General features: G+C 38.6%; 2 protein-coding genes across 2 annotated transcripts in view; one reads left to right on the forward strand and one right to left on the reverse strand.

Moving 5' to 3' along the window:
• The first annotated feature begins 2,143 nt into the window (after positions 1-2,143).
• Positions 2,144-95,824, forward strand: ubash3b (ubiquitin associated and SH3 domain containing B). Its single transcript, NM_001102961.1, is given in 14 exon segments — positions 2,144-2,534; positions 61,433-61,486; positions 62,236-62,422; positions 65,562-65,760; positions 68,876-69,045; positions 69,712-69,920; positions 73,477-73,609; positions 81,328-81,454; positions 82,365-82,487; positions 85,621-85,713; positions 88,038-88,182; positions 90,369-90,475; positions 93,557-93,666; positions 94,723-95,824. Coding segments are annotated over 14 exon segments (1,923 nt in total). The 5' UTR covers positions 2,144-2,406; the 3' UTR covers positions 94,861-95,824.
• An 8,724-nt stretch (positions 95,825-104,548) lies between these two features.
• LOC100127873 (glucuronokinase 1) overlaps positions 104,549-135,146 on the reverse strand; it is a 58,719-nt gene continuing 28,121 nt past the window's right edge. Inside the window, exons 7-23 of the mRNA XM_002940385.5 lie at positions 132,625-132,781; positions 131,884-131,961; positions 130,427-130,518; positions 128,312-128,417; positions 125,658-125,737; positions 124,741-124,809; positions 123,252-123,312; positions 121,776-121,792; positions 119,318-119,375; positions 115,246-115,338; positions 114,450-114,510; positions 113,112-113,225; positions 110,200-110,257; positions 108,789-108,857; positions 106,247-106,310; positions 105,688-105,759; positions 104,549-104,928 (exon numbers count right to left, since the gene is read on the reverse strand). Of these exons, the coding sequence (XP_002940431.2) occupies positions 104,842-104,928; positions 105,688-105,759; positions 106,247-106,310; positions 108,789-108,857; positions 110,200-110,257; positions 113,112-113,225; positions 114,450-114,510; positions 115,246-115,338; positions 119,318-119,375; positions 121,776-121,792; positions 123,252-123,312; positions 124,741-124,809; positions 125,658-125,737; positions 128,312-128,417; positions 130,427-130,518; positions 131,884-131,961; positions 132,625-132,781 (1,336 nt within the window). The 3' untranslated portion in view covers positions 104,549-104,841. The remainder of the gene's footprint in view (positions 104,929-105,687; positions 105,760-106,246; positions 106,311-108,788; positions 108,858-110,199; positions 110,258-113,111; positions 113,226-114,449; positions 114,511-115,245; positions 115,339-119,317; positions 119,376-121,775; positions 121,793-123,251; positions 123,313-124,740; positions 124,810-125,657; positions 125,738-128,311; positions 128,418-130,426; positions 130,519-131,883; positions 131,962-132,624; positions 132,782-135,146) is intronic.

The following is a 135,146-nucleotide window of genomic DNA, read 5'->3' on the forward strand; positions in this document are numbered from 1 at the left end:
ACTTGTGTAAATTCATAGGTTTAAAACAATTGTACTTTATAGTTAATGAAAAGGACATTTAGCAGAAATCTTTAGCATGTAAGCTTTCCCCACAACCTTTAGCAGATTATAACATACTGCAAGTTGTATTTTAACAACAGCTGGAAGGCTGCATTGTGACATCCCTGGTATCAAAAAGCATAAATTGCTGCAATAATATTAAAGGAGAACTACATTTTCTCAGATTATGTACCATGGTAAATGTGCAAACCTTCCCCATTCTTCATAGCAGCACTGCTGTGAATGATAAGATGCTAGAAGCTTCCTGTTCTTCTCATTATAAACTGCCATGGCAGTTATTCTTAGCCCACAGCTTACTGCCTGAGGCTGCTTGAGTTTGAAATATACTAAATACAAGTCAAATGTCTTATATTTTACATAATAGGTTTAAGAGACACAAATGACCACAGTCATAGACATTCAAAAATGGATGCAATTGTTGCATGTATTGACCATTCTGTTATAACACAATCCTTGCTTTTGTACTTTGTATATATTTATACCATTGTGCCTGCTCAGTTTGTTCTAATACTGTAAATTGTGTGCCTATTTACACAGGGGATTCATGGATCCTGAGTTCAGTATTAAAGAACACCCAGCACACTTGTAACTTGCCCCAGCATTGGCTTGTGTGTGCTTGTTCTCGTGTGCATTCATTTGCATAGCTGCAAGGGCCCAGACTTGGGATAGACGATAGAAGTACATGTCAACTGTCCCCCCATCATTACACCCTAGGTTCATGCCTGTCCTGCCTACCCCTAGTTCTGGCACACATGAGTAACATGGGCAGAGCATCTGCTAAAGGGGTGAACCCTGGTGTATTTGCATGTGCTTGGGTGTGCTAGTATCTTCACAAGGCTTCCCACTATGGACTGCATCATTAGGTGCAGCAGATGTGTCTAAATCATAAAAATGCACAAACACAATTGCACACAGTTTAATGTAGGTAAATATATATATTAACTTAGTTTAATATAGGCAAATTGCACACTACACTAGCTGTGGTCAATTAACCCTCTGTGCCACAGATGGTCACTTTTTCTACATGTTAGTAGTTAGTGGTTTTGACTAGATCTTATAGGGCAAAAAGAAAAGTCCTGGGATACACTAGAACATGGGACCCCAAAATAGACGGCACTCTTTTTATAACAAATGTTAATACTGTAAACTGGCAGATATTTATATATAAAGGCTTCTTCTGCTATAAAACGCAGTGTATAAAAAGCAGAAACCTGTGTACAAGTATGGGCCCTATTATCCACAATGCTCGGGACCTGGGGTTTTCCAGATAAGGGATCTTTCCGTAATTTGTATCTCTATATCTTAAGTCTGCTAAAAAAAATAATTTAAATATTGAATAAACCAAATAGGATTGTTTTGCCTCCAATAAGGATTAATTATATCTTAGTTGGGATCAAGTACAAGGTACTGTTTTATTATTACAGAGAAAAAGGAAATCATTTTTAAAAATTAGAATTATTTGCTTAATATAGAGTCTATGGCAGATGGCCTTTCCATAATTCAGAACTTTGTAGATAATGGGTTTCTGGATAAGTGATCCTATACCTGTACAAAGCATTAGGTAGTGGCCACATTTTAAGTGGCCATAGCTGCTTATGTGTTGTTGGGGCACATTCTGTAGGTTATTATCCCCTGGGCAGGACTACATGAGCTTCCCATGGGTGCCATTTGCCTCAGCTCCCTGGGAACATTAACAAAAAACAGTCTAGAGCATTTCAGTATGATAGCCCGACTTTCTATCTGAAAAAAACTGAGCTCTTTATGAATCAGCTAAACTATTGGCAAAGACCACCGTCAAGAATTAGCCTTACTGCTAGTGCTAACACGCTGCCCAAGGATATTCGTTAGGATGGCAAATGAGCGCTTTTACCACTAGGTGGCATTTAATTGGAATAATGCAATAAGTCACATAGTAAAATGTGCATAAAACAAGTTAGTGCCTCCAACACAAGAGCTCTGAATTCCTTATTACTGGCAAACAGGATTCACACACTTCCACTTTAAGAAGCGGGGTGGGGGGGAGCTGTTTCATGCAAGGGGAAGTCTGCTCGTAAGAAACATCGTTAAATTAAACCATTCAAAAATGATTTCAGAGACCCTACCTGTCTGCAGGAAATGAGAGGAGGTTTTGCCTGGAATGCACTATGCGCTAAAGTGAAAGGATCGCTAATACAATGTGTGAGAGGCAGCCGAGCAGGCACTTCCTACCCTGACTGTCTGTGTGATCTGCTGCACCAGGAAGCTGCCGGCAGCTGCTGATCTGACAACACAAGCTGCTGTCTTTATCAGCTCTTTGGGTGACATGGCTGAATTCTGAGGGATAACACTCTAACTGCTGCCCAGACCATGGCTGCTAAGGAAGAGCTCTACTCCCAGATCATCCCCAGAAAAAACAGGCAGCACCGAGCAGGGACCATTAAGCATGGATCGTCTCTGGAAATCCTGCTCTCCATGGGTTTCCCAAAAGCAAGGGCGTGAGTAATTGGTCACATTCCCTCATTGTTTATTTGGACTGAAATAAGAGTGTGTGGCTGCTGCTGCTGCTGCTGCTGCTGCTGGAGGGAGATGGCGTATTTGTCTGGTTCGGCAGTGGCTGCTCCTAGAGGGAAAGCAGTGCACCCAGCAGGGAAGTGATGCAGGTTAATACTGTATAGCTATGTGTTGCAGGAGCAACAGCACAATCTCCGTAGGGGGTCCCATTTCCACTTTTTGTAGGACTGTCACTAGGCAGCCTCAGGTTACACATGAAAAGAACTTTAGTATATTTAGATACATGCAACCCATGTATACCACATGCTTTTTAACACATGATAAGTATTAGGCATGTCCCAACTGCATGGTTCCATAGGCTGTTATTATTCAGCTCCTACAGACAGACAGCTGTTGACAGATAAGGCTGTCAATTACAGTTTGCAGGGCATTTTAACATTCCGGCTTTATAGCCACCTGTTTTATTTTGTGCTGCCCTGAAACAGCATAAAAAGAGCTGACTGCTTAAATGAAGCAGAAGACAGTATTGGTATTAATCTGCTCTTTAATTAGCCTACGGAGGTTTATGGTATTAGGTTGATGAAACCCATGATTTCCCCTTAACCTTTGTCTGATACAATTATTAGCAAAGTATAGCAAAGCACAAGAATTTACTGCAGAAAAATTAAGGATAGCTGAAAAACCTCTTGGGGCTCCTACTTGACAGTACAGTGGTGGTATTATAAAAGCAAAATATTTGGCAGGGTCAAGCCTTTCCATGCTCTGCAACAGTTGATATAATGTACTACAGAGAAGTAGTGTGCCTTCCAATGGCAGTTAGAGGACAATTCATGACTCAAAACAGTTATTGTCCATTTTGAGTTAGTGTGTTTTATGCATGATAAAGCATCCAAATTATATAGCACTTATTATTTACAGAACCCCCAAGGATGGAATTAGTATGGCAACATATTTAAGGTGTATGTAATGGCCCTAATAATATGGTATGGTTTAAGACTGCAGTAGCTTCTACTAAACCTCTGCAGTGCTGGTAGATACCAGCGTCAGCTTTCACTGCCTTGGGCAGTTGCTGTCCTGCTGTCGATTTTCAGAAAGGGGCCAATGATTACTCATTTGCAAGATATAATTCCTACTTAATACCATGGGAAGCCCTCATGCTATAACTGCAAAATGTACCTGTCGATATATGGTTAACCATATAACTGGTTATTTCTAACTACAATAGGAGCTATTTATCGCCCAGTGTGACATATACCCATTGGCGAGTGCTGATGAAACAAAGAATCTTTGCTTTGTGAATGTGGTCAGAATTTGTCAAACTTTTGTTTTCCAAGGTACACTGGGGCCCCATTGGGCTTTATATTTTTGGTATGTTTTTACTATATCTATGTGTCTGCCTTAAAGGGCTTGCTTGGGTCTTAAGCTGGCCATACACTTGCTGATATAATCATATGAAGAAAAGTTTTGTATGATTTTCAGACCGTGTGTGGGCTCCGAATAATCATTCTGACAAATATCCTATAATGCCAATCTGTTGTTTAGTCGATCGGACAGGATAGAAATTTCAGTCGGATAACATATTGATCTTTGCATGTATTGCTTATATGACGATACCAATGGGTGACCTATGACATTTAAACAAAATGCACACACCCACAGAGAAACTTGTACATTGTACATATGTACATTTGTGAAATTTGAATGCTTTAAAAGCCATTAGCAACCGGAATGCTTTCTTTTCTTCTTTTCCTGATGTGATGTTGCCAGTCGTATTGCACATTCTGCTCTGTTTTTGGCATTCATATATACTGGACTCATTCAACAGAAAGCAAAATCTGTCTTTCAATGGAAAAATTGCCGAAGCTGTGATCGGAACATGTTCTTTCAAATAAACACGTACTATATGTTTAAGGAAGAATATCATTCCCGGGATGAAAGTTTCCATACATCATACAATTGTTTGTCAATTAATGGCCAGAACATCATCTGATTCAATGTTCCCTCTAATTTCTTCTTGACTGTGTTTGCAAAAAAATTATTTTGTGCACACTTTTTAAAACCATGTGCACACTATAAAAAATGGTGTGTGCAGTACATAAGTATGTGTGTGTTTTCACACAAAATTCTTTGTAGGCACCACAAATTATTGTGTGTGCTGGTTTCAAAATTTGTGTACGTGAACGCACAGCTTAGAGGGAACATTGATCTAGTTTGTTATTTTTTCAACTTTAAAACTACAATTTGTATGTTGGTTTTAGATTGTTGCATTAAAATGTACGATCAATATTCGAACGTTCAGAGATACTCCTGTAATGAGGCACGGTCTGAGGTCCTTGTCTAAGACAACTCTTTGACAGGGGTGGCAAACATTGCCCCTAGTAAACTTAAGAAGTAAATTTCCATTTTCTTAATTGGAAATTTATGTCTCTTTATGAAGAGAGCAAAACAACGCTCCTTCCACTAGTAAATCCCCTCAACACAATACCACAGGCCGCAGGAGTGGCCCGTTTTATAGCTTATCACAAAATATTGCCTGTAATCAAGAACCAACATCTTTTAAATTTCCTTTAAGACCTAATACTGCAAGTGCGGTAACAGGATGTGCCTGACAATACAATAAGATCCCTTTAATAAATAAAGCATTCCATATCGATCTTAAGAATTTAGGTGCATCACCTTGACTTACAAAAGAGATACAAGCTGGAATGGTGTTGATTTAGGGGCCTGCTAGCCTGATGTTGTCATAATGCAGCATTCTGCAGCAATATGGAATTTATCCCCTACCCCAACCATATTGCAGTAGATAAAGTAATACTGTAAAGCCCAGTACATAGAACCCTTCAGCTCCTACTTGCCAGTTAGGTTTTAGTGAAATGAGAACTTTTGTATTTCTATTTCCTTAATAAAAGGCAGAAGGGCCATATTGGTAGAGTTGCCCCTTCTTTGGAAAAAAGACAACCATTTTTTTTTTCCAAGTAATTACTAGGATACCAAGTATCATATTTTTGGCAAAAGGTGTAAAGTATTGACCAGGTGGCACCACTAAAATGAGAGCAACTGACTTAGTAAGACCATTAAAAAGGTGCAAATGCAGAGGACTGGGCCTAGCAAACTTACTTTATTACTATAAAAGCAGCACAATTGGCCCAGATCCCCCCATTGCATGCTCAAATAGATCCACCCCATTGGGTCTCCATAGAGTCCCACTTTTCTCGCCCCTTCTCTCCAGAGTGCCTGATATGGAGCTCGAAAACATGTAGGCCTCCTTCATGTAGCCCCTGCTTACGATTAACACTGAAAATTTGGGACTCCACAGCTAAAATTTTATCCCTTTGCTCGGCTCATACCCCAGCTGCCCCATTTGTGGGCAACCTCAAGTTTCCCCCAGGTCTTAACCCCAATTTATTCACATGGTGGACCCTTAATAAAACATGGGCAATGGGGCACCTGTTAACCAGATCTGACCCCTTCCTGCCGCAAACTTCCCTAGATACCTACAAGGTTCCCTTTTCCGATTAGTTACGCATGAGACAGCTCTTGCACTTTGCCCATTCCCAATGGAGTTTACACAGCCAGCTGGATAAATCAGAGACCTTCTTTGAGAACTGGTGCCTGAAAAATCCCAAACATAGGAAATCGGTATCCCTATTGTATAGTGCTTTTTTTCCAGAAGAAATAGCCAAAAATCTTTCATACGTTACAGCATGGCAAACTGATATACAAACCAGCTTGACACAGGAAGAATGGGAATCTATATGGCTAACGGTTAAAGGCTTCTCACGCAATGTCTCCCTACTAGAGGCAAACTATAAAGTGCTCCTTAGGTGGTATCTTGTTCCAACTCGCATAGCCCTCAGCTGACCCAAGGTGTTTTCGGGGATGTGACAAACCTGGTTCGATGTTCCACATATGGTGGTCTTGCCCTAAAGCCCAGAGATTCTGGATAAGAGTATTTACTATGGTTCATTCTATTTTCGGGATCTCGGTCCCTAAACATCCAACTACTGCCCTGTTATGTAAAAAACCTGACGCTCTTACAGTGAAACAATTCCAACTTTTTATAGTTATCATGACAGTAGCTAAACGTATAATTGCTAAAGCTTGGAAAATAAAACAAATTCCGTTCGAAGCTCTCAAAAACAGAGTTGATGGGATCTTGGCAATGGAAAAAATGTCTAGTATCCTATCTGATTCGCACAAACAATTCACCAAAACTTGGGAGCCATGGCTTGTTTACAGACATGGGGAGGCTTACCCTACTTCCCTCCTTTCACTGTAATCTCAAAATATAAAACAATACCCATTGATGACATCGACCACAGAAAAGCAATAAAGCTTTTGATAGGCCAACACCCCCCCCTAACAAAACTAAAAGCAATATAACCTGCCCATTGTATGTAGTTAAAGTTAACCAGTTTTAAGAATACAAAAGAAAGGGACCTAGGGCAGCCCCCTAAGGGAACCCCTTTCCCCCCCCCATAGTATGTTTCCAGACTACTGACTAATCAACGTGCATAATCTTTACTTTATCTTATCATAAAGCTTCATTACATTACAATATTGCTTCTCTATACACACTATGATATCTGTATAATAGCCTGTATGTTCTATGCCTAATCTGAAATAAAAAATATATTGAAATAAAAAAAAAAAAGTGCAAGTGCAGAACTATCTAACGTTCCCTAAAATGTTTCATCGTTATTTACTATGGGAGCAAACCATACAGCTACTTTTTCAGGTCAATCAATTTATTCCGGGCCGCTCTGGAAATAAAGTATGAGAACAGAAATCAGTAGTGTTTTACTAAGGGGAACTAATACCGCAGAGATGAATATGCAGCAGTTCACTTAGGAAGAGAAACTGTTTGTATTCTTGATAGAAAAGCCAGCAAACATCAAGTCTTAGGGAGACTACAAACTACTTAATCATCTTGTTTCTTATAGGGAAAGTGCTACCTGGAACTTTCAGCCAACATTTCTAGCATAGCTAAACTGTGCCATAACTGGAAAATGTTCTCAGAAAGAAAGGCCAGACAAAATATGGAAATAAGTATGATAGCAATAAAAATAGTTTACAAATAGTTTGAAAAGTCATTTGACTGTTGCATTAAAAGCCCAGAGATCTGCCTTTTTACCTGTATTTTGTGATTTTCATTTTCCTGCTGTGTGGCTGCCACGCCTGTGCATGCTACTGTTGCTTTAGGCCACTGGTAGTACCACAAACAGGAGCAGACTGAGCATTAGATGTGCAAATGTAGATGTATAAGCAGCTGGGCATATTGATTACCTACAGCAGCAAAATGGCTCTATTCGAGGGATACATAATTCATTGTAACCACTGATGGAGGTCTACACAATGAATGCAGCATTTCTTGTATTGGAGCCCTTTGTCAATATAGAAAATGATGTAGCAAGAGTAGCATGAGAAATCAATAATAGATAAAAATAAGTGTAAGCGAGTACACATTCACATTAAGAGAACACAAGCTATTTTAGTACTTCTGCAAACTTCTACTCTCCTCTTATTTTTAACCATTGCTGGTTAAACTAGCAATGTACCGAGTACAGCCCTTCATCACATACACAAAACTTAGCTTTCTGTCAGTATTATAAGATGTTTAAAGTACTCATAATTGTTCTTTATACCCTGTAGCCCTTCATGAATGCATCTGATTCAAGCCTTATCTGCGCATGTGATTACTGAAATACACTTTCCATGACCCTCCCAAAGATCATGGACCTACTAATCCAATATTTATTTTATTTGCAAGCATATGCTGAGGTCATAATGGGTGAAAATGCAAACCATTTTTAAAAAGGGCTATCTCACAGACAAGCATGGGTGCCTTAAACCTACTTAATAGTAAGTGAGGGTAAGCGAGGGTAGGGGACCTTTCCCTCTTCCTTCTTCCAACAGTAGCGCAAGAAACTATTTAAAATGTTTGTCAGCAGAAATATTTTGGTGGTCTCATGTACAAAGTAGTTTGGGCCTACCTTTTGTCCACCAAAAAACCCAATTACATGGGTTATATGAGCACGCACATTTTGAGCACAAAAAAATTTGCATTCATTGTGACACGAGCAAACAGTTTTTAAAACTGCACACACAAGTTTAAAATGTGCGTTACAATTTTTTATTTCAGATGTAGACGAGAAGGAATAGGAGGAAATTTTACATAAATATACCAAAAATATTTATTACTGAATTATGTTAGCTAACCTTAATAGGTCTGACATTAGAAAACATCAATTATAACTGGCTCTGAATAGTATCACTTGTGGAAGTAAAAGAATATTGATCCCATGACAAATTAAGTGCACACTGGGTATTATTTATAGATTTATATAACACTGTTTCATTGTATTTGTTGAGAGTGAGACACAATATATTTTGTTCACATTATACACACAGGAACTACGGGGGTGGGTTGATGCTGCTTTCACTGCCTGTCTGATCACTGGTGTCAAGTTGCTTCTATAGAATAATGTGGGAATGTCACAGAAAACATTGCATATTATATCATTATTAACCTCACAACAGTTTACATAGTCATTTCTGGACCCCGTACCAGAGGCAACATTCCCAAAGCTACCCTATGCACTAGATGCAAATTTTTAGTAAAAAAAATTTGGATTTTTGCCATTGCTTGTAAACTGCTGCCTGAGGCCAGAAATTCACCTGGAGCAGCCATGTCGAATTCATAATGTTATTAATCCAATGAAAATGGCGTTAAAAATTCCAAGTATCTTGCACCGATTCTATATTGTCATAAGTTGATCTGAGAAATGTTTGCATGGATTTAAAGTTTAACACCAAAGCATTGAGCAACACTGCATTGCCAAAACTGGAGTTAGGCTTTTGTAAATGTGACAGTTTTATGCCATTAATCTTTTACGCCAGTTTCACTTTGGCTAAGCTTTTTGACATCTTCTACCTTCCATATGTGTGCTTAGGTATGCATTGTGGGTAGAGGAGCAAGAGAGGGGGTGGCAAAGTTTCTTGAGGGCATACATCATACTGCTGAGCCTACAGCTGCAGATCGAACTTGTAGGTATAACCTAGCATGATGTACAGTTCATGTCTGTTTATGTCTGTTTTTTTTTTTTCTTTGCATAGATTCAGTGTATCTTATTCTCAACAGTTCTGCACACAAAGCAATGTAAAATGTTAGCTTCATTGACAAGTTTAGAAATAAACAGTGCATGTAAAGGTATCAATAATAAACTAGGTAGATCATTAGTGAGGGGATCAATTATTCATGTCACAGTGCAGTGTTTACATAGTACATAAAGTAAAATACATTTTTATGTATTTATTAGTGAATTATATTTTTTCGCAAACTGCATTGCCATAAAGGAAATGGATAACAATATTTACAGAGGTGGGATGTTGCAGACTTAACAAATATGATCCTCACAACTTCAAATGTTTTGCTATTTTATCTTATCCTGCATTGTGGTTGTATTATAAGCAGAATCTGCAGGTGATATAAATCCATATGACTTAATTAATTCTCTCTGTTGGTTGATGACTTTTTACAGCAACTATTTAACGTTACTTTAAAAGTTTCTGAGTTCCTTTATTTGCATTGAGAATTAACGCTGATGGCTTAGCTGCAGTATGTTTCCATGTGAGTTTGACATAAGTGTTGAGCAAGTGCAATTTATATCACTTCCTTTGGTCAGCTCTTTCCTTTTATGGAAAATGTGCGGGTGGGGGGCACCTCTCCTTCGTATGTCTTACCGAATAAACATTTTGCAAGAAAGCAACGGCTAATTTGAAATTTAATAGGTGCATTTGTACGGTATAATTATCTGTTGATTTTCCGTAATTTCATATGAATGATGTATATCTCTTTGTGCGGTTGTTGTTTTTTTTGTTTAAATGCCATGCAACATATGGTGTAAAATGTGTTGTAATTTTTTTTAACTCTTTTATGCCCGTAGTTTAAAGTGACTTTGAGTACATTTGAGATGTACAGCATATAAATTATACACCACAGTAGTGCAAAATAGTTTTATTTGACTGTAAATGTTATGTGGTTGTTAAGAGGTTATGAAGAGTAAAGCTGAGTACATATTGTGCTTTGAGCCTTATTTGCAACATGTGTGATCTTAGAAAGCTATGAAATATTTGAACACTGATAGAAGTCAGTTTATTGTTGAAAGAAAATTCTACAGGGTTGTATTTACAATATAGGCATGTGAGAGCCTGTTCCTCAGGGGGCAGCTTTATTGGGGGCAGCCCTCAGTTGCCTATATTATAATTAAAAAGGTTCTTAAAAAAATCAGTCTGCTGCCAGATACTTGTGGCTAAATATGGCAGTGGAGCTAATGGGGAGAAAGGGATATCCTGTTATTCTGCAATTGGTTCAGGGCTGTTTGACCATGTGTTAAAGGAAGGGGGCAGGCCAGAGGTCTCCTGCCAAGGGCTAAATACAGGTTTGAAGAATTTTTTTTTTACTGCGGGGCATTTATATCAAGTCATTTACAAACAATGGGGCAGGGAACAAAGTGCAAAAAATCAAGAGGACGCACTAATTTTTGCTTCATTCTTTGCAACCTGCCCCCCCCATAAATGCCCACAGACACAGATCCTTGCTCTCCAGAAGAAAGCAAACGACCTGTGCTTTCCCAGTGAATACAGTGCAGCCTGGGTTCAGCAGTGCTGTATTCTTGAGGGGTGGGCTGGAGGAGATGACTCTGTCATGCTCAAGTTAGGGATCGCCAGCTGTTGCATGGTGTAAAGGAGCCCTGTCCTTTCCGCCTGCCCTTTAGCTAGCAAAAGGTACAGTGGCGTCTTGTGCCTGCCAGCTCTGTGCTCTGGAGGTGCAGAATGCAGAAGTGCCCTAGACATTACTGGGACATTTTTTTAATGTGTACAGTCTAATTTTATTAATTGCAATCATGGTGTTAAAATATAGCTCTTAGTGAAATATAGTTGTGTGTTTGTATGTTTCTTTCATATTTTTCTCATTTTCATTTTTAAAGTCCTTTTTATGTCAGCTGTCTTATTTGTCCTTTACTCCCGGCCTTTCACTGGAAGAATGCAATCTTTGTTTAAAGATTTGTATTTCATATACAATATTTGTTCTTTTGTGACCTCCTCCCCCGCTCTTACCAAGACCACATTGCAGTTTGAGGCTAGTCTCATGGTTAAGAATATTTTGCAGCCACGACTGAGTTAGAATAGATCTCAAACCTGTGTTGCTTGTATTAAACTAATCATTCGGAATACAGATGTTATTTTTGCTCACAATCAACCATTGTAGACATTTGTGATTCCTTTATAGGTCCAATAAAGAAAGAGCAAGGATTTCTGGACCTAACTATGCACATCATTCACATAAGCCCCTGACCCAGTAAAGCATACATGTTCCTATCACATTCACACACACTTTAGTTAGTTTTTCTAGGAGCTAGGTAACTGTTTTGTATGTTATATCTCACATGACTTGTTAAAGGAGAACTAAACACTAAAAATTAATATGAGTAATATACTTTATATACTGAACTTAATGTACCAGCCTAAAGGTTCAGCATCTTTATAGTAGTAATGACCCAGGCATTTAAAGTTGTCATAGCAGCTCATTATCTTGGATTTTGTTAGAAGTATCAGTGACACTGCACATGCTCAGTGCACTCTGGGCAGCTATTGAGAAGTAAAGCTTAAGGGTTGTTTCAAATTATCAAAAAACTGTCTGTTATCAAAGCTGATGCTACAGGGCTGATTATTAAATGTTAATACTAATTGCACAGGTTTTAAACCTGTCATGTACTTATAATGTAAATTATTTACTTATAAGCTTTGTATCCATTTAATTTATATTCTACATATACAGTATATTTTGAGTCGATCCCTAAGCTCAGATAACACAGTAGTACAAAACATGTACAGTGACTCAGCAGAAAAAAAATGGGGAGCTTCTGGGGCATACACAGAAGCACAGATCTTCACTGCCATAGGGCTGTGGTTGCCCCAGGCATGTAATAGCCAAAAGCATAATATACAACTTTTTAGATAAGCTTTATTTCTTCTTTAACGCTCTTTAGAACTTTCCAATGCTGAGAGCTAAAGTCCAGCAATCAATTACGTAAGCCATGGTTGAACAGCATATACATATATAATTATTTATAACCACTGCTCCCATATGCTTTACTGTAACTCCCACAACACACTCATTATCAATGGTTAAAGCATGCTGGGAGCTCTACGTTCAGGGGCTGATTTGCATAGCTTCACCCTTAAGTTAACTTTACGTATGTCATAGAATGGCCTATTTTTAGCAACTTTTTGTTGCTCTTTATTTTATATTTTTTTATAGTTTTTAAACGATTTCCCTTTTTTTTCTGCCTCTTACCCTGGTATCCAAAATATTGTTGTGTGAGGCTACAATTGTATTATTATTACTATGTTTTATTACTTTTCTTTCTATTCAGGTCCTTTCTGATTAGTATTCTAGTCTCTTATTCAAGCCACTGCCTGATAGCTTGGGTAATGGACCTTAACAACTAGATAGCTGCTGAAATTTCACACTGTAGAACTGCTGAACAAAAAAATAATTCATAAACCACAAAAAATTAATATAAAATGAACTCCATATCATTATACTAAAAGTTAAAAGTGAACTACCCCTTTAATGCAAGAGAATGTTTTCATGAGTATCCTGTCTAAACTGCTTAATCTGCTTTCCTACCTAACGCTGGAGACATCAAACTTTTGCATACCTTTTAATGATCTAAATTTCCATGGAGCAGTCCCCAAAATGGGCAGGGCTTTCCTGGTTTTGTGATTATCGGGGGGTATTTGGGCATATTTAGGTGTCATCAAGGTGGATTGGGCATAACATAATTTATCTCTTTTTCTAACTCAAATGTTGGGAGGTGGTTTTTGTTACATCTAAATAAACTTCTTACCATCACCATATTCACAGGGCTATTCTGAAACCTGTGTAGCCCAGAGGGCTTCTAATTTATGCTTTTAATTTCTAAAGCCTTGAAGGTTGCCATGTTCTGTGGAAGCTGTGTAATTAGCCATATCTTAGGCATGAGGTGCCAGCCTTCTAAGAATGCAAAACAGCTGAGACTTCAAGCATAGTCTGCAATTAGGGGTGCATCACAGCTGAGACTTCAAGCATAGTCTGCAATTAGGGGTGCATCAAATCCAGGATTCGATTTGGGATTCGGGTAAGATTCAGCCTTTTTGGGCAGGATTTGGATTCGCCCGAATCCAAGTGCTTGGCTAAATAAGGTGACTTTTGGTCATGTAAGTGCGCACTTCTATTTAACCCTTACGTAGTTTTAATTGCATAAGCAAATTAGGGTTTGGGTTCAAATTCAGTTTGGTATTCAGCCGAACCTTTTACGGAGGACTTAGGGTTCAGCCGAACCCAAGAACAGTGGATTCGGTGTATGCAACACACATCTAATTAAAGTTATTTTTATATTAATCTGTAGATGATATTACAACCTTAAATTATGCATAAATAGTAGCCTCATTTGATGCGTACAGCGTTAGATGCAAGTACCTTTAATAAATGGTGTTGATTTGTGCATTGACTGGATCAATTTTTTGCATATTTTACTACAGTTGCAGCCATAAATGAGCCATATAATCTCCCTCTCTCATTAAAGGAGAAGGAAAGGTAAAAACTAAGTAAGCTTTATTGGAAAGGTCTATGTAAATACAGCCATAAGCACTCATAGAAATGCTGCCCTGAGTCCTCTATCAAAAGAAACACAGGATTTCTTGTCTCTTTTTTTGTAAAAATGATGATCCAGCGTCTGACTTCCTCTCTCAGAAACAGCCTTAATTCCAGGGGCCAAAGTCTGCTCAGTTCTCTCCTCTCTCCCCTCTCCTGCTCCCCCCTCCCACCAGAATGCTAAGAACTCCCTCCCCCCTCCCTTAGGAATGTGTGATCTCAGCTATAAGGGCTAGAGACTGCAGGAAGCTACCTAAAATGGCAGCTGCTATCTTAAGCAAAAGGAGAAAACGTCTAAAGCTGTTTACTCAGGTATGTTAATGGTTTCTGCAGAATAAATATATTGTTCTAGGTGGCACTAATGTGGCAAATCTATTAGCTGTAAAATGCCAAAATGACTTCCTTCTCCTTTAAGGTGATGCATCTTCACTGGTATAAACAGTATGCTTTCTAATGCATTTTTTGTGACTTTGCCTACAGGTAAGGAGTGGTTCGAGCTTTTTACCCTTACCCTTTACCCACACACACACACACATTTCCTAATCCTTTTCCTAAAACCTACCTCTGTGGCACAACCTAGCTATAAAAAAAAGGAAGAATGTTTAAAAAATGTAAAATTACAGTAAAACAGCATTTAGTACTGGCGGATTGCAAAGATCTTTATAATGGTGCAGTTCACCTGTGTCACATTCACTCCAATCAAATTGGGGCTTGTTAAGGGCTTGTTAAGACGGTTTATGCAAATTTATCCCAGTTGCTAAAATAAAAATTTTGTAGACTCTATTCCAAAAAGATAGACTCTGGGACATTGCCACCACCTTTTACGGAGGACTTAGGGTTCAGCCGAACCCAAGAACAGTGGATTCGGTGTATGCAACACACATCTAATTAAAGTAATTTTTATATTAATCTGTAGATGATATTACAACCTTTTATTATGCATAAATAGTAGCCTTATTTGATGCGTACAGCGACTGGATCCATTTTTTGCATATTTTACTAAAAACTAAGTAAGCTTTATCGGAAAGGGCTATGTAACATATCATGTAAGTTTCTCATTAACTAGCAATTTATTTTATATTTAAGTTGTTGTATTGGTAGAAGTGGAGACTTCCACTACTTAGCGATAGTCAACTTGGCTGCTATGATGAGGATTCTCGTATGTTTATTTGTATTCTGGATTTTAGTACATATCAGGGCTTGTTAAGACAATTTATGCAAATTTATCCCAGTTGCTAAAATAAAAATTTTGTAGACTCTATTCCAAAAAGATAGACTCTGGGACATTGCCACCAAATATGCTGTATATAGTTTTTTAAAAAAATATATTGGATAATGATGATCTATGGTTTTGTGATGCATTCTATTATTCATGCATTTTATTACGGAAATTAGGATAGGGTGTCCTGTCCAGGAATTAAATATTTAAAAATATTGTTAGTTGCTATGTTATTAGCAATGTTTGTTCCTTAAGATTCCATATTATTACTGAAAATGCACTTAGACTTTTGATACATAAGGGAATTTGCTGTGTCTGTGTCTTTTCTCTATTTAAAGTGTGGCGCAAACCTCCCCACTGCTGTCATATTTTAATTTTTTTAGACAAAAATTTTAATTATAGTCCATATCTCCATGTGCTTTCAATTGACTTACATGGGAAGTAATGGTTGGCAATTTGTGGTGTTTTGAGTGTTGCATAAAATCAATGGGTAAAATAGCCAAATCACTACATGGAACATAAGCCTTATAGTTTATGTTGCTCACTCATTAATCTATTTTTTTTCTTTCTCCAACACCTGTGGCATTAGTTGAGAGAGATATGTGTGTCTCGCTTTTTACTGATTCAATTTTCTGATAAATATTTGTGTAATTAATATACTGTCAGATAGATCGTTATTAAAGAAACAAAACCATGAATCATGTCTTTCTGCACAATAATAGTAATTTTCCCAAACAGCAAATGAATCAGATAATTTTCTTCTCGTCTTGCCTTCTTGCTGATTGTGAAGCCACAGACTATGGAAAATGAAGTATATCAGGTGCAATTCACAATGCCAACATCACTGGTTCTTGTATTTCCTATTCATTTTGAAACTGGATTCAGCTGGTTGTTTCTTTAGGTTACACACAATTTAACGGCAACACAGAATCTAAAGAGAAATTAGAGGCTATTCATTTTAAGAACATTCCATTATATATTTGACACTTAAATCCTGTTAGTTATTTTCTCATTAAAACAGTATGAACCTTACAGCAGCTAAATTAACAATAGCCAGAGCGTGGAAATCTCCATTTTTGCCCATACCACAACTAAAAATTTAAGATTAGCTGGATGCTAGTTAGCGAAAAATTAACTAGTATTCTTAATGACCGGCAGGAATGGTTCCAAAAAGTGTGGGCCCCATGGGTACAATATTCTATTCCCCCAAGTTAAGCCATGCCTCACCTTCCATATAAGATAAAAGGAAACCTGAACAATGGGAAAATTTTACTGAAAAGCTCTAAGAGACATATGGAGGAGGCAGAACTGAAACAAACAAGGAAAACTTATAGGTAGAACCCGAATCCCAGAGAGAAGAAAACAGAGGCATTCCAACAAGATTTGTTTGACTTAATATCAATTAGTTACAACACCATTTTTTCCCTTTTGTTCCAATTTCTTGACATTTATGTCTTACTTGCCAGCAAGTTGGGGCTCTGAGAAAGCAAGACCCTGACTTGCTCACCCCCCCCACCCTTCCTTTTCCACCCTCTCCCCCCCTTTACCCCTCCCTTCCCTCCCGTTAAAGAATGAAACATAACATCCACATGTGGTTGATAAATGAACAGTTTATTGATGTAAATGCAACTCCATATACCATTGATAATACTGTTATGCAACTATCATTCTTAATAAAAAAGTTAAAACTTAAAAAAAAAACAATATGAACCATGGGAAACAATGCCCGGCAGTCACCCAGTGGGTGGATCTAATTAACAAAACTCTCCCCTCTGTCAGGATTACTTACCTGTCCCGAGGATGCCCAGACAAATTCGATAAAATATGGAGTCCATGGCTTGATGATAATCTAACTGAGTTTTCTGTCCCCTGAACATTTGCTTGTTAAATAAACTCTATACCAGGATCGTATAGCATTTGTACCATTGTATGAATGTAAGGTAATATGATTTTGCTGTGTATTTCTCTGATGCATATCTTTTCCCTTTCTTTTTGTACTGTGTGATGGAGACTCCACATATTCATGGCTGTTAATAATCATTAACCTTGTTCTTTTCAATATCTTTATTAAAATAAAAAAACACAGCATGGATCAGATTGTATTCGATGAGAAAAACTCCTCACCCAGTTCTCATTTAATTGAATGTGGTCATATGTTTTCTAATTAATAACTTGTGATGCTTATCCGTAGTCTGGGCCCTTGTCCCCCCACTGCCCACTTAGTGATTACCTGGGCCCCCTCAAATTGTCAGCATGGTCGCCAAGGGGAGGTGACTGGCCCACCACTGGCATCTACCAAGGCAAACCAACAAAGCCATTCTTTTTTGTAAGAGACATGCCTTTTTAGTGACATCACTTGTGGGATAATTTTATAAATAGAAATAGCTCCTTTGATACATGACCTTCACTCATTTTCCTTATCTAAACCACAACCGTTCTGGGGAAATGTTATGTGTTCCTGTTCTGAAAAGCTCTGTATTCTCCTGACCTTTACAATATTGATTTGCAAGATTGTAATATAATTATTGCATCAGGCTGTGTATTGCCGTATTTCAGTCTGTATTTTAATACAGAAAATTACATAAGGGAAAAAAATACACCTACCAAAGTATCTACCACACAAGCCTTAAAAAGATGTAGTATATTTATATATGTATAATGGAAAAATATCTTTCTGTCCTGTACAAATATTCTATACAAACAGGGTATCGTTTACACAAGCAACACTATAGCACAGTGATACACTGTAGGCTGCTATATCATTGAGACTGAAAAAAAATCACCTTGGGTTTCTTTTTACACAGCCAGTCTTGCACCCCTTAAATGAGAACTAAACCCTAAAAATGAATATGGCTAGAAATACTGTATTTTATATACAAAACTGACAGCACTCGCCAAAAGTTTCAGCATCTCTATAGTAATAATGATATAGGTCTTTACAGTCATTGCCAGAACTAAGGGTAGGCAGAAGTGGCACCTGCCTAGGGCGCAAAGGCAGGGGGGCACCAGGCAAGTGCCTCTCCTTTCACTTTTCCCTAGTTCCGTTCCCTTTTGCCCCCACCACATCACCCCTCTCCAGCGGTCCAGTAACCCTGTGTGCATTCATAAGTGCATGCCCATGGAGAGGGGGGGGGGGGGCTGTGCTTAGGGGCAGATTTATCAAATGTGAGTTTAGAGTTTAAAAGATAAAAACTCACCCATGTACTATTTATTGCTAGTTGTAGCTTTCACCCATTGATAAATACACTTCTAAAACTCCCATCGAAATGGATAGTGAGTTTTTATGTTTTAAGCTGTACACTCGCATTTTAATAAATCTGCCTCTTTGTATCACTAAACTACACAGCCAAATACGTTTTTACTTTTAAGGCTGGATAGGAACATAATATATATGGGATACAAAAGAAGTACAGTGTGTTCATTTCTCTGCAATAAAGTTCCTGTTGTGCATTTTGTGTGTGTATATACAGTCATGGCCAAAATTGTTGGCACCCCAGAAATTTTTCCAGAAAATCAAGTATTTCTCACAGAAAAGTATTGCAGTAACACGTTTTGCTATACACATGTTTATTCCCTTTGTGTGTATTGGAACAGAACAAAAAAGGGAGGAAAAAAAAGCAAATTGGACATAATTTCACACAAAACTCCAAAAATGGGCTGGACAAAATTATTGGCACCCTTAACTTTTGGTGGCACACCCTTTGGAAAAAATAACTGAAATCAGTTGCTTCCTATAACCATCAATAAGCTTCTTACACCTCTCACCGGGAATTTTGGACCACTCTTCCTTTGCAAACTGCTCCAGGTCTCTTATTAGAAGGGCGCCTTTTCCCAACAGCAATTTTAAGATCTCTCCACAGATGTTCAATGGGATTTAGATCTGGACTCATTGCTGGCCGCTTCAGAATTCTCCAGCGCTTTGTTGCCATCCATTTTTAGGTGCTTTTTTGACGTTTGTTTGGGGTCATTGTCCTGCTGGAAGACCCAAGATCTCGGACGCAAATCCAGGTTTCTGACACTGGGCTCTACAGTGCGACCCAAAATCCTTTGGTAATCCTCAGATTTCAAGATGCCTTGCACACATTCAAGGCACCCAGTGCCAGAGGCAGCAAAACAACCCCAAAACATCATTGAACCTCCACCATATTTCACTGTAGGTACTGTGTTCTTTTCTTTGTAGGCCTCATTCTGTTTTCGGTAAACAGTAGAATAATGTGCTTTACCAAAAAGCTCTATCTTGGTCTTATCTGTCCACAAGACGTTTTCCCAGAAGGACTGTGACTTACTCAAGTACATTTTGGAAAACTGTAGTCTTGCTTTTTTATGTCTCTGTGTCAGCAGTGGGGTCCTCCTGGGTCTCCTGCCATAGCGTTTCATTTCATTTAAATGTCGATGGATAGTTGGCGCTGACACTGATGCTCCCTGAGCCTGCAGGACAGCTTGAATTTCTTTAGAACTTGTTTGGGGCTGCTTATCCACCATCTGGACTATCCTGCAACCTTTCATCAATTTTTCTCTTCTGTCCACGCCCAGGAAGATTAGCTACAGTGCCATGGGTTGCAAACTTCTTGATAATGTTGCACACTGTGGGCAAAGGCAAATCTAGATCTCTGGAGATGGACTTGTAACCTTGAGATTGTTGTTATTTTTCCACAATTTTGGTTCTCAAGTCCTCAGACAGTTCTTCTCCTCTTTCTGTTGTCCATGCTTAGTGTGGCACACACAGACACACAAAGACTATGAACTTCTCTCCTTTTTGTCTGCTTTCAGGTGTAATCTTTATATTGCCCACACCTGTTACTTGCCCCAGGTGAGTTTAAGGGAGCATCACATGTTTGAAACAATCTTATTTATCCAATTTATCCACAATTTTGAAAGGGTGCCAATAATTTTGTCCGGCCCATTTTTGGAGATTTTTGTGACATTATGTCCAATCTGCTTTTTTTCCTCCCCTTTTTTTTTGTTCTGTTCCAATACACACAAAGGGCCACATGCTGTCTGATCACTGTCTGAAGTTCAGCCACTGGACTTTAGCCATGTTGTGTATACTAAAGAAAGTCATATGAACTGTCTGAAATTCCACTGTGTGGCAGCTATCAAGCTCACCACACTTCTTGTCCTTTGTACCCACTTCCTGCTTGGCGTGCTCATGCTTATATATAGTCATAGACCTTCATATTGACTATGAGTATGCATATGTTGTTTCATGTGTATACATATATAGAAATATATATTTACATAATTACGTACACATATATTTTTCTTGCATTTGTTATTTTTTGAAACTATTCTTTTTAAACTAGTCTTTACCTCGCCAATAGTGTTTCCCATTTCTTTATCTCTCTGCTACCTCTTTTTTGCCATTTCCCTCAACTGTTAAAGGAACACTAACACAAAAAAGTATATAAAAATGAATTACTTAATTAATTAATGCAATGTTACGCTACACTGGTACAACTGGTGTGTTTGCATCAGGAAGACTACTATAGTTTATATTAAAAAAAACAAGAGTTTTTCACTCCAGATGAATGTTTCTTTAAATCCTTGGAGTGCTGTCCTTGTTCCAGTATATATATATATATATATATATATATATATATATATATATATATATATATATATAGTACAGAAAGTGTCGGCACTCTTAGGCTTTTCTCATTCAGGCAAAAAAAGGTACAAGTTGCTTTTAGATGCGAATGGTGAAGTTTATTTCCGACGTTTCAGTCCTTACTTGGACATTCGTCATATATATATACATATATATATATATGTGTGACATTATATATTTCTAAGTACAAAGAAGTTAACACAACCACTACAGGGAACTTAATTGAATAGTTAGGCCTTAATTCAAGTCATGAGAATTGAACTCCAGAGGTTAATACATTCTCTGACCCTTGTTGCAGTGGGCTCTTTAATGCAGTTGATAAAGGAACTGAAAATAGAGATAATGGTCTCTTAGATAGCATGGAAAGCTATTAAAAGATATATATGCTATTGCTTTTTGCCATTGGTCAAAAAGCAATAGCTCAAAACCTCTATATTGTTGCAATGGTCCTGCCAGAAGGTTTAGTTAGTGTTACACCAAGCAGCTGTGCAACATTCCTTGCATGGAAGTCATCAGCAGGAATCTTATCACTAAAGTCAAGGTTTGAAGTATACTGCACACTACTTTTATAATATAATATATTAAATAGCAAGTGCTAGGGTATGATGAAACAAAAAAAAATAATAATTCTGGCTTCAAAGAATAAATGTATGGTTTGAGTAAAAAAAACTAGAAACGTTTGACAACTCACTAACTATAAAGCATGGGGTATTTTGCACAATCTGCTTTTCCTTCTATTATAAAAAGATGCAAAGCCTTGTTAAAGATAAGCAGTTCCACAACAAGATGCCACCACCCAATTTGTTATTTGAGATAACGTTTCTAGTACTGATATCAGATACTCTGTGCTAACAGTACATTTGGAACTCCATTGAAATTACCTATAAAAAACAGAAGGGTTCTGTATGTCACAAGATTAAACTGCCAAAATATAAACATCGTCAATATTTGGGTGAATTGTCCTTTTTGCCGCACAGAAATTTTGGAACCTTAAAGGCTATTTATAAAAAACCTATGAAATAAATAAGAATGCAATAATCTTCAGTTCTCAGCAGAACTGGTTCTCAAACCTTAAAGGAAACATAGACCTTCTGTGTCAGTATTGCTCTGCTTATATGTTGTTAGTCTGCAACCCACAGCATTAAATTATGGTGGAAGCTGTAGTCATAACCAGCAACCATAAAAATGATGATTCCTAAAGCAAAACAGTTACCAGGTTTTTATGGCCAGTTTCCAATTTTTGCTATAAAGCCTGCCAGGGGGAGCCTGAAGGAGAGGTTGGAGGGCATAGTATGAATTCCAGGGTAAGGTAAGCTTTCAGGGAACACCTATTGGGATTTCTTAGATAAACCAAAATGGAAATTGTAACTGTCAATAACGGGGAAATTTGGGGTGAAAACTTTCTGCCCTGGATATTGTTGGAAATACGTCCTGGAGGACTCAAAAACATATATATATATATGTATTATTATTAGATAAGGACCTTGACCAAAAATTGGCCCTCCAAGGGGAGTCAAACTGTTTGACTTGTAGAGGTGACCATACTTGGGCAAATCTCATATGGGGTTTGACCGATCAGTCCACATACTGAATTGACAGATAATGTGTAGGTGCCAGCTGTATGAGTGACCATACATAATATGGGTATTGTTTTATCGTTTGATATTGTTTACATATTGTTTAGAGTTAATATTTACTGAAGAAATTGTAAAATATAAAACAGGTCAAATTTGATAATGAAATGAAAATTTTGCAGATACTTAGGAATTAGGAAAATGAACCATTGCGTATTTCAAATAAAAGAATTTACCAGCAGCAGCTAATTTAACCCAGTTTATCTAACCCAGACTTAGTGGGGTCATGTGATTGCTTTTGAAAAGAGAAGCCTTGGGACCTTTTATTTTCCTAAATAGAAAAGGAAGCAAATGCCTGACAATCAGCAAAATAAGTGATGTCACCATAAAGGCTTACAGAGAGCTAGTCGATGTTAAGTAACATGGTTGAGATTGAGTGCATGAATCCATTTAACTGATGCTGAGTTAATGGGTTTTAATGTAAAGGAACCATTTCCAGAGAAAGAGGAAGGTAACAGAAGAGAAGGAAGTAAAAGCTTCTGAGGACTGCATTTTTGGGGGATTATTCATAAAACGGATGCCGTATTTTGATCCACAGTGCACAGAATACAATTCTTAGTTCTAGATAAAGCTTTCCAATGAATTTGGCATTACAGCACAAAAAACATGCCTTAGCTTTTCTAAAAATAGAAAAAAAAAGAAATTAGGCTAAAAATTATTTTTATTGTGACAGTCGTCAAAAAGTGACGTTGTTAATGTCTGTTTACTCATTCTCTGGGTTTTAAATTATTAAATCATCTATTCTCCTTTTCCCTCTCTTTTAACTTGACATTTACACAGCTAGTATTGAGAAATTTAAAAAGGGTTGGCGACAGCCATATATAGCCATGCCATTTCTGTCACTAGCTTTCCTGGCCCTGAGCTGAGCAAAAGCATGTGATTCCACTACACATGATTCTACTTGATGTTTATGTTTTTGTGCCTGAAAGTGGTATGTAATGTTCACCAGACACATTTTGGAGACATACTTAAATTTTGAACTTTGCACTTGTATAGGGAAGTTTAATGATATTTTTGTCTCATTAGATATTTTTGTCTCATTTGTCTCAATTGCTTGCAGAGCAGCAAGCTTTTCAGCCAGCACCTTGGTATCACCCTCTACCATCAACCAACCCATCTTAGGTTGTTTCCCATGCAGTCTGTCTGCCATTAGCCTTATTGCTATGGTTGTAGCTATCATAGTGCTAAGCAGCAGCAACACTTCCATGGCGTTTCTAAACTAAACTCTGTGTACTCTTCCCTACATAACCATTATTAATAATAAGCCTGACAGTATCTTATTGCACTAGCCACTGTGGACCAGTCAGCATGTATTCAGCAGTTACAGTATTTTTGGTTTACATTTAAGACCAGTTATTGAAACAGTTATTGAAAGTCAGGTCACAAAAGCAATACTGATACAGTATTTGAAACTGAGTATCTTTGTATACATGAATAATCATATTTAAAGGAGAAGGAAAGGCTAGTAAAGAGTTAATCTCAAGCTGCAGGCATACCTTCAGTTCTCTCAATAGTACCCTTAAGTCTCCCCATATTTCACCTGTTCAGATGATCAGAAGCCAAACAGGAAGAAAAAACGCTCAGCTGTGTAAAGAAAGTTCCCATAATGCCTCGCTCCTGCACAGACACCCAGACCAAATGTACATGCTCAGTTTGTAAGACTATGAGGAAGCTTTCTGCTGATTGGCTCAGACCCACATTCCTAAGGGAGGGGGTGTGTGAGTTTTTTGCATTCTTGAGGGAGGGGGGAGCAGGAGAGAGCAGAAAGCTGCGTGTCTGTGGCACAGGAATTACAGACACAAGAAATCTTTTTTCAGAGAAGTCAGTGCAATGTTTCTGTGAGTGCTTATGGCTGTATTTATATACACGTTCTGATAAAGCTTACTTAGTTTTTACCTTTCTTTCTCCTTTAATAAACCTTGAAAAACCACAGCACGATTATTCTCTTAATTACACTCTCACACTCAACTCATACTCATAGATTTTATGCATTTGCCCTTTAATAAATAAAACAAAGCAATGCATGAAATAGCTTAGTTTTCTTCCTAACACTTAATTACACCCCTGATTTAAGAAATATTGTCATGCCATTTAGCAGATCAAGTTATCCAGGTTTCTTAAATATAAACTACAGTTTGGTACTTTTTATTGCAATGGCAGTTCACCCTTAATAGGGAAGTTAACCTTTAAATAAACTTATATTTAGTAGATTAACCTCTTATAAGCAAATTTTTTAAACTCATCTTAATTTTGTGTATTTACGTTTTTAGTAGTCCTCTTTCTGAACCCACAACAGAAAATTTGGTTTGGGGGGGTCACCACCCCCAAAAATGCATAAAAGTTTTATTTTGGCTCTGATTTTTAATTTCTTATAATTAAGTTGTCAAGCCTGATGGCTGCGTAAATAAAAACGTAAATAATTTGAAAACCATAAAATAAACAAAATGAAGATAAGTTCCAAACTGTCTGAAAATACCACTGACCACATACTGTAGAAAATTAATTGTAAGATGAAGTACCAATGCATAAGCTGTAAGAAGATGCAGCTCTGAAATACAATTTCTTTTTACACCTTATTTTTATTTATTATTTCTAACAAGGTAAATAGAAAGAATAATAACATTGGTTTTAACCCTTTTAGTGCCATGGGACGTAGATTCTACGTCCTGGGTAGCAAAGGACCAAAGTGCCACAGGACGTAGAATCTACGTCCTACAGCACTATCAGGTTTACAAGCGCTGTGCTCGCTTTTAAAGCAGCGCAGCGCTTGTAAACCCTTCACAACCCCCTAGGCAACGAGCAGAGACAGTCATACTCACCGATCCGGTCCCACGATCGCGTCGCCAGCCAATGACAGCAGTGGACACGCGATGATGACGTGTCCACTGCTGTCCCTTTAAATAGCGCCGCCTACTGTCGGCTCCTCATTCCTGCTGCGCACTTCGGACCTGATGGAGCTCCCCTGCTGCCTTCCTGCTGCCTTCCTGCCAGATTGATCGCCCCTGATCGCCCCTGATCGCCTGCCTGCCTTGGGTAAGCTGAACTACAACTCTCTACCACTGTTTATTTTGCTTATTTCGATCTCAACTGTCTAAAAATTTTTTTTTTTTTTTTTTTCAATTTTTTCTTCTATCTTTGTCATTATTACACTTTTGTACACATACACACTTATTTACAACTTTCCCAAGCACACACAGACACTCACACACACACTTACACTTACACTTTTTTTTTTTTTTTTTTTTTTTTTTTCTATCTTTCTTTTCTTTTCTTTCTTTCTTTGCTTTCTTTGGCAGTCTTTTTTTTTACTAAAACTTTATTTCTGATCTTGCTCTATAATTATCTGATTTATTTGGTTGCATTTTAGTGTTTTTTTGGCATTTTCATAATTGATTTCTGTTTTTTATTATTCTATTGCACTGTAACTTTTTTTATTGCTATTGGGTGCTGAATTTGCAGTGACGTTGGTGGATCCAGGGCTCTGACCACCAATTTCATTGCAATTATTGTTCTTCTGTTGGTTTAGGTGGTTTTATTGGATTTTACTGATTTTATGGTGTTTTATCTTTGCATTGTTCTTTATTGTGTGTTTAGTGCCCCCAAAAAGGTTGCTTTTGCAGTGACATTGGTGGATCCAGGGCTCTGACCACCGATTTCATTGCAATTATTGTTCTTTGATTGCTTTTAGTGGTTTTATTCCATTTTAACTTCATTTGATTTCAGTTGTTCTAGAAAGGCTAAGATTGTTCTGGTAGTTTCTATTGCCAAGGGTTAGGCTGATGCCACACATGGCGTAGGGCTGATTTTTTTCAGCAAGTGGAAAAACGCTTGCCGAAAATTCAGCCCTACGCCTGCTACTTGTGCCTGCACCCGAATGAATGGAATACGCTCGGGTGCAGGCACATGTAGCCGATATACGCATGAAAACGCGAGACTTTGCATTCTCACGCGTTTTCATGCGTATATCGGCTACATGTGCCTGCACCCGAGCGTATTCCATTCATTCGGGTGCAGGCAAAAAAAAAAGGGGTGCATAGAGTGCAGCCCCAATATTATGCATTTTCAGGTTTGGCGGCCATGTACTTATGTGCAACCAGACATAGGTATCGTTTTATTCAGGGGAACTTGCAGATTGATGTTTAGTAAGTTTTTGGTAGTTGCCATGGAAATTTTGGAGAGAAATCTAGGTTTGTATCTGGTTTTTCCTTGATTTCTGACCAAAGCGCTGACTTCTGCAAGGGACTGCGGCCACAATTTTCCATGTAGAAAGAGAAGAGTGGTGTCTCTGAATAGCTGAAGGTGTGCACTTTTCGTAAATATATAGTTTGCGGGGGTTATTTCACAGGTATGGGGGTGTTTAGACTAAATAACTGCAGGTAGAGCACATAGAGCACATACCCCCCTTATGCATTGCCCCTGTTTGGGGGCATTTGGTGGCCACGTCTTTATGTGCACCCATACATATGGGGTATCGTTTTATTCAGGGGAACTTGCAAATTGAGGTTTAGTAAGTTTTTGGTAGTTGCCATGGAGATTTTGGGGAGAAATCTAGGTTTTTATCTGGTTCTTCCTTGATTTCTGACCAAAATCTAGGTTTGTATCTGGTTTTTCCTTGATTTCTGACCAAAGCGCTGACTTCTGCGATGGACTGCAGCCACAATTTTCCATGTAGAAAGAGAAGAGTGGCGTCTCTGAATAGCAGAAGGTGTGCACTTTTCGTAAATATATTGATTGTGGGGGTTATCTCACAGGTAGGGGGGGTTAACACTGAAAAGCTGCAGGTAGTGCACATAGAGCGCAGCCCCCAAAATTTCAACTGAAATTGCCCTTATACATTGCCCCTGTTTTGGGGCATTTGGTGGCCACGTCTTTATGTGCACCCCTACATATGGGGTATTGTTTTATTCAGGGGAACTTGCAGATTGATGGTTAGTAAGTTTTTGGTAGTTGCCATGGAGATTTTGGGGAGAAATCTAGGTTTGTATCTGGTTTTTCCTTGATTTCTGACCAAAGCGCTGACTTCTGCAAGGGACTGCGGCCACAATTTTCCATGTAGAAAGAGAAGAGTGGTGTCTCTGAATAGCTGAAGGTGTGCACTTTTCGTAAATATATAGATTGTGGGGGTTATCTCACAGGTAGGGGGGGTTAACACTGAAAAACTGCAGGTAGTGCACATAGAGCGCAGCCCCCAAAATTTCAACTGAAATTGCCCTTATGCATTGCCCCTGTTTTGGGGCATTTGGTGGCCACGTCTTTATGTGCTCCCATACATATGGGGTATCGTTTTATTCAGGGGAACTTGCAGATTGATGGTTAGTAAGTTTTTGGTAGTTGCCATGGAGATTTTGGGGAGAAATCTAGGTTTTTTATCTGGTTTTTCCTTGATTTCTGACCAAAATCTAGGTTTGTATCTGGTTTTTCCTTGATTTCTGACCAAAGCGCTGACTTCTGCAAGGGACTGCAGCCACAATTTTCCATGTAGAAAGAGAAGAGTGGTGTCTCTGAATAGCTGAAGGTGTGCACTTTTTGTAAATATATAGTTTGCGGGGGTTATTTCACAGGTATGGGGGTGTTTAGACTATATAACTGCAGGTAGAGCACATAGAGCACAGCCCCCCCTTATGTATTGCCCCTGTTTGGGGGCATTTGGTGGCCACGTCTTTATGTGCACCCATACATATGGGGTATCGTTTTATTCAGGGGAACTTGCAGATTGATGTTTAGTAAGTTTTTAGTAGTTGCCATGGAGATTTTGGGGAGAAATATAGGTTTGTATCTGGTTTTTCCTTGATTTCTGACCAAAGCGCTGACTACTGCAAGGGACTGCGGCCACAATTTGTCATGTAGAAAGAGAAGAGTGGTGTCTCTGAATAGCTGAAGGTGTGCACTTTTTGTAAATATATAGTTTGCGGGGGTTATTTCACAGGTATGGGGGTGTTTAGACTATATAACTGCAGGTAGAGCACATAGAGCACAGCCCCCCCTTATGTATTGCCCCTGTTTGGGGGCATTTGGTGGCCACGTCTTTATGTGCACCCATACATATGGGGTATCGTTTTATTCAGGGGAACTTGCAGATTGATGGTTAGTAAGTTTTTGGTAGTTGCCATGGAGATTTTGGGGAGAAATCTAGGTTTTTTATCTGGTTTTTCCTTGATTTCTGACCAAAATCTAGGTTTGTATCTGGTTTTTCCTTGATTTCTGACCAAAGCGCTGACTTCTGCAAGGGACTGCGGCCACAATTTGTCATGTAGAAAGAGAAGAGTGGTGTCTCTGAATAGCTGAAGGTGTGCACTTTTTGTAAATATATAGTTTGCGGGGGTTATTTCACAGGTATGGGGGTGTTTAGACTATATAACTGCAGGTAGAGCACATAGAGCACAGCCCCCCCTTATGCATTGCCCCTGTTTGGTGGCCACGTCTTTATGTGCACCCATACATATGGGGTATCGTTTTATTCAGGGGAACTTGCAGATTGATGTTTAGTAAGTTTTTGGTAGTTGCCATGGAGATTTTGGGGAGAAATCTAGGTTTGTATCTGGTTTTTCCTTGATTTCTGACCAAAGCGCTGACTTCTGCAAGGGACTGCGGCCACAATTTTCCATGTAGAAAGAGAAGAGTGGTGTCTCTGAATAGCTGAAGGTGTGCACTTTTTGGAAATATATAGTTTGCGGGGGTTATTTCACAGGTATGGGGGTGTTTAGACTATATAACTGCAGGTAGAGCACATAGAGCACAGCCCCCCCTTATGCATTGCCCCTGTTTGGGGGCATTTGGTGGCCACGTCTTTATGTGCACCCATACATATGGGGTATCGTTTTATTCAGGGGAACTTGCAGATTGATGTTTAGTAAGTTTTTGGTAGTTGCCATGGAGATTTTGGGGAGAAATCTAGGTTTGTATCTGGTTTTTCCTTGATTTCTGACCAAAGCGCTGACTTCTGCAAGGGACTGCGGCCACAATTTTCCATGTAGAAAGAGAAGAGTGGTGTCTCTGAATAGCTGAAGGTGTGCACTTTTTGGAAATATATAGTTTGCGGGGGTTATTTCACAGGTATGGGGGTGTTTAGACTATATAACTGCAGGTAGATCACATAGAGCACAGCCCCCCCTTATGCATTGCCCCTGTTTGGGGGCATTTGGTGGCCACGTCTTTATGTGCACCCATACATATGGGGTATCGTTTTATTCAGGGGAACTTGCAGATTGATGTTTAGTAAGTTTTTGGTAGTTGCCATGGAGATTTTGGGGAGAAATCTAGGTTTGTATCTGGTTTTTCCTTGATTTCTGACCAAAGCGCTGACTTCTGCAAGGGACTGCGGCCACAATTTTCCATGTAGAAAGAGAAGAGTGGTGTCTCTGAATAGCTGAAGGTGTGCACTTTTCGTAAATATATAGATTTTGGGGGTTATTTCACAGGTAGGGGGGGTTAACACTGAAAAACTGCAGGTAGTGCACATAGAGCGTAGCCCCCAAAATTTCAACTGAAATTGCCCTTATGCATTGCCCCTGTTTTGGGGCATTTGGTGGCCACGTCTTTATGTGCTCCCATACATATGGGGTATCGTTTTACTCAGGGGAACTTGCAGATTGATTGTTAGTAAGATTTTGGTAGTTGCCATGGAGATTTTGGGGAGAAATCTAGGTTTGTATCTGGTTTTTCCTTGATTTCTGACCAAAGCGCTGACTTCTGCAAGGGACTGCGGCCACAATTTTCCATGTAGAAAGAGAAGAGTGGCGTCTCTGAATAGCTGAAGGTGTGCACTTTTTGTAAATATATAGATTGTGGGGGTTATCTCACAGGTAGGGGGGGTTAACACTGAAAAACTGCAGGTAGAGCACATAGAGCGCAGCCCCCAAAATTTCAACTGAAATTGCCCTTATGCATTGCCCCTGTTTTGGGGCATTTGGTGGCCACGTCTTTATGTGCACCCATACATATGGGGTATCGTTTTATTCAGGGGAACTTGCAAATTGAGGTTTAGTAAGTTTTTGGTAGTTGCCATGGAGATTTTGGGGAGAAATCTAGGTTTTTTATCTGGTTTTTCCTTGATTTCTGACCAAAATCTAGGTTTGTATCTGGTTTTTCCTTGATTTCTGACCAAAGCGCTGACTTCTGCAAGGGACTGCAGCCACAATTTTCCATGTAGAAAGAGAAGAGTGGTGTCTCTGAATAGCTGAAGGTGTGCACTTTTCGTAAATATATAGATTTTGGGGGTTATTTCACAGGTAGGGGGGGTTAACACTGAAAAACTGCAGGTAGTGCACATAGAGCGCAGCCCCCAAAATTTCAACTGAAATTGCCCTTATGCATTGCCCCTGTTTTGGGGCATTTGGTGGCCACGTCTTTATGTGCACCCATACATATGGGGTATCGTTTTATTCAGGGGAACTTGCAGATTGATGGTTAGTAAGATTTCGGTAGTTGCCATGGGGATTTTGGGGAGAAATCTAGGTTTGTATCTGGTTTTTCCTTGATTTCTGACCAAAGCGCTGACTTCTGCAAGGGACTGCGGCCACAATTTTCCATGTAGAAAGAGAAGAGTGGTGTCTCTGAATAGCTGAAGGTGTGCACTTTTCGTAAATATATAGATTGTGGGGGTTATCTCACAGGTAGGGGGGGTTAACACTGAAAAACTGCAGGTAGTGCACATAGAGCGCAGCCCCCAAAATTTTAGCTGTAATTGCCCTTATGCATTGCCCCTGTTTTGGGGCATTTGGTGGCCACGTCTTTATGTGCACCCATACATATGGGGTATCGTTTTATTCAGGGGAACTTGCAAATTGAGGTTTAGTAAGTTTTTGGTAGTTGCCATGGAGATTTTGGGGAGAAATCTAGGTTTTTTATCTGGTTTTTCCTTGATTTCTGACCAAAATCTAGGTTTGTATCTGGTTTTTCCTTGATTTCTGACCAAAGCGCTGACTTCTGCAAGGGACTGCAGCCACAATTTTCCATGTAGAAAGAGAAGAGTGGTGTCTCTGAATAGCTGAAGGTGTGCACTTTTCGTAAATATATAGATTTTGGGGGTTATTTCACAGGTAGGGGGGGTTAACACTGAAAAACTGCAGGTAGTGCACATAGAGCGCAGCCCCCAAAATTTCAACTGAAATTGCCCTTATGCATTGCCCCTGTTTTGGGGCATTTGGTGGCCACGTCTTTATGTGCACCCATACATATGGGGTATCGTTTTATTCAGGGGAACTTGCAGATTGATGGTTAGTAAGATTTCGGTAGTTGCCATGGGGATTTTGGGGAGAAATCTAGGTTTGTATCTGGTTTTTCCTTGATTTCTGACCAAAGCGCTGACTTCTGCAAGGGACTGCGGCCACAATTTTCCATGTAGAAAGAGAAGAGTGGTGTCTCTGAATAGCTGAAGGTGTGCACTTTTCGTAAATATATAGATTGTGGGGGTTATCTCACAGGTAGGGGGGGTTAACACTGAAAAACTGCAGGTAGTGCACATAGAGCGCAGCCCCCAAAATTTCAACTGAAATTGCCCTTATGCATTGCCCCTGTTTGGGGGCATTTGGTGGCCACGTCTTTATGTGCACCCATACATATGGGGTATCGTTTTATTCAGGGGAACTTGCAGATTGATGTTTAGTAAGTTTTTGGTAGTTGCCATGGAGATTTTGGGGAGAAATCTAGGTTTGTATCTGTTTTTTTCCTTGATTTCTGACCAAAGCGCTGACTTCTGCAAGGGACTGCATCCACAATTTTCCATGTAGAAAGAGAAGAGTGGTGTCTCTGAATAGCTGAAGGTGTGCACTTTTCAGAAATATATAGTTTGTGGGGGTTATTTCACAGGTAGGGGGGGTTAACACTGAAAAACTGCAGGTAGTGCACATAGAGCGCAGCCCCCAAATTTTTAGCTGTAATTGCCTTTATGCATTGCCCCTGCTTTGGAGTGTTTGGTGCCCATGTCTTTATGTGCACCCATACATATGGGGCATCATTTTATTCAGGAGAAGTTTGTCTTTCAAATTTGCCTTTGTTAGAAAATTTTTATGAGATTTTTTTTTGTCAAATCCACATTTGATCATGCGTCCAAGTTTACGTTTTAGAAAAAAAAAAAAATGTCAAAAAAAGCTCCAAATTGCACAATGCACTGACAAAAAGTATTTGGCTTTTGAGAGAAAACTACATTGCACCTAGAAACCTGAAGGTCTGTAGTTTCTAAAGATACCGAACATGAGGGGATATTTTAGATTTACATATAAGTTATGCTGCATCAACTGTTACAAGCGCTTTTCCGCTTTGTTCTGGTGTGATATTGTACTAAGTATTGCTTTAGTTTGGGGGTTACTTCTGGACAGGAACTGTGGGGTACCACCACATATTTGGTATCGTTGGACTTGGGAGTATCAGGGCTTTTACAAACGACAAAAAAAAGTGTGTAAAATTAACTTTTCTATGGAAAAAAACCTCAAAATATACAGAAATTTTTCATAATTTTTTTTTTTTTTTACATATTTCACCCAAAATACACATCATATCTCCAGAAAAGTTATAAAATTTGATATGTATGTCGAAGCCCAATTAGTGACGAAAAAAACGATATATAATTTCCCTAGTTTCATGGAGGTTTTCCTACCAAAAAACATTGTTAAAGTGAATGAGTACAAAATGCTTAAAAAACGTCTGGCACTGGGGGGAACCGAAATGACGAATTCGGCTGGCACTTAAAGGGTTAAATACATTTTGTTTCAGTCATTATTTTCTTTAATTTTTTTTTTTAGCACAACTCATACAGTTTAATTTAAGCACAGATCTTTATGCATTAACTTTAGCACTAGGATTATATATTGAGTAAAATATTAATCTTTCAGTTTAAAGAGATCCTTACAGCACATTTTTTTTTTTTTTACATTAAAAAGAAAAGTTTTTTAAACTGTGTGTGTTTTATTACAGTGTTAAAATGAGCAATTGTGAATCAGGGTTGCCTTCATTTGCTTATTCATAGATAATTCCATTCTCATGAGGTGTTTCCTTCAGACAGTAGCAGTTAGTGAAAATGTTTGTGATGAGTAGGGTCAAATACTACATATTTGTAGTAGCACAGAGGAAAAAGTTAATGACAGAAATGTGTTAAAATGATTGATAGTGAGAAATCCGCTATGTGTGTGAATCATGTACACAGCCATTGTGCCATGTGAGGCAGCAGATGAAAATGGAATATTTATCTGTCCTATATATATATAGACCTTGGTCAGGAGATATTTAGGACTTTAAAGTAAGGGTGATTTAAAAATGCTAGAAAGTCTGTAATGTCACTACCATGGTCTTCTCTGTAGATTTATTTCTTAAACTTTTTTAAGGGGACCCAACATTAAAACAAAAATTCCTATCCTACTGGAATGTAATGCCTTCCTGTAGAATTAAGAGAGTTTGGTTAAGGAATAGGGAAAATATGCCTAGTTTTGTCAGGACAGAGCACATTTATTATTTATTTGTGTTATATTGAGAATTTATATAGTTACTGCGCCTAAATATCTCCATGGTAACACAGTTGTTTAAAGGAGTAACAAATCCCCCTGACCCAATTTCAAATCAGTCCAATATATTAGGCTAAGTATTTATAAAAAAAACAAAAAAAGTGAATGCAACCCGATAGATATATAACAATTTATAATTTTACAAATCATTTACCTCACATCTTATTTGAATCCTGGTGCAAGACAGGTGAGTGGCTGTTGAGCAGAGCAGAGGTCTGCCACTCTATAGGCAGAATGGTGTTCAACTTCTTAACACTGATGAACACATTCTGATGAACTGACATTAAGTATAACAGGAGACAACAGAAGACAGATAAAGGAAAATTAGTTTTCATCACAACAAATGTTTTTTTGGGTTGTGGATTCCAATAAAGGTGTGGCCATCTGTTACAAACAAACAATTGGTCCTTTTGCATTTGCCTATATAAAGCATAGAACCTCAAGATATTTTATGTTATATATTTAACCTTTCTATTCTAATGAAAAATATGCTACATTTTCATGGAACAGATTGTCTTACAATGATAATGTCATACAAAATTGTGCACCTTAGTGCTCATCCAGTGAGCATTTACATCCAGGGTCTTGCTGCACTTTGCATTTCTCTGGCACAAGGTGAAGAACACAGCGCTAGTGGGCTAAGCTGCCCTTTTTGTTACCATGGGCTCGTTTGCATCTTGTGGCCACTGATACTCCCTAACTTGAGAGCGAGAGGGGCACACATACATGCTTCTCCCGACCCTCATGAATACAGCACTGACAGCACTGGGGGAAGCTCAGGTTCCAGTGCTCACTTCTGAAGCGCAAGGAACAACACCAACATAGTACCGATTGTGGGACAGGAGGCAAAGAGCAAAAATCTTGGCAGCTTACACATTTTTTGCATCCTGGCGCTCCACTAATATATGACACTCAATAAGGCAGTATGCAAAGTGCAGAACATGGCAGATTGTGCACATTTTGCACTTTGCGCACTGCCATCCTATTTATAAATGACCCCTTGTGTTTTGTTTTGGAAGGACAAGTCTTTAGCCGTTACCTCGTTCTCTACTGCTATCTGTTGTGTAAAGGGAAATTATTATCAACAGTTTCCTCGCTCTGTACTGCTATCTGTAGTGTAGAGGAAAATTGTTATCAACTGTTCAGTGACTCATTGCTGAGCATTATAATTTTAGCTCCAAGACTGTAAGACTTTTAAATATGCTCTTTGTTAGATGTTTGCTTTCATAATTCTAGCAGCACTAATCCAGAAAAAGGCTAACTGCTAGTGGGAAGTTTTGGGTCACTGGAGTGGGTAAATGTTTCCCATATTACCCCATTACCTCATCAGATTTTTCTCTTGCAAAGCTGGCATGTCTGCTTCTAGAATTTAATTATTTTCTTTGTAAGCAGGAGTTCATTTACTGAGTTTGTGATTTTTACCTTAAAATAGATTTTAATAGTATTTTAAGACAATTAGGTTTTTTGTTCTTTGAAATATTGTATTTTTTCTTCAGTAGCTTTCACATGCTGTGTGGTTGCTAGGGCTTAAATATGCTACAACAAGCTGCAGAATGGAAGCCAGAATAAAATATGAATAGGAGAGGGTCAAAATAAAATAATAAGCTATGAACAAAAAAAAAGAACATTATAACTGAATCCTCACCGTTCACATGTTTTTTGGTTGCTGCAATCAGTGACCCCTGATGCACATCCTATATCCTGGCCCAGCCATGGCTAGTTACACTGCAGTAGTCTCTTGTTTATGTAACTGGATACAGCAGGTCTATGCAACTAATGTTTTTGGCCCCTTTGTTCAACTTTAAAGGCAAAAACAGAATTTCTGAAATAGTATGATACAAACATGCACTATTTTCTGCTTTTGTATAACTTGTAACAGTTTCTCTATTACACACTTTAGTGAAGCTCAAGGAGAATGCTCATTAGTATGCATTGTGAACTATTTGATAGGTAAACTGTCCCATTACTTAACCCGGCTGTCTTATATAACTACCAATAAAAGAGAGAGAACCTGGCAGGTGGACAAGTAGAACACTATTGCTATAGGGCCTATATATGATACTGTGTAAAGCAATTAACACCGATAAAACAGGGTAAAAAGCTGCGGGAAATAAACGTTGAATTTCTCAAGATTTGTATTTTATTTATTATTTTATGTTTTATTATACCTCCGAATGCTGCATTTGATGCAATTATTTTACAATGTCTATGGGAATAATTAAAGAATTAATTATGTTCCGGCGATAAAAAAAAAGTATAAAAACCCATGATGCTGTATTTTCCCAGTAGCATTTTCAAGCAGCTGCTTCCTTTTATGCCCGATTTTTATGGAGAGGTACGTGGCCACAGAAAATCCACACACAACTTGATAAATTTGTGTTTATTTACATATTGATGCCTGGGAATGTGTATTGTATTTGGTCGCTGTTCTTTTTTTAATACACAGTATAATAAATAGTACTCTGTCTGTATAAATCTACTGTACATGGTAATGCATACAGTAACCCATTTACAAACAAAAAGAAATGGGAATAAATTATTTCTGGATAAAGTTATCCATAGTAATACTACAACTATAAAGTAAAAACACGAAGGGAACAGGCAAGTTGCTTGGAATTGTCTTTTGGGACAAGGAGAGAGGGAGAAATTTCACAGAAAGGGAGTGGTGTTTGCTTCCTCTCATTGTAAACCATCAGCATGCTTTAAACAGTCTCTCATCAATCTGGCAACTATTTTTTCTATTTCTGTCCAAGATGTTTATAAAGAGTAAGTCCTGCTCTGCAAATTTAGATGTAGCAATTGAACACAGTATGTTTTTTATATTCTAACTAAGAATATGAGCATTGTGAGCTTAGTTTCATGTAATCATTAGTACATTATTAGTACACTGCAACCATGGTCCTGGCACTTAGAAAATATTACAAGTAATTTATTTAGTAGCAGTATAACAGCAGCTGGAAACACCAGCAACTTATCAGTGCCAGGCCTGGCCGGCTGGGCATCCTTTGAAGCCCAGCTGGCCACATCGCCTGCCGCATTGCCCCTCGCCTGCCGCACTGCCAATCTCCCGTTGCAACACCCTACTCCCAGTCAGTGCACATGCCCACTGGCAGCGAGGGGGGGGTGAGTGCGCTAGTATAAGCACCAGAAGGGAGTGAACTGTGGGGGCACACAGAACGGAATAGGGGAGTAGAAGTGACATGTGCCTAGTCCCCCCCCAGCATTGCGCCCTAGGCACATGCCTCTTCTGCCTACCCCTAGTTTCGGCCCTGAACTAATGTACTTAACTTTAACAGTTGTTGTTATTATTATTATTACAAATTAATAAAGTACCAACATATTCCACAGCGCTGTACAATAAATGGGTGTATTTAGTAAACATACAGTTGCACAGAAAAACACAATTGATAACCCATGCAAGAGGTAAAGTGAGCCCTACCCAAAAGAGCTTTGCTTTACCAAAAACAGTTGCTCACTTCTATTGAAGATTCAAGGTGGGAAGCAAACAGAGTAAGACTAAAATATCTGCTGTATCAATTTGTTAGCTTAGAGAGTTGTCGAACTGAGCTGCTACAGGAAAACATTTGGTGGTTCACACTAAATTAATTTTTAAAAGTCCATTTAAAAAAAACTGGTAGCGCTGGGGGACAATATTAGCAAGGGAAAGAGTGAATACTCTTGGCCAAGCAGTGACTCCAAGCTCATTTTGACTAAAAGGTTGGTCATATTGACCCCTACCCCTTATTTCTTAGTAACAGTAAGCCAGATCGAAAACCCTTGAAATTCTATTGAAACTCTATTAGGCGGTGAAACAATATGGATATTACCTTATTGGAGAAAGAGAGAACCAAACTCCACCCATAACAGTAGGTTCTGGTAGATGTTCTCATGGGTTTGGTAGTAAAGAGGCTTGTCAAGAAATGTTTTATATGTTATACTGTAGTGTTTTGCTCTCTGAGCAACTGTTGCAATTTGCTAACTAGAGCACAGCAATGTGTGACATTGAAGAATAGGGCTTAAAGCAGTAATATTGCTCTGCACAGTACTATGTTCCATACAAAAACACTAAGGGGGGCATTTACAAATGGTTGGAACTTGTTTCCCGATTTTCCTGCTCTAAAAGTTGCAGGAAAAAAAAGTTTTTTGAGATTTACTATGTATCAAAATGGCTAGAAATCCAAATACGACAATTTGCCAGATAAACGCTGCCGAGATCACGTAGAAGTTAATGGTAGATGTCCCTTCTTTCCATGGAGGATGCATTTTTTGCTTCGAAACTTCGAAGAGGCTTTCAGTTCAGTTCAATTCAATAAAAAAATGTGAGTTAGAGTTTTAGTAAATGTGCCCCAAAGTATAAGAAATCCTTGTGGGGACTGTTTAGAGTGATTTTATGGAATTTTAAAATGAAAGGCGTTCTTATCCTTTAAATAATCTTCCCATTACATATTTGGCCAGTTTGGTTCATTTGGGCTTCATGGCGGGCCATTGGTGCATTATTGAATACATCAAGAGGCAGTTTGGACAGGCTATCCCCTTATTTCACTGGATCACTATTGGTCTAAATTGCCCTTTGTTATTGTCTCTTCTGTTATTAGTTCAATTTCAGAAAGTGTAATTTGAAGCCCTTAAGAAGAATGTTAAATTAACTGTAACATCAGGTTGTTGAATTGCTGTTTCATAGACATTATCTGAAGATTATTCTCCATTTTTTAAAGCTTTGATTATTTGGAACTCCTGCTTTGCATTAACCCTTTAAGCCTTGGAGCATTTTGATTTGTTTAGCCACATTTACGGCACAGGGAATATACAAGTGCAAACCAGAAACCGAAAATGTATGGCTAGTCCTTTTATATTTTGATATTGTTGCAATAAGTCCATGGCACTTAGAGAGTTAAACCTATTTGTTAACTGTACACTTACCATTATGATAGAATACCTCTAATGCAAAATGTAACACTCAGAAAGAAGCATTCCAATATTGATAGCATGAAATGCTGGTGGTAAAACAGCTTTAGCAAACACATTTTACAAGCGTCTGGTGCTCAAATGAAACAGCTCTTTATATTCTATACCAAAGTTCATCTAATGAGACAAAACAAACATTCATTGCATAAAATGAATGCCAGGTTTCCGTTTTGCAGATTTATCAGAAATCTTTTCCAGCAAGTGAAAAAAAAACTTTTTCAGGCATTACAAAGATGTGGTTTGAAAGGCTTTTATTCACAAGATAATCAAAGCAGGAAGCCGTTGAGAAATTTATAAACAAAGGCATTCCTTCCATGGTAAAATGGCTGGCAGAATTTTGTGTGATAAGCAATTTAAAGTGAAAACAAAACAAGATAAAGAGTAACTATTGCCTTGCTCTGAAGGAAAATGACCATGTTTGTTTTATTTAAATAATTACTGTTTATTTTTGCAAAATAATGTTTTAGTTTGATATGTGTCAGATTATGTGCACAGCTAAATAAAGATACTTCAATGACATGTAAACCCCCCACCAAAAAAATCTTTAAACATCTGCCACTCCAGTTGTTCAAAAGGTTAATCACTTGGGATTCCTTCTTCTTTTCTGACCCACTCGCCTCCCTCCCTGGGAAATTTGCTTTGGCTACTGGACATGCTCACTCCCAAGCTGAATCTACTCAGCTCACATTGCTAAACACTCCCGCTCCAGTCTAGCCTCCAGTGAAGAGATGACATTGCTGGTTCACATAGAAACTCTGCTCTAGCTCTGATAATTTTCTTTTATTATGGAGATTTATTGTTAACTAAATTTGGCACATTTAGCTATGATTACACAGAATACCTATATGCACACATATATAATATAGTTAAAAGATACATGGAGTTTAATTTAATCATTTAATTTATCAGTGTACGTGCTAAGGCACACTGTACAATTCTGAGCATTTTGTTGTCTTTAACAGAATACATCAAAGGGCACCTGTGGTGCGGGCTAATATAGTCCAATATACAATGGTATTTTGTCAAGAAAACCCCCTGCTTGGGCACTACGCTGCCTGCACCACAGCAAAAGCTTACTGTGCCTCCATTGGGTTATACAATTTTTGCATTATAGGAGCTCCAAATGGCTCAGAGACAACAGAAAAGTTTTTTTGTACCTATGTATGATTCCACAACCAGGTAATCAGACATGACTGGACGTGCAAGTACAAATTTCCCTGTGGGCAAAGTATACCATGGCCAATCCTTAGAAGTGATATATGAGAATTAGTCATCACTGAATAAGTTTTATTTAAAAGGAAAATTAAGGTGAGTGTTGTTAGAATCCTACATTGTGGGCCACCTCAATAATTCTTTCACCCTTAAGTAATCAAAATTGGCCCAGGTGCAGTAACCCAAAGCAACCTATAAAATCATTGCTTTTAAAAAGGTGACTGCTAGTGAGTTCTACCTCCTGATATACATGATTAGACCTGTAGCACACTTTTCACCACCAGATCCAAAGACAGAAAGTTTTATAGTAGAACACAATGTACCAGACAGTAATATGGGTACATTTAGAGCAGTTGCATGTTTGCATGAACTACATTAAACCCAAATTAAGAAGGACTTCTAGTTCTATGACTACCCTCTTCCCAATACCAAGCATAAAAGTGTCAAAGCATAACCCCCTGCCAAATAATTTTCTTATGCCCAAACACTTAATGGAGAACACAGTAAGACACCACATAATATGCTCCAAACTAATTTGAATTATTGTGCTTACTACAAAGTTGCAGCTTTATACAGGCTATAAATAAATATCACTGCTAATGTCATGTCATATACATTGACTGCTAGATCACATTGTTTCTGGCTTTTTTTAATGGGGTAATTATAAACACAATAGCCCTCTAGGAAATAATAAGGGAGTCAGATAGCTAGTTAGTCAACCCCTCAAATATAAAAAAGCACTATGTTTGCCCAAAAAATTTATTACATAACCCTAAGGCAGCGCTGCCTCAGGGGTCCTGGGCGCCTGAGGTGGCTGTGTTGATACCGCCCCAAGTTGGGGGGCCGCATCGCTAGTGCAGAGAAGGCTATTACCCTTGCTGCACTAGCAATGCAGAATTTTTGCTCTTTAAGTTACCAGGAGCAGCTTTTTGCCTCATGTCAACAGCGCCCCTGCCCTAAGGGGCAGATTTATCAAAATGTGGGTTTAACTCACCCATGTATTTATCAAATGGTGAACTCTTAAGGTGGCCATACACAAGAAGATCTTCTCGCAATATGCTAACTGATATGCCCTAGGGTCAAATGATCAAATTACAATGGCAGGGATAGGCGCAGTCGGCCTCCGATCCGACGAAAAATCAAACCTGCCAATTTTAGGCCGGATAACGTATGCCCATCGGAGGTGCCTACACACAGGCAAATAACCTGCCAGTCTGAAGGACCAGAATCGGCAGCTGAAATCCATTGATAAATACACTTCTACAAATCCCAGAGGAATGAATAGAAAGTGGGTAAGTTTTTCTGTGGTAAACTCTAAACTCACATTTGTATACATCTGCCCCTAATAGTCATCTAAAGGCAATGGCAGGTGCTAAGGTCAGTAGCATACGAGGGGACCTATTTATTTTATTGTGTAAAATGAAATTCACCAAAAAAAGGTGTAAAACCTATGTAAAATAAATGCCAAATTTATCAAGGTATGTTTTATTTTACACCATCCAAATGCCAGATTTGACACTGTAATTTCCTGCAGGAGAAAAAAGACAGAAAAAAAGAAACCATTTTTACATAAAGAAGCCTGGCGATGTGTGGTGAATTCGGCGCTATTTTCTACATACCATTATAAATCTGCCCCCCGTTTTCTCCATCTACATTTCAAGGGCCAATTCCCATTTGGCTTGAAAATGCATATTTTTGCACTCCTGCTCCTAAATCAGCTTAGTGGGTGTACTCACAGGCCAACACTGTGCCTCTCAGTGTATTGATGACATGTAATAGATGGGACAGGATTGGTTTGCCTACAAATGTAAATAAATATCTGTCAAAGTGGTGGTTCACCTTTACGTTAACTTTTGGTATGTTATAGATTGTTATAGATTATGGGGATTGTGGGGTATAAGCTTTTTCAGCTCTAATTTGCTTTGTGAGTTCAACAGTTATTATGCTTATATAATTGCTTAGTTCCTTCATTTTCACCAGTAGACCTCAGTTCACTTCCGTGAGGGTAGTGAGACTTCTATATTAAGCTTTAAGAATATTGTGCAAATGTGGAACTGCTAAGCAACCCTGGGATTGTGAAATCCTTAAAATGAAGCAACATTGTAATTAGAAAATGCCAAAAATGCTCAAAAATATCAATGACACAGTTGTGAAATATAATGAGACACCAATTCAGCCATGGGGGGAACAAAACTGGGTCAGAACAGTTATTTTTAGCAGATGTGAAATTGCAAATTTTTTTTAACACTTTGCAGTGCTTGCTTCTATTGCCTACACATATTTTGCAATAATAAGAAAAATAAAAAAAATACTCTTTATGGCTATTTAAGGATTTTACAGTTACCTATTAAATAAATATTCATTTATTAAAAATTATTTTCTCACCTAAGTCTCACCTATGCTAGTAAACCATGTTTTGGCCACTGCTTTGGTATCGCATTTATACTGCTGCTACAAAGAAGTGAGTTGAAAAAATTGCCTTAGACAGCAGCACCTGGCAAAGTACCAGGGGCAGCAAAAATCCACTCCGAGTAACGTTAATTCTAAATTTTTATTGCTGTATACAAGGTAATATAAACAACAGCATTAATTTTAGATCTCTAAAGCTCTTATGTGCACAGCCTTCTTTACCCTTTTATTGATTGGTATTTGTTCAGGTATGGGACCCATTGTCCATGAATGCCTCTTTCTGTAATTTAGATCTTCTTACCTTTATCCTGCTAATAAAAAACATTTAAGCATTGAATAGACCCAAAAGGATGGTTTTGCCATCAATATAGATATATGCAGCTTAGCTACCATTAAGTACAAGCCACTGTTTTATTGCTACGGAAAAAAAAGGAAATTATTTTATGAAATTAGAATTATTTACTAAAAATGGGGTCTATAGAAAATGGCCTTTGTAATTTAGAGCTTTCTGGATAATGTTACTGGATAAGGGATCCACAGGATTGTCTCCACAGAGGGACAGGGGACAGTTCAGTCAGATGCTTCATGGCAGAGGGGCCCAAGAGCTGCAAAGGTCTGATTCACAGGTCATAAGGGAGCCGGGGCTTACAAGTAAAAGGTCAGGGTAAGGATGGGTCATGTAATAATGTTAAACAATGCTAAGTTATTTGTCTGCACAGAGTTGCAGGGTGCCTTATAGTAACAACCTATTACAAAGTGGTATGGAATCGCAAAGCTTCAGTTGCCACCTGAAGCCAAATTGCTCTGAACTTGCCCTGTATACATAAGGCACATTGATTTGTGCTCAACTAACCTTCATGCTTTTGGCTTCATCTTCCAGGATAACTTCTCATACCAAAAGGCTGTGAAATCAGACTGAGCAAGCCACTCTATTCACCCTTCATAAGTTTTGCCAGAAAGACATTTTTTTTGCACATCCCAATGGGCTCCACTGTCTCCCCCTTTATGACATAATCATATAAATTTAGTCGTGCAGATAATCTCTAATTGGTCAGTCAACATGTACAGTCATCAACAGAAACCAATAAGTTATTAGCTGTAAATTATATAATTGCAGAGAGAACCATAAAACAGAATATTTGATAGTTTGCTGTGCATTAGGAAATAAGCTTTAGTAACTGGACAGAACTGACATTTTTGTGTCTAAGATTCTAATGAGACAGAGACAGTGATCACCTGTACTTGTAGCAGTGCTTCATTTTACAGTTCTGGGCTGGAAGCCGACAGAGTTCTCTATTCGTAGCTATTTGGCCAGAGCATGTTTGTGGCCCTTTCTGGTAATTTCCATGCTGCAGCTTGCATGTTTTAAATCTGTTTTTCTCTAAAAGTCACTTTTACTACAGGAAGTTTCATTACAGGCTTGAATATGTATTACTATTTAAAGTGTAACACGGGCTTCACTCCCTTTATTTTGCAGCATCATTGCCTTTTAGCCATTTTCACAATGGTCTTTTCTCCAGTGGCTGGATACGAATTCCGTGCTCTGGCTTAATATCCCTTCCCTTTAATGGATAGTTATTTGTAGCCAAATATTTATTATTGATGAGTTTCAGTTTTAACAAAGCATTGCACATTAATTATTCAAGTTCATATTGATCATCAAATATCTGCTTCCTGTTTTCATTTTTAGGTGCACAGTTTAGTCTTGAAGCTTGTATTTCTTCTCTTTAGAACAGTTATTAAATGTGTGCGTAAAATAGTTGCTATGGTAATGCTAAGTCACAATAACTTACCTTTTAAATGTGATGTAAATGTGAATATTCTGTTTTGTTTCATCAGCAGCAAATTGTAGCCTTCCATTTTCAGGGTTTTTTTTTCATTCTGTTAAAAGGTACAGTAGTGCTTCAAGTAAGACTCCTATATTACTAATTAACAAGTTAATAGAGCACTTTAGTTCTTAAAGTATAGTTTCACATTTTGGCATGATAGCAAGCTATTTATCTCTGTTCTTTTCATCATTAGGGTGAACCCTTTTATCTCCACAGCTTGCTTAATAAGGAACACAGGGTGCTTTTCAGCAAGCAAAATTGCCCCCTGCCACATCCCTTTGACTTGAATGGGAAATGCCTGACAGGGCCTGGCTTGCTCTGTTCAGTATAAAACACACTAGTAAAAGACCGCTATACCTATACAATTATTTTTCTAATGATTTTTCACAGTAGTTTCAAAATTTGCAGTTGTAATGGGGAAGTAAAGGCTTATCACAAAGTTTAGGAGTTGTTTTAGAATCCTTTCACTTAAAGGAATACTGTCATTGTAAAACATGTTTTTTTTCAAAACCCATCAGTTAACAGAGCTTCTCCAGCAGAATCCTGCATTGAAATCTGTTTTTCAAAAACACAAACTGATTTTTTTATTGTGTTTGGTTGAAAAACCCCAAACGTTACACAATCAGTCACTGGCTGACTACATATTCAGGGTTAGAACAACTGGGCGGAGCCAACCCATTTCCACCCATTAAATTTCATTGGTTTATATTTAAACTGATGCCATTATTTAAGTATTAATTCCAGGGTTGTTAAACTTTCCAAAGTTAGTCACTGGGTATTTGCCTTTCAAAGTTAGAAAAAAGTGGGCAGACACCAACAGCCAATCACATTTCACCTATTTACTTTCAATGGTGATGTGTAAAATGCTGTCAGTCCCACAATTTTTATGCAAAGTTGGCCACTGGGGGACTGCACTTCAAAAATAGGAAAAGTGTGTTTGGCCACTAACAGCCAATCAGATTTCATCCATTGAATTTTATTGGTTTAAATTTAAAATGCTGTCATTCTCACAATATTTATGCCAGGGTGCCCACTGTTTGTCATTGGTTGACTTCGGCTCAAGGTTAGTGATATCACCCTCCTCCCTTTCTCTTCCAGCAGCCGATCAGTTGAACAATGGGAAAGGAGCAAGATAATAGCTCCTAGTAGATATCAGAATAGCACTCAGTAGTAAGTAATCCAAGTCCAGCTTGGGACTCCTCCAGTTACATGGGAGACTCAGGCATAATGCACTAGGCGACCTGGCTGGCCACCTCGCCCCCATCACACCCCTTCACTGTTGCGCCCTAGGCAGGTGCCTCTTCTGCCTACCCCTAGTTCCAGCCCTGATTACAACTAAAAAAATACATTTGTTGGTTCAAGAGTAACATTTTAAATGGTAGTGTGAAATATTTGCTATGTAAACAGTGTCATTTAGAAATAAAAAATATACCAAAAAAACCTTGATAGTATCCCTTTAAGCTATTATGATTATTTCTGCTGTGGGAACCAATTGAAAACCAGTACCTGTAGCTCTTAAGAGTGGCATTTCTGCTAGCTGCTATGTGTAGTAGCTTCTAATTGTCTCCTGCTGCAGAGAGAAGTGCAGTTGGGAACTTCTCTGGTTTCTATAGAATTGGAGAAGGACTGTTAGCTACTTGTCGTGGCTTCTAAAAAAACAATTCTGATAATTTACTGATAAATGTCTTTATGTGTGTTTTAACAGATGCAATTCTCAGTATTGTCTATGGCATGGTATTTTCTGGCATTTAGTAGCCTTGACAAAGTAGCTGCTACTAGTAGCTCTGTGTGTCTTCACCCTTAGTTGCACACTGGGAATCAAGCCAAATGTTTAATACATGGTACAGAAGACATAGCTAGTAGTTAAGCAGATTTCAATGGTGAACTTGATTGACATGTGTGGTTTTTGTTTAACATCATCCACAGTGTGTGTATGTTGTTATGGCTGTATATCAGAAAGTAGCATCCTTTACCGTACTTTAATATAGGGGCAATTCAGTGGCACCCCCAAAAAGGTAAGCATGAAAATCCTTCCAGGCAAGGGTCAAATCAATGGCTTAACATATCTTCACGGGCCACTATTATGATATGAACCTTAGTTTGTACCACTACATGATGGGTAAAAATATGCTCATTTGGTGACAAGTACAGTTTTAGGCTATTAATGGCTGCACTTTTTAAAGGTTGGCCAAAGAGCCTGGCATAATTATGGGTGCCAATAGGTACTTAACTAGACCACCTATAGTTTCTGTCTCCCCAATGTATTTGCAAAAAAACATAAAACTAGATACTGTACAATCTTACAGTCCAGTCTTACACTCTCTATGGAGGTTTGGGAGAATGTTAAAACTAGGCCAACCAATCACCTGGTTCATTGGCCAACCAGGAACTTCTGTAGTTGTATGATATAACTGATCGCACTGTGGGCTGATTTATTGGATCAGTGCAATTTGGTCATCCAGGTGTTTTTACATATTTATTTACATATTATTATTAGATTTATTTGATAATATGTCAGCAGAATGTAATGGAGCCAATAGATGTTATTAGGTAAGTTTGTAAGCATCACAGAAGTGGTAAGGCCATAAAGAATTAGTATGCAGTACTTTAGGTGGGAGATGTTTAGTGAAAGGACTACTATTTCTGTTTCTGTTTTTTAAGATGTAGTCATCAAGATATTGACAAGGATTAGATTTGAGGAATTACGGAGAGTACAGAATTAAGTATGACTCAGGACAGTGCACTTGAGTAGTGCAATTTTAGGTACACCAATAGACAGTGTTATGGTAGAGCATGTGTGTGTGGGAATGAATTCAGCTCTGTTTTGTCTAAGTTCAGTTTTAGAAAATAAATAGACATCCAAGAGAATATAGGAGAGCAGCAGTTGGATGCTTGAGATAGGATAAAAGAGGAAATAGGATCCAGAAGAGTGCTGTACCCAGGCTACCAAGCGAGAGTAAGATGTCACAGGAGCTGATGAGGTCAAAGAGTATTAGTATGGAGAATTGTCCTTTTTTAGATTTATCAGACAAAAGGTCACTGGAGGATTTGGTAAGTGCAGTTTTAGTTAAATGTTGGGGGTGAAAACCAAAGTCAGAATGCCCCAGTGGAGAGATGTGATGAAATGCTGTGCAGTGGATAGATGACCATCAGCAGAAACATGTGGTCGTTGCTTGGCCAGAATTACATGGTTGTAAATAGAAAGCGCCACTCAAGAAACATGCAGAACTTTGTTTAATTAACGCAAATCCGGCTGCTTCCAGTGTTTGCTCCTTGGGCAATGTTTGCATCACACCAGAGCCTGTGTATTGTTTTTGATAGTGGGCCACCACAGGCCAATGGATTCCTTGGCTGAATGCCATACTTTTGTCATACACAGTGGCATTCTAAACAACATTTCAATTTACATTAATTAAATGTGTCAGTAGTTTGAGGCCAATTTTCAATTTGTAGATGTAATGAGATTCCTCATAAAACATAATAAAATACTACTGCTGCAAATTAAGTCAAAAGTGTAGCTATTTACTCCACTGGGCTACTAAGTGGTCCTTATAGGTGGACGTGAGAATGGATACGTGGTGATCTCAAGGCTCAAAGCAATGGATGTGCATAGGTGATTTAGGTACATTTGATATGAGTCAGGGTTTAAAAAGTGAAATGATGTTCCTGTGTGCAAAATAACTTAATATTCTGTCAATAACAGCTTCATAAAATGCCAGTCATAGAATTTGCATGTGAAATTAGTAGACACTAAAACTGTTGTATTTATGCTTTCTCTTTGCTAGGTGTAACAGCTGTCATGTTGAACTGACACATTTAAATGGAATCCCCACAGTTCTCACAAGTGATTTTCACTCAGTATATTTTTGAAGGAAATCCCCTATTATCATTGCTTCATTGAAGCTCAGCACCTGCGCTTTGTGCTTTTAAAAAGTAAGGCTCAGATCTGAAGTTGTCTCTAAAAGAACCAGTGTGTGGGTGGCATACAACTGGCATAGGCCTGCAGTGTTGGTAAAATAATAACTTGTAACTAGGGCTGATGTGAACATCAAAAGTAGTGAGTCAAGCAAGCAGACGTAGTTTGTTCAAGGAAACAAACCATTTCACCTCCAAATTTTTCTATAATACCTATTATTCCTAAGGGTAAATAACATAATTATCTATTTGTAAAGGAACATTAATCTTTTTCAAAGTATTCAACAATTGGAAACAATACGATTTGTATGTGTATTTGATTTTCAGTGGGAGGGCTTCCCTCATGAATAAAAAAACAAGCAGGCTGTTTACAGGTCCTGCCTTCGCTTTTTTCTACCACTGTAGTTTCCTTTTCTATGTTTTGGTTTGCATAATTATTATAATTGTTTATTTATCTGCAGTGCTTTATAGAGTTTATACAGTTCCTGCAGTGAAATTAGGTGTCATGTTGCTCAGTGCATAGGCCTGTGCTACATCGACATGACAAGACTTGCACATAAGTAATTTGAACATTTAGGAATTATTTCGTCGTTCGTTTATTAGAATAATGTGCTGCGTGATAGGCTGCATTTGTATGTATGTCTGTATTTATGTATCGATTCTTGTAAATGCATCACTGTTCATTTTTACAACACTTTAACTGTACAGACATAAAGAACAAACTGTACAATAAATAAAGTAAAAATATTTCCATTTTAAGAAATGGGTAATAGAAATCAGATTGCATTGACAAAAGTATTATCAGTAAAAACTAACAAGATTTCTAACTTTCACCCCTTCCAAGGTACTGAAGATCCCTCCCTTTTATTCAGTGGGACCCCTTTTTTCAGTTATTTTTTTTGAAGGTTTACTTAACCTTTAATGCTTTTTTAGAAAACGGTATCTAAGCATAAATGTACATTCAATGGATATGTTTGTATGTAAAATGTGTGTTTTATATATATATATATATATATATATATATATATACTATTGCAAAGAGTTGAGGAATCTTTTGCTAATTTATAAATTTGTGTTATTAGTGGTGGTGATAATCAGTGCCGAGCTGGTGGGGGCTACTGTAGTGGGAGGGAATGGGCCCGGAACTAGTGGTAGGTGAAAGGAGAGGTACCTGCCTGGCTCTCCCCCACCGTTGCGCCCTAGGCAGGTCCCTCTTCTGCCTACCCCCTAGTTCTGGGCCTGGTGATAATAATAAAGCAGTTTTCATATCATTGGAATAAGGCTAGGAAATGCTGTACTGAATAAAAAACAGTTCCTGGAATCCTGGCATTCAGTTACATGTTCTGCATGTAATTACCAATATTAACCATTATTGAAGACTTTTTATGGTGCAGACTGCACATCTTGGTAAAAATATAATTATATCATGTTTAATCCTGTCAGTCTCTTACAAAGTGCTTCTTTATAGCAGGTACATTTATTCTTTAACTCTTGTCTTATGGGATGACATACTGCTTGCTATCTAGTCAGATAGCTAGATATCTTAGATCAACCTATATATTTATATACATGCCTTGTTTTTTTCTATAAAAACATAATACTATTAAAATTAAACAAATCTAACAAAGGAGGGCAAAATTATCATTTGCATTATATCATTTGCAGGCTCTATGCTTCAAAACTGTTGATAAAAAAGTGAAACCAATTTTCCTTACTGAATGAGTCAGCCTGCTCCTTACTATTTAATAATTAACCAGCCTGAGAAATATGAGAATACAAGATAAGTGTGTGCAGGAAAGGGAAAACCAAACCCACGCAATACAAAAAACGTACTGGTGTAGCCTGATGACTAAAATTGCCTTGCTTTTTCAGGAAGCATTAGCTTTAGCAGAGGAGAAGCATAAAAATGTGTATGTATGTAAAATATAGTGTAGGCTTTAGAGGTACTAATTTTTAATTTAAAAAATGCACAAGAGGTCTAAAGGCTGAGGAATAAAGTATTTTTATAACCTTTATGCTAAACTTTTGTGTTTGATATAAAGTCCTAAGGGCTCATTTACATCTACAAGTACAGTCAGTTTCATTAAAGATACTTGCATCAGAATGCACTCCTTGCACTTCCCTATATTTGCACTCAGCATCGCTCAGTCCTTCCTGCCTTCCCTTTCAAACTGATGACTGCTGCCCCTATTGACGCAGAGGAACCGTGAAGTTACCGCCGCCTCCTGGCCAGGCAGTAGCTCTAGGGTTCCCTTTGTGCCCAGTTTCAATAGGTACAACACAATTGAAGAATTGGGCTAGAAATGAGACCAGATGGAATTTTGTACAGGTGTGTCTGGTTTACGATAAATGTGCACATTTGCCATATATTTCCCACCTACAGTTGAGGTCCTGAGAATGCCCACTATGGCCAAGGCTCTTGGCAGTATTATCTGTTTAAAACCTGTAAAGACAGCTCTGCAACTGATGGTTAGCACATTCTGTTGCATAGTAACCGTCCATGGACTTTTGGTGGACAGTACTCTGTGTATCAATTATCACGTATCAGCTATGTGCAGGAAGTCTCTAGTTCATGTCTAGTTTTATTTTGTGGGCTTTTTTATGTTAACATTTATTTGCAGCACTGTTTACTAACGTGTGATGGGAGATACACTTTTGATGTAATTGGTGCCCACTGCCCTTTAATCTAAAAAAATAAAAAAACAGTAATACCACTGGAACTATATTGACTTGAGGAGGAGAGGCACCTATGCAACATGATGTAGTTTCACGCCCGCCTACCTAAATCTGTACACTTTGTTGGCCTAGAAAATATACACCTAGAACCACATATATTGATGAAATCATTCTTTACTGATTTTATAGTATTTTAATTTCTACACTAACGCACAATCAGATTTATTAGTAGCACAACCATTGTATAATGTGGAACATGTAAGCTATTGTGTATTAATATTAAAGCCATTGTGTGAGCCATTTATATGATGATTGGCACTAACTTGACACTGCAACTATAGGCATTTTGCAGCCATTAATGTAAATAAGGTGGAGATGCAGTTACATCCAATGTGCCATTAAGCTAATGCCACATGTAGCTTTTAAAAAAAAATCCCGTACATGCATTCACGTTGAATTGAAATGCATCAACCAAACAGCAAACACATGCATTTATGATGGACATAAAATTGTCAGAGCAGGGCACTACATTTTTTACATTGGTTGAAAAATAATGTTCTAAACTGTGTCATTGGTTCTTTACAGTGAGGGATCATTTTTGGAGCATGGTACCGCGTCACTAGTTGTGCCGGTCTTATTACATTTACATGATGATGCCAGTGCAATGGTTAAATGCTTCATGGGGAACAAAACATTAATGATAATTACAATGGAGTATGGAAAATGTAAAAAAAAAGCCTGGCCAAAACCTGTGTGGATCTGATTGTGTATATACACTGGCATAATTACATTGTTGTGGGAATTTTTAAAAATGCCATGTATGGCATTAGTCTCTCTATAAAGTATGGGTTAATGAGTCAACTATCACATGTAGGGCCCGATTCACTAAAGTCCGAAATAAGGAGTGCTATTTATAGCATGCGTTAAAAATCTTATCACTTCTTATTTTTCGCTCGATTCACTAAAAGGACACTTGTCATAATTAAGAAGCGATGTTCTTGGCATTATTTATCTTGTGACGACATATTTTCAAGCAATATATTACGCAGCGCACAACATATTACGCAGCACGTTGCTTGAAAATATGTCGTCGCAAGATAAATAACGCCAAGAACATCGCTTCTTAATTATGACAAGTGTCCTTTTAGTGAATTGAGCGAAAAATAAGAAGTGATAAGATTTTTAACGCATGCTATAAATAGCACTCCTTATTTCGGACTTTAGTGAATCGGGCCCATATTGTAGTATGGGTGATTTAGCAAAGTTTGGTGTGTAAAATCCTGGAGGATTTTATGATAATGAATAAAAATGGGTGATTTACTTTGCTTATCATATCAGGATTTCAATCATTATTGTTTGGTAGTAACATATAGGGAACATTTACTAAAACGCTAACATTTCTCATTTTTGTATTTTCAAATCTTTGAATAAACTAATTTCCTCAAATGTCTGACATTTACTTAAAATTTTGCAGAAAAAAGTCACAGAAAAGTCATAAAACTGCAAAGAAGGGTCCCCCATAATTTTTAATTTGATAATATTGAAACTTTTAGCACAAAAAATCGGAATCTGAAAAAAAAATGCCCCCCAAGTATTGTTTTTATTTAGTCATGTGAAAAACAGTCTTAATGTGATTTAATGAAACTTTTTGTTTTTATTTACCATCTGTGTTTATATTTTGCCCTGTTTATGCATTTTATTACATGTTACATAATAAAATTCTGCTTCTTTTTTCCTTACTGATGAATTCATCTTTAAGAAGACCATCATGAAATGTGTATATATTCTGAATTCTAAAGTCCATAAAATCACTCAACATTCTCGACGAGCCAGGAATTTATGAGAGCACAATGTAGAGTGCAGGGTATGTTCAGGGACATCACAAGCTATGGAATGTGATTAGGCAACAAAGTGGATACTGAGAACTGAAGAACAAAGCCATATATATATATATATATGTCAGAAGTTATGTAGCTCTGTTTTTGACCTTTCACATGAAACAAGGCAATGCATTACAATCACAGAATAAATATACAAAATATACAGAAGGTAATCAAGGTCGTTATGAAGGTGTTAGCCAGACTAACACATTGTGTAACTTAGACCTGGAATAACACACTGAATTTAATGTGGCACGGAAATTCTGATTAAAACAGTGTTGCAAATATTCTGCAAAAGAAGAACTTCTGTGGTATATGTTAGGTGTCTTTTATAGCTCTTTCTAAACACTGATTTTATTACTCACCTTTATAAATATGCCCCTTGCATATTGATAATGCATGGTAAAGGATATGTGTATAGTGGCACACCGATACCAGCCCATATCCAAGTATGGGCAGTTCTGGAATTGGGCAGGTTTAAAAATGTCTTTTAATGCACAATGTTGGCCAGTTGCATGGTCATAGCAGATAAGTAAGCAATGAGGTGGCAATAAGCAAAATATCCTCAAATAATAAACGTATTCATTTTATCTGTGTGATCAGGACGTTCATGATATTTGATTGTGATTATGCTCTTTGCTCTACAAACTGTTGCAGGAAATCACATGATTTCATGGTGGTCTTTCATATCATTTTGTACTGCATGGGCCTCTACCTTTAGTGTTTGCTTTTCTTTGTAACTTAGTCATGTTTCTGTGTGCTGTAGTATAGCAAAGAAAACAAAGAATAATACAATTAGCAGTAAAAGCTGATAGACAATACAGGAAAAATGACAATTGCAGAGTAAAGCTGGCCATACATGCACCGATAATATCGTACGAAACCTCATTTCGTACGATATTCGGTGCGTGTATGGCAAGTCGGCAAGGCGACCGATATCCCAGGAGGCTGCTGATATCGGTCGACACGCCGTTCGGGTGGGTTAAAAGATTTTGATTGAGCGCCATGGAAGGCGCCTGAGCAAAATCTGCCTTCAGAGCTGAATCGGCAGAAGGAAGTAGAAATCCTATTGTTTCTACCTCCATATCTGCCTTTTCAGCCCTGAACGTTAGTGGCCGATTGGAACGATCTTTTGTGCGACCATTGGAAAATCGCCACATGTGTGGCCACCTTAAACGTTGTCTAATCAACTTTGATGTGTTAGAAAAACATAATTTGCATTATTCTGAATCGACAATTCAGAAAATTAAATACGGTGCAGCACTCCGAAATAATGAAAATGGTGAATTTTATTTGTGTCAAAGACTAGGCAGTGTTTCAGGTAACCACCTTTTATCAAGCTTTTATCAACCTTTATCAAGGAATGAGATCAAGTAACTAAAAAACATGGTAATAGGGACACCATATAGTAAGGCTTCTAAAAATATGAATTATTAAAAAAATAAATGTTGCTTATAATAATCTGTAATGTTAAACTACTTTTATATACAAGTTACAAAATTTCAAAGGTATTTGTATATATAATTGTAATTGCAGCATCTTTATTCTGTCTGCGCGGGTGTTTCTGACTTTTGAAAAGCAAGAGCTAGCTAATTAACAGACCTGTGAAGAATTATACATGACTGCCTTGGGATACACTGTTTCAAAAGCAGAACCAGCAGTGCAAAAATATATAGAAAATGCTTTCAGTTGAAATTACATTTACAAATACATATAAAACCATTTCCAGTTTTTAATTAATGTGTAGTAGCAAGTTGCTTAGGCTCAATTTTTTTTTACCAGAAAAAAAAATTATGTTTAAATCCCATAAAAACATACATTTATGCTAAGACTTAATGCAACAGCATCATCCTAAGAAAAGCTCCTCTGCTGTAACAACTTATTACAGATATGCAGGGAAATTTAAAAAAAAAACTCCTTGACTTAGAGAAATGGATTTTTAACATTTTTATCTGGTTAGCCGAATGATATAGGAACCAAGTCAAAATATTAAGCTATTTAAAGACGTGTTTCATGTTTAAATTGTTGTCTTTTTTCTATACAGTTAAAAGCATAAAAAGTGTTAAACGCTTTCAATTTCCATTGCGTAGGAGGTGCAATGGTTGCAAAGTGGTTTTAAGGGTGCAGTCCCTGGACTCAGCTAAAGCTATGGCTCTGATAGCATCACGTTTACGTGCTTTAAAAAAAATATTTCTAAATAAGGTTATATTTGTTTTCTACAGAACCCTGACTCCCCCCAAACATCAGTTTAACTGTGTTTGAGACTTCTAGTGATTTTATTTCCTTGTGTCTCTCTCTTGTTTTATGCAGCCAGTTAGTTTTGTGAAGAAATGATTATAATAGTCATGTTGTCAGGATGTGTGGTTACTATATACAGGCCACAGGGGCACTCCTGCCAGATAAGGACCTTGCCTCAGGTAATAGCTTCTCACAAGTTACCAAAAAGTCACTCCTGGTTACTTTAAGAGGCAAATTTCTAGTTCTTAAACTGGAAATCTGGCTTTTCTAGTACAGAAAGCACAAATTTGCTGTCAGCACTAGCAATGCGCCCTCCCCTGGACCCCCTCTGTCGCTGGAAAGGTAAGCAAGGGGAATGAGCGGCGGCGACATAGCAATGAGGGCAAAGAACAGCCTCTGGTGGAACTTTCTGACATTTGTTATAAATTTCTGTACTGGGTATATTATCTGTAGTGAGTGATACAATTATTAGTAGTACCTGGCTTTCGGGTAATATTATTATCATTGACACGTACATTGTATTTATAAAGTACCAACATATTCTTTAGCAATAAATAGGTGTGGATATTCAACATACAAATTATAAAATATGACAAATGATAACTGGGTAAAGAAGCTCAAAAGAGCTTACAAAAAATGTGCAAAATTGTGCATTTATACTTACCTTTTCCCTTTCCTGATCTCCCCTCAGTCAACTCTCTAGATGCCTGACTTGCCTTAGCTTTGCCCCCTGTGATTTCACCCACCCTATCACCAGTCCCCCTTTCATGACTTCCCACCAGCCAGCTGGTAAAACAGATTTAAAAAGTTTTTAACCCTAGGTGATATAAGAGGATATTCTATCCACTGTTTAAACCTAATTTGCTGGGTCCCTTTCCCCAACTTCCTCTGTATCTTGGTAAGTTAAGCCAACATTTGAGTTGAGTTATGCCCCGGATATCAGGTCTTGATAGTGACATCAATAATACCTAAATCAAAGAGCTGGCTGGAAGCTTACACTATGGCACCATGGGCGGGCCGAGACGACCGGGCGCCCTAGGCCACCTTGCCCCTGCACCCCCTCCCCCGTGTGTTTTGCGGGGGAGGTGTGCGATGCGAAGCGATAGTTCATTGCCCCTACCATGTAATGAAAATGGAGCACAGACTAGGGGTAGGCAAGAGAGGCTCCTGGCTGGCACCCCCAAATCATTGCACCCTAGGCAGCTGCCTCTTCTGCCTACCCCTAGTTCCTGCCCTGTATGGCACTATGGTCTTTTAGACAGTTCTGCATATTATATGATATATAGAGCTTAAAAAGTTAAGGATAGCCCAGCTCAAATATTTTAATTTGCTCGGTTGTAACTTATTTACGGGAAGAAAATGAAAATTTTATGTATCTTACTTTCGTTCCATTACTGTCTGCAAAAGCCAGTTCCTTTAGGTCTGTTAATGACACTGGGTAAATACCATTAGGTCAATTCACCTGTTAGCCAGCACCTTAAGGTTTATTTGAAATATTAAATTCAAAATTACATACCCCCCTTAAAAAAGTAATAACGGACATGCAGTATTTGGTAATTTTTAGATGAAAACAGAAGCTATTGTCATATATCGGGCGCTAGGAGTCCACTCAGGTCTCTCCAAATTTGCAGTACGCCTTCTGGAGAAACAAGGAATTAGACCATGGCTTTAAAAGATTATATTGTTTTTATCAAACAAGACTAAGGTTGACAAGTTAGGGCTGATCTTCCAAAAGATATTTTTCCAAATCTTCAGACAGTATGGTTGAAAGTGTCCAAACTGTCTAATCAATTTAGGCATGTATAGCCACCTTAAGACAAAAAGTCTCTGGAAGCAATCAAGAATTTAATTGTTGTGAAGAAACTCTGCTATGCAGATTTCCCAGCCTAGTAAAAGTTTGCACAAGCAATTGTGGTCTTCAGACTGTTGCACCGAGCTGGCCTTGCCAACCTGTTCTTAGTTGTCCAATGTTGTTTAAAGACCAAGTAACTGAGATTAAAATTTGAATCTATCTTATTGTAATAAATGCAGTGGAAGTATGAAGAAACATGAAGCTACTGGTTGTGTTTTTAACCTATTAAAGGAGAAGGAAAGGCTAAGTCACTTGGGGGTGCTAAAATGTTAGGCACCCCCAAGTGACTTTAATCGCTTACCTTGTACCCCGGGCTGGTGCCCCTGTTAGGAGAAAACAGCACCAGCCCGGGGTACCTGTAGCGATGCGCTTTCTCCTTCTGGCTTTGTTTCTCTGCGACTACATGAAAGGCGCATGCGCAGTAGAGTGAAAAGCAGACTTCTCTGTTAAAGTTCGGCTTTTCACTCTACTGCGCATGCGTGCGCAGCGATACAGGAAGGAGGAAGCGATCGCTGCTACCCCGGGCTGGTGCTGTTCTCTCCCAACAGGGGCACCAGCCCGGGGTAAAAGGTAGGCAATTAAAGTCACTTGGGGGTGCCTAACATTTTGGCACCCCCAAGTGACTTTGCCTTTCCTTCTCCTTTAAGGGTCATCAATATGTTTTCAACTTTGATGCATCAATGTAGGAAACAGGTGTTCTTAGATTAGAGGTCCCCAATGGACCAATACCTAATCGCTAGTATTAAACATATTGTAAAAAATGTGGAAATTATTCTAATTCCTGGTCTGATTTTACAATTTTGGAAAGGCTCAAATCAAGCTTTGTTATACTAACCAGTAATGCGTGTCTTGGGCTTAATGAACTGTTTGTTGTAGTTAATGGGAAACTGACAGAGATAATAAGTAACTCCATTCTGCGCTTTCATTAATTACAGGCTTGCAGGAGAAAAAGTAAGCAAACATTTTCAACACACCAAAACAAATATGTCTTGCAGAACAGACCCTTAGGGCTCTGGCACACGGGGAGATTAGTCGCCCGCGACAAAACTCCCTGTTCACGGGCGACTAATCTCCCAGAGTTGCCTTCCCCTGCCATCCCACCGGCGAAAATGTAAGTCGCCGGTGGGATGGCACACGCGGCGGCGCGATTTCGCGCATATCGCCGAAGTTGCCTCGTGAGGCTTTTTCGGCGATTTGCACAGTAAAACTAAAACAGTTTTAACAACAACATTAATAAGATATTTCTAGCAAATAGCAAAACAGGGGTTGACATTTCTGAGTGCATTAATACCTGGACAAACATTATAGATATTTTAATGACTTTAATGAACCACAAACAATTAACAGGTTAAGATAATATTATTTATTTATAATTATTTGAGCATTTAAAAAAAAAAAAAAAAAATCTTTGTGGGAGGACGGCACAGCCATTAACAGTACAGGAGGTATGAAGAATATTTTAAGTCAAATATGTTTTACATTTACAACTTTTATAAAGAAAATGTGAAAAGGCATGTGATTTGCCGCTGGATATGAAATTTGTGTTGGAATGCAGGATTTTATACTGATACAGTCACTTTGTGGATTTAGTTTCATCAATTCGCAAGCCAGAACCAGGCGAAATAGACTTTAATGAAGGGGAATGAAGAGAAAATTTCACCCAGTGATAAATTAATGAAATTTGCCTGGTGAAAAGATGCGAATATTCTCAAACGCTTAGCTTTTTTCTCTTGAGAAAAGTCTCCCTTGCTTTTTGGTAAATCTGCGAATTCACTGTGAATTGTCTTTTTAGCAAATTTTCATCAAAAAAAGACAATTCGCCCTTTAGTAAATGTGCCCCACAGTGTTTGGCACTGCCTAAACTACTGCAGCACTGCATGCAATAAAGGCAGCAAATGGGACCCTTATTGGTGTCACCTGGCATGGCACCAGCTTGCACATCCTTGGTACTGGTCAAGTCAGGAGTGCTGGGGGACACAAAGTGCCTGGGCGGTATAGATTCCATAAATAGGAGGTAATGCAGGGCATCTTTCAGAGCTAGGCTCCTTAGTGTGCGCCAGATTTGTAATCTAGCAGAAGGCACAGATTGCACTTTGCAAGGGCTATGTTATAATTCATTATGTATAAAGGTGGCCATACACCTTTATACCTACGGGTGGGCGATATCGGGGACCATTTAGGTAAAAAAAATAATAATCCGATCGTTTGGCCCTGGGGCCAGACGATCGGATTATGTGGGCGGCAATGGGGCAGTCGGATCGGGGACCGCATCAACGAGCCGATGCGGTCCCCGATCCGACCAGATTTTCTAACCTGGCCGATCGAGATCTGGCCAATTTCAGGCCAGATATCGGTCAGCCAGGCCAATCTGCTCTCCCCATACACGGGCCGATTAGCTGCCGAATCGGTCCAAGGGACCGATATCGGCAGCTATAGTCGGCCCGTGTATGGCCACCTTAAGGCTCTACTATTTTGCAGCACCTTGTGCTCAATCCTTAATAAATTTGCAATACATATTATTTCTGTATCTTATTTTCCAAAGCGAAGCTGAATTCAACTGTTCAATGTGGTCTTTTTTGACATTTAAAATATTCTTGTGGTTTAAGCTCTAATGTTTATCTGACACATATCCGTATCACTTAAAAATACAATTTGCTAATTCTCTATGTTTGTTTCTGTATGTACAGCTGTGTTTTGCGTTCTTGTAATCTTAGATATATTATTATTATTATTAGGCTCTTGAATATTTAGCACACTGTAATTCCTGATGCTGCTTGAGTTTTTTTTCCCCCAGAACCCTTGTTTTATGATTTAAATATGGAGTTTTAACGTGATAAAACCCGTGTGATTGTTTAAGAAAAAAAAAATTCCTTTCCGTTCACTACTGAACACATTTAGCCCTGTCTCCAGACTGTCTCTGTGTTGATCAGCCATGATCTGGACCCAAAACATTGTGGGCTTGCCTCATACTGTCCCATCATAACCAAATCAGTAGCTGGTTTTATAGGGAAAGTTAAAGAAAAACTATACCACCAGAATGAATACTTAACCAACAGATAGTTTATGTTATGTTAAGTGGCCTTTCAGAGAATCTTGTCAAACTGAAATAAATATATCAATACATATTTGCTCTAACGGCCACTCCTAGGAGGTGTTAAGTTTCACAGTAAATATCGCCACATTTTATGCTTTTAATGCTTAAAATATGTCTTTGAGTAATGCGTTAGAACTATTCCTATTAGTAGTTATCGAGATGCAATGGACATAGCGTTTTGCGATAATTGAGATTTTTGCGCATGCGATATGACTAGTAACACGTGCGAAGTGAATCTTGATGAATCATTATTTAATTAAAGATCATTTTTTAACGCATAAAACTATGCGTTAAGTGATAACAACCTTTTGTGAATCAACCCCTAAGTGTGTTATGGGAAAAACACAGTCAAAAGCTTATACAAGAAAAACATTATACATTTACATACATGCTAGGCAGCCCTCCAATAGAAGTAGAAAAAATTATTCTATATAATTAAAAACAAAAAGTAGGTTTGAAAAAAGGGATTCGCTAGATGGGCACACATCGTTGCAGCTTATCAAACACATTATACAACTCTCAGTATGCTCTGCAATATGATGTCTATGAAACTACAGTGTGAAGCTTATTTAGTAACACATAACTACATTTCTGTAGTGTTCGCCGTAAGACTTGTCTGTGTTACTGCTCATTTTGTTGTCCATCCCAGCATTTATATTGTGGCCTTGTTTGCATAGGTAGAAAAAGTGAATGGTTTTTTAAGTCTATTTCCAGCCTATGGCTGGAAGTATGTAAAGATTCTGACCAAATGGGCCTCACATGTTTTAGCCAATAAATTTGCTTCATTCATCCTTAAAATGTCCCCAGATTTAAACATTAAGAAAATTATGCAATAATTAAATAAATGATATACTGAATATAATAGGTCTGTAGAGAGCAGAGGTCTTAAACTTTTGCCTCTTTATTTTTATTTGATGCCCTAGTCCATTTATTTAATCATTATGTTTGTAAAATGCCTTTGTGGATATGATTTTGTCTTAATTAAGCTCTGTATGCAGTCAGTTAAATTAATACAATCATGACTATAACTACTATTTTTATACTCTGTGAATCATGGTTCTGCAATGATAACTTGGACTGTCATGATCTTTTGATTACGAATTATTGTAGCATATGTGAAACATTTTCACCATTTTGAAATATTTTTTTTTGCAGACAAAAAGCTTTAGCGTCCACAGGTGGAAGAAGTGTACAAGCTGCATGTGACTGGTAGGTTAAATGCACATTTATTGTTATACAGTGTACCTCGGTTAAGGTCATATGGGGGCCTGTTCTTTAGTGATTACACTAAATAACCTGCATGGGGCAAGTTGGGGAAGTTGTTCTTATGATGTACTGATGCATTTATTAAACTTGGGCAAATGTTTGCTGCTCTGCACAAGACCACAGCCTCCTGCAGAGAGACGTCTGGGTTATCATTAGAAAAGAAAAGCCTTGTGGGAAGTTCCATCACTACTCTTTCTATTGTAATAATGTTTTAATGACTTACAGCTTATAGACTAGAAGTATTGAATTAAAAAGGGGATGAATACATGAAAGAGTACGGAGTAAGTGTCTCAAACTCTGTAATAACTGCAAAAGATATATAAAATACTTTAACTGCCCAAAAAGAATTGGACTTTGCCCATCTACCACCCTATCACGAACCAACTCAAGTTTTGCCTTGATAGTATTAGCCCTTCCATTAACCCCTCTTCCATAATTTAAATGAACCACATTATACCCCAATGTAATATTCCCAGCATTTTCCCATCATGAAAAGTTTTTAAACAACGCATCATGCAAGTTGCAAATAATTTCCGAAAAAAATATTTTTATGTTTATTTCACAGGCAGACATCATTCTGTAATATATTAAATATTTTTTACCTGTGTAATAATTGTCTTTGATACATATTTCACAACCACACTGTGTTACAGTCATCATGAGCGAACTAATGAAATCATATTGTTTTCCAGGTTGTTTTCTCATGTAGATGACCCATTTTTAGATGACCCTCTGCCTCGGGAATATGTATTATATTTGCGGCCTACTGGTCCTTTAGCACAAAAACTTTCCGACTTCTGGCAACAATCAAAGCAGATGTGTGGAAGAAACAAAGCACACAACATATTTCCACACATAACACTTTGCCAATTTTTTATGGTATGTTCTTATTGGTTTTGTTCTGTGTGTCACTTTTTTTGTTTATGTTGCTAATTAATAATTTTATTTTAATCCTTCCATAAGTATATGTTTTCACTGCAGGGGTATGTTTTTATATAGTAATTGTAAAAAACATGAACTAAGTCTTAATACTAGTATTTCTGACCCTAAAGTATTAATTGTTTTTGTATAAAGGCCATTTGATCACTAGAGGGGCCCTAGGCAATATAAATACAAAGCAGAATTTACATAAATTGCTACAGAAGTTAAGTTAACCATTATCAAGCAACAAAACTAAAACTTACTGGGCCTCAGAGACACATCCCCACAACCTTTGGAAGATTATCTGTTTAGCAGACATACAAAGTTCAAGTAATGAGCAATTATCACGTGGGATACCAAAGTGGGGGGTAACTGAATCACAACCAGGTATTATAGAGTGATAAAGTCTGTGGTGAAGCAGTTTTTTACGCATCTGATGCACACCTTTCGGTTCCGGAGTGGTGCGTTAACTGAAAGGTTGGAAGCTCACCAACTCTGTTAGCGATTGGTGCAGGGCCTTTTGGGGAAGCAATTGCGCCAGCTGGACCATGCGATGGCTGGGGTTCCTGCTGCTGTTGTGCCTGGTGCAGAAAACTATGGTGCGGCCATATTGGACGCTGTGCTTTAGTGCTTCCCCTAAGTGTAATTTTATTTATTTGACTATATCAGAAATAAATGAAATATTCATTCAAATAGTATAATGGGTCCTACCTTACCTTCATTTAGATTTGAAGACTGTGCACCTATGTACATTGTTTATGAACTTAAAACCTGCATGATATCCAAAGTGTGTCAGATGATCCTTGAACAAGTTGGTATGAGGGGAAAGTTTGAGGGGACGAGTAGAGGCTATGGCATGGCTTGTGGGTGTGTGTATGAGATCTAGCAACTTTGTTTTAATGTTCCTTTAATGATCAATCCTAAGTTATTTCATACCCAGAAAATAAACTGTAACATGAGAGACTGGCTGCTACTTCATACCAAATGTTTTGGTTTATAATCAAGGGATTCAATATAATTAAAAGACTCACAATTATGCAAAGTGTCAGAGACTGAAAAAAATAGGACAGTTATTCTTTGTTCTCAGTTGACTAATTATATTGTACTCTCCACAAATACCATTTTAATCCTGCACTTGCTGGCAAATTGTCTCTGTAGTGTAATGTATAATGCTAACTAGTAGAAATATAGAGCATCTTGAAATGTTTTCTGTTGGGAACTTTCAAGCACATGACATGAATATTCAGGGAAACTTACTCAGGCTGAATTAATTAATGACAATATGGAGACTCACAGGCTTTGTTCTTCTTCAAATGTTTTCTCTTCTGTAAGTGCAATGGCCTTTACAGATTACTATTAAATGATTGAGGCATGTCTATTATTATTGTTAGTAGTATTATTATTAATAATAATAATAATAATAATTAGCCCCCACATATTCTGCTGAGCTTTACTACAAATATGTATACATATAGATGACATACAAGATGAAGATACATCTTTTTCGTTTGATCTAAAATAAGACATGCCCAGTAAATGGATGATTCAAATGTATGGGCATACAGTTACATGATTCATTTTCATTTCCTTTGTTCTTAATTTCATAGCAAGCTTGCTGAATTTGCTCTTCTTTTCCTAAGGGGCCATTTATGTCTGTTTTAGTTCACAGTTTTAGTATAGCAGATAGCATAGCCATAGTAGACGTTAATGTAATTTTTCTGCAGAGCTCTACATTTATTGGTCATTTATGCTTGGAGACTTGAAACTTTATATTGATCTGGAAATAGCCCTCTGGAAAATGCAGTGCCTAAATATTCTGCTGTACCATGTTTGTTCTGAATTTCAAAATACCATATGAAAAATTCCACATTACTGGTACGAAACAATGGGTAAAGTATTTGTATTGACTAGAGTCAAGAGTTTTGAAGGACCAAGTCAAACTTGGTATATATGGTGGTTTGGTGTATGGTGGGTTATCACAGTGGTGAAACCCTTTTAGCCATCTTAACTTTAGTTAAGTGCTCTCTCCATTTTGTTCCCTTGGACACTGCTGTAGCCCCAGTATTATCACATTAATATTGACAAAATATGTAAACAAATGCAGAGCAAAGGGGGTTGTTAGCTTATATGTGTAACTGAGCTGTGTTAATGTCATGGCTGCCAAAAGGCCAGATGAGCTGGGAGTGCCACTGTGGCCGCTCAAACCTCGTAATAACGACACAACAACATTTGTGTGGATAAATTAGCGGCCACAGCTTTTATTAAACATATGTATGAAAAAACACCATTAACAAAATATGCCAACTGCCGGGGGGCCCGGCAGGCACGAATTGAACCCCCGCTCTACCAGGAGTCTCCTGCAGCTGGCCCCAGCCGTAAGCTGCTGACCAGCCGCTTAACTCACCAAATTTATCTCCAGACTACGCTGTCAGATGTTGCCATCCGCCAAATAAAAGCTGTGACAATAAAGAACCTAGGCATGAGATAAACATAAACAGAACATATCACAATAATAACAAATCAACACTTGAAGAAGGGTGGGTGGGCGGGAAACTTTTCTAAGTTGTAGAGCTTTCTTCCCTGACAGGAATCACTTTCTTCTGGTATGAGGTACTGGAGGAGGGAAGCTGATAGGTTCAGGCGTTGCCTAGTGACCAGAAATGCTCCCAGCTCACTGGCCGGCAGCCATGGCCCACCATCCCCACTTTGGGTGGTCGCTGGGCAGACTGTATGATGAAAAGAAAATAGGGTGAATATGTTGAGGTGGAAGAGGGTTTGCGTGGGGGAACTTGTGGGATGTTCTTAAGTGCATTGAAATTGAAAGATATACTATAAGCTCAATATCTAAGGAAGGGAGCCTGTGGGGACCTGTTTGAGGAATGTATGGCTAGGTGGTGGTCTTATTTAAGGGGAATTTTTAGTTGTTGGTAAAAATATTAAAATAGCTTTTTTTAATAAATTTCATTATGACATAAAAAAATAAGTTGCTACTGCTGTCACTAAAATAAAAGAATTGTTTGTAATAAAATATGCATGCAAGAATTGTACCCGAAAGTATGATTTTTTTTTAAAAAAAGGAAAACTATTTCTTTGATAGTGTGAAGACAGTAAAGTAGATGCACTTTGTGAAGCTTTGCAGACCACTGTTTCCCATTGGAAATCAAGATTCCCTAATCCCCTGCCTCTGGAACTATATGTCTCTACCAATTTCATTGGCCTGTTTGTTAAAGAAGAATGTGCTGAGGTCTTAAAGAAATTTGCAGCAGATTTTGCAGCAGATGCCTTAGTGAAGACTGGTAAGTTCTAATTCTGTTTCTTTATTCCTATTCCTTTTAGATTTCTGCAAATTGTTAAAGGCTTTATATTTTTGTAGGTTTTGACTTTAATATGGGCCAAATATTGGGCTTTAAAAGGACATAATAATATGACTGACAAATTATGCTAGAGTCTTGTTTCTTGCCATCTCCCTCTGGGCAGCAAGTGGCTGTGAATGTCTGCAGCTGTAGAAGCAAAAACAGCTGTGGTACATTATCTTGTGTTTCCCTTAAGATATGCCTTTAATATGCACAAATTCAGCACTTGTTATTTGCTAACATTAACATTTATAAGGTGTAAGTCTCAGGGGAGCTTAGTAACACCTTAAACTAATATATCATCTGTGCAGGGTAGAAATGTGTGAGGTATACTGTATTTAGAACAATGTTGCAGTTCTGTACCATTGAAGACTATGGGCATAGCACACCTGCCTGCTTAGTATATCAGAATGTATGTAGTATCCATCCTCCTCCTCCTCAAATATCACTGTTCCTCAAGTTCATCTCCCCATATACAGAGCAGTGCAGCACAGTTTTCACCTGCCATGTTTGAGCAGGCCATTTGTGTTCTCTGTTTGAAATGTGCTAACCGTGGAATTATGAGCACTGGAATTTAACCCGTCTTTCTGGCCCAGTACATATGTATGTATAACTTTATTTATAAAGCGCCACAAGGGTATGCAGTGCTGTACAATCTTACAATATACAAAATTACACACAGGGATGCCCCTAGTCAACAGTTAGCGCTGTTTAAGTTAGAATGTTAGGGACATGCTCTAAATCTGGAGAGATTAACGCATCAGTAAAAGGGATTGTGGGATTTGTAATTCAGTAACATCTCAGACTCATGTTGAATAGCCAGTTCCTATAGGCCCCCCTGGACATTCTAGAGAAGTGATTGGTCTATATTCCCTAGACATTAAATAACCAAAAGTTTACACCACTATTTCAATACATACTGTTCTGGAAATCATAGTCAACAACAACAGCTACAGAAGAGTTATGCATCAACTAGACATTTCAAATGATCAGCCCCTTATAATCTGTTATTTCCTGCTAAAATAAAAATTGGTATCAGGCCTTACTTGCCTTCATTGTGTGCCACAAAGTCTAGCTTGTATTTTTGGCACAGAAACAAAAAAACACAGGTTTTTAGAGAGTTTGTATACATATACTTGATTTCAGTGTTTTTCTGTCTGATTCTTACTTTTAATTATGCTGTTTTATCATGCTACTTGTGTCTGGGTGACATCTAGTGGAACATTACCAACATTAGAACATTTTCTACTGGGAAACTTTTTCTACTCACTTACTATGAAACATATGGTAAAGGGTTATTCACAGCACACAGCTGTAATAAAGAACCAATGTTTTCTGATCACTTAATCATAGAAATGAATAAACAATTTACTATAGTGTTACACATGCAGTATTATTTGAGTAAAATAATTATAACCAACAGAAGTATAAGGGGTCATTTACAAAACAGAACACGGTGTGCAAAGTGCAGAAAAAAGGTCACAATTGGCATTCTGCTGTTGCAGCATGGCCCGCAAGGCCATTTCGGAGCACAGAGCCTTGTGGCTAGCCCATTGAATATAGCTCTGTGTGGTAAGAAAGTGATTTTTAAAAAGGGGCAGGCATTTAGGCTTCTCCCTCCTGCCCCCTACCAGTCCCTTAACCAGGTTGGAAGGCCACAAGGGAAAGCCTAGGGTTGGAAAGTTTTAGGGGCAGCATTCTGCATTGTTCCTTACTGATATAGGTAGAAGGAAGAATGTTTGGTGACAGGAGACTGCAGTTTGAATCTGCTGCTCAGTTCACAGTGCAGATCCATTCTTCCTTTTTAGCAATGTGGGGGTGATGGCAGGCAGGGTAGGTGATGCAAGTATAGAAGGGAGTGAACGCCATTTGGTGGGAATGAATTGAGCATGGTCCGGTAGGGAAGAGAGCAAGGTCAATAGAAGGGGGAAGTGAGTGCGGTCACACAGGTGGCGAGGGGTCTTGCCCCTTATGCACCATTCAGACATGCAAAGGCACAGGACGCACAGGACACACTAGAGCCTTGTCCTTAACACTTGCTTTATGGCAGGCGGTAAGGACAATGCTCTCCTGCTCTTCCTGATGCTGCACTGGGTTGCAAGTGCTTGTTGATTGAACACTAAGAAATGCAGTGTTGTGCCCCTTATAGCTCTAGTACTTGTGCCCCAGGGGTCTGTAAATGAACCCTATGATCTAGATGTGATGTAAATATATTATAAATCTTTACTCTTCCTTTCCATCCTCTAATCTTTGTAGAAAGGGATTATAAATACAAAAATACATTTTTGAATAATAAAATAAAATAGAATCCTATGTAACTATCCAGTATACAATTTTACAAATTTTAATGTTTTAAATGTAATTGCTACATTGTGTCATTGTGCAATTCTTTGCTCTGCTGGTTCTTGGTATTAATGTTTTATTTTCAGCACTGCTTGTTCTGACTTTTGAAACTATGTAGTAATAGCCAGCTGACCTGTGAAGAAGAACGCAAGGCATCGTGGGTAAAAAATAAGTCTTGGCTAGAAAAGAGCTTATCTCTGCTGTATTGTTTGAAGTTATAATGAGTAGTGAGAAAGGCCAACAAATACAGCTTCCAGTAGCAATTGTGTTTACAAATAATTTGAAAACCACTGCATCATATAATTAAATCTATGTTAAAAAATTGCTAAGTATTTTCTTTCAGTAGGCAAGATGCCATTTTTGGTTTTATGTCTCCTTTAATAAGCTACAGGACAAAATGCATACAATAATGAAGTTGAAATATTTTTACTTGAACATTATATATATATATGTATAATAATTTCTAATTTGTTCTATTATTTTAACTTTCACCCCCTTAAGGAAGGTAACTTGCAGAACATTCTCCCGTGTGTTTATCTGTCTATCTGGGTGTTCTGCTGGCTGACTATTTTTGTTACTGTGTCTAAGTTTAGTATTTCTATGTTAGGGTACTTTTTAATGATTAAAGGAGTTTCCTATGCTATGTTCACTATTCCTCTTGCAGTAATCCTTTTGCACTAGGGCAGTTAACAAAGCAAATGTTCTTGTGTTTCAGAGGTGAGGGTGGAACCTCACAAGAAGCAGCTGCATGTGACTCTGGCGTACCACTTCCTAGACAGTCACCTGCCCACACTGGAGAAACTTGCACACAGTATAGATATAAACCTTGGTTGTGACTGGGTGGCTGCAATATTCTCCCGAGACATTCGTTTTGTCAATCATGAGGTAAATTCTGCAGTCAGATAAACATGATATATTGCATTTTTCCCCTATATTCATTAATATTATCATACTTTTATTCATATAGAGCCAACACATTCTGCAGCTGAGCTCATACATCATTAACATGTGTCCCAGTAGAATTTATTACATAGTCTCTATCATATACACAGATATAAGGGTTAATGTCAACCAGCTTAAAGTAAGGGGCAAGTGAAAGCATACTAGGATATTACAGTCCTTTATTAAATATTCGATCTGTGGTAAGGCTTTCACCTGATTATTACTTGCATTATGATAGAGGTTACATTTTACTTCATAATTTTTGCCACGCTTCCAAAAAGCAAAGATCCACACTGATCTGGTTCTGCCAGCAATGAGACCACAAAGTAGAAACATCCATAAAAGGCAATATGTCCAGGCCTGGATTTGTAGTGAGACCCCGCCCCCTTATTTACATATTTGGATTCGGTTCAGTATTTGTCCGAATCTTTCACAAAGCATTCAGGGTTCTGCTCAATCCCAAAATAGTGGATTCAATACATCCCTAATTATTTCTTTTGTACTTCCAGCAGATCCAGTCAGTCTTGCAGGTATGGCAGTCACAGCTTTGGTTGTCTGCAAGTCACACAATGAATTCAAACCGTTGTCACTGTTTTCTTTCTGCTGTAGACCCTCCAAGTGTTATACCCATATTCGCCACAGAATGATGATGAACTAGAGCTGGTTCCTGGAGATTATATATTTATGTCCCCAGTAGAACAGTCAAGCACTAGTGAAGGCTGGATATACGGAAGTTCACTTGCAACGGGATGTTCTGGGCTATTGCCTGAAAACTATATCACAAAAGCTGATGAATGTGGTACATGGATATTTCACGGGTAAGTAAAAGTTATTGCAGGTATGAGATTTATTATCAGGGAATGTTGGGACCTGGGCTTTACTGAATAAGGGGGATCTTAGTAACTATGGCTACCTGTCTGATGGGAATAATTTCATATATCTGTAAACTTGCTATGAGCAAGGAGGGGGCCCAAACTAAATGTTGGACCTCAAGGGACTTTAACCAGAAATCCAAAATTGTTGCCCCTATTGACAGTAATGAAAAGCTCTCTGAACCCAAATCTTTTTCCAGAAATGCATTGATGAGCAGGTTTGTATAATTGCCCCATAGTGGAATTGATGCTGACACTTTCTATCAGTGACAAACTGTTGAGGGGCTTGTAGAAGTAATGGGGAGCTTAAGCCTGAAGTGAGATTCAGGGAGACTGCATATTTTCTCTCATTGATAGTCTTGAAAGACCAGCTTAAAGGTCAGTTAGGGTGATACTGGAGGTAAAAAGAAGTTTTCTCTCATAGATACAATAGCTGAATGACTGATACACCAATATTATGAAGCCTTGTTATGAGTTAAGTGGGAGCTGACCAAAGGCTTTACCTCCATAGTGGAGTGTAACTGCTTCACTCCATCAACCACTCTTATATAACAGAAAATAATGGTTAGGAGGAAACTCAGCACAAATAGAAAGGTTGTTTTTTTCTAGGAAAGATGACAATCATAACGAGCACCACAAATTCATTTATCTATCAGCAACAGCTTACAGTTCCATTTTCTGTTATATGATGCGTTATTCATTGTTTTCACACTAACATTTCTGCGGGAGCTTTTCATTGACAAATAGGAATAATTATCTCCTGTTTTCTCCTTCAAGAATTTAAAATGAGCTTGAAAAAAAACAATATGGGTGAAGGTAGCATATTCAGTATTTAGTAAAATAAGCAATAACTAAATGAGACTTAAATATTTAATTTTCTCAATTTAGAAAGATGGAGGGCACTCCTGGCTAGAATATCCTTGCCCAAAAAAATATATATACAAAAAAACAATAAAGTATAAAGTATCCAGGTGCTAGGGTTTTAATAGTCCCCCCATAAGAGGACTATATACATCCACAAAAACCCCACAAAAACCCTGCACACCAGAAAAAACTTCCCTAAGGAGGTATGTATAATTAAAAAAACATTTTATTCATTTAAACAGGATACAAAAAAAATATCAAACTTTAAACATTGTACATCCATCAAAAAACAAATAAATACATACCCCCAGTGAAATAACTGAAAAACAAGATATGAAGGCAGATACTCTGGATGAGAGAATACCCCAACGTTTTGGCTCAAACGCCTTTGTCAAGGGATATTTTATTTTCTCTGTCATGAATTCATGGTGCTAAGTATGGATACTGCAGAGGCAGAAACAATAGATTTATAGTGCCTATATATATTGAGGCTAGAACCAATTCCTAAACTACACAATCAATAAGTATAGCAAATCTATATTTGAGTTCCTTTGATTAATAAGCCCGTGTATCCTTTCAAGGGGATGTAAAGGCAAAAATGAATAATTGCTAAAAGCATTTTCTATGTCATATGAAACTTCTTCAAGCGGTTGAATTTCATTTGTCAACCTTATCCCCTCTTTGAACTCTGTGTGCGTTCCCACTAAAGTTCCCTGGCCAACCGGCTGTGACTTTGTTACCAGCCACCAATTAGATTCATGCAGGCATGTCTGACAGTCTGTGCAGAGCACTCGCCTAGAGGCACACACAGTAAGAGGCATACCTGCACTATTCTAATTGGCAGTTGGGAAAAGCAGGGAACAGGAACCACCTGCTGATATGCACAGGCTGAAATTTTTTCCCAGACGAACAAAATTCGAGCGATTCAGTCTTGCAAACTGTACATATGCTTTAATCAGTATATGTTGCAAAATTGTTCCACGTGGCATAAATAATGCATTTTACAATTATTGATTTTTGCCCTTACATCCCCTTTCAGGAAAGCTACAATTTAAAATAGATGGTGAATCTCAATAATTCTTATATATGCATCATATTTTTAACATTTATAAGTATAAATAAAAAGATTTGGCATCAGTACCATCAAAACATAATTGATGCCTAGACCCTGTCTAAACATATTAAGACGGGTTAAAGCATTCTAAGATTTGTTGCCCATGGTAAATCTGTGCTACCATCTTCCAAAAATGCCATTTCCTTATAGGTGACTAGCCCCTTGTTAAGTAAGTTATTTTCAGGAGTAGTGCGGATTTCTTGTGGCAAAAAATGCCCCTTAAAGGGGTACTGATGCACCACTTCTGGCACTCTTTGACACATCGTTTTTGACCAAATGAATTCTGGGATTCTTAGTTTAAAAAACAAATGAAAATTAAAGTTCCTATTGGTATTTAAAGGCTTTTTATAATCTGTGTAACACTAAAATTGATTAATAAATATGCTATTAGATAGTTTTCAAAACTATAAAGGCAGTAATACCTAGAGATGTAAAAAATAGACGCGCAATGCTTTTATTTTTATACTTTTAACAAAGCCAAAAAATTAGGTTAAAACCACAAGGGAAGCGTTTCATTTTTAGAATTGAAACTCAGTGTGCAACTTGAGATGACCCTCTTTTCATAGGCTTTTTCAATTCCTACTGATATAATGAAATGGCACATATCAAGATCTTTGCACAAAAGAAACATCTTTCCCCTCTGCTGCTGCGTACTTCCCCTGATAGGAACTGTCTCTTTCTAGAACCGCAGCTAGGGAATAAGTACCAATCTTTAGAATCTCATATCACTTTTTCTCAAGCATTTGGCATTTCTAATCCTTTCCTCCAAGAGACATTAAACCTGAGGTGATTACAAATGATGACCTTAGGGCTCAGTTATGGTTGCATACATTGATGCCGCCATTGCACCATTCTTTTAAGGTACTGGCGCCCAAAACACACTTCCACATCATTATGCTTACAATCAGTGCATCCATACTACCATAAATAAATATATGTGGGGTGCTTCTGATATTTATGTCACATGATCACTCTGAAGTCTCCTGACAATAAAAGTATACGGCTCCTTTAGTCTTACATAAAGTCAAAGTCTGATTTTTTTTATATCTTCACGGATTACCAATACTGACTCCTTGTGGGACTAAAATTTATGTATTTTTTGTACTGTACTTAATTATTACTTTTATTGTTACTTTCTGGGGCACATTTACTTATTCACGAACGCTCTGAGCGTTCGTTCGATCGGTACAATAGTATTTTCTGCGACTTTTTTCTACCTTGCGCGACTTTTTCGACACTTGTGCGACTTTTTCTGTGCTTTTGCAACTTTTTTGTATTTTTAGCACAAAAAACTGGATCGTTTTGCCGCTGTTTGTACGAAAATTTTGTGACTTTCAGATCGCCAATATGATATTATCGTGACTAATATGATTTTTTCGTAAGCATTTTCGTGATATTTGAGATCTTTAGAAATTTTCGTTTCCAATCCGAATTTTTCCCATTCGGGATTCGAACTCATGTTTTGATAAATCTGCCCCTTAGTCTAACATATAATTTAAAGCAAATACAATCTTTAATTTACAGATCATATTCACTTCTTAATACTTCCCTATCCGCCACATGTTCTCTTGAGGATCGAGTGATGGAGAAAAGACAACAGGAGGATCCTGGCCTGGGAGATACATCAGCACTTACAATAATATGTCAACCTATGCAGGTGAGTATCTATTAGCAAGTGCATTATATACAAATTTATGGTTTATATAGTGAAATATAGTCTTGCTTTACATGAAAAGGAGCTGCAATCAAATCTGAAACCTTCCTATATGACTAATAAGGCTATTATTGAAGTCTCCATGGAATGTTTTACTCAGATTAGTTATTATACAGTAGTTCAGTTTATTTTCAATACACCCTATTCTAGTGCCCATACAGTGAAGGGAGAGGTGACATAAAACTAATAATTTTCCCACTTAGGAGGTGTCCAGGAAACTGTCTACACAGAATATGTTAACACATCTGATTCAGTACAAGAGGGATTATTCAGGCACTTCATTCGACCACAACTCATTGCAGTCTAATGACTCTTTTTTTAACGCATGGAAATTAAAATAATCAGCCCTTATGGTATATTATTGTTTTTGGACAGTGCTGTCCAACTGGCACCCCCCCCCCATGTGGCCACCCATCTGTGTGGCTGCTGTGACTGCTTACCTATGTGTAAGCTTTACATGGTATCAGTACTCTCCCTGCATTGCTCACGCCTCAAAATCAGGTTGTAACCCCCTGCATTTGTATTTGTTACTTGCGTAGTTATAATAGGTTTGCCTGTCCCTAGTCTGCCTGTCCTGCTCTATCCTGCCTGTGTGTGCCATACTCTGCCTGCCCTAAGCTGCCTGTGTGTCATACTCTGCCTGCCCTGTGCTGCCTGTGTGTTTCATACTCTGCCTGCCCTACATTGCATGTTTGTGTCATACTGTGCCTGCCCTACGCTGCCTGTGTTTGTCATACTCTGCCTTCCCTACCCTGCCTGTGTGTGCCATACTTTGCCTGCCTTATGCTACCTGTGTGTATACTGCCCTGTACTGCCTGTGGGAGGTTTGTTTTGGGAGTTTATCATTTGGAAATAGTTGTTTGGGGTCTATAAGGTGTTTAATTATGTGTTGGCGCTTGCTGCGCTATCTACAGGGGAGGAGGAGGCATATGGATTTAGGGGGGGGGGTTAATATGACTTTGTAACCTTTTTTCACACTTGAGTGATATATCTGCAGCAAGCACCAACCAATTTTCTTTTTGGTGAACTACCATTAATTTGCATATGATCCGAAAAATGTTTGGGTCTGGTTTAAAGTGGGCGTGGTTTAAAAAAAGGAGTGGTCAAAACTGACATCTATTATCGTCCCTCCACCAAGTAGGCCAGAAAAATTCCTTTCCTTAGTACTACAGAAGTTGGACAGCTTGGTTTATTGTTAGCAGTGCTGCAAGCCTCAGTGAATGGTTTGTCTATTGACAAAAAAGGAAAAGATAGCTATTTATTTACACACTCCTCTGAGAAATGAGGTTATTATCCCAACAATGACACCTCAGCTTTAAAGGACAAGGAGAGGGTAAAACGTATGGGGTTTTTTTTATAGCTCACCCCTAAGACAACACAGTACCTGAATCTTTAACTGCCTGTATTCTGAAAAATACTCCTGGCCAGCAGTGTTCTCTTTCCTGATTGGGCTGCAATGTCAGCAGTTCATAGATGCAAAAATGCATGTGCATTAGAGAGTGAGAAGGGCAGTGGGTGAAAATGGGACACAGAATCCTTGCAGGACATGAGTTGCTGGCATGGTGAAGCAAACAGGAACTAGAACTCTGTAGGCTGGGAGCTTTGGGTGTCAGGCAACATAGCAGGGGTAAACTACAGGAGTACAACCTCCCCAATAGATTTGTATATCCATTGTCATACAGTATATTCATCAAAGATCCACTGGAGAGCCAAACAGTGTAATGTAGTTTTTGCTTTTATTTGAGATGCATAGCACATCTTTGTTGAATATATGATAACCTTGTGTATAATTGGTGAACCTACTTCACTGTTTAAGGAGCAGCACTTTACTATACTTATAGCATATCAAAAAGCTTCACAGAAAGATATTGTACATTCATTGTCCTTGTTTATGGGTATACAGTATATTGTTTTGTCTCTTACTTAATATGCAGTTATCTTCCTTTTAAACTGAACAAGAACCTCATTAGCTCTTAATGCCAGATTTCAAAGACTTAGGCAATGCTCAAAATAGACTGTTTGAAGGCTGTAATGTTAAACAGATTTCCTCCCTTGGGCAAGTACTGTAAGCATGCAGCAGAAAGCAAATAAATGTTAAATATATAATAATTTAAGATTAACAAGGCGCCAGCAGTAAGAATGTGGGCACACTAGCTTGCCTTGATGCCAAGAACTCTTTCTGATGACAAAGCATACACTGGCTTAAAGTATTCATGCATTGCATATGTATACAGCACATTAAATATGGCACACCGAAATCATTACTGGTGCAGTCAATTCTTTTCCATAGTTACACAATCAGTTAAATAGAGGTTTATTTTATGAGGGGTTTCAAGTAATTAAAGTGTAAAAAAACATGTATCTGGACTATTCAACTACTGTGTCAGTATAGTGGCATAACCTAAACCATAAAGACAAAAAAATACTTCAAGCAACTCTATAAAGGATAGTTGGAAATCAGAAATTGGAGTGGATAAGAAAATTCCCAAATCACTGAATATCCCTCTCCTTACAGTTAAATAAATCATTAAGAAATGGAAATAGTATGGCACAGCTGTAAATCATAGGCGGTTATATCTAAATAGGCAATTTTAATGTTTTGATGTGAAATAAAGGTTTTTACATTTTCTTCGGTGTGCGAGCCTTCTACAAAATGAAACTTGTGAGGGAGGCCACCAAGAAACCACTACCATTTAAGTGGATTGATTACTAGTAGCAGGATTATGGGACAGTGGCAAAAACAAAGCTCCTACAGTTTGCTAGAAGGCCATATGTAATATTCAGATGTCAGTCCAAAAAAGCTGTTATCCCACAATCTCAATGCAGCCTGACAGAGCTTGGGCAGTTTTGCACAGAGAAATAAGAAACATTACAGTGTTCAGCAAAGTTGATAGAGACCTCTCAATACAGACTCAAGGCTGACATTACTGCCAATAGTGCATATGCCCATACTAAATATTGACTTAAAGGGGGTGTATAATTATGCAATTTTGTGTTTTTCAGTGTAATTAATTCAAATAGCTTTGCAGAGATCTGTTTCTGTTGTCTAATTTGACTATAATTTTACCATATTTTGACCATACCATGTATGTCAGATCAGGCAGGGATTACTCCCAACAACTCTGCAATCCTATCAGATCTGTAAAATGAAATGGATTCTTAAAGCAACACTGTACAATAAAATGTGTGCAGTGCAAGTGCAAGAGGGTAGACCTGTATGATTTTCAAGCTGTCAACAGTTATCCCTACTCCCCCCCCCCCCCCATTTTTTTCAAGTTTGATTGCAAGCTATTCACAATTTACTCTTCATGGTTTAATATAATCATAGCTGAAGATTTTAAACAAATTTTAAACAACACTATATTTGCTCTTCTAAAGTTTGGTTACAGTATAATATTGACATATATATTGCCATACTGTAATCTCAGGAAGGATTCCCTCTGGAGACTGTTCATGCATTTGGACATTTAGAGGCACAATGAGTCTTTTTTTAGAAAACGTTTACTGCCCTTTTAAAACAGCTGCTGTTTATTTAGTGTGGTTTTACCAATGTCCTGGGGTAGTGTTAACTGTTTATTAGTGTGGCACTGAGGTTTTCCAATGTCCTGGGGTAGTGATAACTGTTTATTAGTGTGGCACTGAGGTTTTCCAATGTCCTGGGGTAGTGATAACTGTTTATTAGTGTGGCACTGAGGTTTTCCAATGTCCTGGGGTAGTGATAACTGTTGACACATGTGAGTGACATGTGGGGGAATTTATAGAGCCGCATTATTGTAAAAAGACAAGCATGTTATTATCCCCTTATAAGGAGAAAGTAGTTGAAAATAGACAAAATATTCTGATATTTCCCCCCTTATGTGTTTTTCGTAGCATTTTTTATTGTTAGATTTGACAATAGGAAACTATTTTAGTAACTGCCCTGTAAAAGTAAGACACATTATATTTCTAAACATCGAAGTATAATTTGGCTTCCTTTTACAGGCAATGACTTGAACACCCCCTATTTGGTAATCTAATATGTATTCAGTTTTCTATATGCAGTGTTTGTAGAAGTGTACCTAAATGTACAGTATATGGATATCTACCATTAGTTCTTGAGCTGGTGGTCAGTAGATTACAGCAGCAACCTAGCATTACAAGATAACCCTTCTAGCTAGTTCCAATTATTGTCAAATAAATCTGTTTGAAATATTGTATACTCAAGAGGGCCAGGACCTTTTCTCTCTTGTATCTTTGACATTTAGCTCTTAATCCAGGGGTGTTTCGGCTCCTAGTGCTGCCCTGAGGTGGCCTAGGGGATGCCACCCCCCCTCTTGCTATCGTGCTTAAATTTCTTTGTGTCGGAAGGGGAGAAGGGGGCGCAATAGCGCTCTCTGCACTACAGGAGACAAGATTTCGATTTAACAATTGGAAATTTGGCTCTAAGTTAGCAGGAGTGGATTTTTGCTGCCCCTGGTAACTTCATAGGGGCACTGTTGTTTTTCAGCTCGCCTCATTGCAGCAGCGCCCCTGTCTTAATCTTAAATGTAATTATAATTTGTATATATTATTATAATGGCCCCTGTTTGTTAAATTAATTTATTGTTCTGCTGTACAGTGCTACCTACATAAGTAGCGCTATATAAATAAAAATATACATACAAGACTGGTCCCAAATCCTTCCCAAAAATCTGTCAATCATATATTGCCTGCCCTGCCTCTATGTCTCAGGCAGCCGGTTACTTTTACTTTCCATTCTGCACTTCCTAGATGTTACTGCACTCTTCACGTCCCCTCCACTCTCCCCGTGGTCTTTAATTGTGTAAAGTGTGCATAGGCATCAGGTCACCTATTCTGGTGCATACAAAGCTTGCCTTAATAAACTTGCTCACAAAATCTGTGTCATGATTGGTTACCCAAAACCCAAGGTCCCGGTCACAGCTCACACTTCTGCCTTTAACAGCCACCTTTGGCTTTGTGCGGAGCCCTCCGCTACTTGGGTGCTGCCAGGACTTAAAGTGAGAGGATCAAAGCAAATGTTCTGAGCACACAAGGGAACCAGATCTGAGGACTCAGGCAGCTTACAAGGCAGGCCGGGACAAAACCAGACCAGCAGCGCATTACAAAATCAGGAACACGAAGAGTCAAGCAGGCAAAGCGCGTCAGACCAGGCAGAGTTCAGTCAAAGTCAGGTTTAGGCAGGGGTCAGAATCAGAACAGAAGTGCACACAGAAACTATGCTAGATAGACCTATAACAGACATTGAGGGAACAGATATGGAGGGTTTTATGGGCTGGATAATTGGAGATTTAGAACAGGTGTGGGTAAATAGAGAGCACCTGTAGCCATCATTTCTGCCTGGAAAACTAGGGATATTATTGTAACCCTCTCTTGGCACACTCACATATTTTGGGCTGTATACTTGCTTAGGCCGGAGATTTGGTTCCCTTTGCAGATAAAAGGTAGTGGGAACTGGGATTTTAGCACAGTGCCTCCACCTAGTGGACACTAAGGAGCACACCTCAAGGGGATTTCCACTAGGATCCCACACAGGTTGCAGCAAATATCAACTTTATATAACGGTGTGAAAATGAAATAGCATTAACATGCAAACAGTAATAACCCTGCTTTGGAAACCTGTGCGGTTTTAACCACTACTGGCTCAGTCTCTCCCAGGACACAGTCCCACACTCCATTCCTGGAGGAAATACCCTTTCCCAGTTCAGTCCTAGCAAAATCCCTTCCCCAGAGCTCTTTTTGTTTCCCCAGGTAGCACTACCTGCCCCAAAGTACCTCTCCCTTTGGAATAGGCAGTAGCTCCCACGTTACAGGCCAAGAGAAACACCTGTTCTCACACAGTGGACGCACACAGGAGACTTTCAGTACCTTTCCTCATGTAGCCCACTTTTGATACTGCTTTACTTCTAACACGCAGGGGTATGTGTGTGGCGCTACAGGAGCCCTGTGTCCCCACTTACTATGGGGGAGTAGGTATTTTTTATACTTGGCATGCCTCCACCAGGGTAGGGACAGGTTGAACTGTAACACCCCTCCCTGGGAAACACTGTACTGTCCTCCTTGTTTATAGACTCCCTGCAACTCCCGGGACCTTGCCCCCCTTGGGGTGGTTGCTTACCAGGTAGTTGAGGATCCAATCCTTGAGGAATTAGCCAAGACACTGGAAGTGCTGATTAACCAAATTAACTTGTTTATTGTATTCACACAGAATATCCAGTAGTATATCATGCAGGTTCATGTACTTTCTCCTTACTTCTCTCTGGAGACCCTCTCACTTAGGCCTATTCCCCGGTACTCCCGCCAAGAGATCCTTTCCTAGGAGTTCTCCCCCTGGTACTCATGCCAGAAGACCCTCTCTTATGGCTCTCCCCGGTACTCCCACCAAGAGACACTCCCTTTGGACTCTCCCGGATACTCACACCAAGAATACCCTTTGCTTAGGCAATATTGTTTCTGTGGTCCCTAGCTACCACCTGAGCTGGCCGCTTTGTGTACCTGAACTCCGGCCAGTAATGCCGGGAGGTCTTAACCTCATTTATCTCCTGTTGGGGCTTCAGACTGCCCTTTCGAGATACTCTGTCTATTCTCTCATTCCTAGAGTAACTATAACAGATCTCTCTGAACTCTATAACTGAAGCCTGTAGCTAGCTTCTTACAGAGGGGGGTCCCAGGACTAAAGACCTTGCACATGGTATGTGTCATACCTTTTTATATTGCAGCACACTGCCACCTAGTGGTTGCTGCTGAAACTCCCTTATCACACATTAACAGCTAGGACCACCCTTAGGTGTCCATATCCCATAAGGCCACCCTCTGGTGCCTGTCTAAAGGGGAACCCAGACTGAGGGGCCCAAATCTTTGGGATCCCTACACTCAGATGAATCACTCACTGGGATCCTCAGTGTAGCAGATCTCTCTTTACAGGCTGGCACTCAGCAGAGCTTCCCATCAGCGTCACAGTCACTGCTTACTGGATGGTCTCTGTCTCAACTGCTGGCAAAAAAACAGGGGCTCCCTTTATAAGCTGCTGGGCCCGCCCCTGATTTTTGGCTCCGAACGTAGGCACACCTTTCTCCCAACAGTGCACTGGGGCATCCAGCCAATCGGGTTCCTCCCCAGTCTGTAGCCGGGCGGGATGATGTCACAGACTGAAAAACAGGGGAAATAGTTCTCTGATCCCCTACATTATTGAAGTGAACCAGGAAGCCAGCAGTCTGCTCAAATATGGAGAGGAAACTGCACAGAAAGCAATGGGTTCCTGGTTCCAATCCAGGCAGGATGTTATAATCTGTCTGCCTGCTTGCTGTGAAAAACTGAAACAAACGTTAAATCATTTGTTTAGTGTAAGTATAGTTTATATTACTTCATAAACACAATAGATAAGAATTTGGAATTATTTCTTAGAGTGACAGGTCCCTTTTAATGAACTACAAAGTAAAATCCTCATTGCATGTGCTATTCTGTACAATGGGAGAATTGCTCAAGAGTCTGAATACTTTTGCATATCACTGTATTTCATAAGCAATAATAAACAAATAACTCCTTCCTTTCTTTTTCACTACCCTCAGCTTTTCCACATTAGTTGACCTATGTTTTTTTGTTCTGCAATGTTAAGCTATAGATTTTTATGCTCAAGTCAAACAAATCTGATTTTTTTCTATCAGCCTCTGAGAGTAAACAGTCAAACCGAGCCCGGTGCCAAGAAGCGCTGTCTCTTTGTCTGTCGCCATGGTGAAAGGATGGACGTTGTTTTTGGGAAGTACTGGTTGTCACAGTGCTTTGATACAAAAGGTTGGTCTTTTTAACATAATATATCTTTTTGAATATCCATTTGCTAGATGTTCTGGCAGTTGATACAGGGAAATAAAATACATACATAAAAAACACTGGTTTATTAATATGGAAGAAAGAATACAGAAATAAGAAGGGTTGTATTTTTTCTAGGAAAGGTGACAACCCTAGGCTTAGAATACAGTGTATCTTATTTTGAATATTTGCCACCAGCACTGGCTTTCAGATATACTTAACAGCCTTCTGTTCTTGAAGGAGAGCTAAACACCCCACTGTTCATTTTTTAATTTATTTCCCCTATGGACACACCCTCTACCCCCTCCCCAACTGCATTGTTGCCTGCTGCTAAACGTCCCCATGCCCCCTGTACCAGCTATGTAACTGCAGAGTAGTGCCGTGGGCTTTCCAACCATGTTATACCCTTTTTCTATCTCTGTGGTCTAGATTACTGACTGGGAGCATGTGCAGTGGAAGCAGACCTGGTCAATTGGTTCTAGTTAAGGAGGCAGAAAAAGGTTGTTAAGCAGGTGCCAAACATACTGTATGCTGGTATATGGGGCTTAGGGTACTTTTATCTGGGGTGTTAGTTAAAAATGTACTGTGCAGGGGGGTTAATTCTCCTTTAATTTGACTGAGGATATCTATAAAAAAAACAAACTACAGCAACACTAGAAGTGTTTAGCATTTGCAGTTTGACATATCTAGGCATAAATAACTATAACCAGCATAAATGATTATAGTCACTAATTTTCAAATAGGGTAAACAACTTCCTATGAAGCAGTGAAGGCTGCAGTTCAAATGAAATATTAAGAAGAGAGTGGATCAAATGCAGCAAAGCTTCCCCTATACACATGTAAAATGAGTTTGCTGCACTCCCTACACCAGTGTGATATGTGGTCTGCTTTTTAGGAAAGTATGTGCGAACAAACTTGAACATGCTCCCAAGCTTACCCCAGAGAAGCGGAGGCTACAGAGAATATGAGAAAGATTCCCCAATAACTGTGTTTGGATGCACACAAGCAAAACTTGTTGGTAAGACATATCACATCATTACTTTCTGCTTTGTTTTTTTAAGTTTCATTGTTGTTTTATAGAAAAAAAAGTGCAGAATGACAGTTTGTGTGAATAATTGAGTAACTAATTCAAATGTTTGTAATTTTAAATTTTTATTTAACTTTGTGGCATAACAAACCATGACAGCACATACAGGTTAAAGTCATTTTTGACAGTAAAAGAGGGTCAGGTTATTCAGTATCTGTGTGGATGTCAGTCTTAACCAGGTAGCAGTGCATGAAAAACATAAACTCTTATTTCAATATTTAAGAGTCCCCTTTATTGAGGGCCGTTCCTCGGCCCTGTGATACTGGTGCTGCTTCCTGGGTCCCTTTCGCCTGTTGTCACATTAAGTACTGATAGTGGTGTGCTGTCCGGTATCATTTAAACAATCAAAGTTAAAGATAGGTATATATAGAAAAAGGGTTTGAGGTAGAGAGACAGTAGGACATAGTAACTGGGACAGTAACTGGGTAAGAGAGAAATGGGGGGGGTAGGAGGGATGGGAAGGTCATTCTGCTCGGGAATTCTATGTTATAGTCCATTATTATTCTTTGGTCTCGTTGCTTTGGTACGGATAGAAGCCATCCAGCTACGATTAGTGAAGCTCGTTCTTTCTGTTTGTTGACGCCGGTCCAGGTGTTGACTGTGAAGTTATTGCTGGTGGAGAATCTCGCATCCCCGGTGCGGCCGTCAGAGGCCTGGGGGGGGGGTCCGAGTCAGTGTAGTACAGGCTGTGATTGATTTTCATAATAATTTAAGAATCATAGGGGTCTGTGCCTGAAGGAGTGGTTCAGGTGCAGAGTCCTAGGCTGCAGCTAATTCTAAATATTGCTCTGAGTGTTTGAACTGGTTCCAATAGATAGAGGGTACACAGCTTATTTACATTTGCATATTTGAACAAATGAGACCTGCCATATTGCTTACACAGTTGAGCCACTCTTAAGTCCAACGTTGTTGGAAGAAGACTAAAATCTAAAAGTTTATGGCCAGCTTTACAGATATGCTGGAATGTGTTGCGGGTTGTCACCCAGGAATATTTTTTTTTTTAATACATTTTTATTTTGCGTTTTCTTTATAACATACAATGTGTTGGCACCTGGATATCTCGCTTTCCATGGTGCTGCTTAAAGCTCTGTGTGCTTGAGATGGACCTGCAGGGAAGGTCTCTTCTTTGTTGCTGTATAAACCTTCTATCCCGTGCTTTAGCCAAGTGCTGCTGCTGCTGCTTCTTGGCTTCAATATTTACAGGCATTAGGTTTTTATTCTTACACATATTAGCGAAGTGTGCATTTAGTGACAGTTTGATCAGTATTTGAGTCATTGGGGGGCCTGCTATCTTTATGGTCAGATAGCCAGGTAGCAGACCTGTCTGAAGTACAAAGTAGATCAACACAATCAGGCATATATATATACAGTGGCTTGCAAAAGTATTCGGCCCCCCTTGAACTTTTCCACATTTTGTCATATTACAGCCACAAACATGAATCAATTCCACGTGAAAGACCAATACAAAGTGGTGTACACGTGAGAAGTGGATGAAAATCATACATGATTCCAAACATTTTTTACAAATAAATAACTGCAAAGTGGGGTGTGCATAATTATTCAGTCCCCTGAGTCAATACTTTGTAGAACCCCCTTTTGCTGCAATTACAGCTGCCAGGCTTTTAGGGTATGTCTCTACCAGCTTTGCCCATCTACAGACTGAAATCCTTGCCCATTCTTCTTTGCAAAACAGCTCCAGCTCAGTCAGATTAGATGGACAGCGTTTGTGAACAGCAGTTTTCAGATCTTGCCACAGATTCTCGATTGGATTTAGATCTGGACTTTGACTGGGCCATTCTAACACATGGATATGTTTTGTTTTAAACCATTCCATTGTTTCCCTGGCTTTATGTTTAGGGTCGTTGTCCTGCTGGAAGGTGAACCTCCGCCCCAGTCTCAAGTCTTTTGCAGACTCCAAGAGGTTTTCTTCCAAGATTGCCCTGTATTTGGCTCCATCCATCTTCCCATCAACTCTGACCAGCTTCCCTGTCCCTGCTGAAGAGAAGCCCCCCCAGAGCATGATGCTGCCACCACCATATTTGACAGTGGGGATGGTGTGTTCAGAGTGATGTGCAGTGTTAGTTTTCCGCCACACATAGCGTTTTGCATTTTGGCCAAAAAGTTCCATTTTGGTCTCATCTGACCAGAGCGCCTTCTTCCACATGTTTGCTGTGTCCCCCACATGGCTTGTGGCAAACTGCAAACGGGACTTCTTATGGTTTTCTGTTAACAATGGCTTTCTTCTTGCCACTCTTTCATAAAGGCAAACTTTGTGCAGTGCACGACTAATAGTTGTCCTATGGACAGATTCCCCCACCTGAGCTGTAGATCTCTGCAGCTCGTCCAGAGTCACCATGGGCCTCTTGGCTGCATTTCTGATCAGCGCTCTCCTTGTTCGGCCTGTGAGTTTAGGTGGACGGCCTTGTCTTGGTAGGTTTACAGTTGTGCCATACTCCTTCCATTTCTGAATGATCGCTTGAACAGTGCTCCGTGGGATGTTCAAGGCTTTGGAAATCTTTTTGTAGCCTAAGCCTGCTTTAAATTTCTCAATAACTTTATCCCTGACCTGTCTGGTGTGTTCTTTGGACTTCATGGTGTTGTTGCTCCCAATATTCTCTGAGACAACCCCTGAGGCCGTCACAGAGCAGCTGTATTTGTACTGACATTAGATTACACACAGGTGCACTCTATTTAGTCATTAGCACTCATCAGGCAATGTCTATGGGCAACTGACTGCACTCAGACCAAAGGGGGCTGAATAATTACGCACACCCCACTTTACAGTTATTTATTTGTAAAAAATGTTTGGAATCATGTATGATTTTCGTTCCACTTCTCACGTGTACACCACTTTGTATTGGCCTTTCACGTGGAATTCCAATAAAATTGATTCATGTTTGTGGCTGTAATGTGACAAAATGTGGAAAAGTTCAAGGGGGCCGAATACTTTTGCAAGCCACTGTATATATATTTATCCATAATAACATGATATCTTAAATGGATCAGTGCCACAACACACTGGTACTGGCTCTTCATTTTCTTTTTTTGTCTTTTTGCCTTTTAGGTGAAGCTTTGCTGGAAAGTAACACTGCTGTAGACTTTGTCTACTGCTCCCCATCTCTGCGCTGTGTCCAGACAGCACAAAACATTCTTAAAGGTAAGATTGTAACTGTAATCCCATTTGTAGAGCAAACAAGCATTCAACAAGAGCATTTTCCTTACTCAGTATGGTTAGCTGAATACCAATAAAATACAAAAAATAAGTGCAAAAGCCCAGGATAGCAAAAAGATGTTAGTATCATAAACAAGATTATATTACATTTACTTTATAAGTAAAGATATACATACATACATATATTACATTCATAGGTGAATTTACCTATTGATCAGTGCATTGCAAACTTAAACAATGAAGCCTTGCACTTGGACTCAGCAGAGCTCTCAAAGCATAATCAAATTCAGACCAATTAGTATTTGTGCCCCAGTTGGTTTCATACAAAATCCCTCCCCAACTCTCATTCCCCACCAAATGCTGACTAGCTAGGAACCCAACTGTGTGCTTGTTCACTCTCACTCCCCACCACCGCTTACACAAGCAGGAAGCTAATTCTGCCCTTGCAGTGGTTGTTCAATATGTTGGGTTGAAAAACCCAACCTACTGTTCTTCAACTTCAGCTTATTCTTCCGCTTTTTCTTCTTCTTCTTAGCGCCCCCCCATTTTCTAAATGCTACTCCTCCTCTAGTTTTAGGGTTACAACACCCAAATTCTCCACACTTCTTCGCCCTATAGTGGAGCAGTCCCATTTACTTTGACAGAGAAGGTTTTAAAACTGCTGCCACACTTACAGCTTTGAAGCTATATCCCCCAAACTTCAATAACATATTCATGGGGTTACGCTGAAAGAAACAGTGACATTTGTTAGATGACTCCAAAGTGGGAGGGGCTAACAACAGCCAATCAAATTTCACCCATTGACTTTTATGGGGAAATTGAAACTGCTGCCAATCTTACAGCTTTGAGGCCACACTCCCCAAACTTGAATCACATAGTCATGGGGTCAGCCTGAATGAAAAATATGATGATTGTTAGATGCCCAAAAGTGGGCGGAGCTGTGAACAGCCAATCAGATTTTACCTATTGACTTGGCGGAAATTCAACCTGCTGCCATTCTCACAGTAATAATATCAGGGTCCCCAAACTTTGCAGAGTTAGGCACTGCGGTTCAAGGTTAGAAAAAGTGGGGTTGAGGCACCAATAGCCAATCAGATTTTACCAATTGACTTTCACTGGGGAAAGTCAACCTGCTGCCATTCTCACAGTATTAACACCAGAGTCCCCAAACTTTTCACAGTTGGTCAATAGGGAACTGCAGGTTTAGTTTTGAAAAGTGGGCGGGCCAACAACAGCCAATCAGATTTCACCTATAGACTTCATATGTTTAAATTTAAACTGCTGCCATTCTTTAAATATTAATACTAAGGTCCCCAAACTTTGCAAAGCAGAGCCACCAACAGCCAATCCATTTCTACCCATTAAATTTCATTGGTTTATATTTAAACTGATGCCATTATTTAAGTTTTAATTCCAGGGTTGTTAAACTTTTCAGAGTTAGTCACTGGGTATATGCCGCTCAAAGTTAGAAAAAAAGTGGGCCAATCACATTTCACCTATTTACTTTCAATGGTGGAGTGTAAAATGCTGGCACAATTTGGTTGGTTGGTCACTGGGGGGACTCCAGTTCAAAAATAGGAAAATTGGGTAGGGCCACTAACAGCCAATCAGATTTCATCGATTGAATTTTATTGGTTTAAATTTAAAATGCTGTAATTTTCATACTATATATGCCAGGGTGCCCACTGTTTGTCACTAGGTGACTTCGACTCGAGGTTAGAAAAAGTGGGCACACCCACCAACCACCAATCACAATTTACCTATTGACTTTTATTGGTTTAAATTTAAACTGCTGCCGTTCTTTAACTATTAATCCTAGGGTTGCTAAACTTCTAACTGCAGAGTTAGTCGCTGGGTAACTGCAGTCCAGGTTAGAAAAAGTGGGTGGAGCCACCAACCACCAATTAGATGTCACTTGTTGACTTTCAGTGGGGAAATTTTAATTGCTGCCATTCACATACTATTAAACCCAGGGTCCCTAAACTTTGCACATTGATTGTTACTATATAACTGTGTTCCAAGGTTGGAAAAAATGGGCAGAGCCAACAACAGATCAGATTTCATTCAGTGACTTCACGTTTTTCAACCCAACTTGAAGTTTGTTCTCAAACTTCCCTTTCTAGTTTGTGCATAACCTCCTCCCTTGTTGCACTCTAGGGGGATGCCTCTCCTTCCTACCTTTTGTACCACCCATGAACATGGTAAATCTTTAGAATCTGTCAGTAATCATAGTCCTTATCTTGTTCTGTTATCAAAATAATTTTGCAAGAAAATGAAAAAGCAGTTCTTAGTATGGTCTCTTTTTTTAGGTCTTAAACAAGAGAATAAAGGAAAAATCCGTATAGAACCAGGCTTGTTTGAGTGGACCAAGTGGGTATCAGGAAACACTCTTCCTTCATGGATTTCCCCAACAGAATTAGCAGCAGCCAACTTAAGTGTTGATACAACGTACAGGTAGAACTTCTCAGTCTATAATATAATTAACATGATTATAGTTTTGTGTAGCCTTTCCTTCTCCATCTGTTTTATTTGGTCTCTCACTTGTTATTAAATGTCTTTTTAAATGACTAGTTGCCCATCTACAGTGTTCAATGCATGAAATAATATATTGTGATATGTGCAGTACTAATTATATAATTTACAGAAAGGCATTAAATAACTAAATATGAAGCCTTTGATATCCACAAGGCTTAAATGAAGGCTGTATGTTTAGTTCCTTTCTGCAAATTGTCAAATCTGTGGCATTATACATAGTTGAATTATGGGAGTGATTTTTATGTAAAAACATTTCAGTCTTCGTGAATTTCTGGTCATGCGCACTTTGCTTTGATACTCATGAAATATCAAACTGAAGCCTATTTAAATTGCAGGAATATTGGTGCAGGCAGTTCATGAATGTGGAAGTGGGGCTATAAAGGGCATTTTGGCTGTTGGTACTGTACTAGTGATTCTGTTTGTCAGAGGTTGGTCCATTGCATGGTGTTTTTTGGGCTCTACCATTTGCTATTAAACTGGGGGTGGGTTGATTCCAATAATTTTCAAGATATTTCTAACTTTAATTAATTAAGGTTATGTTTTAGTTAAACTTTGTCCGATTTGCTTAGACTTATACAATCCTTCTACTAGTCCACTAACTAGGGATGATCTGGAGGTGAGCAAATATGTGTGCCTCTCAGAGAATCTCCTATGAGTTTTCTTTTGTAGTTAGTGTAGGGCAGTGGTCCCCAACCTTTTTTGCACCACAGACCGGTTTCAAGCAAGACGATTTTTCCAAGGACCGGGGGTGAGGGGGGCAAAACTAGTGTATAGCATATACTGTAATTTAATTATTACATATATAATATAAATGTAATTACTACATTTTATATTATGCACGTAATTTTTATTATTATTGTTACACTATAATCATAATACAAAATCTGTGAGAGACCTTAGCTTGTTTCCCTGCAACTAGATGCACCCAGCGCCCTTACTCTTCTTACTCCCACCTAAGTTGTGACATCCCCTGTTGCTTAGCATGGAGCTTTAAGTGCTTTGGTCCTTGTGATCAGTAGAAAGCTTCCTGGCTTTGCATAGCTGTTGTCATTGCTGTGTAACACATCGGGGATCTGGGATCACAGGTAATTGGGACCAGAGGTGGCCCAGTTAAGCACAGCCTATGGCCCGGCACTGGTCCCCGGCCCGGTGGTTGGGGACCCCTGGTGTAGGGGATCATAGAACTCTGTCCCCTTTCTCAGTCTGTGACATAATCCCGCCTAGCTACAGAACCCGACTGGCTGGATGCCCCAGTGCACACCTGGGAAGATGTGTGCTTAAGTTTGGAGCCAAAAATCAAGGGGCGGGCCCAGAGTTGATAAAGGGAGCCCCTGTTGTTTTTGTCAGTTGTTGGAAGAGAGATACAGAGTGAGCAGCCAGTACCAAGTGTTGTGAGTTCAGACTGAAAGGATAAGAGTCTGCTTAGTTGCCAGTGCTTACAAAGTCCTCTGTGGAATCTCTGTGAGTGTCCCCTGGTGTGAACAGGTATTGCTCGTTTGCCTCCTACGTGGCAGCAGCCACCTTTTCCAAGGGGAAGGTACTCTGGGGCAGGTAGCGCTACCTGGGGGGACTAAAGAGCTCTTGGGGAAGGGACTGAACTGATTTAAGGGTTGGGGTCTATCCGGATCCAAGTTGGGACTGTGAGACTGTGCCAGGAGTGGATAGACTGCACAAGTTCCTCAGGACAGGAAATTCAGTTATCCCTAAACTGTTTTACATTCTATTTCAACAGTTATATAAAGTTTGATATTTCTGCAATTGTGTGTGATTATTCCTAGTGGAAATCCCCTTGAGGTATGCTCCTCAGTGTCCACTAGGTGGAGGCACTGCGCAACAATCCCAGTTCCCAGTATCTTATAATTCAAAGAGAACGAAAATCTCCTATACTAAAGCCTATATACAGCCCAAATTAAGTGAGTGTGCCAAGAAAGGGTTACATTAGTTATAATTCTAATTACGAACATGCATTTATATAGTGGCAACAGTACCACTCCTGTGTGTTTGGCTTTATACCCAATAAGTATATACAGCTCTGCCTCCATTATTAAATGATGCCTTCTGTCTTTTACTTTATTTTTAAGTATATCTTTTTTTTTATTTTATAGACCTCATATACCAGTCAGCAAACTAGTGGTTTCTGAAACATATGATACATATATGAGTAGGAGCTTCCAGGTTACCAAGGATATTCTGAGTGAATGTAAAGGCAAAGGTAAGTTATACTGGAAATCTGCAGGAATATAAAATGACAACAACAAGTAAATGAAAATCTCTAACCCCATGACTGCCTGGGCTTATTAACTTTGCTCTGCGTCCCATGTCATCTTGCAGCATAGATCAAAGAGTGAAAGGAAGATTCTATGGAGCCTGTAGTTAGGTCCTAGAAAACCAAGGCCATAGAATTTATTATCCATGGCCATTTGTGATCACCATTGGCTTCTTTGTCAAATGTTATCACACTTTATGGTTATTTTTTTTTTATAACAGAAGGGTTATTTGTGTGTAAATGGTCAGCCTTTAAACATAGTCATCTGTTGGTGCAAAATAGTTTCTCCCAAGACTAAAGTCGCGTTTGACATTTTTAGCAACCAGAATGGAATATAAATAGTAAAGGGCCTGAAGAGAAATGTAAAAAAACAAAACAATACTATTGTAGCCTCACAGAGTAAACATTTTTTCATCTACTGGAGTCAGTAAAGGAGGCAGATATTTAAAAAACTATAACAAAATGAAGACTAAATGGAACAGTACTAATAAGAGGCCATTCTGTAACATACAAAAAGCAAACAACCCCTTTAATGTTGCTGGACTATTGTTCAGGCATATGCCAGCATGTTAGGAAGGGTTAAACCATGCATAAACCGTTTGCCCAGCAATATTAGCACAAATGTCTTGCAGTGGAAAGCTGGTAGTGCCCCTTTGGATTAGAGGAACAAAACTTCCATTTGAAGCAGCGCAGGTGGTTTTTCACGGTAACGGCAGTGAGGCTGGGGAATGCTCTTCCCAGTGATGTTGTAATGGCAGATTCTGTTAATGTCTTTAAGAGGGGCTTGGATGAGTTCTTGAACAAGCATAGCATCCAAGGCAATTGTGATACTAAAAACTACAGTTAGTATTAAATGCAGGGCGCAACCTTATAAAAGCGAAGATGTAGCAGAGAGCCGCGGCACATAGCGGAGGACACGACTAAAGACACAGAAGTAGCTGGCAGGCCCGGATTTGTGGCGAGGCATGCCGCCCCGCCGCACGCAAATTTTAAAATTTTGCTCCCATACGGAGCAATGGGGACCTCTCCCCACTGCTCCGTATGGGAGTTTTAACATTGGCGCATGCGCGTTAGCGCGGCAGCAGGGGAGGAGGAGGTGGTTTGCGCATGCGCGCTCGCACGGCAGGTGGGGGCGGTAGGGGGCGCCGAATGGGGGCGGCCTCGGGGCGCGTCATTTAGAAATCCGGCGCTGGTAGCTGGGAGCCGCGGCACATAGAAGAGGACATCACGGGAGCTGGAGGCCGCTGGGTGGAGGGAAGGGGGAAATGGAAGGTGCGTGGGGGCGCTCGGGGAAGCTGAAGGATACGTGGGGGGGCCCTGGGGGAAGCTGAAGGATTCTTGGGGGGGTCCCTGGGGGAAGCTGAAGGTTGCTTGGGGGGGGCCCTGGGGGAAGCTGAAGGGTGCTTGGGGGGGCCCTGGGGGAAGCTGAAGGATGCTTGGGGGGGCCCTGGGGGAAGCTGAAGGATGCTTGGGGGGGCCCTGGGGGGAAGCAGGAGGATGCTGTGGGGGAGCTGGAGGATGCTTGGAGGCCCTGGTGGAAGCTGAAGGATACTTGGGGGGGCCCTGGGGGAAGCTGAAGGATGCTTGGGGGGGCCCTGGGGGGAAGCTGAAGGATGCTTGGGGGGGCCCTGGGGGAAGCTGAAGGATGCTGGGGGTGCCCTGGGGGAAGCAGGAGGATGCTGTGGGGGAGCTGGAGGATGCTTGGAGGCCCTGGCGGAAGCTGAAGGATACTTGGGGGGGCCCTGGGGGAAGCTGAAGGATGCTTGGGGGGCCCTGGGGGGAAGCTGAAGGATGCTTGGGGGGGCCCTGGGGGAAGCTGAAGGATGCTGGGGGTGCCCTGGGGGAAGCAGGAGGATGCTGTGGGGGAGCTGGAGGATGCTTGGAGGCCCTGGCGGAAGCTGAAGGATACTTGGGGGGGCCCTGGGGGAAGCTGAAGGATGCTTGGGGGGGCCCTGGGGGAAGCTGAAGGATGCTTGGGGGGGAGCAGGAGAATGCTTGGAGGGGCCTGGGGCGAAGCAGGAGGATGCTTGGGTGGCCTGGGAAGAAACAGGAGGATGCTGGGGGGGGAGCCGGAGGACGCTGGGGGGGAGCCGAAGGATGCGGAAGGTAGCAGCGGAGAGCAGGCCATAGCATGAGTAATTTGGGGGAGGACCACCAATGTTTTAGGGGGCCCTGGGCTGGCTAGCAATGATTTACGGGGTACCTGCCCTGGCACCAATGCAAAACATAACCCCTGGCCTCCAATGTTTTAGGGGGGCCCTGGCTACTAATGTCTGTATGTCTTTTGTATTGATGGGAGGGGTCACCGGGGGGAGGGGCCATTGGGGGTGTGGGAGGAGGGGGGCCCAGAATTTTTTTTTGTGATTTTCGTGATTTCTGATGGCGGCCCTGATTAAATGTATGTATGGTTTATGTATGTGAGTGTATAGATAGGTCAGTATAGGTTTGTGTGTGTGTGCTGGGTTTACTTGGAAGGTTTTTTTCAAACCTATGTAACTATGTAACAGGTACGAGATCTGTTATCTAGGACCTGGGTTTTTCCGGATAAGAGATCTTTCTGAAATTTGGATCTCTATACTATAAGTTTACTATAACATAATTTTAAAATGAAATAAACCCAATGGTATTGTTTTGTCCACAATAAGGATTAATTATATCCTAGCTGGGATTAAGTACAAGGTCTATGAGAGATAGAGAAGGCCTTCACATTCTGAATAATGGGTTTCCATATAATGGATCCTATACCTGATATGTAAAACGTGCTAGGGCTGAACTGAATGTTGATGGCAGCATGCTCACATATTTCAGGTATATACATCCTGCTGTGCCCGGTAGAACTGGATTAGGGACATACAAGGGTAATGGTGCTGTTTTGTTGTAAACCAGCTGCATGATATTTATCAACCTTGATTTAAAGGCTTTTTCAGCTTAATTTTCAAAAGTGAATTAAATCTGGACACTCATAATCAGGCTATAGTCGGGCTACTTACAGTAAATAACATATGATCTATAAATCTGCCCTTTCAGGAAAAAATGTTCTGATTGTAGCACACGCCTCTTCTCTGGATGCATGCACGCGGCAACTCCAAGGCCTGACATCCCAGAACTCCAAGGACTTTGTGCAGGTGGTTAGAAAGGTACCGAACATTACTACTCTTTTTTGGATAAAACCTATCTTAGCAGTGGAAAAGGTTTATGCACTTTACTAAAATGCTGATGATATTACCATTGCCATTGCTAAAAGTATAAGAATAGGATCTGTTCATAAATCACTGAATTGCAGGAGATTACTTTAAGAGGCTTATGTACTCACCACATACTTTGTATCAAACACACAATACTATAATTGTATTTGATTACAAGCTACTTTTTCCTCTGGGTAATGACATTTCAAACTGACATACAATAAAGCATTTCAGTGAGCCTGAATAGAAGTCTGCCTTACTATTGGCTGCATTATGCTATTTACATCTCAACTCCTGCTGAAATTATTGCAAAGTCGTTGTGTTCTCATTTCCCACTAATGGCCTATGCACAAATGGGAAGATGAAAGAAAGAAAATGCATTTTTAACGTTCAGCTCAGACATTGTTATTTGGATGCCAACCTCCTTAAAATGTGTACAATTGTATTATATTGTGCAATTCTGCTTTATCATTTGGATGTTTTTCCTGAAATTGTGTACCTATGGTTATGTGGATACAGAAGAGATTTAGTTACACTATGGCAATATATCTTATATAGTAATAAAGCAGACTTCAGGGTTCAGGCCATCCTGGGGTTGGTACACTATATAGTAATTATATAAAAAAAAACACTTACAGCTTTTGGTGTCCCACAGACAGCTGCAATTTCATTTCCAAAGCCACAGCTATGTATAACAGGTTCTGTAACAGAACAGAACCCAGTTACTGTCAGACGCCCATGAATGTGCATATCAGTTTTACTGTAAGTGTTGTATACTCACCCAGTGGTCAATAGATGGCAGCATGTGTACCAGTTACAGCTGCCTAGGAGACATTACAGGCCTGCAGATGCAAACCTCTGCTAGAATTGTTTCATTATGAGACAGACTAGTGACATCCCAGTGGCAGTAGCCTTCAGTTTATGAGAAGCAAATCATTTACCGGTATTATTCATTATTTGTCTTTATATGCTGCCCTATAGCTGTTTACTGTTTTCCATGTATTGCAGATTCCATATTTGGGATTTTGTTGCTGTGAGGAGCTTGGAGATACTGGCCTGTGGCAGTTAACTGATCCCCCTATCCTTCCTCTGACTCATGGACCAACAGGTGGCTTTAACTGGAGAGAGACATTACTACAAGAATAAACAAAACAAATGAATGTCATCTAAAACAGAAAACATATCTAATCTTAAGAAAATGTTTAAATATGTCTAGATAGACATATCTATTACTTAGGCCTTCTACAACAGCATGTGTGCGTGACAGGGGGATACACAGAAGATATTTTTGTTGAAGATTGGTATTTATGAATTTAAAAGTATATATATTAAACATAAACAAATGTATTCCTGCCAACGTTGTGTTGGAAATGTTATGTTATGCATGCACTGGCAGCCATTCCATAGAAACGTATCCTCATCCAATGCTCAGAGTGCAAATTGGCATGCTGGACTCCACAACAGCTTATTATTCAAGATAGTCATGGTTACAGCAACCTCATATTATTATTTGGTATGTTACCAACTGTATGTACAAGTGTTATTAGCAGAAACCGATTGCATCTCATTGTTACCATTTTTACAGGGATGCAGTTAAAGCTAAAAGACCCCAAATTCCTAATCTGCCCCAACCTATATTTGCAGAAAACTCAGATGTAGGTACAATTATCCTAATTATAAAAAAAAAATTGCTGCTGCGTTTTATACATGATTATTTTGTCTCGAAAGTGGCATTTATATATGCATTTTGTTGCCTGCTTTCAACCCCTTCTTAATAAAGTCAAAGGCAAAGTCCCTGAAAACATGGACTTTGGTGAGCCTCAGGGCACATTCTGTAAATTAGTAGCTATATCACCAGATTATTAAATAGAGACATTTAGCAGCACATTCTGATACATTACATTTATCCTAATTAGTGATGTAGTTTTAGCTATATATCCTATCAGAATATGGTAGATGGTTCTGGACATCATATTTCACTAGGTGGTGGACAGTGGCAGACATTGGGCATACAGCATAGGGCTCCTGTGCTACGACATGATAAGGACACACCATCTTGGATACGGATGACTCCCATTGTATGAGCCATACAAAGTCTGTATGTAGCAAACAGAAAAAAAGTACAATAGCAGACTGTAGATGGGATCAGAGCAACACAAACCCTTGCTGTGCTTCTAAACCACAGTGGGTTAGCAAAGCTTATACAAAAGATTGACCTAACTTATCCCTGATTAAGGTAAAGTTACATTACTCCCCTAACATAAATATAATGTATCTGTATGAGCACTAATAAGGTCAAAGCTGACTATCTTCTGATAAACCTCTCCCTGCATTAGTCAACCGTAAGTTGTTAGGAACGGTAATAAGTAGCAGCTATATATATATATATGTAAATATTGAAATAATGCTAAATCCTCGCTATAGACTTTGGATGCTTCCTTCCTTGGCTGCAGTCTGGAATAGATGTTTCAAGAGCTGTACATATTTTCCTCATATGATGACAGCTGCGCAGAGATTTAGAGCTTGTAGCATCACCCAACCCTGGGTGTGATTATGTGGGCTAAATACAGGGGAGGTGAGAAACTTACAGACCACCCCCATCATGGGAGGCACAGTCCCTATGCCTCAAACTTGTACAGGTCCTGGATGGTGCAGTAAAATATAAAGGTAAAGTGTGGTATTCTGTTTGGTTTCCCTTTTATTTAAGAAACTTGTAGCATAAACCAAATATTCCAGATGTCACTTATTTTGCAAGAAATAATGATTTTTTTTTAAATGTTTTAAGTAAATGTTTAGGGGTAACCCCCTGCTTCAAATGCCCCTATGGCACCAGCACAGAGGAGGGGCAAACAATTACAATGCAGGAGGAGATACTTTAGTAGGCAAATGTAAGCATTATTCAGTTTTGTTTAAAAAAACAATGGCAGAAATTAAAGCTAATGTTAGTAAGGGATTGTTGCAAACATTAATGGAACTGCATATATGGGGTCCTTGCAATTTCCGTAAATCAAGACGTAAAATATAATATGAATGTGCTTATTATAATATTATCATAATAAACTTTCAGTAAAGGTATAGGACCCCTTATCCGGAAACACATTATCCAGAACGTTCCGAATTACGGAAAGGCCATCTCCCAAAGACTCTGTTTTAATCAAATAATTCACATTTTTAAAAATGATTTCCTTTTTCTCTGTAATAATAAAACAGAAACAGTACCTTGTACTTGATCCCAACAAAGATATAATTAATCCTTATTGGAGCCAAAACTATCCTATTGGATTTAATTACTGTACTGTTTAAAGATTTTTTTTTAGTAGACTTAAGGTAGGAGATCCAAACTATGGAAAGACTCCTTGTCCGGAAAACCCCAGGTCCTAAGCATTCTAGATAATGGGTCCCATACCTGTACTGGCTTCTGTTTCACCATGCAATTCATGCAATAACTAGAGGCAGCATGAGCTTTGTTATATAAAGGGGCTGGAACCCGTTCAGAAGAAGCAGGCTTGTTGTTGCCCAGCTGCCAAATGTTTCTTTGTTCTGTATTACCAACTTTGTCTTGAGGATTTTGCACTTTATATCGAGCAGCCATCTCATTATGTACCGATTTCATTCTAGGGAGATCTGTTCTACGGAAGCCTCCTCCATCTATGGGGGGCGGTCTCAGAATTTTGTTGAATAATTATATGCAATTTAATTTAATTCAATTTATTATGCAATATATTTTTCAAGTAAGTGTAGTAAATAAAATCAGTATTTAAAAACCAGACAATCAAACCAAAATATTCTATATTTAGTTATATTGTACGGGAAAGCATACTGAGAGGCATGTTTAATGTGTCTTGTGGGTGTTTTAATTATTTATTCCTATTAGAGTATATATATATGTGAACTGTGATAATATGATTTGTAATGGTTGTAATGTTACATTCGCTTCTTACATACGTATTGCAGCTTAGCTGTAAAAAGAGGTTCCTTTTCATGTATCTACATACTTAGGGTCAGTGACACACCAGGCAGCCAAAGAAATCTGCAGAGTGCATGGAATAGCATTTGCCTCCGCATGTGTTTCTCTGCAGGTGGGGAACTCTCATGGCGCGCCACTGGCATTATGTTAGAAACAGTGATCATTCATTTTCAGGATTTCATTTTTTAACTATTATTTAAGGTTCTGCTTTTTTACTATTTTGTTGTTAAAAAGCTAATTTGGCAAAGAGAAAAGGTTTAATCTAACCAAAGCCTTTATGCTTGGAATTACCTTTTACCCAATGTATTTGTTGTGATGACTGTAATTGGCTAACATCAGCTTGGCTGTAAAAAGAGGTTCATATAGCAAAGGTCCTGATATCATATTTCACAGTTGAAGGCAATGAGCCTGCTGAATTTCCCTACTGGACAATAACATTAATTCTAAGGGGTCAGAAAGATGATTCAGGTTGCTGATATAAAGAGGCTCATTTACTAACATTTGTACTAAACTTCACCAGTACAAATAGTACTATGAATAGTGGATAATGAAAACAAACTGACTGATTGCTACTGATTGCTACTGTACTGGTGCAGTTCAGCATTTGCACCTATGTTAGCCCCAGAGTGCTTTTTGCCTAGTTTGGTTAAAAAAGACTAACTGAGTGATTAAATAAGCATGAACAGAAAAGTCTCCCATTCTATTACCTAGAGAATTGTTGCCATTTAATAGAGCTAATTTACATAGTGCTCCTCCAAGTCCTAGTAGTGCAAACCAGAAACAAAACTAAGCTGGTACCCCCCCCCCCCGATACTGTTAGGTCCATGGTTCAAGACTTACCTCTGGAAAACATGATTATGCCTTGACAAGCAGTAGCGCCACATATGCAAATTATTTACAATATCATATTTCTGTATAAATACAGAGGTTCATATGTTTTTGGAAAGGAATACATTTTTGTTCCATGTCAAAATTTATCTCTGTGATATTATTCTAAGACACACACTGTGTAATCCAATTGGCTGGCCCTTGGACTTGGATTGAGGAAATTGTGCCCATATCACTTCCAGGTTGGTTAATGGCCTACTGTATGAGGCACTGTTGATATTCAATATAAGTGGGCAGTTCTTTAGTCCTGCATATCACTGCTATTTAATAGCTATTCTGAAATGCACTTTTTAATGCTTTACTGGCTGCTAAGTTATGTGTAGCATTAAATATTTTTTTACACTGAATTAGTCTTTGAAACATCAATGTTTAATGTGTTTAAGAATCCATTCACTGAAGTCCAGATCTTACAGGGTAAAACGATAAATATATAAAATTTCCTGTCTTTTATTTGTTATGTTTTATGTTTTGTAATAAATGGAATTTGCTCCTGATTCAGAGGTTTTGTACCAATCATAAACAGCAGGACTTTCCTAACCTTGCTAGTCATAATCCATTTCTCTATAATACACAAATGCCACATCCTCCATCACTCCTATTCACTACCTTTGCTCCTTTGTAACTTCTCCCAATTTTCTATTTTATTTTGCATCCACTCTCCTGTTACTTGTATGTATATCTTTATTTATAAAGTGCTACTTATGTACGCAGCGCTGTAAAGTAGAATACATTAATACAAACGGGGTTATTAAAGGAGATGTCAGGGCTTTTTAAATAAAGTCTAACACCAAGGGCACCTTACCCCCACCCTAACCGCATACATACCGCTCCCCCCACTTCCTCCTGCAACTCGCACCGTCGCATTATTTCTTTTCTCCGTTCAGTGTTTCACCCGGCGGCCATTTTGATGGGTGACGTCATCGAGAGTGCGCGTGTATGTTACAAATGCCCATGCGCGCATTGCCCCCTCCCCGCCTGACCTCTTCAAGGATTTTTTTTTTTTTAAACAAGCTTTGTTAACACGCCAAATAGACATCGATTGTCCTGCACTATTTCCTTATAGTAAGTCACTATATCGGTTCGGGACTGCGCATGTGCACCACGCCAGGCAGACAAGGAGATTCTGAAGGGAGGGGGTAGAGGGAGTTACACAGCTCTGCAGTGAGAGAAACTCCAAGGGATCGCCTGCAGCTTCAGTGTTTGCTTCTGAGGGACAGGAGTGGCAGGTATTTAAACAGTGCTTTGAGGCTTGTCTCTGCTAAAATTTTTGGTTGGGGGGTTGACATGTCCTTTAAGATAATAATAGATAAATACAAAGTATAACACAAAGACACAAGAGGATGGAGGTCTCTGTACCATAGAGCAATCTATATCTTTACTTTGGGTGGTTAATCAGTGGATTTGCAGGGGTTGAAGGTCTGTTTTGTTTTACACCCACTTCTGAAACACAGCAGATTTGCAGCCACTATCCTATGCCAAGTCACTTAATCCAACTGAGTTATTTAGTTAGTTCGTTTTTCTATTCATTTGTCATTGAAGACGTTTCACTACTCATCCAAGCAGCTTCTTCAGTTCAACTGACTGGTATGGGAAGTCCTCAGCATATATATTCTTCCACTAATCACAATGGCACTTTGTAACTCTTTATAGAGGTGACACCTGAAACTCACTGAGGGGTGAATGCTGTGGGGGTACTGTGATAGGATTACTGAAGTATCATGCAACTCATGGAGACAGGTGCTACTTGCAAGAGTTGCATGAATGGATGTGTGTAGAGTTCTGAAACCACTGAGGTACAGATGTAAGAACAGCATTGTATATATGTTACAGTAAAAGGAAATGTTGCTGTTTAATGGCGCTTATTCATGTGCTTGTCCAAGCCCAATAGCTCAATTCAAAAACAAAACTAAGATGCCACCACAACATCACACGGAAGGGCATTCCACACACTCACTACCCTCACCCTAAAAAGAGAGAATCTAAAGGGGTGGCATCTGGTGCTTTGATTGTTTTAATGGGAAAAAAAATCCCCACTGTGTCTTTAATCCCCTCTAATGTACTTGTGAATAGTAATCATGTCCCCTCCCAAAAGGAACCAACCATAACATTGACAGTCTACCCTTTATTGATTTAATTCCCCATCCCTCTTCTAGTTAAGTTGCGCGTCACTGCACTCTCTCCAGGTCATTTATAGTTACCATTTTACTAGGCATTGTGGAAAGGCCATATAAGTCCTAAGCTCCTTAGTCTTTCATGTCACTGCTATTAAATAGCTATTCTGAAATGCACTTAACTGGCTGCTAAGTTGCGTGTAACATTAAATACACACATTCAACAGTTGAATAAATATTAGGTTATGCCATATTGTACAACTGTGTTGTATTTAGTAATAGGGATGAGCAAATTTTTAGTAAGTGGTGGTCAGGGCTGCATGCCACCGTAGGCTCCAGACCTAAATGCTCCCCAGTGTACGTAAACAATGTCATTTCCGGCAGTATGATATCACTTTTTGCAGTATGTGACATCACTTCCACTTCTGGCACTCACAATGCCCCTTACCTTTCTAGCTCTGCTGGTGGATTTACAAGTCAAGTGTCCAATGGGGGCTGGGTTTTTTGTTTTTTTTTTTTAAATTAATACAATATTTAGGAACCCGAGGGCTACCCACACAAAGCTGGGTTTATGGGAATACTGTCATGTGCTTGCTAACCACTAGTATAAATATAAGGGTACAGCATCATGGGAAATGTATGGTTATTTCTTTACCACTACCCAAGCTGAGAGCAGGAGCACTCAGCAAGTGCGGCTACTGTTGTAAAAGGTTACTAGGAACTCAAACAAACATTTTCTATCACCTGCCTCCTGCAATTAGAACAAAGAGAAAGTCTAGAAACCCTATTTAGAGAAATAAGATACAGGGAATTCTAACCTATTTGGTGGCTGAATATGATAACGGACAGCTTTACAATGCCTACAGAAGACTAACAATGTAACATACACACAACTGTGATGAACTAAGGTTTTTTTTTTACTGCCAAAATGATTGATTAGTAACCAATGCAGATAAGTTGGTAGAGCAACTTCATGGATTATCTTTCACTTATTCAAGTTCAGCATTTACTATAGCTTTAAGGTGAAACGGATTTGTGACTGTAACATCAGACTCTGAAATGAAGTGCTGGGAGTCTCACAAAGATCCTTTTTGACTGTACACATTTTTATTCAGTCCATGCGTTGAACCATGTTTCCTCCACTCTTAATTATTCCACATTCATTTCTAAAATCCCTACTTTCAAGGGCATTATTAAACTAGTGTGTTTTCTAGCTGTCTGAAGCCATCATTTGCTTGGAGCTCAAATGATCTGATAATTTCACCACTCAACAAAACAGCTCTTGATGCTTCTTGCCTTTATGATAGTGTATAATTTGCAAGCCTCTTGAACAGCTTATTTACCATTTCTGTAGATAATCATCTTGCTCAAATCACTCTTTTACTCACTGCCAACAGAATTTAAATGAAACACTTCACTTAAATCAATACCATCTATTGGAGAAAATGAAATGATCTCTCTTGCCTACATAGTATAGTCCTACTAGCCACTTTTAATGTTCTTTCATCGTATTTTGAATTTTCTATTTAGATAACAGAGTAAATTGCAAATCCCATATTAATTATTCTATTAATGGAAATCAAGACTCTCATTCGCTCCCTAATCATGTCATATCTTGTATTTTCAAGTCTCCTAGACCCTGGCCTACCTCTCCAGAAACACTGAGTCCACTGCAATGCTGCAGGTCATCGTACTTCTCAGCTGCTCCTCTACCACTGCTCCACTCTTTAAGTCATTGGCACTCCACTGCTTACAAATAACATATTAAATACAGGTATGGGATCTTTTGTCTGAAAACCCATTATCCAGAAAGCTCCAAATTACAGGGAGGTCATCTCCCATAGACTCAAAAAAAAAAAACATGTTTTCTTTTTCTCTCTAATTAAACAGCAGTAGCATATACTTGATCCCAACTAAGATATAATTAACCCTTACTGGAGGCAAAACAATCCTATTGGTAGAGAAAGACCCCTTATCCGGAAAACCCCAGGTCCTGAGTGTTCTGGATAAAAAGTCCCTTATCTGTATGACCAGTCCCTTGTCTGTATGCCGTCCATGTTAATTTGTGTAAAAGCACAGCCCATTAAATATAAAGAAATATCACTGAACTCTGGCAATCAGGCATATTCATTTAGAAATGAAAGAGAAGGGTTTCAAGAGTAAGGGCTCTGGCACACGGGAGATTAGTCGCCTGCAACAAATCTCCCCTGTCACGGGTGACTAATTTCCCCGAACTACCATCCCACCGGCGAAAATGTAAGTCGCCGGTGGGATGGCACACGCTGCGCAGGCGATTTCGGCAACAAGGAAAGGCAAAGTCACCTGGGGGTGCCAAAATGTTAGGCACCCCCAAATGACTTTAATCACTTACGCACCAGCGTCTACATAATGTATAACCCAACACAATAACAATATGTATTTATACAAGATTAGTAAGGATGACAAATACACAGCTAATCCATGTACAAATATTTTATTCTAATAAATCATTATTAGTAGCAGGCTGACAACTCCACAGTGCCCCATGTAAGCACAACAGTCACACAGCATTCAAGAAAATCAAGAAATCAGGTTAGAGCCAAAACAGCAGAATATGGCTGCAGTTAAATGTATATGTCACATAAATATATTTAATTGCAGCCAAGTTTTGTTGTTCTGGCCCTATCTCCAGAACAGCTCTGTTTCATTATTACAGAGAAAGGAAAATACATTAGTTTGAGATAATTAGAATTTGCTTAAAATGTACTCTATGGGAGATAGGCTTCATGTAAGTATGTGCTTTCTGGATATTGAGTTTTCAAATAAGAGATTCCATGCCCTTACTATAATACATACTACAAACTAAGGCTATTGATATGATCATTTCTTTCTGGGTTGATTTTCTTTGGTGGTTTTTGTGCCAGAATTGATGGTGGAGGGATGACAAGGACTGGCTCTTTTGAATCCATCCCACAGCTTTTCAGTTGATTTAAATTCATGGATCAGAACAGGCCAGCTGAATTATTCCACTACTATAGGAAAACAGTTTTGCACAGTAGCCACGGGGTAGAAAACATGCAATGGTATTGTATGCTGCAGCATTAAGGTTTTTCTTCACTGGAATTATGCTCATTACCCAAACAATGACAAACAGCCTCAGACCTCTTCCACCAAACTTAGTCAGCATTCTAAATGTACTTTAAGCATTTAGCAAACCCTCCAAACTTAGACCTGACTGTCAAACTGCTATACAGTTTAATTTATCATTTTGGAGAAGGTATTTCCACTCCTCCAGAATTCTATGGTAGAGACCTTTAGAGAAACCCAGCTTGGATTGGTGAATGATGTGAGTGTTATGTGTGGCTGTGCGCTTATATAAAAACTCCACACTCCCACTGAGTAATTGTTGACAAGATCCAACAAATGCATTTTAGAAGGGGTGTCCAGATATGTTTGGCCATATAATATGTGTCGATATATATATTCATAAAACTTAGTTTCCATACATATTATGCCTCTCCAAAAAGACTATGAAGTTCTTCTTAAAGGCATTAAGATAATGTGCCATCACAACTGCCTTTGTTCATTTTTGTATAAAAAGAATCCCTGGTATTTTTATATAATGCCTTCTAACATATTTAGAATGTATAATATATTCTCACAGAGAAAATAAACAATCACTGAAACTCCATTGTTCCATTCATGTTACCAGTTCAGCTGCACATCTCTGCACTGCTTCCAGCTCCTTCGTATTCCTTCGTATTGTCTGGGGCCCAAAACTGCACAGTAGTTTCAAGATCATACCAGTAAATCTGTGTAAGATGTTTAAGAAGGCTTTGCTCTAAAACATTTTCATGGACACATGAACAAAAAATGAAATTCAGATAAATTGTATGCAAAAATGTATATTTTATTTACACAGTGTTGTTTTTCTTATTTGTATTTTCTTTCTGAAAAGACTGAAACATTTAAAAACACGGTATTTTTATAAGGACAAAGCCTTGCAACGGACGTACCATATCTGTCAGTGCCATGTCTCTTAACTGGTACCAACTTAAAACTCTTCCACTGCAGCAGCAGGAAATGCTAAGAAATTGCTGTTTGCAAGGAACACTAGTGGAAACTGCTGTAAAATATGCAATAAAGATGCTGATTATGAGCCAGAAGATAATTTTTTCTTCACTACTGTCCACCTGTGTTTCCTGGGCAGTAGGGAACAATCTGACAGAATACAAAACCTGCTTCTTGATATGCTTTCTTCAGTTCACTCTAAAATTTAAAAGAGAAGTGTTTTAAAAAACAGACCGAAAAAAAAGGTGTTTTAAAAAACAGACAGACAATTTCTTAAAGGACATGTAAACCCCACACATAAAAATGTAATCAGTGAACAGCCTCTTAGAAATCTTTCAGTACCTGCCACACTGGTTGTCCAGAGGTTGACAGTAAGGCAGCAGCATCCCCTTAATCACTTAGATTTTCTTCTCCTATAACCTACTCGGCCCCCTCCCTCAGGACTTTGCTTTGGCTGTTGGTTTGTGGGCATGCTCAGTTGTTTTAAGCTCAGATTACTAAACACACCCCCAAGGTGTGTTTAGCAGCCAATAAAGAGATGGCATTGCTGGTTCCCATAGAAACTCAGCTTCAATTGTCTGCTTCAATTTTTTCTCCTAAACTCCTCTCCTGAGCTCAGCTAAAACAAAGCAGAACTTTTATCAAAGACAGTTCTGCCTGTGTAAGCCTGCATTCTTGATGAAATGTATGCTGAATAAGGGTCTGTGTGTGTGTATGCTGTTTGCAGATTTAAATGTAACTGATTATGTATCAGAGGAAAAATACCCACCGGGTGAAAGCTGCAATTTGGTTTAGGAAAATGTGATGGTGCTGGCAAGCGGAGGGGACATATGCAGTACAAATGATGCCATTTGGGTGGGGGAGGCGTGCCCAACTGATATACATTGTAGGCAAATGTAGGTTTTACATGTCCTTTAACATTCACTGGATGTAAAAAAAGAAAAAAAAATTCTTTACCAGTTTTTTCAGATCAAAACATAATCCAATAATGGCCCCACCACTGCCAGGAAGCTTTACAGCGGAACCATGCTAGAAACGGAGACAAAACAATTAAATCAATCTATCTACTTCTATTTACTATCCAACCATCCATTTTTATCTATTTATATAAATAAAACGTTAGCTTGTAATGGGTACAGATTTTAAAATACAACCTACAGATTGTCTGATTTAAACAAGATTTCCACAAGGTGGCATCAAAACATTAGCTAAATCATAATATACTGTACATGTAGAGACTACTACTACAGCCACAATAGGAACCTATGTAGTAATAATAGGCTTTCTGTGTCTGTGTGAGAACAGAGTGGAGGACTGTGTTCAGCAAACTCTTCACTATATTTCTGTAGTGTACAGGGGCACAATTTTCTATTTCCTTAATGGGACTAATTTCATTTAGTCAGTTTAATAATTACTTTAAAACCTGCATTGAAAGAATGTCTCTAATTTGGCATAAGGATGTTCAGGTTAAAACCAAACATTCAAATCACTTAAATTACAAATTAAAGGTTGTTACCTGTTTTGCAATTTCAATCATTTTCAGATTTCCTGGGCCTAAGCATGCATCTGTAAAAATAGATCTGAACATAGAAATATACTAAGTGAAAGAAATCTTGAAAGTAACCTTGAAATCACCAACTAATACTTCATTTGTGTCACGGGAAAACAGACTCTTGCACACAGAATATTTTTCCTATCCCTGGTGTGACAAGGTACCTGTATAATGAGATCTGGCTAAAGGGGTTGTTCACCTTTGAGTTAACTTTGATTATGATGTAGGGTGTAATATTTTGAGAAAATGTGCAATTGGTCTTAATTTTTCATTATTTGTAGTTTTTGTTATTTTACTTGTTCAGCAGCTCTGCAGTTTGGAACTTTAGCAGTTTTCTGGTTGCTAGGATCCAAACTGCCTAAGTAACCAGAGAGTGGTTTGAATGAGGGATTAGTATATGAATAGGAGAGGACCTGAACAGAAAAATATAGCCTCTTTTCCACATTACCATGCTACCTATGTCCACTCTGGCCTGGGCTGGTAATCTGTGGATTCTGGCAAATTCCAGAGGGGCTGTTGTAATATGCCATAGACAGTGACTATATAGTAGCCTGGTGGGGTCTGTTTGGGCATCTGTGTATTTGACATGCAAGACGTATAAAAGTAACAGCTCTGCAGACGGGGCAGAGGCTCTGAGAAAGAAACTTCTACGAAAGGACCTGCTAAACCTGTGAATCCAATCTGGGCCACCCAAAAAATGATAATAGTAAAAGTTACCCAAGAAAACCCTATTTCCTGGGATGGTACTGGTAGCCTCTAGTGAGACTCTATGAGTCCATTACAAAGTTGCACTGTAGTAATACACATACACAGCAACTAGTGTGCCACCTATGCTGGCGTTATCTGATGGTATTTATCTGTATGGGGGTGGGGGTTCTGTTGCTATATATGATTTAATCCTTAGCTGATTTTGACTTGCTACTTCTCCAGTGGCATCATAAGACACTCTCCAGGCCACTAGGCTTTAACTCACCACTGGCATCTCGAAAAATAATGTAAGAGCTACAGGACTTGATATTTAGGTCGGTAACTAGATAGTCACACACAATGGTAGCGGTAGTAGAGTCTAAAACTCCAGGACAAGTGTCAAACACATTCACAAAAGACTGAGAAAAAAACAGAAGAAAATGATGCATTTATCTCCTGAAACTTTCATAACTCAAACGGAAAATAAAAATGACTGTATTTCTTTATAGTCACCCCAGTTGACAAGTGTGACAGCTTTAGGGGACATATTTTGCAGCATGACTGACAATCCACAATATGCACAATTTCACAATATGCACATGTGTAGAAGGCACAGCTAGCAAAGTAGGCTGAGGGGCACTAACAGTCTGGTACCTAAGGCAGCACTGGAAGGGACACCAAAAGAAAAATAATAAGTGAGGCTAGGGAAGTGGTAGTAGTACGGAATGATGGAAGACTTGACCTCTGGTTCTGCACTTTTGTGCAGCTCCCTTAAGTTAAATTCAAGCTCAAGATACAGTTATTTACTATGAAATATATTTTGCCTTATAATTATAAAGGTGCAGAGCTGTGAAATGTAATAATAATGGACGTAGTAATTGTCATTATATACTGTACTCTGTATAAGAAAAACAGATTCACATTCAACATAAAAAAAATGAGTACAAAAACCTACATCCAGCGCATGTTCTGTAGCAGAGGGAAAACCTATTTTTGGTTGTGCAGTTCAAAAGCAGCATAGGGGTCACAAGCTGGACACAAATGATATAAATGCCATTTCCTTCTCTATGCAGTACAAAGGGAGATGTGCGACCTAGTAAAAATTATTTCAGCCGGCACAACAAGTAAAGTGCAAGCGGGGCAAAGCCCCTGTGTGTTTATTCAGAAAGCAACGTTTCGGGGGTGTACCCCTTCATCAGGCATGTGCGACCTAGACATTTTCTCTAACAAGCATTGTTTCTCTTCTGATTTGAAATCTGCACAGCAGCTGCTGGGAAAACTATTAGAGGAGTCAATAGCAACTCTAGGGTGGAACACGATTAGGAACACAATCCTTTTACAGGCATTAAAACTGAGAATTATAAAAGGGCTGCATGAGATAAGAAGTTAAGTATTAACTCAAGGCAGATTTAAATTCACGTCAAAGAAAGGACAGTTTAAATTGTTTTGGTTGCAGACATCTAGAAACAAAACAAAAGACAAAACAAGAAAAACATCCAACCCCTGTTTAGAATTTTTACCTAACTGCCTAATAATATCAGTGTAGCAAAATGCCTACAACAGACTGTTCTTCGTGACAGTATTTTCCCCTCCATTATCACACAGGGGTGTTTTTGCCTTTGTAGTTGGTTGTTCTAATTTTAAATATTCAAATGTACTGGTTGGCATATTGGTATCCATACGTGCAGAAAATATTTAAAGGTGCGCTTGACTCGTAACTATTAAGCATTATATTGCATTCTGTACCTTATAGCCAAAAACAACAACATTTTGTTCTTATCTTGTTTCAGAATACAATTTTATACATTATACACTTTACCTCCTTAATTCCAAGTTTTTATTCATTAATTCTGCTAAATCATGCCAATTCTTCTGCTCCATGGAGTCTCTGATAAAAAAACAGAAAAGTGATCTTACATTGCAGAGCCATACCAAAAAAAGGAAACAAGTGAACTGACAAAGCAAAATGAAAAAGAGTGGCCCAAATAAGCAAACTGTCTGTACAATTGTATTATCCATATTTTTAAGGAGCATTAACACGAAAAAATTTTTTTTAAAGTGAAAACATGTTTTAAAGTAAATAAAATATAATGTACTACTGCACCAGTAAAAATTATGTTTGCTTCTGAAAGACTACTATAGTTTAAATAAATAAGCTACTGTGTAGCCATGGAGGCCATTCAAGATGGAAAAAGGAGAAAGGGCACAGGTAATACCGTACATACTCGAGTATAATGTGCTGAAAAAGTCACCCTCGGCTTACACTTGAGTCAGGTGAAATACATACAGTTTTTGAGACACACAAAAAACTGACCTGCACAAGCCCCTTGCCAGAGATTCCCATTCCTGCTCTCACCATGCTACCTAATAGTGCGCTCGTCTGCACGCCTGGGTGGAAATGACGTCACACGCCCCCTGCTTGCCTGCTTCTCTCATGGAACCCCCTGCCAGCGATTCCCATTCCTGCCAGCCCCAGTTTTCTTTCCAGGCCACACCATTTATATATGGGATGATAACTATTTCCTAGTTACATATATTGCAGTCCTGTTTTAGTATGACAGTTTTTACTTGGCTTAAAGTGATTCTATGAGCATGTTTTCATTTTTTTTTTTAAATAAATGTAATTTATATGTACAGCATGTGCCCCGCCCTCTGTAATTATGTATGTTACAGATTTTTTTGTGAAATATTAAAGGGGGATTAAAGTTTAACTAAAGAAGTAGTCCAGAAATGCTGAACCACAACCACAGCCCTTTAGCAGTGGAGATATGTGAATCCAAATATGTCCTCCAGTAGCTCCCCATATTCTTTTCTAGTGATTCAAAGCACTGACACACATAATACTGTATATGGAATATAAATGCCATAATATAAGGTTTCATGCAGAGGGGTGTTTCACACATCGCACATATATTGTGATAATTTGTGTCAAAATATGATACAAATTATTACATTTGAGTACTTAATCTTGGTTAGACAGGAACAGCTAACAAGTATTTATAGTAGGTACACAGCCTCACAATACTGCATATTTCATCGTTTAAGTCAGTGTGAAATTAATGTTAGAAAACTTCTAACTGGAAAAGTCCTTAGTTTTACAACACAAAACTATTCCACCATTTTTTATACAAACCTATGCCACCTTCTACTACATTTAGTACACTCGCTCCATATATATATATGAAGTGTCAGGAGTATGGCAGAACTGATAAGCCCTAAAATATGCTTACCTAGCTTTATCTGTCAGTTCTGCAAATAACTTCATTGCCTCAATAACATCTGGATCCCCTGAAAGCAAACCATTTTATTAACAAAACAAATACATTGTTATATTGTTTTTCTATTTTTTATTGTTAGTTAGTTTTACAGTGCAAAAGATACTTCTATTCATGGGCAACATTACAGGTGATATTGGCTTATACACTGTAATAAATATGCCCCAAATTGTTTATATGTATATATTTGTGTATACACAGATACATAATATACCGTATTTTTCGCCTTATAAGACGCTCCGGAATATAAGGCGCACCCAATTTTAAAGGAGGAAAATCTAGAAAAAAAAGATTCTGAACCAAATACTGTAGTAAAAAATTTTTATATCAACTGTATAAAGTTAACAGTAGTTTAAGAACAGAGAAGTCTCCACAGCTTGCAGTACATGCCACAAATCCAGCCTGCAGCACACACAGCATAAAGAGAGGACTGCGAACAAGCACCACACAAAGTTAGGGGCAGTTTTAAAAAGGAGAAGGAAAGTCTCTGAACAACATGGGTTAAAAATATCAGCCATTATATCAGTAGTACCATATTTTCCCAGCACTGCCTTGTGCTCCATATTTTGTCTGGGAAACAGCAAAGTGCTAACATAGAATCAGCTACCTTTATTCACTTAGAGCAGCTTCCGTTTCTCCTGTAGAAGTGATTGCCCCGGCTACGCATGCGTGCTGCATTCCAGAGCTGTCCCAGGCATACTTTTTTTTTCTAATTTGTATACTGTGCTGGGGCGATCTGTTAGTCTAAAGCTGGCCATACACCTGGCGATCTAACGATGTTTCGTGCGACCATCGGTCGCACGAAACATCGTCAGATCCGCCACACACAGTCAGGGCTGAAACAGGGCTGAATAAGGAGGAAGAAAGAAAAGGATTTCTACCTCCTTCTGCCGATTCAGCCCTGACGGCAGATTTTGGTCAGGCGCCTTCTATGGCGCCCGATCAAAATTTTCTAACCTGGCCGATCGGCGAGTCGTCCGATATCAGCAGCTTCCTGCGATATCGGTCGACTCGCCGACATGCCATACACGCACCGAATATCGTACGAAACGAGGTTTCGTACGATAGTATCGGTGCGTGTATGGCCAGCTTAAGAAGCCTGCCTGGCAAATTCTAAGTCCTATACGATCGCACCCTTACTGTTGCCGTGACTGCATACAAATTCCTACACAGCCTCACTTGCTATAGCTAGAGATCTATGACTCTTGAACAGAGCGGGGCTGTGCAGGAGCAGTCTCTACCCACGATCGATCGGCACACGGACAGTCAGTAAAGATTTATTATGGGAAGAGTAATAATTTGACTTCAACAGCACTTTTCTTTTTAACTACTAAATTCGGTGCATGCCTGCTAAAGAGGAGTGGCAGGAGGAAGTGACGAGATGGAATCTAACATAGCGTCTGCAAGCCACAGGGCACATCGCTTCAGTTGAAAGGTGAATTAATCATGTTAGAAAGCATTTTGTGAAAACAAAAACTAGCGTTTCAGTCAGCAAGAAAGAGATAAAACTGTTGGTGTGTTTTTCTATTTGCACCTTTCCTTCTCCTGGCAAAATGTGTATTTGTCGTATAAGACGCACCAACTTTTCCCCCCCAGTTTTGGGGAAGAAAAAGTGCGTCTTATACGGCGAAAAATACGGTAGATTATTAGCAATGACCCCGGTTTTATACAAGTTCCCACAAAGTCTGCTACAAAGTCATAAAGGGATGTATAACACCACAAATGGGGTTCACAAGTCAACCCGGCCATCTCACAAATGTGTTCCAATTACTCTACTGTGTTCCACCATGAAAAAAACTCACATCATTTAAATATAGCAGTCGCCTTATAGCTGTGTACCTGGGTGGGGTGTTCAGGGTTGGTTGTACATCCTCTGCTCCTGAGGGTGCACAACTAACCTTCCTCTCTTTCCAATGATGTTGTCCCCTCACCCTTCCCTGCACTTTCACACAAGGTCCTATTCATGGGCAACATTACAGGTGATATAGGCTTATACACTGTAATAAATATGCCCCAAATTGTTTATATGTATATATTTGTGTATACACAGATACATAATAGAGATTATTAGCAATGACCCTGGTTTTATACAAGTTCCCACAAAGTCTGCTACAAAGTCCTCAACTTTGACCTTGTTTAGGTTACTAAAATAATGAAAAGCCGTAATGGCACTTGAAATCATATATTTGTTTAAAAGCTTCTTCAGGAGTAAGAAAAGATCAGGCCCAGCATGGTTTTTTTATACTTAAAGGTCAACAGTATGCCTTACCTTCCATTGCCTGTCACTTCAACATACATTTTTTATACAGACATGAAGAACTGTCTTCTCTTCAAACTGATGTTCGCTTAATACCTCAAGCTACAGGTTCAGGGCGTTGCACCTGGACCACCACTTGTCTTTGGTGAGTGCATTTCCCAATAACTTTGCTAGGACTGTTTTAAAGTCGTGTGTTGGAGGTGGAGGGTCCGGGGTTTATACACCCTGACCACATAATTTATGGGGTGAGCTTATTACCGCTTCATTTGCATTTAGCTTTGAAAGATAGCCTGGAGATTGTACTGAGGCTTGTATACATACATTCCCCCTCCTGTTACCGTAAAACTGAGCCACTTAGTATTATTTTTAGGATTAATGAAGAACTGTCTTACCAAGATCAAATATTTTGTCTCATAGTCTCTGCACTGAAATTTAAAATAGAGAACCACCACTCAAATATTTTTGCAGTGAACAAAAAGGAATATTGTATTACAGAGAATAATGAGGACACTTTATGCTTTATTTTGTTCGTGAAATCTCCAGTGCTATTAGTAAACAGATTTCAACAAGTGTTCTTCTCACACTATAACACACCAAGCAAAAAACTTACCATTTAGCCATCGCTGACGGACATTGCTATGAATCACTCCCGAATCACTTGGATCTCTCAAGTAAGCAAGCCAGAATGGAGGTGCACATTGAATATCCATAGGCACGTAGTTTCCTGTAATAAGGAATAATAAGATTACATCAATAGGCAGTGATCAGCCAGTTATAGGAATACAATCTAAGGTAATTTCTTTTTAGCTGTAATATTGGTGTGTAGGCAGCCACCTCAGGTCATTGTGCCTGATCCTGAGCTTTCAAAAAGAGCCAGCACTACACAACAGAACTGCTTTCGGATAAGCAGTTGCTTCTTCTATTCAATGTAACTGAAGGAGTCAGGAGCTGGACTTGAACTTTCAACACTGAGTGCTGTTATCATATCTACCATTAGGTGGGGCATGAGAGCATTTGTAGCAATACAGGTGTCAGGTAGCTGCTATCTTGTCACCTTCCCACTGCTCTGCTGATCGGCTGCTGGGGGGAGTGACATTACTCCAAGTCACATGGCTGAGGGCCAAAATAGGGTATATATGTTGCATATCATGATTTGGGCTTCTGTACCAGCCCAAAGCAACCACAGTCTAGATCGTAAGCTCTACGGGCTTGTATTGTATTGTTTTGTTTGTATTAATATATTCTACTGTACAGCGCTGCGTACATAAGTAGCGCTTTATAAATAAAGATATACATACATACACACATACAGTCCTTTAACAGAGAAGTTCTGTTAATCCAAAGATGCCCCCGGTAGCACCCCATCCGGCACATGCTCTGTGCTGCTGTACTGAGCTTAGGGACTAACTCACAATATACTGTATATATAAAATATAAATGTTGCACTATAAGGCTGATTAGGAATTCATTCAGATTATTAGTACATGGTAGCTCTGCAACCAGTGCAATGAGAATCAATTTTCAATAACCAACCCTGTAGCATCAGTTTATATGACAAGCCAAACTCATTTTCCACTTGATGATTAGAAACAACCCATAAGCTTAGCTTCTCAACAGCTGCTCAGAGTGCACTGAGTATGTGACTTCTAACTTAATCCAAGATGGGGAGCTTCTGTGACAATTTTAAGGCCTACAACATTACTTTTATAGAGATGCTGAACCTCTAAGCTGGTGAATTAAGTTCAGTATATAAAATGTGGCATTTTCAACCATAGTTTAGTTCTATTTTAAAGAATTTGTCATAAATACCTGTTTACCATAGGCAGTAGACAAGCATTCTCAGGAGACTGGTACTGTAGCCATTCAGAATAATAATAAGCAATAATGTAGGAATTTATAAGCTTTTCTTTAAACATAACCAGCAAGCAATAATAGAAATAGTACTTACCAAAGCCCCGTTCATCCATTAAAGATCTGTTAAAATCCATATACACAAGACCCTCATAGACCTTTAAAAAAAATAGGGTTATATAAAATTTTGAAGGTGTCCCTCAACCGAACACAATTGTTTGCATAAAAAACTTTCCAATATAGGTTCACTAAATATTTTGAATGGTTTTAATGTTATTTGGAAATGTAATTGCAGATGAAAGCAGTATTTGCTTCTCTCTCTATGTTATCTAGGCCTGACTCTTAAAACTGTATCATGAGTCATTTCTCCTTTAAGTCTTTTAATTAGCTGGCTTGCAAAATAATTTTGGGAGTCAAAGGTCCCAAGCTCTGCGCATGCGCCCTTTGTAACACTTTTCATCTGAGCGCTGTCCTGCCAGGATAGAAAAGTGCACAGAATATGGTTTATCAAAAGTTGTGCATAATTACAACTAATCTTCATAAGTTTTACATCTGAACCATAAGTTTTACATCTGACAAAGGAGCGACTCCCTACTGATGTGACATTTATGGCATCTAGCCAGGTTTAATTCAACATACTTACATTTTTTGTTGCATATTTACAGCAAATAAATCACACAAAACCGCAGGAACAAGGTTTGTGACTTTGCAGTTGCAACTGGCTATGACTTTTAATAAATTGGCTACCACATATAGCTACAAAAACTACTGCTTGGCCTACAGAGATTTTTTGTTTATTTTATAGCGTTTCATTATTAAACACTTTAATTAATAAAGCATAAAGAAGAGTCATTTTTGTGCAGAAAGAACTATTAGCCGTATATTATAATTACCTGAACGACGCGATCCTGCAGGCCAGCAGTTATAAAAAGTTCTTCTTTTTCAACATCCAGAATGAAATTTGGTCTTACTGATATAGGCATATCCTAAATGAGGTATATATAAAAAATTATAGACCACATTCCATAATGCTGTTGTCACCGTTTCTAAGGTGCACTTTCTGCTTTGGCCTACTTAGAAATCCAAATAACACTTTATCTTTTCCATATGCCTTAAATTGTTTTTGACTGTCTCTGTTTGGTTTTTCAGTACTTAGTTTTTACAACTACACACAAGTATTTCAGTTATGGACCTGGAATGATTTCTCAGTGTCTGCTCTAGCTTGTAGTGGCATATTTATCAAACAGTGGAAATATTTCCAAAATCCAAATTCATTTGTCTCTATTCACAGGATTAATCTCTATTTTTTTATTTTAATAAATATTCTCAGTTGCGAACTCTATTTTCACTTTTTGATAAATATGCTTCTAAAGGGCCCATTTTACATTTTTAAAATACTTAAACAAATTCAAAAGCAAAAGTATACAAAGCTGTGACCTCATGAAGAAGTCAATGGAAGGTGTTCTTTTTATAACTGGAATATCTTTTTTTGCTTCGTACTTTTAAAGATTTGTGGATGTTTTCACTCTTGCATTTGTGCAACAATTCCAAAAAGTTTCCGTTTTCACACTGTTTCCGCATCTTTTTTTGTTCATGCTTTTTCAATTTGGATCTTTTAATAAATAACTAGACATTCATGGTTTTAGAGAAAATTAGTTTAGTTGTGGATTTAACAACCTATTCACAGTTAGTGATTAGGGTTGTTTAATGGGGTTTTAACCCCAAATTTAAGATTTTGCTAAATGAAAGCCAATTTTATTCTAAACAACTTTACAATATGAAAATTTTAAATATTCATAATTAAAGTGATATGTAAGTGTAATCACTATTAAAAGCAGTATCTTCCTATCCTGACTACTTGTACCTTTTAAACAACGTACCATTAGTGCTTTCCTAGCATTAGCCCTTACCCTAAAGTACACCAATGAAACACATGGAAGAGATGGAACGCTTAAGGAGGAGTCCCTACAATATATTGAGGGTGGATAAACTTGATGTACACTATATGGCCAAAAGTATCCAGACACCTGTTTTACATCTCACTCCCAAACCAAGTATATTAATATAAATTTGGACCCTATTATTCTATAACACCATGTACTTATCTTGAAAGGCTTTTTAATAGATTTTGGAACAATGTTGTTGAGATTTGCTTCTATTAATTTAAAAGAGCATTAGGAAGGTTTTGTTCTGATGTTAAAGATCAGGCCTGGCTTGTAGTCACCATTTCAATACATCTCACAGGTTTTTAGTTAAATTAAAGTCAGGGCTCTCTGCAGCCGAGTCTTCCATTTCCATCTCACCAAATCCATTCTACAAGGACTTCACTGTGTACATATTGTGCTAAAAAATGAAGCAACCTTTCCCAAATGGTTTTCAATTAAGAAAGTCAGGGCTCTCTGCAGCCGAGTCTTCCATTTCCATCACACTAAATCTATTCTGTAAGGACCATGTACATATTTTGCTAAAACAGGGGTCACCAAAATTTCTTACTCATGAGCCATAGTCAAATGAATAAAGAGCATCATAAAAGTTCATGGAGGTGCCAAATAAGGGCTAAGATTGGCTATTAGGCAGCCTCTATGCACACTATCCACTTACAGGAGGTTTTATTTGTTAGTAAATCTTGTTTTTATTCAACCAAAACTTGCCAACAAGTTAGGAATTCAAAAACAACGACCTGGTTTGGGGGGACTGAGAGCAACATCCAAGGGGTTGGTGAGCAACATGTTGCTTATGAGCCACTGGTTGGGGATCACTGTGCTAAAACATGAAGCAACCTTCCCCAAACTGTTGCCAAAAGGTATTAAGGTTTGCTTTTATAGGAACCGGGGTCCCTACCCAAACTATGAAAAAAGACCCAGACCATTATTCCTCCTCTACAAAACGTTACCAATGGCATTATGCATTCAGGCAGTTCTCCTGCCAAGTGCCAAACAGACTTTTGCAGCAACTTGAGATTATATGATGATATCTCATTTATTACTCCAGAGTCCAATGGCAGTGACCATATATATATGGTCCTCACCTCTCATAGCTCTTTAAAGAAGGAAAGTCATTTTGGCATTTTACTGCCAACAGATTTGCCACATTAGTGCCACCTACAACAATATGGATAGAGAACTGGCTGAAGGATAGATTACAAAGAGTGGTGGTAAATGGAACATTTTCTAATTGGACCAGTGTGGTTAGTGGAGTACCGCAAGGATCAGTCCTTGGTCCTTTGCTTTTTAACTTGTTTATTAATGACCTGGAGGTGGGCATAGACAGTACTGTTTCTATTTTTGCTGATGACACTAAATTGTGCAAAACTATAAGTTCCATGCAGGATGCTGCCGCTTTGCAGAGCGATTTGACAAGGTTGGAAAACTGGGCAGCAAACTGGAAAATGAGGTTCAATGTTTATAAGTGCAAAGTTATGCACTTTGGTAGAAATAATATAAACGCAAACTATCTACTGAATGGTAGTTTGTTGGGGGTATCCTTAATGGAGAAGGATCTAGGGGTTTTTGTAGATAACAAGTTGTCTAATTCCAGGCAGTGTCATTCAGCAGCTACTAAAGCAAATAAAGTGCTGTCTTGTATAAAAAAGGGCATTGACTCAAGGGATGAGAACATAATTTTGCCCCTTTATAGGTCCTTGGTAAGGCCTCACCTTGAGTATGCAGTGCAGTTTGGGGCTCCAGTCCTTAAGAAGGATATTAATGAACTGGAGAGAGTGCAGAGACGTGCAACTAAACTGGTTAAGGGGATGGAAGATTTAAACTATGAGGTTAGACTGTCGAGGTTGGGGTTGTTTTCTCTGGAAAAAAGGCGCTTGCGAGGGGACATGATTACTCTGTACAAGTACATTAGAGGGGATTATAGGCAGATGTGGGGGTGTTCTTTTTTCCTATAAAAAATATCAACGCACCAGAGGTCACCCCTTTAGAGGAACGGAGCTTCCATTTGAAGCAGCATAGGTGGTTTTTCACATTGAGGGCAGTGAGGTTGTGGAATGCCCTTCCTAGAGATGTGGTAATGGCAGATTCTGTTAATGCCTTTAAGGGGGGCCTGGATGAGTTCTTGAACAATCAGAATATCCAAGGCTATTGTGATACTAATATCTACAGTTAGTATTAGTGATTGTATATATAGTTTATGTATGTGAGTGTATAGATTGGTAAGTATGGGTTGTGTGTGCTGGGTTTACTTGGATGGGTTGAACTTGATGGACTCTGGTCTTTTTTCAACCCTATGTAACTATGTAACTATGTAATATATTTATTCTGCAGAAACTGTTAACATACCTGAGTAAACAGCTTTAGAAGCTTTCTCCATTTTCTTAAGATAGCAGCTGCCATTTTAGGCAGCTTCATTCCTGCAGTCTCTAGCTGTTATAGCTGAGATCACACATTCCTAAGGGAGGGGGGAGGGAGTTCTTAGCATTCTGGTGGGAGGGGGGAGCAGGAGAAGGCAGAGGGGAGAGAGGAAATAACTGTGCAGACTCTGGCCTGGGGAATTAGAGAGGAAGTCAGACACTGGAACATCATGTTTACAAAACAAGAGACAAGAAATCCTGTGTTTCTTTTGATAGAGTGCAGCATTACTGTAAAAGCTTATGGTTGTATTTACATTGACCTTTCTGATAGAGCTTACGTAGTTTTTACCTTTCCTTCTCCTTTAAGAAGTAATTTCTACTCTATTCTAACATTAGTCTCTCCTAACTGCATATGTGTGCACAGTGTAATGTACACTGTCTGATTAAAGCAACAAGACTATTTGGCTTGGACCCTACTGAGAGACTGGCTGGCTTACGAGCTTAGTTTTTTAAACACCTATTTCCCACAGTATTGCAAGATTGATAGTGACTTTATTTCAGCTTTTCTTATAACAAAATGAAAGCTCTGACATCAAATTTACTGACTAAATGAAAAGAAGGATGTATTGAGGTAGCCATGACAATGAATACATATTGAGACTTACATCATCAGTTAAATTATAAAATTTCATGAGGCACTTCAGTGTTGCAGAAACAATTGCACTGGAAAAGACAAATAAATATTTCATGAAACAATAATACAAAAAACAACACAGCATACGTAAACAAGAAAATGTATTATTTCTCTAAATATTCCTGTTTTCATACAGAACATTCACAGTAAGTGGCTCCATTCATCTCCTGAAACGATCTAATAAGACTTGTATTAAAATAAAATACCCTTTGACAGCAACACCAGTTATGAATGTATTACTAACATTTGCAGAGGAATCAGTAAATCATTATGTATGTCTTTCAATGGCCACTGAAGGGCTTCTAAAAGTGCCGGCTTTACAGTGGAAAATATTTTCTGAGAAAAAGAGCAATCTGTATGAGGAAAAAACCCTTATCAGCACTCTTTTAACCCACATTCATCTGGACACCTGCAGCAACAAGAGGCAGACATCATTTATAATTTACTATATAATTTTCAGATAAATGAGAACTTGCTTACTGAGCTGCATATGAGCTTTTAAGGAGAACAACAGCATCCATGATATCAGGGTAAATGGTAATGAGAACAGATGTTTAGATCATTTTATTAAAAGGATGATGCCAGTAACCATCTGCGGTCTGTGAAAACACAGATGAAACTCTGGTGTCCCTGATCACAAAATAAGGGTGATTTATCTCAAAAATACAATAGCTATTAGTAACAGGTAATGATAGTTTCCATAATATATATATATTACCCAAAAGTTGAATAACATTTGCTGTAAAGAAATCTGGCATGTTAACAAAGTACCTGTAGTAGCCCATACTGTGTTAAATTTCGGATCAACCATTTGTAAATTTTAAATTGGCTTACAGAAGAGCAGAGGAAAAACAAAAGGGAGAGAAGGTGAATGATGGTACAGATGAATGCAGATAAACATTATAAAGGGGAGTACAGAGAATTTAAACAATGAAATAAATACTTGAGACAATTGATGAGTTGATGGGAAGGGGAAAACAGAGTGGTTGTTTAACAGTGGAAAGAAGGGTGAGCTGGAGAGTAGAAAAGAAAGTAGTAAACGAAATGGGAGAAATGAAGGTAAGTGCGACATGAAAACTGAAGGCAAAAGGAATGAGGGCAGAAAGGATAGCTGAGATAGAAAGTAAGGATGCACCGAATCCAGCCCCTGAATCCATCCCAATGGATTCGGGGTGAATACCGAACCTGAAGACTTATTAGCATATACTAGTTAGGATCCGGAAGGGGTAAAACAATTTTTGCCCCTAACATTTAACCCTTTCACATCCTAATAAGCATATGCTAATTAGGATTTGGTCCGGCGAGGACCGTGGATTTGGCCAAATTCGAACCCTGCCGAAAAAGGCCCAATACCGAACTGAATCCTGGATTTGATGCATCCCTAATAGAAAGGGGTAGGAAAAAAAAGAGGGCAAAGAAGATAATGGGTGTAAAGAGAGAGCAAACTAGGAATAGAAGGATGTGAATGAATGAGGGAGAAGAGATAAAAAACAAAATAGAAAAACGGAAGATAATAATAAACAAGAGAAAAGGGGCAGAATAGAAATACATAGGAAAAAAAATAAAAAGGGATAAAGATAACAGAAAGAAAGAAGTGGAAATAGATCTAGAACAATAAAAAGAACAGCACAGATGAATAAGTATTATAGAGAACACATGAATGAACACATGTTTAAATGTATTTTATTTTATAGTTTGTGACATTTACTTTGGGATCTTTTAAATTTAAGTTAACTGGAGATTCTTATGCTTACGTAACAATGATGAGTTTCCATCAGGAATCTCTGCCCCCAAAAGTGAAGATGAAGATTTTAGAGGACACTTATTTTGAAAGGATAACTGCCCATAGGATATATACAACCAAGATTTTATTCAACATTGAAAAACAATGTAGATAATAGGGGTCATTTACATTTGAGAACACAATGAGCAAAGTGCAAACAATGCCACAATCTGCCATTTTTTGCACATTGCACACTTTATTTCACTCCATTTCAGCATGCCCTTTAAGAGTGCTAAGTTAGGAATCACTTTATCCAAGAGGACAGGTGGAGACAGGGAGGGGGGGGGGGCCCTCATCTGTCCACTAACTTGCACATCATTAAGACATATACATAAGGGAGTGGCAGCAAATGCAGGCCACAACAGGGGCAATGTACACTGCTCCTCACACCAGAATTAGGAAAAGAGTACAACCCCTTCTGCGGGGCAGGTGTTTACTGGGTGAGCACTAAGGGGCGTGCTCTTGCGCTCCTTACCACTCTAGCATTTGTACCCAGGGGGAAAATATTCTAGAAAATTCTAAACCTTTGTGAGACCTTATTGAATCAAATACAATCTAATAATCATGAAAAAATTGTAAGAACTGACCAAATAATATACATCAGAATACCTTTTTCACAAACACAAACAAAAATACAATGTATTACCTGCTTCCAGCCAAACCCTGTAAAATGAATATAAACATGTAAATACAAAGTCTGGCTAATACAGGTAAATATGCTCAGTGAAAATAATTTGATCTGTATGCAGTAATTATAGCATGAACATGGTATTATCCTGGTTGGAATGTATGATCCTTTGTTATTGCCCTTTTTCATGTCCTTCTTTTGAGATTTTTGTTTCAAATCATACCGTTGAAAGGAAAATAAAACTGTGCAGAATGAAAACAGCCAAAGGTATAATGGTGCTACAAACCATTTCATGAGGATTGTACTATTAATTAAAGAGCAGAGTTTTTACCTAATGTCCTATCTACATGGAACATTGCTAGCTACTTAGATGCTTTTAGATAACTAGCACTGCATGTGGACTTGTAAATCTACATGCTTACTGGGGATTAAATTTAAAACCATTTCAAATAGAAGGCTTGCATGCTGAAAATAAATCCTAAAGGAGGCACCACGGTGCTTTAAAAGGGTCTCTTTATCCTGTCAGCAGTGATTGACAGCTTCAGAGGAACATACTGAGTATTGATTTATAGACAAGGGGAAGAGACTAGACGGCTAAATGAAAATAGCAATCTTGCTGTGCCTTTATGGCACTTGTTTCCTCGAAACCAGTTAAGAACCCTGTAAATTTGTAGCCAACATTAATAACAATATCAATGAAATATATGAACAAGGTCTATACTGAAAAATAAAACCTAATAAAACCATTAAAAAGACATGAATTAGCTATTTTAGGTATAATTCAATGCATATAATCAAAGTCGTTATGATACTTTCACTATAAACATATAAAAACATATAAAGACCCTTATACATGGGGCTTTTTTGTGCATTTGACACATGGGTTTTAGCACAGCTAAATGCATAAGCTAACTATATTCTGCCTGGTTGTACCCAGAGCATTTAGGTCTGAATTTAAGTCATGTTCCACAGCATTATCTCACATACCTCATGTTATTTTTGTATGTGTTTGATGAGTGTTTAAAATACAATAAAATAGAAAAAAGCATGGTGACCTAAAAAAAAAATCAATTATTATATAAACAAATACATATATATGTATTTTCACTCATTCATAAATTTCAACAGATACACTTGTAAAACCCCTTTAAAGACCCTAGGTGTCTTCATGTCAACACCATGTATAGGTATGGGATCTGTTATCCAGAAACCCATTATCCAGAAAGCTCCAAATTAGAGGAAGGTCATCAACGATAGACTCCATTTTGATAAAACAATTCAAATGTTAAAAATTGTTTCCTATTTCACTGTAATAATAAAACAGTACCTTGTCCTTGATCCAACTAGGATAAGTATGGTGATCCAAATTACAGGTACCATACCTCTACATGTATTAGGCATTAAAGCATGTATTAAGCATAAAATGATATGGCTGTAAAACCAATAACCACTATTCAATGCATTTTAATCTGAGGTTAGAAAAGAAATACGCACCACTTGCCTTGGAATGTTGACATTGTACTTTAAAGTAAAATTCTGTTTAGAAAGGGCAATCCTAAATAAAAGAGGAAGGATTTAGATATCAAGATATGGGACCATTAATGTTCCTTTGCAATGTCTACAAGAATATGGCTAATCAGTTTATCACAGGAAATTCTGATGTAGATTTCTGCCTGAAGGTAATAGGCACATTTTTGTACTTGAATAATAATGATAGATTCACTAAAACATGAAATGAAAATGATGAAATTTAATAAACTGTACTCCTAAAAAATATATTATTAAAGGCATCTTGTTTGCAGGAATGGACCAGGAATAAATGGGGGAAGGGATAATGCAGAGTGAAGGGATAAAAGGACTTTTACTGCAGGCTAATTATATTGAGGACATGGTGAGGTGAATACAGAATATATGTATGAACTACAGAGAATCTACAATAGATTGGCCTTTTCACCAAATCCCTAACACTATAAAATCCCTAAATTATATTCAGTTAGTAAACCACATCACCAAGGGGCACATTTCCTTATTGTTGTAGACCACATCTGTCCCATGTTCTACTCAATCTGTATTATGCCATGCCACACCATCAGGAGCTCAGTCCATATGCTGTTAGAACTGGTTTGAAGATTATATTAAGCCAGTTATCCCCAATTAGTGGCTTGTAAGCAACACGTTGTTCACCAACCCCTCGGAAGTTGCTTTGAGTGGCGTCTAAGCATGTGCTTATTTTTAAATTCTTGGCTTGGAGCAGGAGAAAGGGTGAATTTACAGCTTCTATAGTTTGCTTCACCCAGAGATCTCCAATAAATGCTTACATACATGCATCAAATGCCTCAAACCTGAGGCTCATAGTTAGTATTACCTTCTGCATCCCTTTACTCCATAAGTAGATGAGGGCCTTAACTGGAGGCCTGTGGCCTTGCAAGTTTGTTTTTACAGCCTAAAGGCTCACCAAAAATTTCAATAACTGTGATGTATAATATTATTACAGAGTGATCTATTACAGTCTAAAATAAAGTAAAATAGAAAAGACTAACTACTACAAAGAAGATGGGCACCACTAATTTAAATTATGAATCTGCACCCTGGGCATGACTAGATGCAAACAAATGAAAGCCCACTAAATACTTTTTTTAGTGTCCCGGGGTGGGGAAAATGTAACAGATTTTTTTGTTTTCTTACAATAGTGGAGATGATTTAGATCATTTACCAAACTATAAATTCCCTTGTGCACACAAACACAACAAATATTAAGGCCCCATGCTAACTATGTTGTTAAAAGCTATTTGAATCCCATCCTGCATGTGACATTTAATGTAAAACTGAAGTGTCTCCTCTAGTGAGATACAAAAAGATTATTGAATTGGCATTTAGTTGTTGCAGCAAAAAAATAGTGGGCTGTGCCACTAAGCTAAAAAGCTAATATCATTAAAAAAAACAAAAACAAATCAATGTATTTCACACACACATTTAATCTTACCCCTTTTCAGAACAGAACTGATAAAACTTCTTGCATGTGGCCTGCAACAATCTCAAGCCCCCCAAGTATCTGAAAATTAAATAAGAATACAGGGTTTTGTATACATTTTATTTATAAAGCTCTAAAAGGATATGCAGTGCTGTACAATCTGTACTGTACAGCTGTGCAGTACTTTTTAATTATAAATATTACCAACATCTGGGAAGAAGACAGGCAGTTTTGAGACATCACCCCTCACATTTTTTTAGGGGGGCCACTATAAGTGACTAGCTACACTAACAAACTTTCTCCTGTTTGGTTGGTCTGCAGTAATACCCTACATTTAGCATTTTAATAAGCTAATATTGTTGAGGAACTACTCCTAACAGAAAACAGTTTTTTCCAGAAAACAGTTACTTATCTGACTGCCACCATAGGGCACAGTTGGTGTTCATTTTCTCAAAATCTCAATTTAGTACCTCTGCACTTGCCCTTTTTTCAATGGAAACTTCTCAGATCTCTGCCTTTTTCTCTTCCACACCTGCATTCCCTCTCTTTGGAATTACTGTAAAATGAAGTATTTCTTCTATTTGGGAAAATAAAATATTTAAAAAATATATAACTGCAAATTTTCTACAACACATAAAAAGTGAATTACCCCATTAATGTAATTCTCATCCCTTAATGTCCTGGGGTAGGTATATACAGAAGCAGTTTCTGGGTTTGGTGTCTGTTGTGACTTTTACTTCTAAGATACTAATTTACAATAGAACCTGGCTTCCATCGGATTCATAACAGAACACAAAGAACTCTACAAGCTCTTTACATACTCCAACTTTACAGAATGTAGAGACACTCTAACTCTTCATATCGTATGCCTATGCCTTTTAAAAACATAGAGTAGATAAATATATAAATACAATGTCGTGACTGCTTACCCTTCTTTTCTGCTTATGTAGTATAAATCCAGTAAGCTACCAAATTCAGTTGGATCATTTAATGGATGTGGAACCAGTACCTGTTTTAATATAAACAAAACAAACATTTTTTCTTACAAAACATCAAACTAACATAGGGAATAGTTATATAGTAAGAAAAAGTGTTCTTTATTTTCTCATAGTTTGACATAAATAACATGCTCCAAAACATAACAGCCTTTAAAAAAACTAAGTAATTAAGTAATCACCACCCTCAGTTCTTGGTACACATGAACATTACTTGTAGAGTCCCAGCTACTTAGTGGCGATGATAGCTGTTTAAGATGCAAAGGAGGATAAATACACATATTGGCAAGAGATCAAGCTCCCAGTCAACCAGTGGGTACAGTGCTAAGAACATTTCAATGCTGACCGAAAAAAGTTCAGGCATAAGGAGGCAGGTTCACCCTGTATTGTGGTGGTGGGGGGTGGCAGAGCAGATCATGTTTTGACTAGTTTGCATTGCATGAGGCCTATACCATGTTACATTAGTAGCAACAGGTTTATTTTATAAACACATTTACTTTTGTAGTTAAACAACAATAGTAAGGTAGTAAGATAATAAGATAACTAAGATAATGAAACTTCTAAGGATTGTTCCATGTTTAACAACTGAAGGGACAATTCACTTAAATGGAACTAATGTGGATTAGAGAATAGTGAAAAGACGGTTTTCACAGCTGTACTAATTAGATTAAGTCTAAATCCCAAATCATCAAATAAATACCTGAATAGTCATTGATTAACAAGCAAAAGGAGCTGCATGAGAATTTGTGCACACGTACAGCCTTCAAATATCAAATAATGGCCAACATCTTGCATGGCTGGCAACTAAGGATTATAAAATAATCCATAATTTGTCCACTTTGAAGTTTTTAAGAGGTTTATTCTATTATTCTACAAGAACATTTTGTGTTAATTGCAGAAACTAGAGCTTTGGTTACCTGTTCTGCTGCAGTTAATCACTATGGTAAAGTTAAAAAACCCAAATTCTATTATTTTAATAAAACATCCATACCTGTTATAAATGCATTTAAAAATCAGAGCTGTCAATCATATATTGCCTGTCCTGCCTTTATGCCTCAGGCATAATGGCAGGGCAGTCAGTTACTTTCACTTTCCATTCAGCACTCCCTAGATGTTACTGCACACCTCTCTTTCCCCCTACCTCCTCACAGGCTATAACTGTGTATCCTGTGCATAGGCATCAGGTGCCCATTCTGGTGCATACACAAGATTTTGGGGTGATGCAAAACTTGCCTTAATAACTGTGCCCACAATATGGGCCCTGAATGCTGTGTTTGTGAATCCAAAAACTGAAGACAGCTAAATATAAATATTCTATATAGTGCAAGTTAAGTTTATTTTGCTCAGCTAACATGATAGAAAGGGTTTTAGAATTATTTCTTTGGGTTACAGATCCCCTGTAAAATACCCATAAATTGATTTCAGCTAAAAAATAAGGTTTAGAACTCTATAATGTCAAAGCAATGTTCACCAGTAACTGGCAAAACTGTAGGAGCTCATTCAAACAGCAGGATTTGAGAGAAAGAGTATTAAAAAGTAGATAGGGAAAAAATATGGGTGACTGGAGTGAGAAACAAAATATATTATTCTAATTGTTAAATGCCCATGTATAACAGTGGTAACAAGTGTGCCAGTTTGTAGCTGTACAACTGTGTATAATTTAGGTAAGTGGAGAACATTGGACTTGAAGGTTGAGCTACACAGTGGCATTTTCATCATTCATTGAGGCTTGTGATTGACTAAGTCTGGATGCATGCTCAATGCAGGTTATTGTAGCAATAAAGGAAAAAGGGTTTCTGGTTCTCTCTGCCAAGATGCCCATGGATTTAATTCAACTGTCCCAATTTTCTGTGCTTGACAATGTTGCCCATTAGTAAGTACACAAATAAAAACTAGAAATATGTAGACATTTATTCTGTTACCTGTAATAAAAGACTGGGCCAAAGCAGACAAAAAATTATTTAAAAATATCAAATAGAGGTCTAAATCATGAGAAAAATTATAAATCATTTTAACATACGAGCTGTTTTACAATAAAGTATTATCAATAGGGCAGCATTCAAAAAGCATAAAGAGAAGCATATGTCAGGAAGAGGAGTCATTAGCACTGATTAGAATTCTATGAAGGTATCAAAAGCACCTCCTCACACTCTAAGGTAGGATTCCGTTTAAGCTGTAAGCTTTGAACCAGGCTAAAAGCAATCTTTAAATGAGGACATCACTACCACAAGGACATACTCTTGACGAAGGAAACAATGTACAGTCAAGTTCTAATTCCAAATGTCCCTGGGAGATCATCATTTGCTTTAGAGACTTTATTATGGAGAATGATTCATCTTGCTTTGATGAAATGCAGATTTACATCTTTGTCACTTATCCGGTGCTTGTTAGAGGAAAAGTCTCATAAAGCATATTAGCTTTCTGAGTGTTTGATACAAGCTGCATCACTGAACAACAAACAGCTTCTCATTTCCTGTGGAAAGTGAATGCACTTTTATCTCATTTAGAAGCAGATTAAGTGTGATGAAAAGGTTTACATTTATATACACAACAAAAAGCACAACACAAAAGGCATCATTTTTAATTACCAGGTTTTTGCTCTCAGATATGGTAACTTCAGCCCAAAAGTTAGCAATTGACATAGAAATTGTCTTTCCAAAGTAGCCATCAGATGGATTCCCAATTATTCCAATTCTATTTAAAAGAAATGTAGAAGCAGAACACTTAAAACACTAAAATTTGAAATGTCAAAAACATAATTTAATACAATGCTGCTGCTTTAAACAATTTCATCAGACATGCTACCCACAATTCACCAATTAAACCAAAACCCTCATTTTACCAGCTTTAATAGCTTGAAGCAATTAAAGGGATTGTTAACCTTCCAAACACTTTTCATAGCTTAGTTATTTTTAGATAATACAACAAAAATAAATAATTTTATTAGTTAATTTCTATTTTTTATTTTTGCCCATTTTTCCAGTGAAGTTGAAACTTTAAAGGGGTCCTGTCATCTGGACATAAAAAGCTGCAAAGCTGCAATTTTTTCTAATTGCAACCATTTTTCCTATTAGCGACATATATTACATCCTCCATATGTCTCACTTTTACTTTTCATTCTGCACTTCTTAGATGTCACTGCCCTTCTCACATTTCCGCCTCACTGTATGGGGTATATTTATCAAAGAGTGAAGTAAGAGCTAGTTTCTAAAATGAAATTCCTCCACTGTCTATTCATTTCTAAGGCATATTTATCCAAGGGTTCACTGATAAATACCCTTAAAAATCCCATAGAAATTAAAGGAAGGTGGCAGAATTTTACTCTAGTGGACTGTGACAAGCTCTAACTTTACTCATGATTTTTTCAACAAAAGATAATGCCTTAGATCTTTCCCTACTCAGTTAAATTAAGGAAACTAACTCACACCCTTCTCAACACAAACATAATATCAAAATGACTGTTGTTAAAGAACCAGGCTTCCATCTGACATTAAAAAAAACATCACCCGGTGACTCTTGCTTTTTAACCTGGAATAGGTTTATAGAAGCTACAAATAGTGACTTTAGGACCCTGCCAACACCCCTGGATTTTTGGATACAATTTGAAACATTACTGGGGAAATAAGCATTTATCCCTCACCTTTCCCCCTATCGTATCTAAGATGAGGAAAGGGGTTTAAAAAGTATGAATACTGGATTTTAGAACTGCAACAGGGTCACATGAGTCTAGGAACATTAGAAATTCCTCCATCTATTTAGATTCAGTGAAAAAATGTTGATAAAATCTAAAGCAGGTCTGTATGCCTCAGCCGATAAAAAAGAAGTGCAATAGAACTGGAACAGATCATAGGTCAAATTTAAAACAGCCTCTTAAAGAGATACCAAAACTAGAAATAAAATCTTTTTTTTACATCTATGATAACATTATATTTGCATACTATTTATAATTTTCCCACAAATAGTATTTGCCCGAGGCAAAATTACCTATCTGATCCCCTATGTTCCTCTATGAGGGGGCAGCCATATTTGTGCAGCAGGAGTCCGTTAGCATTAGAAGCTATAACTGACAGGTTGATAAGGGACAGTCAGGTTGATAAAACAGTCAGGTTTAGGGGCTTCAAGTAACAGTTACTTACAAAAGCAGCGCTATCAGCAAAAATGTATCAACGTGACATATATGTAACTTTTAATGTACATTCATATTTTGAAGAAAAGTTTTTTGGTGTCAGTATCAATTTAATGTATCAACTTATACATGCATAAGCATGCCATAGTTTAGCAAAGTAAAAAAGTAATGCATGCATAGTCTAGGATTTAAAAATCTTGCAAATGTTCACATATTTTTGATTGCTTTAGGGACTGTGCATTTAACCAAGCACTTAGGGCTGGTCAACAGCTTACTCAGTTTTACATATTTGCTATACATAAAATTATGTCACACTGGACAATGATTAGGCTGATAAACTAAAAGCCTAAAAAAAATACGTAGCAATAGTCAAGTGAATGCTGGTGTCTGGCCCTAGGCCAGACTAGAGGCACTGAGGTGACAGCCCAGTGCAGTGCTATACTATTTGTAAAGTACATTTTACATTTGGATTTACTACTAGAAAATTATCTCCAAAAATAAAGTCATTTATAAAGAGGACAGTTAAATTAGAGCTACTGTAAGTCAATTAAAAAGGTATATATTTGGCATACTGTACCTTGCATATGCTCGACAAGTGATTGCTTTAACTTTAGGTTCATTTTTTAATGTAGAATAGTGAGCTAGCCACTTTGTGTAATCAGGCAGCCCCTAGTAAAAGATAAGTAAATGTTTCATATATTTCATATAGTGCACAACCCCATGACTATGTTCAGTAACTACATTACTGTGCAAAAACTGAAGGGGAACTTCACCTATATACTGTAACAGAACCAGTGAGCATAGAAGGATAAACAATTTTAAAACCAATGATCGTTAATTTGAATGTCATTTTCTTTCACTATGCAAAACAGTTTTTGGGTGCAGATACCCTTTAAAAACTACCTATCTATGTCATAATACTTCTAAAATGTATTCCAGTGGTAGGACCAAAGGCCACAGCTACACTAGACATTTTCTCCTTTTGACTGAAAGGCAAGGCATGGGCTGTTGGGATGCTTTTCATTAGTAGACACTGGGCATCTCTCTGAGATGCAAATAGGTGCAAATTTTACAGCTAAACAACCTTTTTAATTTGACTGAAAACTAAATCTTGGGGTAGATGCAGAGCCCAGTCCTTGCCAGCTACAGTTTACAGTCCACTCTACGTGCATGTTGCCGTTTTGTATGCCAACACTGACAGACTTTCTGAATGGTAACACCAGTCATAAATCAATTTTAATACTCACAAGCAAATTGTGTGTTAATGTGTATATTCAGAAAATTTGTGTGTATAACATTATACAAAATATTTTACTTTATCAGCTAAACATTATATACAATAACCGATTATACTAATCAGACTAAGAGTATATCCTTATTTTGTATAGATTCACCATGCTATGTCTTAAATTGTCACAAATGCACAAAAGGATAATTGGATCCTTTAGACTATGATCCTGAGAGGGTTGCATGCAAGTTGGCAAAGTTACAGTGATCCTCAGAGAACATCAGGGTGCTATTAGATAATGAATACATAAAGAATAGTGTTTTGCAGAGAGAGACTGCATAGAATTAATTATACCTTAAAACTGTGATTCTATAAGGTGGTATTCATATAAATAACATTCTTAAATAATACAGTTCTTTTAAATATACTTATGCACAGAAGGGCCTAATGCATTAAACCTAGGGCAGCCAAACCTCGGGCCTGGTCTGCCTTGATGTCACTGCCTCCAGGTAAGGGAACACTACCAAGCCTGGTGAATATTACAGAAGAGAAGTGGTGGGAAGGTAGAGGATAAGGCCACCAAGGATGCTTTACAAAGTGACAGCCATCAGCAATTTTAACTTTTCTTGTTATTGAAGACTGCCTTACATAAACAGTATACATATAATTTGCATTTGTGTTTCCACTGCCTGACAGTATAATTAATTGTGTCAATTTCTAATACGTAATACTATACCATAGTGATACAAACCAAAATACAACAGCATGCAGTTCAGTTTTAAAGCTCTAGCAAAGAAGGTGCTTACCACTTGCCCGATCAGCTGAAAGCCAGTAGGTAGTTTCATCCCATACACTGGAACTTTAGCAGTGTTTATAAGCCATTCCTTAAAGTAAAAAATAATTTTTTGTACTAATACATTATGAGAAGAATAGACAAAAATTAAGCATCTTTAAAGCTCCTGTGAACCTTTTTTGTTTTGTATACTATCATCAGAACTGATAAGTTAATATGGCATCTACACAGATAGAATTTAGTATCTGTAAGCATAATACCACTACTACATGCTCTGGAGAGGAGTGGATGGATGCTCTGCTTTCATCTACATCAGAAAGCACAATAGTAGATGAAAAATGAGCTTCGTAGACTTGGTTTCTTAGCAAAGGTAGCAACCTGTAGATATTTTGACAAAAATGGGTGCATATAATCTAGGGTTAGGTTTGTGCAACCATCATTTTTTACCCCAAAATTTGATGAATATAATTTAGCAAAATAATGATGAGATGTAGCCCTCTGCAATGATATCTTCTTTGTAAACACTCTACTGCATACTTGCAAAAATAAAATCAAATTAGAAAAGCCAATCACCTAGATTCGGGAAATAACATTAAGGGCAATAGCAAATTACTGAAATCAATATGTGTGCCCTTCCCATAAGAGATATTAGTCACCAATGAGACATCACACTCTCTGCAATTATGCAATACAATCCTATAAAGATTCACATTCCACAAGGAGAAATACAAGAAACGTTTTTTTAATGACTTACCATGTACTTTCCTAAAACTCTATCTGCTGTATCTGGGAACTGATTCAAAAAGGTTTCCAGTGTATGTAAGCTCTCTTGTTGAAAGCAATAAAAGACAACACTTGCCAATCTTGAGGAAGTTTCTCCAAGCTGAGGTTTTTCAAAAAAGTGTTTGATTCTGTTACAAGAAACGTAATATGTGTCAAAATGTAAAACAAACACACACATTCACACTAAAGCATTCCATCACATTTCTGCTGTTGGTCAATATATATGTATGGATACACATTTCCCAAAACTGAGCTGCCACTAAGTATAACACTGTGCTGGAATATCAACAGTGACTTTAATGCAACCTGAATGTTTTGGGGGTTTTTTTTGTTTTATTTTAACAATGTACTGCTTGTTTTATGCTTGTGTGGTAGATTTACATTTTTTTCCACTTGATCTATTACAAACTGGAACTAAAGCATAAAAAAAGAAACAAGAACAGAATACAAAGAAAACATGCACTCTGTATATTCTAATAAACAATTTTGCCATCATCATCCGCATTACCAATGTCTTTCTTGAGCTGTTGACATTAGAAATGTCATTACTGGAGGGAGTGTCTTTCTTTGTAGATATGTGCCCTGGGGTCAAACGGTATGTAAGGCGGAGAATATGGTTAGTGCAAAAGTTCTAACCAAGGTAACCAGACCTCTGAGTATTTATCCGGGCAACCACGTCTGGTTTAAATCAATTTATATTATAGTAGAGCTTGGTCTCCTATATTCATCAGGGCTGTGGAGTCGGAGTCGGAGTCAATTTCTATGGGATTCTAGGGAAATCATTAGGAGTAGGAGTATAGATAAAATTGTCTATCAGTTTATTATCAGTTTAGTTGTGTTTTAAGTGCCCCTTCCCCCCTGCCCCTTCCTGGATGTATAAAATACATTAGCACAGTGCTGTCCAACGTCTGCGGTGCCGAGGGCCGGAATTTCTCGCGCATTCATGGTGGAGGGCCGCTAATGGAAGCCAGTTTTGACTACTCCCCCTTTTAAACCACACCCACTTCAAACCACACCCATTTTATCACAATGGTGGTAGTGCAGCTAAAACCCAAAGGCTTGGTCCTCACTGCAGGGATATCAACCATCATTCATATGTGAAAAATTATATTATGTCATATTAAGACACACCCTAAAATCCATATGACTCCTCCTTCCCTGTGGATAGCACAGCAACCCCCAGCATATAATTACACACCTTAGGGACCATTTAATGGCTATTTCCAACTGCTAACAAACTCCCAGAACAAACCCCTGCCAGGTTCACCTCCCACAGGCAGCATACGCTACCTGTGTGTGCCATACTCTGCCTGCCCTATGATGCCTGTGTCTGCCATATGCTGCCTGTGTGTGCCATACTCTGCCTGCCCTATGATGCCTGTGTCTGCCATATGCTGCCTGTGTGTGCCATACTCTGCCTGCCCTATGATGCCTGTGTCTGCCATATGCTGCCTGTGTGTGCCATACTCTGCTTGCCCTATGATGCCTGTGTCTGCCATATGCTGCCTGTGTGTGCCATACTCTCCCTGCCATATTCTGCCTGTGTGTGCCATACTCTGCCTGCCCTGCCTGTGTGTGCCATACTCTGCCTACCATATGCTGCCTGTGTGTGCCATACTCTGCCCTACTCTCCCTGCCATATGCTGCCTGTGTGTGACATACTCTGCCTGCCCTGCCCGTGTGTGCCATACTCTGCCTGCCATATGCTGCCTGTGTGTGCCATACTCTGCCTGCCATATGTTGCCTGTGTCTGCCATACTCTGCCTGCCATATGCTGCCTGTGTGTGCCATATACTCTCCCTGCCCTATGCTGCCTGTGTGTGCCAAACCCTCCCTGCCCTATGCTGCCTATGTGCCATGCTCTGCCTACCCTATGCTGCCTACACACAGGCAGCATAAGCCAGGCAGTACATACTATGTCTGAGGTGTGAACAGACGAACAATGGAGGTGATTGTCTATGAAGATTTTCATTCATCCAGGTCATGGTATATCTAGTATAAATAAATTTAAAGCAACTGGACCAATTTTACAGGCAAAAACATGGCTGTGCAATGGGTTCACCAGTTTCTCCCATTGTAGCAAACTTGTATATGGAGGAAATGGAAAGGAAGGCCCTACTCACATTCAATGGAACTACACCAAGTCACTGGTTCAGGTATGTAGATGACACATGGGTTAAAATCAGATCCAACAAAGTGGCGGCCTTTTCAGAACACATTAACTCAGTGGACAACAACATCAAGTTCACAAGGGAGGATGTCCATGAGAACAAACTTGCTTTTTTGGACTGTCTGATATCCATTCAAGAGGGGGGTATCTTGAAAACAAAAGTATACAGGAAACCCACTCACACGGATCAATATCTGTTGTTCGATTCCCACCATCCGCTGGAACACAAACTGGGTGTCATTAGAACTCTACACCACAGGGCGGAAAGTGTGACAACTGATACAGAGTCCAAGGACAAGGAATGTAAACATCTCAGAGGAGCA

This window comes from Xenopus tropicalis, chromosome 7, assembly GCF_000004195.4.
Source record: "Xenopus tropicalis strain Nigerian chromosome 7, UCB_Xtro_10.0, whole genome shotgun sequence".
NCBI lineage: Eukaryota > Metazoa > Chordata > Amphibia > Anura > Pipidae > Xenopus > Xenopus tropicalis.